Here is a 144,179-nt window from a genome sequence, read left to right as displayed (position 1 = left end):
TGTAGCGCATGTCAGGCAGGGAAGCAAGTTGGTGTTCATCATCCACACAAGAACATCATGACGACTGACAGGCCACTCGAGCTCCTACACATGGACCTATTCGACCCGATAGCTTACGGCGGGAGTAAGTACTGTCTAGTTATTGTGGATGATTATTCTCGCTTCACTTGGGTGTTCTTTTTGCAGGAAAAATCTCATACCCAAGAAACCTTAAAGGGATTCTTGAGACGGGCTCAAAATGAGTTTGGCTTGAGGATCAAGAAGATAAGAAGCGACAACGGGACGGAGTTCAAGAACTCACAAATCGAAGGCTTCCTTGAGGAGGAGGGCATCAAGCATGAGTTCTCTTCTCCCTACACGCCACAACAAAATGGTGTAGTGGAGAGGAAGAATCGAACTCTATTGGACATGGCAAGGACCATGCTTGATGAATACAAGACTTCGGATCGGTTTTGGGCCGAGGCGGTCAACACCGCCTGCTACGCCATCAACCGATTATATCTACACCAAATCCTCAAGAAGACATCATACGAACTCCTAACCGTTAAAAATCCCAATGTTTCATATTTTAGAGTCTTTGGTAGCAAATGCTTTATTCTTGTTAAAAGAGGTAGAAAATCCAAATTTGCTCCTAAGGCTGTAGAAGGCTTTTTACTACGATATGATTCAAACACAAGGGCATATAGAGTCTTTATTAACAAGTCCTCTGGACTAGTTGAAGTTTCTTGTGACATTGTGTTTGATGAGACTAACGGCTCTCAAGTAGAGCAAGTTGATCTTGATGAGCTAGATGATGAAGAGGCTTCGTGCGTCGCGCTAAGAAACATGTCCATTGGGGATGTGTGTCCTAAGGAATCCGAAGAGCCTCCACAAGCACAAGATCAACCATCTTCCTCCATGCAAGCATCTCCACCAACTCAAGATGAGGATGAGGCTCAAAATGATGAATGAGAAGATCAAGAAGATAAGCCACCTCAAGAGGAGAGCAATGATCAAGGGGGAGATGCCCATGATCAAGATGAGGAAGACGAACAAGTTCCAAGACCGCCACACCCAAGAGTCCACCAAGCAATCCAACGAGATCACCCCGTGAACACCATCCTCGGCGATATTCAAAAGGGGGTAACTACTAGATCTCGTGTTGCTCATTTTTGTGAACATTACTCTTTTGTTTCCTCTATTGAGCCACACAGGGTAGAGGAAGCACTTCAAGATTCGGATTGGGTGGTGGCGATGCAAGAGGAGCTCAACAACTTCACTAGGAATAAGGTATGGCATTTAGTTCCACGTCCTAACCAAAATGTTGTAGGAACCAAGTGGGTCTTCCGCAACAAGCAAGATGAGCATGGTGTGGTGACAAGGAACAAAGCCCGACTTGTGGCCAAGGGATATTCACAAGTCGAAGGTTTGGATTTCGATGAAACCTATGCACCCGTAGCTAGGCTTGAATCAATTCGTATATTACTTGCCTATGCTACTCACCATGGCTTTAAGCTTTATCAAATGGATGTGAAAAGTGCCTTCCTCAATGGACCAATCAAGGAGGAGGTCTATGTTGAGCAACCTCCCGGTTTTGAAGATAGTGAGTACCCTAATCACGTTTATAGACTCTCTAAGGCGCTTTATGGGCTCAAGCAAGCCCCAAGAGCATGGTATGAATGCCTAAGAGATTTTCTTATCACTAATGGCTTCAAAGTTGGAAAGGTTGATCCTACACTCTTTACTAAAACACTTGCTAATGATTTGTTTGTATGCCAAATTTATGTTGATGATATCATATTTGGGTCTACTAACGAATCTACATGTGAAGAGTTTAGTAGGATCATAACACAAAAATTCGAGATGTCTATGATGGGGGAGTTGAATTACTTCTTAGGATTTCAAGTGAAGCAACTCCAAGAAGGCACCTTCATTAGCCAAACGAAGTATATTCAAGAAATTATAACCAAGTTTGGGATGAAGAATGCCAAGCCCATCAAGACACCCATGGGAACTAATGGGCATCTCGACCTCGACACGGGAGGTAAATCCGTAGATCAAAAGGTATATCGGTCGATGATAGGTTCCTTACTCTACTTATGTGCATCTCGACCGGACATTATGCTTTCCGTATGCATGTGTGCAAGGTTCCAAGCCGATCCTAAGGAAGTTCACCGTAGGGCCGTAAAACGTATATTGAGATATTTAGTTTATACTCCTAAGTTTGGCCTTTGGTACCCTAGGGGATCCACATTTGATTTAATTGGTTATTCCGATGCTGATTGGGCAGGGTGTAAAATTAATAGAAAGAGCACATCGGGGACTTGCCAGTTCTTGGGAAGGTCTCTGGTGTCTTGGGCTTCAAAGAAGCAAAATTCCGTAGCTCTTTCTACCGTCGAAGCCAAGTATATTGCCGCAGGCCATTGTTGCGCGCAATTGCTTTGGATGAGGCAAACCCTTAGGGACTATGGTTACATATTAACCAAAGTTCCTCTTCTATGTGATAATGAGAGTGCAATCCGCATGGCGGATAATCCCGTTGAACATAGCCGCACTAAACACATAGCCATTCAGTATCATTTCCTAAGGGATCACCAACAAAAGGGGATATCGAGATTGCATATATTAACACCAAAGAACAATTAGCCGATATCTTTACCAAGCCACTAGATGAACAAACATTTACCAAACTTAGGCATGAGCTAAATATTCTTGATTCTAGGAAATTCTTTTGATGTTTTGCACACATAGCTCATAGATATACCTTTGATCATATCTCTTTCATGTGCTATGACTAATGTGTTTTCAAGTGTATTTCAAACTAAGTCATAGATTGAAAGGGAATTGGAGTCTTCAGCGAAGACAAAGGCTTCCACTCCACTCCATCGAATTACTCATCTTTCACCGTCGCTTCGCGCCGCTCTCCAACTTTGGTATAATCTTCACCCATATGTTATTTCCCATAGGGAGAGAAAGCAGTAAAAGGGCTTATATTTCACTCAAGTATCCGTTTTTGGCGATTCATGCCAAAGGGGGAGAAAGTATTAGCCCAAAGCAAAAGGACCGCACCACCACCAATTTCAAAATTTTGAGTTAAGAAAAGATTTTTCAAATTGGTACAACCCTTTCAAAACTAATATCTAAAACCCTCTTGAACACTAAGAGGAGGATTTATTGAGGGGGAGTTTTGTTTAGTCAAAGGAAAAGCATTTGAAACAAGGGGAGAAAATTTCAAATCTTGAAAATGCTTCTCAAAATCTTACTCATTTACCTTTGACTATTTGCAAAAAGACTTTGAAAAGAATTTACAAAAGAACTTGCAAAAACAAAACATGTGGTGCAAGCGTGGTTCAAAATGTTAAAAAATGAAGAAAACAATCCATGCACATCTTATGAGAATTTATTGGTTCAATTCTAAGTAACCTTTGCACTTACATTATGAAAACTAGTTCAATTATGCACTTCTATATTTGCTTTGGTTTGTGTTGGCATCAATCACCAAAAAGGGGGAGACTGAAAGGGAAATAGGCTTACACCTTTTTCCTAATTGATTTTGGTGGTTGAATTGCCCAACACAAATAATTGGACTAACTAATTTGCTCTAGATTATGAGTTCTACAGGTGCCAAAGGTTCACATCAAACCAATAAAAAGACCGAAAATGGATTCAAATATAGAGAGCAAAAGTCAGCCGAAGTGTCCCCTGGTCTGGCGCACCGGACTGTCCGGTGCGCCACCGGATAGTGTCCGGTGTACCAGGGACTCCAACTCCGAACTGCTCACCTTCGAGAATTCTGGGAGCCAGTCCGCTATAATTCACCGGACTGTCCGGTGTGCCAGCGGAGCAACGGCTACTTCAGCGCCAACGGTTGCCTGCAACAGCATTAAATGCGCTACAGTGCGCGCAGAAGTCAGGCACGTGCCAGAAGGCACACCGGACACTCTACATGACCTGTCCGGTACACCACCGGACTGTCCGGTGGCCCAGAAGACAGAAGCTCCAATGGTCAGAATCCAACGGCTGGGCGACGTGGCAGGCGCACTGGACAGTGTCCGATGGCGCACCGGACTGTCCGGTGCGCCATGCGACAGCAGCCTTCACCAAACGGCTAGTTTGGTGGTTGGGGCTATAAATACCCCCAACCACCCACCATTCATGGCATCCAAGTTTTCACGCTTCCTACACCTTACAAGAGCTATATCATTCAATACAAGACACACCAAAGAGATCAAATCCTCTCCCAAGTCCAAAGATCATTCCTAATCAAATAGTGACTAGTGAGAGAGTGAATTATGTTCATTTGAGCTCTTGCGCTTGGATTGCTTCTTTTCTTCATTCTTTCTTGTGATCAACTCAATTGTAACCAAGGCAAGAGACACCAATTGTGTGGTGGTCCTTGCGGGGACTTAGTGTCCCGTTTGATTGAGAAGAGAAGCTCACTTGGTCTAAGTGACCGTTTGAGAGAGGGAAAGGGTTGAAAGAGACCCGGTCTTTGTGACCACCTCAACGGGGAGTAGGTTTGCAAGAACCGAACCTCGGTAAAACAAATCCTTGTGTCTCACTCTTTGTTTGCTTACGATTTGTTTTTCGCCCTCTCTCTCGGACTCGTTCATATTTCTAACCTAACTCAGCTTGTAGTTGTGCTTAAGTTTATAAAATTCAGATTCGCCCTATTCACCCCCCTCTAGGCGACTTTTCAATTATACTTGGGAAACATTGTTAATCATGTTTTTGAGGACCTTCGGAAGATAAAGGCCCCCAACAGTATCCCCTCGCAGTATTAATTTGTTAAGATAACAAATTCAGACTGTGATATGGACGAAGGCCTTAAGCCGAAGGTCCGAAAAAACACCTTCCCTTTGCTAGAATAGCAATAAACAATGACAGATGGGGCCCTCCACTTACAGCGCGCTGGGCGTATAAATAAGAACTCACACCTGCTGCATTTGATACGCTGCTTGTGCCATTTGCTTTAGTTTCTCAATTTTATAGCTCTTGTTTACTAGCGCTTGCTAGTTTTTCAAGCTCTCTAAGCTTCGGTTTAAAAGACGCGTTTTCACCATTTCTAAAGAAAAAGATGTCTCAAGACAAGAAGGTTGTTGCTGAGACGAAGCTGACTGAAGAGGAGAAGCTGTTTGAGGAGAAGAAGGTTGTGGATCCTTATATTGCTGGATTTATCGAGTCGATGGATAAAACAAACACAGAAAAAATTACTAAATAGATACTGGAAGGTTTGTCCGAAGATACTGGCGATAGCGATAGCTATGATGTGGAAAGTGGGGATGAGGATTATGAGGATCGGCCTTGGAGGCCAAGTCATTCAATCTTCAGAAAATCAACCATCAAACAGAGTCATGTTGAGAACATGAGAAGAAGGTATTTTCGGGACATGTCTATTGTGAGGGCTGGAGGAGACAACAACGTCCCTGCTCCTGAGGAGAATGAGGTTGTGATTTACCGAAGCTTCTTCAAGGCTGGACTTCGGTTCCCTTTGAGCAAGTTTGTAGTTGAAGTGCTGAAGACCTACCAAATCTTCCTTCATCAGATCACCCCCGAAGCCATAATAAGGATGGGGATTTTTGTCTAGGCAGTAAGGAGCCAAGGGCTTGAGCCAAGCACGAAGTGCTTCTGCGGTATGCACGAACTTTTATATGAGATGAAGGCCATGGGTAAAGAACAGTACCACAACAACTTCGGTTGCTATGGATTTATCGCTCGCCCCAATGCAGGCCACCCGGTGCCGACATTTCGGAAAAGATGGCCCAGGGCTTGGATGGAAGAATGGTTTTATGTAAAGAATGATTTGATAGCTAGGGAAGACATTAAGGAAGTCATTATGCACCCCATCTGGTCCCGCTTCGGCCTCTGAAAGCCGAAGATCGAAATTGATGACGCCGTCAAAGCATGTCAGAAGGCCTTCAGTACTGTTTCCTCCTTCATTGGCACAAGAGATTTAATTCAAGAACATATAGCCTTCAGAGTATGGCCACTTGTAGAAAGCTGGGAAATGTCGAAGGAGACCATCACTAACTCTAGCGAAGGTGGTTTGGTCCGGCTGAAGTATACATTCAGGTTTGGGGATAAGTTCGATGAACCAAACGACGACTGGTTGAAGTGCATCGAAGCTACAAGTGATGAACTGCTTGGAGCATATTCCAAAGCAGAAGATAATGCACTGTCCGCAGCCTTCAGAGGTCGGGGAAAGAAGAGACTGAACAGAGTTTTTGACGCCATTGTCTTCGTTTACCCCGACCACCGCTATCCACTGCAGGGATAGGGGAAAAAGAGGAAAGCTGCTACTTCAGACACCCCAATTGAGCTTGTACCGAAGGGAAAAAAAGTTGAAGGTTCTGACTCGCCGGCCGCGTTACATCGAACCAGTCGTAATTCCTGAATTTGGCGAAGGGGCCTCTTCGACTACCAAAACAAAAGAAACTGTTCCGCCTGCGCAGAACACTGGAGAGCCGGGCATAATGCCAAAGTTACTTTCAGTTAAGCTAGTTGAGACGACAGCTGATAAGGCTGAGGGGTCAAAAATTGGAGAAATAACAAAAATGCCAGAGATTTTAAGCCCTTCAACGGAGGCAACAGTGTCGAAGGCACAAAAGAGTTCTGCCGCAACTCCTAAGAGGAGAAGGATGGCGAATGTGCTAGATGTTGTATTAGAAACAGCAAAAACCTTGAGTCCTGCTCCTACAAGAAAAATTGTTGAATCTTCCAAGGCACAACCCAAAGCTGAAACGAAGCAGACAGAAGTCGAAGCTGCAATAATTCAGGCTGAAACCGAAGTTGGGCCTTCAGTGCCCACCGATACAGAGCCTGTCGTGGTTGAAGAAAAGACGACAGAGTAAATTGCATCTGAAAAGGTTGAAACTCCTGCTCCCGAAGCTTCAAAAGAAAGTTCTGATTACATCATTCGTTATGCTTCGAGAAAGGGACTTTCTCAGGAAGAAAAGCTAGAAGCACGACACTATGCCCAGAAATTGAAGTGCCCGAAGGGGGCATTAGTGTTTAATGGCAGTGGGGAAGAAGATTTTTTGTACTGTCTCCCGGATAATAAAGAAATATCTGTTTGCCGGGAGATAGGTATAAGCATCAGATTCCCGAAGCTGGAGGATGGTCTTTCAATCTTATCGAAGGATGAGCTTGCTGACAGCTTAGCGTATAATAGCATAAAGGTATAAGAGTTACATTTGAATTTAATTTGAATTTAAAAATGGGGTATTTTACTTGTCATACTTATTCTTTTCCTCCACTTGCAGGGCCTGATTCTTAGCAATGCCCTCAGGGCACAGAAAAATATTGAAGATGAAGGATATACCATGGCTCTGAACAATCTTCGTTCAGAGGTAATCGAATTAAGGAACGAAGGTCTTGAAAAAGACAAAGTATTTATTTCATTGGTAAACAAAGTGAAAGAAGATGAAGCTAGTTTCAAGGCTTAAGCCAAAATCCAAAAGAATGAAATCGAAGACCTTCGGAAACAGTTGGCAGAAGCGAAAGAAAATGCGCTCTCGCAGAAGCTAACTGAGAGATCAGCGAATATTGGAAAACCATTTATAAAAAACAGTTGAAGAACTTCGCGCTTCCAAGGAGAAAATAAAGGCTAGCTTCGCCAACGTGGGCGCCTATTCTAATGAAGATAACTTCATACGAGGCAACCCTGAAGGTGTTCTCGAATGGATAATTGGAGAGGCCGAAGCTTTTGAAGAAATTTTAAGTGATTGCGGGGATGTCTGCGCGTTCTCTGGTGCAAGGGGAATTTCAGCCATCCTGGAGAAGGCGGGATGCGACCATGTCAAGACTCTGGCCTAGGCCGAAGCTGCCTTCTCCATGGGTGATACAAAGGATCCCTCAGCTGAAGCAAGTTTAATGGGCAGGAAATTTTATAATGACATCTGGGTAAATGGTGGCCGAGAGATGGTTCACGAAATTATGAAGAAAAGTGAAAAAGACATCCATGACGCCCGAGTACAAGCAAAACAAGCTGAAGAAGCTGCAGAACGCGAGAAACGCATAGGTATTGTTTCGCGGCTCTTAGCTTCGGCATTTGTTTTTTTTGTGGCTTCGGACTGATTAATTTTTCCACTGTAGCTGAATTATCTCCGCCACCAGAACCGTTCGATCCCCTGGCCGATCCAGAAATGAAGGAGGCACTGGAGATCATTAATATGGCTGAATCTATTGTTGACGAAGTCGTCAATAAATTGCTGAATGAAGTTGCGGAGAAGATCCTGAAAGAAGACTAGCACTTTTTGTATAAACATTTTTTTAAATGGTCAATGTGGCTTTGTTGTAACAAAACTGTAATATTCGATGTACATATCTTTGAATCTACTATGTAAATTATTTGTAATTCACTTCTTTGCGATGCATGAAACTTTATATACATACCGTTTTTTAGCCTTCGGCGAAAAAACACCTTCCCTTCTTTTCATGCTTCGTAAAGAAAAAGATCCATACTTCGTAAAAATATCCATACTCCGTAAAAACATCCATGCTTCGTAAACAGGGATCCCTTCTTTTGCAACAGAGCTGATGAAATTGTATTTCTCAGCTTACTTTGTGTCTTAGCACATTTTCATTTTTATAAAGCATCCTCCGAATGTTGACTTCGTATTCAATTCGTGTTATTGGTGCGCTATGATGTATGATGTGATGCTATTAGGGATGATGTGATGATATGATGCAAAAATGATGCTAATGCCGAAGACACACACCCACACGCCCATACTGAAACAAACAATCTCTGCGTCCCCTTAGGAACGATTGGAATCTCTTTGTCGTTTATTTTTCGGCTTCACCACTTATTTTTCGGTGTAAGTTCTGCATCCCCTTAGGAACGTCTTTTGAACTTCTTCGCCTTCTATTTCGGCGGTATAAGTTCTGCATCCCCGTAGGAATGTCTTTTGAACTTCTTCGCCTTATATTTCGATGGTATTTGGCTCTGCATTCCCTTTGGAACGACTTTTGAGCAGAAAACTTAAACTGCGCTCCCTTAGGAACAACTTTTTGTAGCTTCAGCAAAACTTACACTGCGCTCCCTTAAGAACGACTTTTGGTAGCTTCGGCAATTTTTAACTCTGCATTCCCTTAGGAACGACTTTAGAGCTTCGGTAATTTTTGAGCTTCGTAAGTATGTGAAGAAGATATATTTCATTCTAATAGAAGCAAAACCATTACAAGGAATTAAAACTAGATTTACATTGCTTGTTCCTTATTGAAAAACAAAATGACATAGAACATAAAAGTATTTCAGGGGTAGGATATCGCTCAATAGATGTGCTTTGATTCTGGCATAGTACTGTTGACTGTGCGAGCTTCGGATTCCTCCCTGATTTCACGTTGCTGTTGGGAGTGCTGGCGCCCTTCTGGCTGCTGGCTTCGGGAATAGGTCGGTTGTAGTGGTGGTGGGGGTGGGAGTTGTGGCCAGGAAGCTTGTGAATGGCTAGCCGAAGCAACAGAAGCTGCAGGATGATTGCCCACATATTCTGGTATGTAGGGAGAGTGACATGAAGCAGTGTGCAAGACCTGCTTCGACTGATTCTGCCGAGCTTCGGCTTCTGCTATCTCCTTTTCCTTCTGAATGGTGATTTGGCACATTCTTGTAGTATGGCCCTTGTCCTCACCATAGAATAAGCAGTAGATCTTTCTGGGCTGATCCCCAAATCTTCCTCTGAAGCCCTGGCGCCTCTACCCCTTGGAGCTGGTGGCCTGAAAGAGCTTTGCTGTTGCCCCAAAGATTGTCAGGTGTATTGTGACCTCTAAGGCTGGCTTCCTTTGTCGTCGTTCTGACTGGAGCTGTGGATCGACCTTACATGCCTCGGGTGGATTCGTCCTTCGAAGCCCCTGGTCATCTCAGAGAATTTGTAAGCTGCCTCCCTTCTTTGGCGGAAGTCGTTATCAGCCCGGATGTACTCATCCATCTTCTGAAGCAGCTTCTCTAGAGTCTGTGGGGGCTTTCTGGTGAAATATTGAGCAGTAGGTCCTGGACGAAGACCCTTGATCATGGCCTCAATGACAATTTCATTGGGCACTATAGGCGCTTGTGCCCTTAGTCGCAAGAACCTTCGGACATATGCCTGAAGGTATTCCTCATGGTCTTGCGTGCACTGGAATAGGGCCTGAGCTGTGACTGGCTTCATTTGAAAGCCTTGAAAACTGGTAACCAGCATGTCCTTGAGCTTCTGCCACGACGTGATAGTCCCAGGCCGAAGAGAAGAATACCATGTTTGGGCTACGTTCCGGACTGCCATGACGAAGGACTTCGCCATGACTGCGGTATTGCCCCGGTACGAAGATATAGTTGCTTCGTAGCTCATTAAAAACTGCTTTGCATCTGAGTGCCCATTATACATGGGGAGCTGAGGTGGCTTGTATGATGGAGGACATGGGGTAGCCTGCAGTTCTGCTGCCAAGGGAGAAGCATCATCAAAAGTAAAGGTATCATGATTAAAATCATCATACCATCCATCCTCGTTGAATAAGCCTTCCTGACGAAGCTCCCTGTGTTGGGGCCTTCGGTCTTGTTCATCTTGAGCAAGATGATGCACTTCTTCAGTAGCTTCATCGATCTTCCTTTGAAGATCGGCCAGTCGTGCCATCTTCTCCTTCTTCCTTTGCACTTGTTGATGGATGATTTCCATGTCCCTGATCTCTTGGTCCAACTCCTCCTGGAGTGTTGGACTGGTGGCCTTTCTCTTGTGGCTTCGAGCCTCTCAGAGAGAAAGGGTCTCCTGGTTTATGTCCAGTGGCTGCAGTGCAGCAGCCCCTGGAGCTAAAGCTTTCTTCGGTGGCATGATGAAGGTTAGGGCTTGCCGAAGGTGGTCGAATGAGTTCACCGGAGGTGGGTGCCAATGTTGGGGACTTATTCTCAAATGCTATGAATTAAGAACAAGGCAACACAAAATGTTAATGGTTAAAGCCCTTCGTCCTTCAAAGCATTATTTCCCTTAGGATATAATGATCTTCGGACGAAGGTCATGAAGGACATACCTTCATCATCGCAGTATATGTTAATGAAAGAAGAAGCATGTGAAATATAAGAGACAACATGAATAATCATATAACATTATTAGCTCATCTTTTATTATATTATCACGGATAAACGGAAATAATACAAAATTACATTTGTACCTTCGGCTTGACAGAAGGATAAAGTACAAGCGTGATGCACGAGCGAGTACCAATCAGCGTGAATAGTACGAGGGTACTGTTCATCTATTTATAGGCACAGGGCGCAGCCTGTGAGACATTACATTCATGCCCTCCATATTTACTATTGACATAAGGACAATCTATCGAGGACTAGATAGCCTTTTCCTCTTTAAGTCGGTTCCTTTTTCTGCTAGTGAGCCGAAGCTTTCTCGCGCTTAGCTTCGGAGCTGGTTCGACCTTCGTCGCGACCATGCTTTTCATATTGTGAACAGCTTCAACCTGAGTCTGAAGGTTCATGTACATGTATTATACTTGGGAAACATTGTTAATCATGTTTTTGAGGACCTTCGGAAGACAAAGGTCCCCAACAACTAACAAAACCAAACTGAAAAAACCTCGGCAACGAGCCTCGGCAGAGCAAGTACTGTGCCCGGACCCCATTGACGGCCCTACGACGAAGCCAACTACACCTCAAGTTCCTCTAATTAATCAGCTAAGGGCATCCCATTCCACCCTCATGGTTGTACTATTATCCCGATTGGTCACTCAACGAACAGGTCCTTACAGAGAGGTACGTAGGAAACAGCCTAAGTCCCCTAAAGTATCACAAGATCATCATCGGGATAACATCATCGTACGTTGATTAAGGTAAAGCAATAGCATAAAGCTAACCATAATAACCCAAAAAGGTAACAAGGATAAGGTTAATACAGACTAGTAAATCCTTAGGTTTGAATAAAATAATGTGGGACGGTGAATTATGAAATAAGTGGGACATAGTAAGTCAGATGACACTTGGCTTCACCAGGTTGTTGCTCAAGAAGATCTATGGCAACACACTCAGGAACCACTGGCTGCTTGTTGTCTAAACAAAGCGATCATGCATTCAACACATTTGGATAAAGACAAATAAATAATACACCAAACATATACAATCAGGTGAACACAAGTTTGACAGAACAGTTTGTGATCTTAGGTTCTAGGGTGAACTAGCACACTTAGAAGTTTGTGATTCTCTAAGTATTATCTATCTCCATAGCTTACATAACTTAATTCCACTTATTTTAATGATACACAAAAGTTATACCAGGGATAGATTCATACTTTACATATTATTAATCTCACAAAGTTAAACATCTACTTACCATTAGGGTTCTCTTTTTTATTTTTCTTATTAATAAATAAACCATTACCTAAACTAATCTATAGACTAGGCATAAAATTAATATGTGCATACAGTGAATGATTATAATTTACATAGACAGAGGATAATCTTATGAACATTTTGCAATTTGAATCACTCAATTTGGAGTTCATATGCAAAAGATATGAAATAAACAAGTTTTGGAGTTCAAAATACAAAATTAGGTCTAAATCTGTGATTAATTAAAAGGTCAGGGGTCTGTATGCAAGAAAACAGGGGTCCACGCGCGAAACTAGAGGACGGTCGGTTGATTCCTACAAAACTGAGGGCTTCCATAGCAAAACCGCCCCACGAAGGGGTACGAGGTTTCCTCAGCCGTCAGATCTACGATCAGCGGCCAAGATTAGATCAGCAGGCGAGCGTGCGGGCGCGGGCATGTGAATAGTCAGCAGGGCTAATGAGCGGGGGAGGGCGAGTGAGTGTGTGCGGGCTCTAGAAAAGGCTCGGGCGCGTGGGGGCGTGGCCGGGAAACGTGCGGTCGTGGGCACATCCACGGCGGGAGCGCGGGTTGTTCAGGGGGGGAAGACGGTTCCGACAGGCGGGGCCCACGGAATAGAGAGAGCGGGCGAGCGAATAGTCAGCAGGGCTGACGAGCGGGACCAGTGGGACAGCGAGAGAAGGCGTGCGTGCGCGGAGGAGACTGGTGCCGACAAGTCGGCCCCATCGGGCAGCGAGATGGAGAGAGGGAAGCACGCAGGCGCGGGCTGGCACCGACAGGTAGGGACCACCTGTTAGAGGGAGGCGGGCACACGCGCGGGGGGCTTAGATGGGCTGGACTAGGCCGGCTTGGGCTGAAATGGGTTTTCCCTTTTCTCCGAATTTCTAATTGTTTGTCTTTTTATTTTCTCTAGTGAACTCAATTCAAATTCAAACACGAATTCAAATTCAAATAATTCAAACATATGCATCAAACAAAAGAACAATTTAAGCTAAGCATGATGCAACAATTCATGACTCACATAGTTTTGACAAAATAAATAATTAATCCCTCACCTAATTAACCTAATTCTAATCATAAGGAAAAGAGAGAGAGGCAAGAGGTAACACCTAAATTTGGTAGGCATTTAGTGAAGAAATTTTATACCCCCAAATTCAGGGTGTTACACCGTAGAGGATAGACCATCCGAAAAGGAGGCTGTGATTTGCGGACCTCTCTACGGGTCTTCAGACCGTCCGGTCATAACGGTCGGACCATCTAGAAGGGCAGCTACAACTCGTAGAGCTCTCTACATGACTTCGGACCATTCAGACATAGGAGCCAGACCGTTTGCGCTACCTATAGCGATCTAGTTTTCTTCTATTATCGAATGCATTGCATTTCATTTGGGGTTTAGCCAATTTTCTATCGGCTCTAACAATACAAGGGTGAACCCTTATTTGCAAACACTTATGAATTGATAATCATGAAAATTTACCCCTATGGAACATTTTGCAGAATCATATGTCCATAACATAGGGGCATCAGGCATAGCCATGCAAGCCGATGAATCCACATGCACTATTTCGACATCATCAACGACCCATTGTATTAACATCGGGTGCAAAGTAGAAGGTACACATTGATTGACATGTATCCAATCTCTTCTTAAATTACACTATAATTTCCTTCTACGATGGCGACACAAAATGTTGTGGCCACGGTCTTGGTCCCGATGTTTAACTCAATGAATGTCACACCTTTGGTCTCGACCGGACTAACGCTCCCAACGCTGCTAAGAGTCATGTTGATCCTAATCAACTCATTATCTAGAGTGCCTAGCTTTTGGTACAAAGAATATGGCATAAGAATGACAGTCGTGCCACCATCTATCAACAACCTTGAAATCGGTGTCCCATCGATATGACCACGTACGAAAAATGACTTTAGATGATTGACTGATTCCTTTGGTTTGGTGAAGACCACTTCCTTAGGACCGAAATCAAATTGAGCCATAACACTTTCATCATTACCGATTATACCATAATCAGTTGAAAAAGTAATAAAATTAATTTACATACCTGGGCATGCAGGGGATGCCTCGTAGTCCACCATCTTTTCTTCACCATGTCTTCAAGTTCATCAAATAGGATTGATGGATATGTAGAATCCTATTGCATTACATCTTTCCCTGCATCCTTGCTATTATCCTCCTCCAATTTGGACTGATGTGTACTTAGGGGCTCCCTGGTTAGGTCCGAAAGGTCTGCCCACGGAAGCCGGACTGTCAGCGATGGGTTCAGACGGTCGAACCAGAGGAGTTGTACGGTCTGCGAGCTTCGCAGGGCCTTGTGTCGCTGGTGTCTTATCAATTATGGTCGATTGTGCCTTGGCTTTAGTGACCCTTGGTCTCCATCGCTTCTGTGGATACTCTGGATGTGTCTCATTGAATACTTGTTCTGCTTCCTTTTCTTGGTTTGCTTTTGCCCTTAGCGCTGAAGCTTGCACTTTCGAGAGTGTGTCAGTCTCGATGGACACCATCGAGGCATAACATACTTAGGATCATGTATTATGTGTGATACCCGGTTTGCAAAGAAGAGAAGTTGGGGGTTGTTCTTTTTGTTTTTTTCCTCATCCGGTTGTTGTTTTGGGGATTTGGGATTTTGTGGAAAACATTCACAACTAGGGCAGTAGAATTTATTTGGTTTGACGCTTGCGTTGCGGTCGGGAGCTGTCGCGTGGGTTAGTTGGGCCGCAATTGGAGTTTCGGCCCATTAACCCTCCCAAACCCTAGCCGCCTCCCTCCTAACCCCCTCCCCCCATGTGCAGCCCCCCCTGCCCATCTCCTCCTCTCTCAATTCTTGCAGCCACCAAACCCTAGCCGCCCCCCCCCCCCTCTCAATCCCCTCCTCCCAAGGTGCCAATCCTTGCCGCTCGGATCATCGTCGTCGTGGTGCGAGTCTTCAATCGTTTTGGTGGAGGGAAGAAGGGAGGAAGGAAAGGGGGAGAATCCAAGGTGATTTTTGTGTTCATCCCTTGTTCATTTGCGCTGCAATTTAATTGATTAGAGGTTGCGTTTGCGATTGGGTAGAGGGGGCTGTCCAGAATTTTAGGTGGTGGGTGAACAGCAGTAGTCTAGCAGTTTCTGTGTTTTTTCGTGAGGAATTAAGGGAAATCAGTTTGGGGATCATGTAGAACTTTACCTTACCTTTCCAACGAGTATTTATGCGCTCAATTTGGAGTTATAAATTGAAAGTTATCACCGTTTGAATCCGGGTATGTGGTTGTCCAAAAAAACAGATTTTCAGGGGGATGAACAGCAGCAGTATTAGCAGTTTCTGGGGATTTTTTCGGGAGTAATTAGTGTTAATCAGTATGAGAATCATGTAGGGATTTATGTTATCTTTCCAACAAGTACTTATGCGCTCGATTCGGAGTTATAATTCAGGAGATATCGTTGTTTGAATCCGGTTATGTTGCTGTCAAAAAAAACAGATTTTTTAGGTGGGTGAACAGCAGTGGTATTAGCAGTTTCTGGGATTTTTTCGTGGGTAATTAGTGTTAACCAGTATGTTAATCATGTAGGGATTTGTCTTATCTTTCCAATGAGTACTTATGCGCTTGATTTGGAATTATATTTTAAAAGATATGGCTGTTTGAATCTGGGTATGTCGCTGTCCAAAAGACAAAGAAAAACAGATTACAGGGTTCATCTTGTGGACTGTTTTGGGCTAATTAGATATTGGAATTTAATTATAAATTGTATACAAAACTTGTGGGGAATTTTATGTAGATGCCTCTGGAGTTTTTGTTTGTTACCACTGCTGTCATAATTTTAAAGTTATGAAATTATTAAGCAGCGCCGCTGCAGTTTGGTGGGTGTAGGGAGAGATGTAACCCGCGGCGGGGTTTGAGTTTGTGCGTAGGTGCGGCGTTGCTTATGAGCCTGATTATGTGAAATTGGTGTACTAAGTTGGGTGTCAAAAACAGGTGGTGGACTTCCGGATCGTACTTAGGGATTTGCCCGAACTTCCGGTAAAGGCAAGTAAATACAGTGGTGGTTGCTACCGTTTGGTTTGCATCCTATTCCCTGTCATTGAGTATGCATAAGTTTTTAATTATGTTAATCATTGAATTCTATGATGAAATTTATTTGTTTGGAAGTATTAATTCTCAATTGTCTAATATTGTGGATGATCATAATTTGGTAATGATATATGTGGTTGATTCCCATCTGGATGAAGTTGAAGTGTCTTTTTGAATCATGTTATATGAAGTGTTGTAGGCATGACATGCACATCGCATCATCCATCTTGCATTTTGAAGTTATGTCGTGATCTTATGGTCCGACCGTACATGTACATTTTTAGCATCGTACGTTGCCCGAGGAGGGGTACGATGCGGCTTCATATCCTTAGAGGTATGAAGGCAGAAGTCATCCTTGCATTTGCAGACATTTGCACTCATGAGGAATATATGAAGTGTGACATTACTATATTACTATTGTGGTTTCAACCTGTGAGGTGTGGTATCTAGGTGCGTTGTACGTTGTATACGTGCTGCACCTTCGTAATAAGAAGGTTGTGGAATTAAGTGGTGGTAAAACAATGTTCTTATGTGGTTAAACTGTTTGATATTATTTTACTTGCTGAGATGTGTCATCTCACTCTTGCATTACTCAATGCAGGTACTTGATACATGTTGGGAATGAGGGGAGTAGCAGCACGTCCACTTTCACTCTCACAATAATGCTGTCCAGGCACAGCCATGATTTAATTAGAAACTTATTGTCAAAGGAAGTTTGTTTATTTTTTTATATGGTTGTGCGCACTGGTTAATTCAGTTCAGGTCGTATGTTTATCTTTCCTTGCTAGCCGAGTAATAATACTTAGTATGTTTTAGTCATGATATATGTTTATACTCTGTTGCTCCCTCTTTTATGCAATCTTGCAAAAGGGGATGCTGCCGAAATTTTATATATGGACGTCGGAAGTGTAGTACAGTAGCATACCGGGTTGTTTGTGGAACCTGGAGTGTTACAGTTGGTATCAGAGGATAGGCTTTAGATTCTACGCAATTTGAAGATAAATTTGACACACTTGCACATATAGGAAGGGTATGGGTTCATATATCTTTCATATTAGTATTTTATTGTATAGATGACTAGAATTTCCTTACTCCAAACCCCTTTATGGTTTGATGAGGTATGTCGTTAACAACGTAATGCTTGATATGAAATGTTACTTCTATTTAATATTGGTTTCTTGATGTGGTTGTTATTGAAATTATTATGCGAGTGAAGCTACTAATGTACTTGTTTTATATACATATCGTCATGATGTTTTTTGGGATGCAATGTTTACTAATCTCTGAGCTATTACCATCATATATTTCTATATGCTTGACTGTGGATGTTTTTTCCCAAAAGGATTCTTGGGTTCTAGTACTTGTAGGACCGATTGTTTATTGAGCTTGTGTATAGAGGATCTAATCTGACTTGGTGTAGTGTGAAAACACTATACAATGAAGTTTTATGGTGTTGTTGAGCTGGATTGACTGTTGGGTTACAACCCAACTTATCAATGTAATATTTCCATGGGTGCAGTGCTTTACACCTCACCTTTTTTTGGCTAGTGTGGCTACTTGCCAACTTGATCTTAGAGTACAATAGGTTTGTCTCCATAGAGCAAAGGCAATGTTGTACTGTCTATGAAATCTTGAGACTAGAAGAACTCAAGTGAATTTGCAAGATGACGTGGGTAGATAAGTCCAACCATGTTTACATGATATGTTTTCTTATTGTGTGCAACCTTATCTTTAATAATAAATAGGGTGATTTCAAGTGGATTTTATGTCTATATTATAGTTGAAGAGGCATGCATGTTTTCCTTCTATGGCATCACTAGGTTGCACACAATAAGAAAGGTTATGCATAATTTTTATTTGTTGGAGGCTAGTCATGCGGACGATATGGACAACCCGTTTTATATTGTTTTTAATCGCCGATGATACATGGTAGTTTTTTTATATGATCAGTTCTCTATGCATGCTTGTGGAATTATTATTTGGATCGCTTTATCTTAAACAAAGTCAATGTTTAACTGGAAGTTGCTTATGTTTGTTAGTCAGCTATCTCTATAATGATGTGGTTGTTGCATTAGATGGAGATTTTTATTATATGAATGATGGTTTGATAGATCATGTATGTCTACTACTTTGAATTCATCCTATGACATCACTAGGTACAAATTGTTCAAGTGCAATAATAGGAGGTATTGTTGTATGTGAGGTTAATCAAAGTAGTTGGGTTAGGTGGATTATCTTATTGAAGTCCAATTACTCCTGTTGAGCATAGTATCGTGTTATTATTTTAGTGTTGAAAGTAATATTTATGAAGCTTTTGCATGAGTCTGTGTCAAGAAGTACATTAGTTTTTTCTTGTTGTTATCCCTCCATTGCTTTATGAGTATTGCAAATTTTATCTCTTTTGAGAGGGGGAAAAGATGTTATATGACATGAGCACCATTTGCTTCACGTCAACAGAATAGTTTTGGAGATTTCTAGTAGTTGGATTCTAGTGTAATAACAACCATGTTTTATAGAGCTGGAGACGGGTATGTCAGGTGTTTCATACATTGTCGGTACATGGATGTTTGACCTTAGTGGCATTAACAAACGAGGTTGTTGAATTCATTGATTGTTGTGCTTAGTGTTCTAGCCTATTTGGTAGAGTGTTATTTAAAGACTTTGTGGAGTTGCATCCCAGTTTGGTAGTGGACAATCCTAGTGTTGATGGCACCTGCCAATGACTTGGGTTTCATTTTATATTGTTTTTTTTATTGTTGATAATGTGTTGTTTGGTTTCGGGAGGCATTTTAAATTAGTTGGAGACTGAATCAGGCTTCACTTATCTAGAATGTTTTGTAGTATGTTTCTGCATCTTTCCATAGGATGCTTAATCACCATGTTTGGTCTAAACATTTGAGAGATATGGGTTTCTTAAAACATCTTTGTTGGTGTCTCTAGCAGAGTGAGTCTTTAATTTTGTACGGAAGAGTAGACATTGAAGACGGTATAATTTGGTCTTTGTGGATTATGAAAGTTTTAGTAATTTCATGATCTTTTCAAAGAGTATTGGTTTCTAATTCTCATTGCATATAATTGGAGTTAGGTTGCTCTGAAGTTGTTGCACTGTTGTGTCTGAACTTTAGGCGTCGTTATAATCACCAATAAATCGACCGCGTTTTGATAGTTGCAGAGCACAAATTTGCGAATTCTATTTAAGCAAAACTTGTAGGTATTTTCAGTACCTTTTTAATGGGTATTTACTTGTAACTGTCTGTTAAATAGATTTGGAGAGGTGGTTGCCCGGATATAAGTCGAATCTCTAATGTGCAGTATCTCAGGCTGAGTTTAGCTGTAGGTCATGCAGAGTTGTGGGCTATAAGGATAAATTTGGGTGCAACTTTATTGCAAAAGTCGTGGACAATTTTCAAAACTTTTCCAACGCGTGTTCGTTGTAGTTTAAGTTGAGTATAGCAGGAGTTATAGGTTTTTGAATTTTAGTTGTCCATTGTTTCAATCTTATCAGTTTTGAAACAAAAGAGTTGCATTGTTTTATCGGTTTGGAAACCAATTCCGAGACACTCATTATAATAAAAGTTCTAGGGAATGTTATAATCTTTTCAGTGAGTTTATATTTGCAAAATTTTGTTAGCTGCAGGGAGTTATGATATCATGTATAGAATGTGCTTGGATGAATATGTGGGCAGACATAACATGCTTAAATTGATTCTTGTTTGCATGATGTGAGATTAGGCTTAAATGATTTAAAAAGTTATCATATTGCTTCTATACTTATATTTGTTCTAGGTGTCTCGTAATGAAGAACCTAAAGTTATTAGTCTTTCAATGAACGCTTAATCTTAGAAGAGTAATGAACCTGATAAAATCTATTGCTTGCTATTGGGACTGCATGACCAGTTTTAGTTATGTAGCTAGTTCAGTGAAGTAAACCATCTTTTCTGTAGAGATGTTATATATAAAAGTTGTAGCCAACTTATTTATCTTACTTGTGTAAAAATTTCATGACCATAGGTCTAGTAGTTTGGGAGTTATGATTTTCTCAAGTCCAGTCTCGAAATCTGTGCAGATTCTATACAGATTTCGAAGCTGACCTTGTTTGCCCAATTTAAACTTCGAATAACTTATTATAAATTATAAATAAGTTGTAGTACTTTTCTTAATCGTTACAACAAATTTTGGATTAATTTTTTTTTGGAGATCTATAAGTTAAGTTACAGCTGTTTTAAGTGTGATCTCTGAATCTGTCCAAATTTGGACAGCAGAGCCTTTCTCGTGTCTTTTGACCTTAATATGCATTGAATTAACTTGATATGTTTATAAATGAATTATAGACAATTCTACTAGCTTTCTAAAAAGTCTGGGAGCACCTGAATTGGATGATTGAGACTCCAATTATGGATTTTTGAATTGAGTAGTTGAATTATGTCCAAGTCTGGACAGAATTTACGTTTAGCACTGTTTGACCTTTCTAAGTGTCAAATCTTGTTGTGATGATAATACCAAGGGTATAGTGGACTTTATAAGTTTTCCATAAAGTCTTAGTTTACTAATTTTCGATGCATATTTTTGTGAGTTAGGAGCAAAACAATTAACCGCTGTGCTGCTATCTAGAAATATGCAAGCATTAAGTTGCTCTCTTGAAGTTGCTCTTGTGTGGCTAAGTTTGGTTTAGCCTATAGGAACATTATATGCCTTGCATTCATTGATTCATATATACATTCCTTGAAGTACTTGCATATGTCAATGATTGATTTGGTGTTAGGAAAGCTTGGTCCGAGGTATATAGGACCGTCTGCTATCTTGGCCGAGTTGGCAGCTGGGCTTAGCACATGTAATTGTCGGAATCTGTGATCAGAGTACACCAAGTATTCCATGTCTTTTTGTTGAGGAAGTATTTGCGGAATCCAGACCATCAAATCGAGCTAGAGCCGATTCCTGTGTAGCAAGAGCAGACTCTAGAGTGTCGTCTGCTGCGTATCTTAGAATCCTAGGAGCTTGAGGAGCTGATGCGGCAGAAGTACTCGAACTTTTCTTTATGTGTGAGTTTTGTTGATTCATTAACCTTTCTTTTGTTGTTCCGATAGAAGCGTCAGAATTCGAGGTCGAATTCTTTTTAAGAGGGGTAGAGTGTGATACCCGGTTTGCAAAGAAGAGAAGTTGGGGGTTGTTCTTTTTGTTTTTTTCCTCATCCGGTTGTTGTTTTGGGGATTTGGGATTTTGTGGAAAACATTCACAACTAGGGCAGTAGAATTTATTTGGTTTGACGCTTGCGTTGCGGTCGGGAGCTGTCGCGTGGGTTAGTTGGGCCGCAATTGGAGTTTCGGCCCATTAACCCTCCCAAACCCTAGCCGCCTCCCTCCTAACCCCCTCCCCCCATGTGCAGCCCCCCCACTTCTCTTCCCCCTTGGCCGCCGCCCCCCTGCCCATCTCCTCCTCTCTCAATTCTTGCAGCCACCAAACCCTAGCCGCCCCCCCCTCTCAATCCCCTCCTCCCAAGGTGCCAATCCTTGCCGCTCGGATCATCGTCGTCGTGGTGCGAGTCTTCAATCGTTTTGGTGGAGGGAAGAAGGGAGGAAGGAAAGGGGGAGAATCCAAGGTGATTTTTGTGTTCATCCCTTGTTCATTTGCGCTGCAATTTAATTGATTAGAGGTTGCGTTTGCGATTGGGTAGAGGGGGCTGTCCAGAATTTTAGGTGGTGGGTGAACAGCAGTAGTCTAGCAGTTTATGTGTTTTTTTCGTGAGGAATTAAGGGAAATCAGTTTGGGGATCATGTAGAACTTTACCTTACCTTTCCAACGAGTATTTATGCGCTCAATTTGGAGTTACAAATTGAAAGTTATCACCGTTTGAATCCGGGTATGTGGTTGTCCAAAAAAACAGATTTTCAGGGGGATGAACAGCAGCAGTATTAGCAGTTTCTGGAGATTTTTTCGGGAGTAATTAGTGTTAATCAGTATGAGAATCATGTAGGGCTTTATGTTATCTTTCCAACAAGTACTTATGCGCTCGATTCGGAGTTATAATTCAGGAGATATCGTTGTTTGAATCCGGTTATGTTGCTGTCCAAAAAAACAGATTTTTCAGGTGGGTGAACAGCAGTGGTATTAGCAGTTTCTGGGAATTTTTCGTGGGTAATTAGTGTTAACCAGTATGTTAATCATGTAGGGATTTGTCTTATCTTTCCAATGAGTACTTATGCGCTTGATTTGGAATTATATTTTAAAAGATATCGCTGTTTGAATCTGGGTATGTCGCTGTCCAAAAGACAAAGAAAAACAGATTACAGGGTTCATCTTGTGGACTGTTTTGGGCTAATTAGATATTGGAATTTAATTATAAATTGTATACAAAACTTGTGGGGAATTTTATGTAGATGCCTCTGGAGTTTTTGTTTGTTACCACTGCTGTCATAATTTTAAAGTTATGAAATTATTAAGCAGCGCCGCTGCAGTTTGGTGGGTGTAGGGAGAGATGTAACCCGCGGCGGGGTTTGAGTTTGTGCGTAGGTGCGGCGTCGCTTATGAGCCTGATTATGTGAAATTGGTGTACTAAGTTGGGTGTCAAAAACAGGTGGTGGACTTCCGGATCGTACTTAGGGATTTGCCCGAACTTCCGGTAAAGGCAAGTAAATACAGTGGTGGTTGCTACCGTTTGGTTTGCATCCTATTCCCTGTCATTGAGTATGCATAAGTTTTAATTATGTTAATCATTGAATTCTATGATGAAATTTATTTGTTTGGAAGTATTAATTCTCAATTGTCTAATACTGTGGATGATCATAATTTGGTAATGATATATGTGGTTGATTCCCATCTGGATGAAGTTGAAGTGTCTTTTTGAATCATGTTATATGAAGTGTTGTAGGCATGACATGCACATCGCATCATCCGTCTTGCATTTTGAAGTTATGTCGTGATCTTATGGTCCGACCGTACCGGTACATTTTTAGCATCGTACGTTGCCCGAGGAGGGGTACGATGCGTCTTCATATCCTTAGAGGTATGAAGGCAGAAGTCATCCTTGCATTTGCAGACATTTGCACTCATGAGGAATATATGAAGTGTGACATTACTATATTACTATTGTGGTTTCTACCTGTGAGGTGTGGTAACTAGGTGCGTTGTACGTTGTATACGTGCTGCACCTTCGTAATAAGAAGGTTGTGGAATTAAGTGGTGGTAAAACAATGTTCTTATGTGGTTAAACTGTTTGATATTATTTTACTTGCTGAGATGTGTCATCTCACTCTTGCATTACTCAATGCAGGTACTTGATACATGTTGGGAATGAGGGGAGTAGCAGCACGTCCACTTTCACTCTCACAATAACGCTGTCCAGGCGCAGCCATGATTTAATTAGAAACTTATTGTCAAAGGAAGTTTGTTTATTTTTTTTATATGGTTGTGCGCACTGGTTAATTCAGTTCAGGTCGTATGTTTATCTTTCCTTGCTAGCCGAGTAATAATACTTAGTATGTTTTAGTCATGATATATGTTTATACTCTGTTGCTCCCTCTTTTATGCAATCTTGCAAAAGGGGATGCTGCCGAAATTTTATATATGGACGTCGGAAGTGTAGTACAGTAGCATACCGGGTTGTTTGTGGAACCTGGAGTGTTACATTATGCCACCAGCTTTATCATTAGTAGCCATAGAAATTTCCTTCCTCTTGGTCGATTCACCAAAGTTCATCGGCTCTTCGTTGTTAGCATTAATGATGACATCTGTGGTTCCTACCTTAATAACATTATTGGTTGTCGTTTTCTCCAGTTTTTAGAACTTGAAGCCGATGACTCGGATATATGCGTTGTTAATGTGGGAGTTTTCTCCCTATACCCCCTATTGGATTAGTCAGCCTTTGTGGCCGAGGATTTCGGCATTCTTGCTGGTCATATGCATGGAGACCAGATTGGGGAGCACTCAATTGGTCAAATAATGAAATTTGGGATGCCCCCATGCTTGTGGAATCCCATAAGGATATTATGTGTGCAACATATGTGCTCCCCACATTTGGTTAGGCATATATGGTGGAGGTGGGAATGTGAATACATAAGGAGGTGGGTAAGCTGGTGGATACATAGATGCATAATTAGGTACATGTGTCCATAATGTTGGTGGTGTAGATTGTGTGTTTAGGACTAGCTGGACAACATCACGGGCTGATTCATTCGACCTTATCTTCTGAGGTGACCCATTCTCTTCTGCGCATGCCTATCTCCCGTGGATAGGAAAATGTGGTCACTTTGCTGGCTGGTCACGGGGAACGACCTTTTCATTGACATACTAAGCTAATAACTGATTAAAAGTAGGACCGGTTTTAATCAGCTGACCAAGTTCTTTAGCCACATTTTGTTTCCATGTACCTATTTTGGGTCATCGTTGCTTGAATGTTTGGGGTCGCTGGTGTTTCTGATTGTCCATGACCATCCGTGGTGAGTAGTCGGACTATCCACCATGGGTCCGGATCATCCACCTTTAGAGGTCGGACCATCCACCGTACACTGGATAGAAGGGTCAGCTTGATTACCCGACCATGCTTTCCCCCTAGCACTCTCAGTCCTAATGGTGATTTTTAATGTTTCTTTCTCATCATGAGTATTATGTGCAATTATTTCCCTAGAAAGAATTTTCTTGTTCTCATCGGTTACATGAGGTTCACCGACGACAACATCTTTTCCCTTGTCTTTATCGGTCACCTCTGGCCGAACTAAGACTTTTCCCTTTTAAGTCTAATATGTTGATAGGAAATGGCTGCTTGTCAATGCGCATCTCCTAAAAACTCAATCGCCCTTCATTTATAGTCGATTATACTTGTTGACAAAAGACATTGCAACCATTAGTGGCAAGAGAAACGGAATTGTGCCTCTTACAATAAGCATGTATTTTTAGCTCATCTATAGGTGGAATGGTATGAGTTATTTTAATGTTGCCACTTTTTAATAATTCATCAATTTTTTATCACACTTAGCAACAATAAAAGTAAATTTAACTTCCTCTTGCCGATTTTTCTGAACCGTCTGCAAGGATTAGTATGCTATAGACTTGGCCATAGCTTCCAAACAAGCTCAACAGCATACATGTCCTTGGACTCGTCATTAGAGCTACTATCATTATAATTAATAAGATGCATATTATTATGACGGGTTAATTTTGACATCTCCATGCTTCGGCTTTCACAAGCCAAAGCCCATCGATGCAATTGTGTTAGCGAGAAAACTGGGTGTCATCTAACTTATCCTTTAAATATGAATGTAACCATTAAAAGCTAGACCTTCTAATTGTTTATCCACATCTTGGTTTTTAAAACACCGTTTATAGTCTCCCAAAATCTTCGGATGTAGTCATTAACCGATGCATCACATCCCTATCATAGTGTCGCTAGATCAACTAACACTAACTCGTATTCCCTAAAGAAAAATGGTCATGAAATTTGTGTTCTAAATCACCCCAGGAGCTAATAGAGTTAGGTGGTAAGGCAGCGTACCATACAAAAGTTGTACCAGTGATGGACAAAGAAAATAGTTGAATGTGGAACGCATCCCTATCGGCTAATTCTCCTAGATGTGCTAAGAACTATTCGATGTGCTCGTGCGTGCTCTTACCGTATTCACTTGGAAATCTAGAGAAATCTGGTGTTGGGGGCCTTCCTCTTTCGAAGGTCCTCAAAAACATAATTAACCATTTGTTTTTAGCATAAACTATTACAGGGAGCTTCGTCTTCAGGATGCAAGCCTCTTCCTCATGATGAAGGCATACGAGATGAAGACAGATCTAAAGATGATAAGAATAAACACCGAAGTTATCGCCAGATTGACAGCTTCGGCTCATAACAGAGATGAAGTATGATGATGATGCTGACCGAAGGGGAAAAGACTACTTAGTCCTTAATGACTTGTATTACGATCATAAGTGGATATTGGGGACATAAATGTACTTTTACCCGGGCTGTGTCCCGTGCCTATAAATAGATGAACAGTAGCACCGTACTGTTCACGTTGAATTGTAATCACCCTCTCGCGTCTTCACCTTCGAGCAAGCCGAAGGTATCAATGTAATGTGAATTCTGTTGATATACATACATGTTTTATGGAATGTAAATATGAATGAATTAATGAGATATACTTACTGTCTTCGTCCCTTTACATTCTTGTTTTCACAATGAATGATGAAGGTATGTCCTTCATGACCTTCGTCTGATGATCATTATATCCCTGGGGAGATAATGTTTTGGAAGACGAAGGTCCCTAATAATTAACAATTGTGTTGCCTTGTTCTTGATTCGCAGCATTTGAGAACAAGTGACCAACATCTGGTATCTTGGTTCCTTGTGGGTATGGAATTGTGTTAAATCAGTGGTCGTAGAGTTTTTGATATGACAATCTTGAACCAAACATGCTAATCCCTAGCCTATATCGAAGTAAATCGACTATTTCTTCTCAAATTTTATCCATAGTAGCCGATGGTAGAGGACCGAATCCCACAACGTGAAGCTCGGATGGTCGGGCATTGTTATGTTGGCTATCTTTATGAGGGTAGTCTATGGTGCGTGGTGGTTCGAACCCTTCCCTGTGCGTCGGGTGGGTACTCTGTCCTAGGTGGGGGAGGATAGTGCTGCTGTGGTGTAGAGTATGGCTGCATGTTGCCAATATGGTGACATTCTACATACTAGACATCGAACGATCCGCGGTAGGCTACCAGACTGTTCGATATAGGGTCAGATGTTCCGAGATTATACTCGGATGGTCCGACCATACCTAGAGGTGCTGCTACGTTCATTAGATGTGATGGAAGTGGTGTTTGACCTAGGTATGAGTTCACCAGCATAACATATAATGGTTGGGACTGTATAGGCCGATTTGTTGCTGATGCATCTAGCGAGGTTTCTACAACGACGACATGGACGGAAAACTAGGAACAATATATTTTTCTAAAGTATGTGTTAGTTTTTTAGTGTTTTCTTCTATTCCATCCATGTGTTGTTCTACCTAACTTTGTTGTAATTTCATAAGATTAGGGATGGCAACGGGCACATTTTACCCACGTGCCCGCAGGTAAAAACCCTATAGGGTGCGGGTTTGATTCTCAACCCGACATATTTTTTCTCGTGGGTATGAAAAAGTTGTACCCATGCTCACTAACCCTCTTATCTGCTTTTGATATATGTATGTGTGTATATATGTATATATATATGTGTGTGTGTGTGTGTATTATATACAATGCGGGTACACATATATTATACATAATCTTACTACTGTAGTAACAGCTGCTAGGGGTGCGATTTGCTATGCATACCATCATCACCATCATGGGCAGGCACTGGGCGAGTGAGCAAGCTAGGAATCAGGATGCAGACGCAACAAGCCCATGTGATGTGGGACTTGGAGCACCGGTCTCCTCCTCTGTTGCTGCACTGCAAGTTTGTGTAGTGCTCGTTCCTGTCTCGATGAATGAACAACGTTGGCCAAACTTTAAAACATCCAGCGTATATTCATATATGTGTATAAATATATGTATGTATATATTGATGAAATATGTGTGTGTAATTATGTGCCCCGTGGGTTTATAGCACTCGCAGGTAGCGGGTACGGGTAGTATATTGTACTCATCGCGGGTAATGGTTATGAGCGTGGGTTAAATATCAAACTCGCGTGTACGGGTTTGTAAACCCTCTACACGTGGGTTTCAAACCCATTGCCATCCCTACATAAGGTGCATAATAGACTAATTATCACTAGAATTACATACATTGAGTCGAGTTGGATTTCTCCTTGCTTGATGATCTTCTGGTGTCAATATACCGTGAAGTGAGATATGAAGTCCTTTGCCTCCTCCCGCATCTTGTTCATGAAATCTTCAAACTATTGTTGCTTGTCGACTAGCAAACTCTTAAGAGTCGTCCCTATGATGTTTCCTGTGGAGACTTCGGTGTGATCTTTAGAAATGGTCATTTGGAGGCCGATTTTTATATCTAGACACCATTGTCCCCAGAGGAGTCGCCAAAAAGGTGAGTTGGTGTTCTTTTGGACCAATCACCTAGCACACCCTGATCTCGCTCGCGGGGAACGAGGTCTCGGGGTGCTCTCTGCGTGAGCACGGACTGTCAGTGGTAGGTCACCAGACTCTGCAACTTGCGTAGATGGTGTCACTCCTCTATGCAGGGCAGCGGATTGTCTGCCCGAGGCGTCTAAATGTCCACCATGTTTAGAAGGCTACGATGATCTCCTACAAAACCTGGATCTCGTCCCCCCCTAGAGGGACCCCATTATGGAGGAGAGATCCTAAGGTTGTCTTAGGGGTCATCAGGCCACCTAAGACACCTCTAGATGACGTTGAGCCGAATAGAGGTGAAGATTGGGGATGAAGAGGGCTAATTACTGCTACTCCTAGGGCAAGAATGTAAAGGAACAAGTAAATAGATTGATTTGATTTATTGGGCCTGTCTCAATCGACCGTATCCCCTCATATATATGGGGTGGAGGTATGGATCAGTTCCAAGGCGCTTCCCAACATATTCTTGCATGATTAGTTAGATAAGCACACGTGGGATTAGGACTCTCGCCCGAGTTAATCTGATCACGGACTGTCCAAACTGTACTCGCGGATCGTCCAGGGCGTGGACCGTCCGACCATCCTAGATGCCACATATGGAGCTCAAAAAGTATGATATAATACTCGTGTTTGTTTAAGCTTAATGTCTAAGGCTATGACTAAGCGATCGTGTATATGGTCGTGCAAGATATTATTTTTCACTGTAGACCATATTATTTATAGAGTGGAGTTTGAAATGAGAGATGTGGAAGAGTAAGCTGATAGAGATAGCCTAAGATGGAGCACATTTCTAATAGCTCCCTCCCCATCGGCCATGAAAGCATCTAGGCCCCTGGTTGGTTTTAATGATTAATGACAACGTAATATTATATGTGACTAACGTGTGTTTTGCAGAGACAAATGGTAAGTTAGGTCGCATGACAGGTAGTAGTACTACAACGGTGAAAACAATCCCGGAGATAAGAACTCGAAGCGACGGCTAAAACGACGGAACAAAAGGTGAAGGTCTACGGAGTCCGAGTGTCAAGGAGATGTGGACACTCGCGATTTAGTTAGGTCTTTTATTCTCTTTTAGCCGTACTATAAAGAGGGGTTGTCGATGAGTAGTTTGACCAAGAGAGTTCTAGTGTAGTGTTGATGCACAATCACACTCATATACAGTGCTAGGTGTCACTCTAGAACTCACACACAAGTTAGAGCGAAAACCGATTTGAAAATCAGCTAAAAAACAAGACTTAGTGTTTCTGGCTTTGGGGCACCGGACTGTCCGGTGTGCACAGGCAACCCACGGATGTTCACCTCACTAGATGAGAATGTTGATGGTCAAGATAAAATCACATTTGGAGACAACTCAAAAGGAAAAGTGCAAGGACTTGGCAAGGTGGCAATCTCAAATGACTTATCAATATCAAATGTTCTCTTAGTTGCACCCTTGAGCTTCAATTTATTATCAGTGGGACAACTCTGTGATCTTGGACTTCAATGCTTATTCACTCCATCAGAGGTTATTGTAACAAAAATGGATGATGAATCAATGGTATTCAAGGGATTTAGATACAACAACCTCTACTTAGTGGATTTCACTTCAGAAGATGCAGACTTAAGAACTTGCCTCTTCACCAAAGCTTCTCTTGGATGGCTTTGGCATAGGAGGCTTGCACATGTTGGGATGAGCACACTCAAGAAGGTATTAAAGAAAGATATGGTTAGAGGATTAAAGGAAGTGGTGTTTGAAAAAGACAAGCCATGCAGTGCATGTCAAGCTGGAAAGCAAGTTGCTAATACACATCCTACTAAAGCTTTCATGTCAACATCAAGGCCACTGGAACTACTTCATATGGATTTATTTGGACCTACAAATTATGTCAGTGCTGGTGGCAACCTCTACTGTCTAGTGATTGTTGATGACTTCTCAAGATACACTTGGGTGTTCTTTCTCCATGACAAATCTGAAGTTGCATCTATATTCAAGAAATTTGCCAAGAAAGCACAAAATGAATTTGATTGCAAGATTAAGAAGATTAGAAGTGACAATGGCAAAGAATTTGACAACACCAACATTCATGAGTACTGTGATGAAATTGGGATCAAGCATGAAGTATCTGCCACATATACACCTCAACAAAATGGAGTTGTTGAAAGGAAAAATAGGACCTTGATCACCCTTGCAAGAACAATGATTGATGAGTATAACACACCGGAGAGGTTTTGGGCCGAAGCTGTCAACACTGCTTGTTATGCAACAAATAGGCTATTTCCTCACCGGCTACTTGCGAAGACTCCTTATGAACTGCTAAATGGGAAAAAGCCAGACGTCTCTTTCTTCCGGGTATTTGGGTGCAAATGCTACATCTACAAGAAACGCCATCACCTAGGAAAGTTTCAAAGACGTTGTGATATTGGTTTTCTTTTGGGTTATTCATTAAAGTCCAAAGCATATCGAGTATTCAACCATGCCACTGGCGTGGTAGAAGAAACATATGATGTGGAATTTGATGAGACTAATGGCTCCCAAGGAGCACTTGAAAATCTTGATGATGTAGGTGATGAGCCACTCAGGGAAGCAATGAAGAACATGCCTATTGGAGCTATCAAACCAAAAGAAGATGAAGAAGAGGTGCAAATCATTGACAGGCCTTCTTCATCAAATGTACCACAAGATGATGAAAAAGATGAGAGGCATGCAAATGAAGATACATTTGTCTCTCATGAACAAGCAAGGGTACAAGCCGAAGATGTTGATGCTCCAGGATCTTCTTCTCAAGTGGTTGACAGGAGAAACTCATCACTACTTCAAGCTCATCCTCAAAACCAAATCATCGGGAGTCCTTCACAAGGGGTTATTACTCGATCACATAGACATGCTACTTTTGTTGAACATCACTCTTTTGTTTCTTGTGTTGAGCCTACTTGTATAGATGAGGCGCTACAGGATCCGGACTGGGTGAATGCCATGCATGAAGAACTTAACAACTTCACCCGTAACGAAGTTTGGACCCTGGAGAAGCCCCCACAAGATGCAAGAATCATTGGAACAAAGTGGGTATTCAGAAACAAACAAGATGATCAAGGTGTGATTGTAAGAAACAAGGCAAGACTTGTCGCAAAGGGATTCTCTCAAGTTGAAGGCTTAGATTTTGGAGAGACCTTTGCACCGGTTGCTCGACTAGAAGCCATCCGTATCCTACTTGCATATGCATCATGCTATGATATAAAACTTTATCAAATGGATGTAAAAAGTGCATTTTTAAATGGCTTCATAAATGAACTTGTATATGTTGAGCAACCGCCTGGATTTGAAGACCCTAGATATCCTAACCATGCTTACAGGTTGTCCAAGGCGCTTTATGGGCTAAAGCAAGCTCCAAGGGCTTGGTATGAGCGTCTTCGCGACTTCCTCATCGAAAAGGGCTTCAAGATCGGGACCGTCGACACAACTCTCTTCACAAAGAAACATAACGGTGATATTTTCATTTGTCAAGTATATGTTGATGATATAATCTTTGGCTCGACAAATGACTATCATTGCAAGGAATTTCGTGAGTTGATGTCGAAGGAGTTCGAGATGTCAATGATTGGTGAGCTAACATACTTCCTCGGCTTTCAAGTCAAGCAAATGAAAGATGGTAACTTTCTCTCACAAGAGAAGTATACCAAAGACTTGTTGAAAAGATTCAACATGGAGAAGTGCAAACCAATCAAGACCCCCATGCCTACAAATGGACATCTCGACTTAGATGAGGGAGGTAACCCGGTTAATCAAACTCTCTACCGTTCTATGATTGGTAGTTTATTGTACCTTACCGCATCTAGGCCCGATATTATGTTCAGTGTCTGCATGTGTGCTAGATTTCAATCTAATCCTAAGAAAGCTCATCTTCGCGCTGTTAAGAGAATTCTTAGGTATCTCAGGCACACCACAAGCGTTGGTCTGTGGTATCCCAAAGGAGCTACTTTTGATTTAATTGGCTATTCCGATTCGGATTATGCCGGTTGCAAAATTGATAGGAAAAGTACTTCTGGGGGATGCCATCTGCTTGGTAGATCACTAGTTTCATGGACATCCAAAAAGCAAAATAGTGTTGCCTTGTCAACTGCCGAAGCGGAATACATTGCCGCAGGTGCTTGTTGTACACAGATTTTATATATGAAACAAACTCTTCTAGACTATGGCGTAGTTCTAGAAAAGGTACCTTTGTTGTGTGATAATGAGAGTGCTGTTAAAATTGCTAATAATCCTGTACAACACTCTCGCACCAAGCACATTGATATCCGTCATCACTTCCTTAGAGATCATGTTGCTAAAGGAGATATCATTTTAGAAGGAGTGAGGTCGGAAGATCAATTAGCGGATATTTTCACTAAGCCACTTGATAAGACCCGCTTTTGCATGTTGAGGAATGAACTAAATATTCTTGATCTCAGAAATTTTATGTGAAATGTCAAATGGTGTTGTCAAGCTTGCATTGCATATTTAAATTCCTTGTATTGCATCTAGGACTTGTCTAACCTAGTTGAGATAACCGCCAACAAAGCGAGTGAAAAAGCTTAACTCGGGTCAAACCTGACAAGTCTTAGTTTTAAGCTTTTAGCACTTAAATTCTTATTTTTTATGCAATTATTGGTTCTTGAAATATGCATGAGGTACTGCACTTAGGGGGACTATTCAAAACTCAAATCACTCATGAAAACCCCTAGTGCAAACCAAAATGCAAATTTCACCATTTGCCTATTTTCTCTAAAAATTATCTAGCCTATGGCAAAATATTTTGAAAAGTATATGAGGGTGCCAATACCTGTCCCAACAAGTGTTATTTTGAGTGATTATAAGTTGGGATTTGGTTTGGTTGGGAGTTAGATAGAAAAATTCAAATTTTTCCAAAATCTCCTCTGTCTGGGCTCACCGGACAGTCCGGTGTGCACCGGACACTGCACTGTGCAATGTCCGGTGCACCGGCACCCGCGCACTAAAATTCAATTTTCCTGTGCGCTGTCCGGTGGTTCACCGGACAGCTACTGTGCGCTGTCCGGTGTGCACCGGACAGGCACTGTAGACTGTCCGGTGCGCCCATATCCAGTTTTTAAAAAATCCTTCCCCTCTCGCGCCCGAGGCCTGGCACCTCACTTCTCTGTTTCTCTGCCTCTGCTCTCGCGTTCAGGCGATTTCTCCCCTCACCGGCGATCTCCCCTCACCGGCGGCGACTCTCCGGCGACCCTGTGCCTGCGCTCGTCCTCTCCCTCTCTCGGTGAGCTGCACTCCGCTCTCCTCTCCCTTTCTCTCTTGTTCTCTGACTGAAGGCAGTGAAGCCCTTCTTTCTCTCCTCTTGCGCAAATCTCGAATCTCTGTGAAATCTAGTGAAACCATGTGGCCATTTGTGTTCCTATGTGTGCCTTAAACATCCTTGCAGGTTCCTAGCTCCTTCGGGAGGGTTTTTCACTTCTCAAATAGTCGTTTCACCGAAACCCTAATTCACCGCACGCCACGTGCTCGGTGAAATGCCCAAACCAGCCAAAAATGCTCCAATTGAACCCAAATTTTTCAGGCACCTTCACAACACTTCCAGTAACCTACTTGCCAAATTTCACGCCAATCCGAGATCCGAGGCTTAAATTTTACCAAATTTCCCGATTTGAGCGATCGTTTCCGAGCCGTGTGCCCAAATTCCTTTTTCTTCGCCTAAATTCAAACCAAGCACACACTTCACTCATATTCACCTATATAAACCTATTCGTGAAGTATCGGCTCAATTCCATATCGTTTCGTGCCTCAATTCGATTTCCCACCATCCTATGACACTATTTATCCGTCAAACGTCGTTTTCACGTCATTTGACTTCTTGATCGTCCCGTCTCGTGCCATATCTCTCTGTGTATGTATTTATTCACATTTCATATGCTTATGACTATGTGACTAATACGTGCTCACCTCTTCTGTCATTTCAGTGACCTTGTTTGACCGTGTGCCGTCTCCCGTCCTGCCTGGATCGTCACCTCTCGTGTGAGCTTTCCAGGTAGTCATCTCATTCTTTGCTAAATCTATCGGTGATTTTTGCTCTGTGCTTAGTCTCTCTATCTCGTTTGCAGACATTAGTTCAGGATGCCGCACACGAAGAATGCGTCGGCGCCAGGGGGTGGCGATGATGAGGATCCTCGTCGCCCCTTCAGGCAGGTCAAGGGCAAGACTGTCTACTTGGAGCAGCAGGAAGGCCGCAAGAAGCGGCGTACGGACAGAGAAGCCCGTGCAGCGGCAGCAGCTGCAGCAGCCGCTGCGCAGGCCGCACTTGGAGATCAGCCACAGACTCCATCCGATCAGATTGCATTTCGTGCTCGTCGTCTCACCTCCCGGCCTCGCTCTTCCTCTCATACCTCCGCTTCCACTCCGCCACCCACTCTGCCTGCTCCCGTCACTCCTATTGCTCCATCCACCTCCACAGCCATACCCACTACCTCCTCTACGCCAGCTTCCACTGCTTCCCCTGCTCCCGCTCCCGCTTCAGCTCCTCCTGTCCCTCCACCTCGATTCCGGGAGCGTGATGAGACTGAGGTCCGTCCTCTGGTTTTGGATCCTCGTCTGTTTGATCTTCAGCGTGCTACTGCGGCACGGGTACGTCGGTTCAGATACGTACCCGTGGAGTCTTGGCTACCAGCTCAGAGAGACCCAGCAGCAGGTGATCTTTTCAGCACACAGATTCAGGAGTCATTCTTCAGAGCTCAGATGTCTGCTCAGATAGCTCTGCGAGTGCACCGCCTTTTGGATCTTCCAGCTTTTCTGCTTGCAGCCGGTGCTGACTCTGAGGCACATCTCACCTATCTGCCTGGCCTTCTGACCCTTCTGACTATCAGCGGCAGATATGTTGAGGAGTGGGTCCGAGTCTTCTACGCCTCTGTTTGGATTGACCCGGATCATCACTGGATGAGGTTCCGCTTTGAGCGAGAGGATGTCACGATCACTGCCAGTCAGATCCGTCAGCTATTTGGATTCCCAGAGTCGACGACTCGCCTTCACAGCCTCTGCTACGGCTCTTCTGACCCTCCTCGTCGCCCTCACGGCGGTGTGGCTCCAGGGACAGCTCATGTCGCGGCTCTGTTCCGCCCGCCTTTCACAGATGGGTCGCGACGTTCACCAGCAGACTTTACTACAACAGCAAAGTACTTATATGAGCTCATCAGACGGACTCTTCTGCCGAGGATGGGTTACAGGGAGGCTACCACTCATATTCAGCTTTGGCTCCTTGGTGCCCTGGTCTCCCACTCTGAGTTTGACGTTGTGGACTTCCTGATTTGTGAGATCGAGGACACCGTTCTGGATGGGATTCGTGCTCGTCGGCAGTTGCCTTATGCTCACTACCTGTGCCACATCTTTGCGCAGCTGATTCAGCCACCTCGATTTCAGAGCACCCTTGAGGCCTCACGCCTTGTATTTGGATCTTACCGTCCTGCTCCTGAGATTCCTGTGCCAGCTTCTGCTTCTGTGTTTGACTCTCAGGCCGAGGATGCAGCTCTTCGACAGTTTGACACTCAGGGTACAGCAGCTGATGATGATGATGATGATGATTTTGGGGTTCCTCCTCCGCCTCCGCCTCCTATGCCTCCACGCTCACATGATCATGAGGCTGGGAGTTCTCGTGCTGCCCCTGCTCCTCCGGCTATGGACCCTGCTCTTGCGACGATTCTGGCCAACCTGGCAGCCGAGCAGGCCCAGTTATCCGAGACGATGCTCTCGATGTTTCAGAGCATGCAGGACAGGCAGGATGCACTTCAGCAGCAGCTACTTCAGGATCGGGCTGAGAGTAGGGCATTCATGGCCCTTATGCTTCAGCATTCTGGTATCTCAGCACCTCCGGTTCAGTCTGCTCCACCTCCTCCGATTCACGCTCCAGTGGTGCCATCGATTTTGTCAGGACCCCCTGTTGGTACCTCTCCGCTCCGGCCGGTCACTTTGGCGTTCACCTCTCCGGTTCTCAGCTCTGTCTGTCCGCAGCCGCCAGTGCCACCAGCATCTGTTGTTACCACTACCGCTGTGGCAGTATCTGTGACCGCTTCTGTTCCGGTAGCTTTTGCAGCGCGGCCTCTGTCCGAGTCAGTACCAGCTCCAGCTTCTACCGCAGATCCTGGATCCGAGACTGACTCTGACCCTCCGTCGGCGTTCGCTCTGCTACCTCGACCACGACCGGATGCGCCCCTGCCGCCTCCTCCTGCTTCAGATGTTTAGGTTCAGGTCCCTTTTGGTGTTTGACGCCAAAGGGGGAGAGAGATGAGTTGTGAGAGCTAGGGGGGTTAGAGAGTTAGTAGAGAGTTAGAGTCATTTTGATGTAATATATGTGCTTGCTACTCTCTGTACTAGCTTGATGTTTTTGGCTCACAAACTCGTCATATACTCTCGTTGGCTCACAAACCAGTCTTCTAGCTCTTGTTTCATTAATTTAACTCCACTTTTATATGAACAAGAATCTTATGATGTGTATGCGCTCACTCTTATTATTATGGTACACATTCTTTCTGTCAAAGATTAGTGAGTATAACTAACCATTCTTTCTATTGACGGAATCTTCAAAACAAACTACTCTCACAAAACTTGTAGGGTTGTCATCAATCACCAAAAAGGGGGAGATTGAAAGCATCTAGGCCCCTGGTTGGTTTTAATGATTAATGACAACGTAATATTATATGTGACTAATGTGTGTTTTGCAGAGATAAATGGTAAGTTAGGTCGCATGACAGGTAGTAGTACTACAACGGTGAAAACAATCCCGGAGATAAGAACTCGAAGCGACGGCTAAAACGACGGAACAAAAGGTGAAGGTCTACGGAGTCCGAGTGTCAAGGAGATGTGGACACTCGCGATTTAGTTAGGTCTTTTATTCTCTTTTAGCCGTACTATAAAGAGGGGTTGTCGATGAGTAGTTTGACCAAGAGAGTTCTAGTGTAGTGTTGATGCACAATCACACTCATATACAGTGCTAGGTGTCACTCTAGAACTCACACACAAGTTAGAGCGAAAACCGATTTGAAAATCAGCTAAAAAACAAGACTTAGTGTTTCTGGCTTTGGGGCACCGGACTGTCCGGTGCACCCTCTGCCAGGTGGGGCCAGGCTGGTCCACGGTAGAGTCTTTCCCGTTCGCAGAAACCCGAGAGCGCAGCGTTCAGAGTTGAATTTTAGTGGCACACCGGACACCGCACCGAACTGTCCGGTGTGCACCGGACAGTGGACTGTTCACTGTCCGGTGCGCCATGAGTCCAATGGCTCTCTGTCAGAACTAGCCGTTGGAAACGACCGTTGGCGCACCGGTGGCGCACCGTTGGCGCACCGGTGGCGCACCGGACTGTCCGGTGCGCCATCGCGCAGTGAATTGCCTGTAACGGCTAGTTGGTGGGTGAGGGCTATTTATACCCCCTCCACCCACCATATTCAATGTCTTGCACTCCACATTTATTCTAGCACATTGCTAGAGCATTGCAAGCACCAAAAGCCTAGTGAGGAGATTAGAGAATCATAATCCGCGCTTGTTCCTCATTAGCGGTAGTGAGAGCCACCTAGAGCACACACCACTTGCATTAGGCTTCTCTTGGTCAAGCGAAAGTCTACGGCTTGTTACTCTTGGTGATCGGCATCACCTAGACGGCTTGGTGGCGTTGGGAGCTCGGTGATCACCGTGAAGATCTTGTTGGTGACCCGACTCAAGTTTGTAAGCGGTCTCGAGGGATCCACCGCGCCGGAGTGGCAAAGGATCATCTCGTAGTGAGCACTTGGTTCTTGCGAGGACCAAGGGGGAGCGATACCCTTGAGCGGGTGCTCCAACGAGGACTAGTGGAGAGTGCCGACTCTTCGATACCTCGGGAAAAATTGGAGGAGTCTTCTAAACTTTGCTTTACATTCCGCACTTAATTCAAGCACTTTACATTGTGTATTTGTTTAGCTAGTATTTGAAGTATTATCTTAGCTTTGTTGCATTTCTAGTATTATATTCTTAGTGCTAGTTGTTGGGGTGAAGTTGGGCTCTTGCTTAGCTCTTGCTTAGGTTTTAATTAGTGTTGATTTTTAGAAAAGCCCAATTCACCCCCCCCCCTCTTGGGCATCGTGATCCTTTCAGGCCACCACCCCGATGCTGGAGCCCACCTTCCTCTCCCCTCTCCTCCACTTCCTACGTCTTCTGCACCCTCCCCTCTCCATCCATACACCAAACGCCAGCGCCATGTCACACGTCACATGATAGCTACCGTTGCCACTCGTGTCATCTTCACATTGCTCTTTAACGACTAATTCCACACTATCACTTCACCATATGCGGCAAATATTGCCACCACGCTCAACCATAGCCACATGCTGAGGCGAGATCTAGTGCCCTCACCATCGGTGACACCATATACAACTGCCATCATGACCACCCAACAACTACACGTACAATACCCTGACAATTGCGCCACATGATTGTCACTATTGTCATGGTCTTTTATACCAACACCATCGCTAATGGCGTGGCTATGAATGCCTACGACAATGTCAACAATGGGTCTGTTGTGTTGCGATCGCCACCGACCAATGTGGCACCCACACCCCTACCATGTTTTGTGGGTGTGAACCCAACTCCAATCCTATCGCTCATCCTCTGTCCCTCGCCATCCCCTTCAACCCACGGGTAACTCGGTGGGGGCACTCCAAGGCTTATCACTAGGAGGGTGATGGCCTCCTCGATGACTATGATGTGAAAACATTGCCAATCGCCACCAAAACCTTACCTAAACATGGTTCTTCACAAGCCACAACCACTGAGAATATCACAACTATCTGAGGGTCGTTCGCACTCTATCATCATTAGAGGCATTTGGGATGTAACTGTTCTGGCAGGAGCCCATGTGGGGACAGGGTTGCTAATCTTCTGTTAGATTCATGATAACTATCATTTTGGTGGAACATGACACACCGATCCACCTTTAGATCTAAAGACCCAAGCTACAACCATAGCACCATGACTTTTCTGGTTTTCAACCAGGTCACCAATTTAATGGACCTCGCCAAGAAGGCTAGTCTCTGCCTGTGATTTGAAGAACATAAGCAAGAACTCGAAAGTATGTAGCTCAATGAAAGTGACAACTGCAGATTTATGATTAAGATCATGATAATGGAGTTTCAAAAACCAATAATAATGATTGTTCAAAGATTGATTGACTCAAGTTCTAACATTTCCAGTGGTTGTTGATTATATAGTCTAAGGGGCATGCAAGGACCCATATTTACAGGGACACCTGAGGAAGGAAGCAATCTCAAACTCGACCTTCGAAGAGACCTATGGGTAGGGAGGCTAGCAAAGCTACAAAGCGAACTACATCAAATGGATCGGGAAGCTAGTCAAGTGCAGAGTACACTAGTATGTTGTTGGCCATCGACCTCACATAATCGAGGACACCTGAGGAAGGAAGTCAATCTCAAACCCGACTTTTGAAGAGGCCTATGGGTAGGGAGGCTAGCAAAGCTGCAAAGTGAACTACATCAAATGGATCGGGAAGCTAGTCAAGTGCAGAGTACACTAGTATGTGTTAGAGACGCACATAAAAAAGTTTGATTTTTGGAAAGAAATTGAAGGTGTCATTTCATCGAAGATCGACAAGGTAGTAACCATGCAAGAAGAGGTAAAAGAACTAAGGAAGAAGCAAGTTAACAACTTGACATGGAGTCTTTGAACGAGTATGAGCGCATCATGGCGATTGATCTGTCTACATGTAACCCTAGACAACGAGCCCTATATGAAGCTTTGCAATGTGAGATCCTAGTACACAGAACCTCTAGGGGCAACTAAAGTGGAATGATCGTTTTGAACAGTTTGAATGGTTCTATGTATTTTGTTGTTGTCACTAGTCATGGAAAGATTGCTTGTAATAAGGGAAATTATGTCGAGGACCCATTTTAAAAATTGTTGTTTCATTTTAATGCTCATGTTGATGTATTTGGTTTATTGTCCCATGTCATGGCTAGGTTGCTTGTAATAAGGGAAACTATGTTGATGACCCATTTTTAAGAACTATTGTTTAGTTTTAATGCTTGTGTTGATATATTCAACATAAAAAATGAGGGGACTTTTTTGTGATGTTGCTTATGTGTTAATAGCTATGTGAACCAATGTCAATCTTCACTAAGCCATGCTATATATGGAAAGGCTACATTCAATTAATAATAGTAACATCAATGCACTTACATAGATTCATCTAACACAAACGTGATATAATAAAGGTCACACTTATTACAAAGATGACATACACAGTAGGACACACTCAACACATAAAAAAGAGCATAGAAACTAGAACTTTATTATAGTAGATAACTCTAGAATATGCTGATCCGAATATAGTACAAACAAGTGTGATGTCTTTAAACAAGGTGATTTTGTCGCAATAACTTGGAGTTGTTCTCGAGTTCCCGAGCTGTATGGCTGCACCAGTGGGCCATTATTGTCGTAGGTGGCCGAGAGGTTCTCTTCGCGCTTGTCCTCTATGATCAAGTTGTCTAGAATAATGGAGGTCTTCATGATGTTCTATAGATTATATTGATCCCATCTGTATGCTGCACCACAGATTATTGCTCATCAAGCTTGAAGTACTCCGAACACACACTTAATGTCCTTCGTAGCCCGCTCATGGACCTGGGCAAACCAATGATCCTTTTTTGTGAGAGGCTGACATACGATCTTCACAAACACTGACCAATCGGGGTATATCCCATCTCTAGATAGTACCCCATATTGTATGAGTTGCCATTGAGCATGAAGTGAATGGATGGTGCCTTCCCTAATGTGCCTATGTAACAGAGGTGACCAATGGAGTACATTGATGTTGTTGTTACTACTAGGCATCTTGAAATAAGCATGTCATATCCACAGGTCATGGGAAGCCATGACCTCAAGTGCCATAGAAGGGTGGCTACTTCGACATGTGAACATGCTCTGCCAAGTAGTGGGAAAATTCTTCCACTCCCAACACATGCAATCTATGCTCCCCAACATTCCAGGGAAGCCTCTAGTTGCGTTGAATGCAAGTATGGTGACTACGTCCTAAGATGTTGGGGTGTGGAGGTAGTATTCCTCAAACACTTTGACTAAAGCGGCGCAGGGCCTATTCAAGGCCTCTAATGCAATGGACATGGATATGTGGACATACTCATCCACAACATATGCTAGAACTTCGTAAGCCAATATGCGAAGTGTGGCACTACACTTCTGGATGGAGACAGACCCATTTTTTCAGTCGCATCTGGCCTATAGGACAACCATTGGTCTCTTTATGTCACACTAGCCATGATGCGAATGAACAATTGTTATCTAATGTCGTATCTAAGAAAATGGGAAAACTTTACCATTGTGTGGAGTTCATATTTGCAGCATAGTAAATCAAATAAAAAAGGGAGTACACAAAACCTATGTCGGAACTAGAAATCGGTGTGCACTAGATTGTCGCTGAATTAGTCTACCATTATCCTTGCGTGACTAGCGGCATGGTCCTAGTCAACGACGACATGACCAGGAATGGAACCATGCCTCCTCGACTTTGCCTTTCCTCTGCTTCAACAAGGAAATGAACGACCATGGAATTGTCATCGTCATCCATCAACTGTCGAGCCCTCCTATGACTAAGCATAAGCATCCACGGTAGAGTTTGTGTGAAGTGTTGGAATGAACTTTGAATGATATCACGGACAACATATATATAAGAACTAAGTTATATGAGAAGCTTCTTTCTCGACCTACAAGACAAGTGTAATCCTGTTGAAGCAATTGGCTGCTACGAGGTTCCTTCGGATGGAAGCTACGTTCGTGCATTGGCCCGACAAAGACTCTCGCAAGCTCTCTCTCGCGCATACCCTACTCTATCACTACACTACTACATCAATTATGTCTATACTGCGTTTTCATTCCTCATGTACTATAACAAACCGAGAGTAATTTGGTTATTTGAGACACTAAATGAATCCATTTGAAAATGTGACCAACTATAAAGTTGCATAACTTTTCAAGATCTACATGTTCTATTTTGATAGTTTCTACATCCGAGGTCGTTTACAAAATTTGATTTTCAATTTTGAAAACTTCACACGAATTTTTCAAAGATAAGATGATTTAAAATCAAAAAATTGTCAATTACAAAGTTTCATTACATTTCAAGACCTACAACTTTTATTTTAGTGGTTTTTCCATCCGTGGTAGTTTCAAAAATTCAAATTTTAAAATTCAAACATAGTTTTGCATGACAAGATGATTTCAAACCAAAACACTGTCAACTACAAAGTTTCATAACTCTTCAATACCTACAACTTTCATGTTGGTGGTTTTTTCTTTCGAGGTCGTTTTCAAAATTCAAATATTAATTTTTTTTTAAATTCAAACGTAGTTTTAGTTAACAAGATGACTTCAAATGAAAAAGTTGTCAACTATAAAATTCTATAACTTCTCAAAATCTAAAAAGTTTATTTTGGTTGTTTGATTATTTGTTCATCTCACATGATGGTTCTAACAATATACACAAATCTAATACATCTCTCTCGTAGTTTCATAAACTACGAGAGAGATATAGGTTTTATGAACAAATTTATTTTTATTTTGCTATATGAATAAATGTTCAAAATATAAATTGTACATCATGATGAGTTATACAAATTTGTAGTTAAAAACTTTTTCATTTGAATTAATTTACTGCTTTAAAATGTGATTTTTAAATTGTCTTTGCCTAGTGTTAAAAAAAGCACTCTGCAAAGAACGGTACAAACCTATACCTAATACAATATTTTCTACTATTCATACGACGTATACGACGCACAGCTGATGATTACATGTACGAGTACAACGTATCATGAATTAAAAATATATATTATAAAAGGATGGTAGTGGTGGCAGAATGGTTGGAGAAGGGTGAGTTAAATGGTGTGAACCGTTTGAGATGGTCATATTTGTACCTTGTAATATATTTTATTACCCTTAAAAGATTTTTTTCCTACATACGATTTGTCTCTAACTCTAACCATTCATTCTATGCAGCTCCCTTTGTATATTGAAACTCAATTAGTTAACACACATTTATTACTTTTTGATTTTTTTTAAAAAAAATTATATAATATTTGTAGTACCATAATAGACATTATTCATATCATAGGGCTTAGGTAGGATTAAAATATATTAATTAACTTATATGAGGAGCATAGTGCTTCCTCTATGTAGACAAAGATATTCATGCCTTCCAGGAGAGCTATAGAAAAAACGTTAGAGGAAATCGCTCTATAGCTCCCCAAAGTGGTGGATCCAATAATGGGACAAAGTAGGTCATAACCTCACCTCATTTTTTGTCTTTATATGTACACCGAATATACTACAAAATTGGAAAAAAAATAGCAAGTATGTGGGGCTAAAACTACAGTTGTACCTACAGTGTAACTCCACAGTCTACTAATACTATCTCCACCAACACCATTTATATACATTCTCTATATCCATCTTTTAAAGTCTCATAAAATATTCTCTCCTTTATATCCCATATCTCAAATGTCAAGTTGTTTTGTAATTTTGTTTAGCCCCATGTGAAATTCTGTCCTGCGTCATACACGGTAAGAGGAGCTTTAGGTATGCCCTTGGAAAAAAAACTTCAGTTTCTGTGATGGACGGTAGATGTGTTGGATGGCAAGATAAATAGGCAATTGGCGCGAGGCAGTGTGGGTGCAATTGACACATTGTCACCACCTGCGTTGCCCATACCGAGATCAAAACGCAGACGTGAGCAAATCACAGATAATCAGATGATCCCGATAATCTGACGGAGTTCGACTCTCTCTCTCTCCTGCTCCTCAATTCTTTATTATTGCCCTCTCGTCGCCAACTACTCTTCTCTCCTTAGCCGATCAATGGCCATATCTCCATGGTACAGATCGTAGTGGCTCTGAACTCTGAAGACTGAATGAGTTATGAGTATGTGTATAGCCAGAAAGAACAAAAGACCAAAACAAACACAAACACTGGGCATTCTGAAGGATGCAACACATAATTTGAGTCTGTGAAAATGCACTCACAGTCACTGATTCAGGGGGGCACAACACAATGCATGAAATTCCAACAAGTGGTCCTGTGCACGTGGGCTAGCGAGGTAGAGATTTTGGCCTGCCAATTTGGCCCATTAAGGCTAGGCCTATACATGCCACGGGACGGGATCACGGGAGGTATGCCGGACGCCAGGCAGGACTGCAGGAGTGCTCTTGTCTCTTCGAGTTCGCATTGTCACACAGCTGCCACTTTGTTGTCCGCTTTCCTTGCAGCCTCTGTCAGATGCCTTCCTCAGCCTGCCACCAGCTCATGTTGCTGCCTTTGTCAGACATCCTTCCTCATGCACCACGCATTCCTCAACCACTGCAGCAGCCAAGTGCTAAAAGATTCTGCTGCCAGGTCCCTTCCTCCTTCCTGAAGATGGAGTTCATGTCCTCCAATCTTTTTCCATCTTGCTACATCTGTTCTGCTTTAATCTCTGATCTGCAATTAATCTTTTCTAGCTTTAATTTGTTGCTGCTAATATCATATCAGACCTGGTAATATGCAGGACAACTAAGCTCGATTAATCGAGCTAGTCGATGAGTAATCACATCCAATCATCTGGTTGGTGCCTTAGCGACCAGGATTCATCAGATAATTTGATAACATTATTGAGTGTCAAACTCAAGTTAAAGTAGTGGGAAATGTGCAATTGCTCTTCTTTTTACATCTGCTATTAATGCTTAAGTTATGGTTGATTGGTTGGTATTACTTCATCTATAATGTGGCATTGTTTTCATGCAATTGATTGATTGGATGGTCAGTGCGAGGGGTATGAACATGTCACACACTAACCATGCAATACGTCTGGATCTCAAGTGTGGCCTTGAGGCAGCTGAGAATTATTTTGCTAACCTCCCTTATCAGCCAAGAATCATCGAACTTACGGCGCCTTTCATATTTGTTATTTCTCAGGAACAAGGAAGACAAAGCAACAGATCTCTACAGCCAGATGGATGAACATAGACCAACAATAATCTGATGCCTCTTTACATGAAGTCAGACCAGCATAGGAAGGTTGATAGTCTCTTCGAGGAGAAAGATGAAAACGGTATTTATTCGGTAATCGGTTTTTTTGTCATTTTTCTTTGATTACGAATAAATAGGATATAGAATCTACTATATAAATTTTGTATTCTTGTTTTTAACATTTAGCTTATAAAGATTTATAAAAGGCAAACCTCAAATTCATCATATATTTTCTCAAATGATATATATAAAATTCGGTATGGATTCGAAAATAAATTCGATAATTTTTTCAAATTTTTTTTGTTGTAGGGAACAAATAATACATAAAATATTTATTTAATATTTTATTCTTATTTGTAATAATGTGCTTGATAATATATGAAAAGATTAACATCAAATTTTATACATATATATTTTAAAATATTATATTTGTCCTAACAGTTCAGATTACCACTATCATCCTGAGGAGATGAAAGTAAAGAATGTTAAACCGGATAGCCTCACATGCTGTATTTTGGTGACAAAAAACTAGCACTACGGCAGGTACAGTCATTTTCGGTGGCTAGAGGCCGCCGAAAATAGGGTCTTCGCTGCCGAAAATAGCTTATTTTCGGCGGCTTTAAGCCTATTTTCGACGGTCTTTGGTCGCCAGAAAAATAGCCGAAAATAAGTGTAATACCCTGGGGTCCACAAACACCCCGGAATGCTACTGAACTACACATCTGACATTCATATATAAAATTTCGGTAGCATCTCCTTTGAAAAATTGTATAAACGAGGAGCAACAGTGTATAAACATATATCATAACAAAAAACATACTAAGCATTATTAATCTGCTAGCAAAGGGAAGTTAAACATAACGACATGAACTGAATTAACCATTGCCGACGATTAGAAAAAACAAAAATCATTTGACATCGAGTTTCTAATTAAATCATGGCTGCAACTGGGCAGCGTTATTATAATAGTGAAGGCGGACGTGCTGCTACTTCTTTCATTCCCAACATGAATCAAGTACCTGCATTAAGTAATGCAAGAGTGAGATGATACATCTCAGCAAGCAAATTGTTTGACGAGATATTTAAACCACAAATTGAATTAAACAACATTTTAAAAGAATCACAATTGAGATCAGAAATACTTATAGATATAGAACTCAATGGTCCCAATATAACTAATACCATCTCATTTTCTCGAACAACCACAATAGGTTGTATAACACTTCCCTGCGTCAACAATACCTGCAGATATCACTTCAATGTATGCATAGGAATGCAATGTGTAGATCCTCTTCCCTCATACCTTTGAGAGTATAAAAACCACATCATCTGCTAATATCACTTCAATGAATGCATATGAATGCAATGCATATGACCTCTGCCTTCATACCTCTAAGGGTATGAAGCCGCATCGTATCCCTCCTCGGGCAACGTACGATGCTAAGTTGTACCGGTACGGTTGGACCATAGGTCACGACCAAACTTCATATGCAAATGAATCATGCAATGCATATGGCATGCTGCATTTATCAATATACTTCACTTCCTTTAGATACAATACAAATCTCAAATAATACTTCATCTTTCTTCAGGGGTGTAAATTAATCTCATGGGTCATACTCGAACCATAATCATCATCCATATATGATAGGGCATCAATATAATACAATCAAGTAAAACATCATCATAGAGTGCAATTATGAAAGAATCCAATAATTCTGAATATTAAAGTGTAGGCGATAGAAATAACAGGTCAAAACGGTAGCAACCACCGCTACATTCACTTGCCTTCATCGAAGACGAAAAATGTACTAGGCATGACTGGAGTGTAGCCACCTGTTAGCGGGCATAAAACTTAGTACAAATATTTCACAAACATTTGCCAACAATCAACAAATCGCTCCTATACTTGAAACCAAGACCCGGTGGAAAGACTCCCACCCTGAACAACATGCAAAACAGCAGCAACGCTGTTTGTTAATTTTGTATCTTTAAAATTATAACAGTAATGATATCAAACAAATACTCTAGGAGTATCTACACAAAATACTCTACAACTTTGATATTCAATGGATACTTAAATTCTGCCATTTATAAGTTCTAAAACATCTGATAAGACAATTGACTGAATCTGTTTCAGACAACAGCATAGTTAACTTCAAAATTTGATATCTCCCAAACTACTCAACCAAAAATTATGCAATTCTGCTGGCAGTAAGAACTTTTATCCCTCTACAAAAGTCTCCATAGTTGTAACAGCCAATTCGGCTATTTACTATATGAAACCCACTAGTGAACAGACCCGCTCATTTTTATCAGACAAACAGGAACAGCCACAGTAAAACAAACATAACTGGAGTTTCATAATTCATATGAATGCAATCTTTAACAATCTGGAAAGCTTATGAAATTGTCTACAACTGCTTTTACAATCCTAAAGTTTAATTCTGTTGATAAAATTGACTAAATCTAAAAAGAACAGATTCTTCACAGAATTATGAGACTGAAAAACTGCTATAATCAAACTGCAATAACTTTCTGATCTGATGTCCGATTGAAGTGTTCTTCACGGACACGGAAATATCTACAAATTATCTACGACTCATATATAGACTTTTTATTTTTTTGAGGCCACTAAGACCACGAAAAACTGGCATAAACAGAAACTGTCAAATCTGCCATTCTGCAGAAACTAAATTCGAGATTAAAATCTAACCCCCACATCCAATCAAACGAAATTGCAGCACAATTACCAAAAGAAAAACAATATCACCTTGGACTCCTTTTCTTTCTTTCTTCTTTCTCCCACCAACCACCAATGGAGAATGCAGCACACCAAAGGAGGAACCAGGGGTCGGCTAGGGTTTAGAGGGAGGTGGGTGCAACACCTTGGGGAGGAGAGGAGCGACTGCAATGGGGAAGAAGGGGGGCTGCTGCAAAAATTGAGGGAAGGAGGGGGTGGCTGCTGCTATGAGGAAAGGGTAGGGGTGGCTAGGGTTTTTGAGAAGAGGAGGGAGCGATGCCCCCGATGCCCTTGATGCGAAACCGACGGCTCACAACCAAATCCCCCATTCATACCCCGATTCAGACAAATGAATACTCAAATGATATCGTTTAAATGAGATCTTCACATCTGCGAACTCCGAACTTCTAATGGCCCACAACCATTTTCCCACATCAACGCACCGAAGATCAACTTTTGGTCAACATTTTTTGGAATATTACACTCTACCCCCTTAAAAAGAATTCGTCCTCGAATTCGCCCACTCCCAGCAAAACATCCAAGGTACCCCAAATAGCACCACCATTCAAAACATGGGTCCATTATTGATATTAATCAACACAAGAACTTCTACCTCGGACTAATGGTCTAAGGAAGCTACACAACCTAACAACAAGCATGAAACAACATGCAATGAAGCTCAAAGCAAGTCATAGATGCAATCAACACTACGATTTCACAACATCGAATTTGGATGTAGCCATACATCAGCATCAATGTCTTAAAATGACACTCTTTTATGAACGGGTAATATGCACTAAGCACAACCCTTACCAACTTCAACAATTCATTTTAATTCAATGGTGAAACATCTACACCAGATGAACGTATAAGAAGATCAAACACCTCACCTCACAGCACCACAAAATAAGTAGTTCTATTGAAACAAAACTCCTAATCTTCCTAAACCCCGTTCTTGCAATCATGAAAAGATAATCATGTAATCTAACATTCTTTGCACCCCACAAAAGGGAGAAAGTCTATAGAACTAATGGAGCAATAAAGTCGATAAGAAGCCAATAACATTCTGCGCGGCACAGTTCATCGAAGAAATGCCAAAAACTCCACAAAGAGCATTGACAACACAACAACAACAACAACAACACAATACTTGCTTAACTAATGTCGCTATACTTCATCCAACAACTCAACTAAGAAAAATATCCAAACTAGTAAGGTTAACCTACACATAATATAAGTCTTCATCTACTGTAGTTCAGAAACTTACATTTCAGTCTATCATACGATGCACTCAAAGTACCAGACATACGAGGCCAAAAAACCCCGTAATCCTTCACACATTTGGCAAACATCTCAAGTTTATGTAAAAACCACATCATTTAGGAATAGGTGACTAACCACCCACAACCAACTCTAGACTAGGCAATGACTTCATTCAAAGCAATAGATAGGTGGTCCAACAATGGCTCCACAAGCATGCATCGGGGAGAGAACCATCTGATCCTCAACGTATTAATAAATAATCAATGGATCGAGAAAACAAAGATTTATTCTACAACTAGCATGACTAACATGCAACCACTTTAAACCACCTCTAGACTTTGTGGCTACTAAAACACACAATAGAAGAGAGACATGTAAGCCATTCTGGCTATGTAAAGACTTCCCCAAAATTCATATAAAAGTACCAATATGCATTTCTTTCAGAACTGGTTTCTCGAAATAAACAATTATTCTTTGCAAAGATAGTTGGAACTATCCACCAACCGCTCAACAACTTAAATTCAAATTGATGGTTACCTTGTAACCCAAAACACGCAATTCACACTCCTCTTAGGAACATCCTCAATCAAGCATATATAACAATATTATTGTAATAAAACTCAACCATGAAAACATGATGAAAACAACATAGACATACTTGTATATCACAAGCATAATAACAACTTAAATCTCACAAAAGACCAGCGATATCAATCGCATTAATAAAACAATATAAAGATTTAGAGATAAATCATATTAGGCATTAAGTCATAAACAAGTTACCACATCACCGTAAAGAAATAGGGAGGGCTAAAATTATTGTCATCTGCACTTCAAATACACTAATATATATCAAAGATATTTGAACCCATACCCTTCCTATATGTGCTAGTGTGTCAAATTTATCTTCAAATTGCCAAGAATCTAAAGCTTATGCTTTGATACCAACTGTAACACCTCGGGGTCCACAAATACCCTGGAATGCTACTGAACTACACATCTCACATTCATATATAAAATTTCAGCGGCATCTCCTTTGAAAAATTGCATAAACGAGGAGCAACAATGTATAAACATATATCATAACAAAAAACATACTAACCATTATTAATCTGCTAGCAAAGGGAAGTTAAACATAACGACGTGAATTGAATTAAACAAACATCATTTGACATCGAGTTTCTAATTAAATCATGGCTGCAACTGGGCAGCGTTATTATAATAGTGAAGGTGGATGTGCTGCTACTTCTCTCATTCCCAACATGAATCAAGTACCTGCATTGAGTAATGCAAGAGTGAGATGATACATCTCAGCAAGCAAATTGTTTTGACGAGATATTTAAACCACAAATTGAATTAAACAACATTTTATAGGATTCACAATTGAGATCTGAAATACTTGTAGATATAGAACTCAATAGTCTCAATATAACCAATACCATCTCATTCACTCGAACAACCACAATAGGTTGTATAACACTTCCCTGCGTCAACAATACATGCAGATATCACTTCAATGTATGCATAGGAATGCAATGTTTAGGTCCTCTGCCCTCATACATTTGAGAGTATAAAACCACATCATCTGCTAATATCACTTCAATGAATACATATGAATGCATTGCATATGTCCTCTGCCTTCATACCTCTAAGGGTATGAAGCCGCATCGTACCCCTCCTCGGGCAACGTACGATGCTAAGTTGTACCGATATGGTCGGACCATAGGTGTCGGCGTTTCGAACCCGGGGGGGGGGTCCCTGGACCGACGAGTAAATTGTCGTCGCGTGCCCCAGCCCAGATGGGCCGGCGCGAGACAGAGCGCGAAGGGGGGAAGAGGAGCCGGAGGGAGACAGGCGTGAGAGGTGAAACCCGCGGCCTTCGTGTTTGTCCCGCGCCCAGGTCGGGTGCGCTTGCAGTAGGGGGTTACAAGCGTCCACGCGGGAGGGAACGAGCGGCCCTGCGTGAGCGCCGTCCCGTCCTTCTCCGCGCGGCCAACCCTCTGTAAGAGGGCCCTGGACCTTCCTTTTATAGGCGTAAGGAAAGGATCCAGGTGTACAATGGGGGGTGTAGCAGTGTGCTAACGTGTCTAGCGGAGGAGAGCTAGTGCCCTAAGTACATGCCATCGTGGCAGCCAGAGAGGTTTTGGCACCCGGTTCGTGTGGTGTCGTGGCCGTCGGAGGAGCGCTGGAGCCTGGCGGAAGGACAGCTGTCGGGGCTGTCGAGTCCTTGCTGACGTCTTCTTGCTTCTGTAAGGGGGCTGAGAGCCGCCGTCGTCATAGAGCGTGCGGGGCGCCATCATTACTTGTTTAGCGGAGCGAGCCCGATGGGACGTCGGTCTTGTTCCCCGTAGCCTGAGTCAGCTTGGGGTAGGGTAATGATGGCGACTCCCATGACGTGGTCGGTCCGAGCCCTGGGTTGGGCGAGGTGGAGGCTCCTCCGAGGTCGAGGTCGAGTCTGTCTTCCAAGGCCGAGGTCGAGTCCGAGCCCCTGGGTCCGAGCGGAGACCGTCGGCTGAGGCTAGGGCTGAGTCCGAGCCCTAGGGTCGGGCGGAGCGGAGTTCGTCGTCTTCCGAGGTTGAGCCCGAGTCCGAGCCCTGGGGTCGGGCGAAGCGGAGTTCGTCGTCTTCCGGGGCTGAGCCCGAGTCCGAGCCCTGGGGTCGGGCGAAGCGGAGTTCGTCGTCTTCCGGGGCTGAGCCCGAGTCCGAGCCCTGGGGTCGGGCGAAGCGGAGTTCGTCGTCTTCCGGGGTTGAGCCCGAGTCCGAGCCCTGGGGTTGGGCGAAGCGGAGTTCGTCGTCTTCCGGGGCTGAGCCCGAGTCCGAGCCCTGGGTCGGGCGAAGCGGAGTTCGTCGTCTTCCGGGGCTGAGCCCGAGTCCGAGCCCTGGGGTCGGGCGAAGCGGAGTTCGTCGTCTTTCGGGGCTGAGCCCGAGTCCGAGCCCAGGGGTCGGGCGAAGCAGAGTTTCCTATGACGCCTGAAGCCGGACTTGGCTGCTGTCAGCCTCACTCTGTCGAGTGGCACAGCAGTTGGAGCGGCGCAGGCGGCGCTGTCCTCTTGTCAGACCGGTCAGTGGAGCGGCGAAGTGACTACGGTCACTTCGGCTCTGTCGACTGGAGGGCGCGCGTCAGGATAAAGGTGTCAGGCCACCTTTGCATTAAATGCCCCTGCGATTCGGTCGGTTGGCGTGGCGACTTGGCCAAGGTTGCTTCTTGGCGAAGACTGGGCCTCGGGCGAGCCGAAGGTGTGCCCGTTGCTGGAGGGGGTCCTCGGGCGAGACGTAGATCCTCTGGGGTCGGCTGCCCTTGCCCGAAGCTGGGCTCGGGCGAGGCGTGATCGCGTCCCTAGAATGGACCGACCTTTGACTTAATCGCACCGATGAGGCCTTTGCAGCTTTGTGCTGATGGGGGTTACCAGCTGAGATTTTGGAGTCTTGAGGGTACCCCTAATTATGATCCCCGACAATAGGTCACGACCAAACTTCAGATACAAATGAATCATGTAATGCATATGGCATGCTGCATTTATCAATATACTTCACTTCCTTCAGATACAATACAAACCTCAAATAATGCTTCATCTTCCTTCAGGGGTGTAAATTAATCTCATGGGTCATACTCGAACCATAATCATCATCCATATATGATAGAGCATCAATATAATACAATCAAGTAAAACATCATCATAGAGTGCAATTATGAAAGAATCCAATATTTTTGAATAGTAGAGTGTAGTCGATAGAAATAACAGGTCAAAACGGTAGCAACCACCGCTACATTCACTTGCCTTCATCGAATAAGAAAAATGTACTAGGTATGATCCGAAGTGTAGCCACCTACTAGTGGGCATAAAACTTAATACAAATATTTCACAAACATTTGCCAACAATCAACAAATCGCTCCTACACTTGAAACCAAGACCCGGTGGAAAGACTCCCACCCTGAACAACATGCCAAACAGCAGCAGCGCTGTTTGTTAATTTTGTATCTTTAAAATTATAACAGTGATCATATCAAACAAATACTCTAGGAGTATCTACACAAAATACTCTACAACTTCGGTATTCAATGGATACTTAAATTCTGCCATCTATAAGTTCTAAAACATCTGATAAGATAATTGACTGAATCTGTTTCAGACAGCAACATAGTTAACTTCAAAATTCGATATCTCCCAAACTACTCAACCAAAAATTATGCAATTCTGCTGGCAGTAAGAACTTTTATCCCTCTACAAAAGTCTCTATAGTTGGAACAGCCAAATCGGCTATTTACTATATGAAACCCACTAGTGAACAGACCCGCTCATTTTTATCAGACAAACATGAACAGCCACAGTAAAACAAACATAACTGGAGTTTCATAATTCATATGAATGCAATCTTTAACAATCTGGAAATCTTATGAAATTGTCTACAACTAATTTTGCAATCCTAAACTTTAATTCTGTTGATAAAATTGCCTAAATCTTAAGAGAACAGATTCTGCACAGAATTATGAGACTGAAAAACAGCTATAATCAAACTGCAATAACTTTCTGATCTGATGTCCGATTGAGGTGTTCTTCACGGCCACGAAAATATCTACAACTTATCTACGACTCATAGATAGACTTTTTATTTTTTTTGAGGCCACTAAGACCACGAAAACTGGCATGAACAGAAACTGTCGAATTTGCCATTCTGCAGAAACTAAATTCGAGATCAAAATCTTACCCCGACATCCAATCCAACGAAATTGCAGCACAATTACCAAAAGAAAAACAATATCACCTTGGACTTCTTTTCTTTCTTTCTTCTTTCTCCCATCAATCCACCAATGGAGAATGCAGCAGACCAAAGGAGGAACCAGGGGGTGGCTAGGGTTTAGAGGGAGGTGGGTGCAGCACCTTAGGGAGGAGAGGAGCAGCTGCAATGAGGAAGAAGGGGGGCTGCTGCAAACAATGAGGGAAGGAGGGGCGGCTGCTGCTATGAGGGAAGGGGAGGGGCGGCTAGGATTTTTGAGAAGAGGAGGGAGCGATGCCCTTGATGTGAAACCGACGGCTCACAACCAAATCCCCCATCCATGCCCCGATTCAGACAAATGAATACTCAAATGATATCGTTTAAATGAGATCTTCACATCTGCGGACTCCGAACTTCCAACGGCCCACAACCATTTTCCCACATCCACGCACCGAAGATCAACTTTTGGTCAACATTTTTTGGGATATTACAATAAGCCATTATTTTCGGCGGCTGACACGTGGCCGCTATTTTCGGCGGCCCGCAAGCAAGCCACCGAAAATAATCTCATATGCTTATTTTCGGCGGCCAGATGCCAACGCCGAAAATATGACATGATTATTTTCGGCGGACTCTGTTGGCCGCCGAAAATTAACAATTTCAGAGAACAAAAATTTAAAAAATGCAAAAAAAACAGCAATTTTAGCAACAATATAATCACAATAAAATGACAGAAACATTAATTCCAGAATTACACACATTTAACACAAAGTATCACACTTCTTCACAACCACATTGAAGTTCACCAAAATCAAGTTCACAGTTCACAAATGGTTCATCACAGTTCACAAATACATCACATATATAGTCCATTACAACATAAAACAAACTCACAATTCGGCACAAAACTCAAACCATCACATATCGGGGTCGTTAGAGTTGTGACCACTACCTCCAGAAGCGAACAACTCGTTGACGAAGTCGTGTAATGGGTTTGGACTTTAAAGAAAAAAGAAGACATTAATAACGGCAATGTTTACATGACCACTATTCAAACAATTTTTTCGTCAAACTAACCTCTCCTGTAGTAGCTCCCTCCCCTGCATAAGTTCCTCCTGGTGCTGGTATCACCGGTGGTGGCGTGTTGTGGCCCACGGCCCCAGATCCCTACAAAATCAAGTTTAGTCAAGATTTGAAAGGTTAATACAAACGACAAGTCTTAACTAAATTGAAACACCTGAGGTGGAGGTGGCGGAGCATGTAATCCCCACTGAGGCATCGACGGTTGAAATTAAGCAAAAATGAATGGTTGCTGTTGTGCCTGCTCTGGAAACCAAGACAGTTGCAAATACAATATATTAGTTAAAGGACCAATATCGAGCGTGTTGAGAATAAATAAGACACTCACGTTCATTGCTTGTTGCGCCTGTGCGTTGTAAGCAACCATGTACTCTGATTGCTGTTGGAGGAATGTCATTTGTTGCTGCCGCAGCTCTTCACAAAACCTTTCTTGTTGCTCCCTCGTATCGTCCTCCATGCTAGAGCGCTGACTACGGCTGCTACCACAACCCACCTGCGACGAAGAGTCGCCACGAGAATGCAACTCCGTCGAATCGATCACACCAGTAAACATAGAATATCTTGAAAAACAAGAAAATTAGCTATTCGGTCATAGTTCCAATATTATTGAAAAAATTCACAAGTTAATACCGTCCATGCGCCTTTCCTCTAATAGAATGCACAACTTCAGCGTCGATGGTAGGCGCTCCTCGCCAATCGTAGTCTTCTCCATACTTCCTAACCATCTCCTGCCTGTATGTCTCCTGCAATACAATATGAAGGTTCAGCACACATGTAATTTATAGATATATGGCAAGAAAACATTAATCCTAACAATAACTAACCATACGCTCAACGGTCGCTTGACTACATAGCTCATCGGAGATTTCACTTTTTTCGCTCTATGCCCTCTCCTATAAACATCGATTGGGCTCGGGACAACTCCAGTTTGAGCCTCTTGCAAATATATGAGTTTAAACCGGTTTTATTTCTGAGTAAAACAGAATACTACATACTCATCATTCACTTCGCCAACTGGATGTGTCCATCAGCCCCATAAGTATGGTTGACTACGACCTCATCATCGTCCTCGTCCTGCTGATGGCGCTGCCTATGTCAATTCCTATTTGACTTCTCAATCCACTTTGGCGAAGCCCATATCTCACACAAAGCCTTGTAAGCCTATGGCCGGTGTTCCATCCATAGAAGAGTTACCTGCATCTAAGCGTTAGCTCAAAATTACATTCACATCTGAATGAGCTGCTAAATTAGATTTTTACCTCTATGTACTGGTCTACAGTCAAGTAGACATCTGAATATTGTCAAAAGTTGTTGATAGAATGCCCTCGGCGCTTCATGTACGCATTCACAACCTATAGACGAGCATTGGAAAATGCATCGCTGCACACCTTTTTCGTATTTTTCTCTAATACTCGGTCTGCATGCTCTTGAGCCTCAGGTCCCACACGATAGCGTCTCTGTCGAACATCAAAAATAAATTTAGTTTGAAACATTACTCTTACCCAAAAATCATGCTTGACGGCGCCTTGAGCTGTTCCATATGTAGCATATGGAGCTAGTGCGAAGTGCGACCAGCTAGTGCAAGGAACCACCACACCTTTCGAGTCGTTGACAATTCCTAGATTATGTAGATGACAGAGGTTACCTAAGACTTGATTAACCTATCTATGGTGACCTCGGTCGTTGAAAGACGTGTCATCCCATTGGATGCATGACAAAAAAACAAGGAAGTCATGCCATATATATAGTGTACAATAAACAAATAAGTAAGAACAAAGTGGCCAAACATGAGTACCTATCACTAACCGGGATGATCAGTACCCGAGCTTCAGATTGTGCAGGCGCTGACGGAGGTAGGACAAAGTGGCCCTTCCGAGTGCCCCTTTGTCGAACGATAGGAGCCTCGATGGTATCGTCATCCGCCTCAGCATCTATGCCCGCGACCTCCTCCTCCTCATGGGCCTGCACCTCCGCCTCCTCATGGTGTTGCACCTCCTCCTCCTCGTCCTCCTCTTCCTATGGACATGAAATAGAGACATGTAAGACACATATATATATAAGTGACTGACAAATAAGATTAATTACATAAACATTTACATCGGTACTCCTTTGTAGAGTGATAGGTGCATCACGCAGTTCTGGTCGGGCGTGTCTCAGCAACGCCCCCTGTCTGCTCTGGCTAGAAGAATTCCCTTGGAAAAGGGAACGTGCACTAGGGACTATCCTGCTAGCCGCATTAAGAAACCCCCAAGCAGTGTGTTTTGTTTTCCTACCACTCATCTTGTTTAATAGAAAAACATTAAAGGTATTAGCTCCATAAAATTAAGTGAATTAATAAAAAACAAATAATACATCACATAAAATTAAATTATGCATTACACATCAAAATTCATCGGAATCACGATCAAGGAGTCTTCTTCGATCCAAAGCTCGCAATGTGGCTTTTTTGTTCCTTGGATTTCGTTTTCGTTTCGGTGCAACACACTCATCAGCAGTGACATCGTTACGGTCTCTGACTAGTGAGTTGAGTGCAACACCCTCATCAATAGTAAAAGTGGTCAACAATTCTTCTTGATAAACATCATCGGTCTGTTCATCTTCAAATTGATAACCAGCAGTGCAAGGAGTATGTAAACGTTCCCTAGGGTTCACCTTGTGAACTACCCACCATGCTTTAAACTTCGGATTTGGGTACGACATATAGTAGACCTGCTCGCACTGGTGTGCAAGGATAAAATTATCATGGCCTCGAAGTCGTTCCTTGTGCTTTACTTCAGTTATGCCATATTGACTTTGTCTAATCCCATTATTGTTGTCAAACCAATCACATAGAAAGAATACTAGTTTCAAAGTTTTGTTCCCTGCAAAATTAAACTCTAGGATGTTTTGAATGATGCCATAATAATTAGTTTCTCTTCGGAGTGCATCGAGTGCCCTAGTCAGAACTCCAGTGTTACGTGTGGCTGCACGAGGACGAGACTTCTCAAATTGGTCTGAACGAAAACAGAAGCCATTCACATCATATCGACCAAAGGTTTTGCAAGTCACCGTCCCATAAGATAGTTGTCTTAAGTCCTTATGTATGTTAGGAGTCTTTGTGCACTGCAAATAATATACAGTTAAAATGACTACCTCGCGTAATAGGCTAAATGACATCAAAGTAAGGAATATAAAGAGTTTACATGATCTCGAAACCAGCCAACAAAATTAGGTCTTCCTTGCCTCCCATGTCATCGCATCGTATCTAGTTGTTTGCTTGTAAGCTGATGGGAATAAGTCCAATTTTCTTCGTTGAACTTACTGTACGACAAATAAGTAATTAAATATGGCTCCCTGGCAAAGAAATTATGGGGCAAAATAAAGACTTACATGAAATATGGCTCCATCTCTTCCATATTCGAGTACATGTATAGCAATGCAGACATTTTTTCATCCATGCTAAGGTGGTAGAACGTGCCCTTACTAGTACTTGTGCCTCTCCATTGGAAAATGTTGAGATCACTGACAGGAGGTTCCTCATCGACATTGTATCGCATGGTAGCATCATAGACATTTTGTTCCTCTGCGAAATACACACTCGTGAAGTATGAAACCTCCTTTAGCAAAAAAAGCTTCAGCGATGCATCCTTCTACTCTATCCTTATTTCGAACCATGGCTCGCAGGTTTTTGAGTGCACGTTCATTGTGATACATCCAGCTATATTGTACAGGTCTAGCAACCTTTGCCTCATATGGAATGTGAATAAGTAGATGCTCCATCGGATTGAAGAATCCAGGTGGGAATATTTTTTCTAGCTTGCATAACAACACTGGTATTTCTTTCTCCAACTTCTCCATCATATTTTTACTTATTTCTTTGGCACAGATCTGCCTGTAGAAATAACTTAGCTCAACTATTGCTTGCCACATGGCGCCAGGCATGTAACCACGAAACATGACAGGGATAATCCTCTCCATTAATATATGGAAGTCATGGCTCTTTAACCCAGTTAGTTTTCCCATTTTCAAATTCACAGTTCTTTTCAAGCCCGCAGCATAACCATCAAGAAATTTAATTTTTTCATCCATCTCATTACCTCGATCTTGTCTTTAGAGGTAAGACAGAACAAGGCACGTGGCGGCTTGCCGTTGTCATTGAGCACTTGGGTTGGTCGGTCACAAAGCATTTGCTAGATCTCTTCGAGCTTTCAGATTGTCCTTTATTTTTTCAAAATGCATGCATGTGTGTATGAGGGCTTCAGCAACATTACTTTTGTCGGTACCCTGAATCAGGGGTACCCTCTTCTATAGTATGAAGGCGCTGCACCCGTACGACACCTCCAGGCCACACGGAGAGTGGCACCTGACCCCACCACATGGGCAGGTCTAGGGGCACCTCGTGGCAAGAAAAGATAATACTTCCCAGGGTGCATCGATGGGTCCGGACCTTCGCAGAGGGACACCGGACCCCTGTACGTATGAGTCCGGAGCTCCCAAGAGGGCTTGCCGGGTACCTCGGGTAAGCCCTAGGTCCTTCCGAGTAAGGTCCGGGCCTTGGCAAGGTCCGGGGACGAGGAGGATCCCGACATGAGTAGGGGTCCGGTGCCGGCACGTGTCCAGGCCTTGCCCTACGCTTCCCGCTCAGGCAGAGACCCGCTGCTGCCGCGTGGCTTATGGCCCGTGACATAAGCCAACAGGCCGAGCCTGACGTAAGGCCCATACAACCGTGTAGCCTCTGCATTTATTGCGGAGAGGACGAACCGCCTGCCACCATGCTGACGGGCGACGTGCCCTCTCAGCATTTAATGCGTCCTGTCCAATCCGCTGGCAGACGGTGTAAGGGTCATCCAGCAGATGGCGCGCCTGGCCAGTCTGTTGGCGAACAGTGTGCCCGTGCCGAGCAGCGCACAAGAAGCTTTCCCTGCACGCCGAGGATACGTAGAGCTCGGGCGTCTGGACACAAGAAGATTGCCCCGACAGTAAGTGAATGTCGCCTAGAGGGGGGTGAATAGGGCGAATCTGAAATTTATAAACTTAAGCACAACTACAAGCCAGGTTAGCATTAGAAATATGAACGAATCCGAGAGAGAGAGTGAAAACAAATCGCGGGCAAATAAATAGTGAGACACGATGATTTGTTTTACCGAGGTTCGGTTCTTGCAAACCAACTCCCCGTTGAGGTGGTCACAAAGACCGGGTCTCTCTCAAACGGTCACTTAGACCGAGTGAGCTTCTTTTCTCAATCAAACGGGACACAAAGTCCCCGCAAGGATCACCACACAATTGGTGTCTCTTGCCTCGGTTACAATTGAGTTTATCACAAGAAAGTATGAGAAAGAAAAGAAGCAATTCAAGCGCAAGAGCTCAAATGAACACAAGTCACTCTCTCTAGTCACTATTTGATTTGGAGTGATTTCGGACTTGGGAGAGGATTTGATCTCTTTGGTTGTGTCTAGAATTAAATGCTATAGCTCTTGTAATGTGTTGAAGGTGGAAAACTTGGATGCTATTGAATGTGGGGTGGTTGGGGTATTTATAGCCCCAACCACCAAAAGTGGCCGTTGGGAGGCTGTCTGTCGCATGGCGCACCGGACAGTCCGGTGCGCCACCGGACACTGTCCAGTGCGCCAGCCACGTCAGCCGGCCGTTGGGTTCTAACCGTTGGAGCTCTGACTGGTGGGGCCTCTGGGCTGTCCGGTGGTGCACCGGACAGGTCCTGTAGACTGTCCGGTGCGCCTTCTGTGCGTGCTCTGTCCTCTGCGCGCGCAGGCGCGCATTAAATGCGTTGCAGTCGACCGTTGCGTGCGAAGTAGCAGTTGCTCCGCTGGCACACCGGACAGTCTGGTGTGACACCGGACACTGTCCGGTGCTTCACCGGACAGTCCGGTGAATTATAGCGGAGCGGCCTCCCATTTTCTCGAAGGTGAGGAGTTCAACGTCGAGTTCCCTGGTGCACTGGACACTGTCCGGTGGTGCACCGGACACTGTCCAGTGGCACACCGGACAGTCCGGTGCGCCAGACCAGGGTGCCTTTGGGATGTCTTTAGCTCTCTTTATTTGAACCCATCTTTGGTCTTTTTTTTGGCTTGTTGTGAACCTTTGGCACCTGTAAAACTTATAGACTAGAGCAAACTAGTTAGTCCAATTTATTTGTGTTGGGCAATTCAACCATCAAAATCAATTTAGCAAAAGGTGTAAGCCTATTTCCCTTTTAATCTCCCCCTTTTTGGTGATTGATGCCAACACAAACCAAAGCAAATATAGAAGTGCATAATTGAACTAGTTTGCAGAATGTAAGTGCAAATGTTACTAAGAATTTGAAACAATAAATTCTCATAAGATATGCATGGATTGTTTCTTTATTTTTTAACATTTTGGACCACTCTTGCACCACATGTTTTGTTTTTGCAAATTCTTTTGTAAATTCTTTTGAAAGTCTTTTCGCAAATAGTCAAAGGTAAATGAGTAAGAATTTGAGAAGCATTTTCAATATTTGAAATTTTCTCCCCCTGTTTCAAATGCTTTTCCTTTGACTAAACAAAACTCCCCCTCAATAAAATCCTCCTCTTAGTGTTCAAGAGGGTTTTAGATATTAGTTTTTGAAGAGGGTGTTCCAATTTGAAATTCTATCAAAAATAAGATACCAATTGAAAAATTCATCATTTCAAACTCTTTTCTTAACTCAAATTTTGAAAATTGGTGGTGGTGTGGTGCGGTCCTTTTGCTTTGGGCTAATACTTTCTCCCCCTTTGGCATGAATCGCCAAAAACAGATACTTGAGTGAAATATAAGCCATTTTTAACTACTTTCTCCCCCTTTGGCGAACAAAATATGAATGAAGATTATACCAAAGTTGGAGAGAGGCTCGGAGCGACGGCGAAAGATGAGTAATTTGATGGAGTGGAGTGGAAGCCTTTGTCTTCGCCGAAGACTCCAATTCCCTTTCAATCTATGACTTGGTTTGAAATACACTTGAAAACTCATTAGTCATAGCATATAAAAGAGACATGATCAAAGGTATATTAATGAGCTATGTGTGCAAAACATCAAAAGAAATTCCGAGAATCAAGAATATTTAGCTCATGCCTAAGTTTGTTAAATGTTTGTTCATCTAATGGCTTGGTAAAGATATCGGCTAATTGTTCCTTGGTGCTAATATATGCAATCTCGATATCCCCCTTTTGTTGGTGATCCCTTAGAAAATGATACCGAATGGCTATGTGTTTAGTGCGGCTATGCTCAACGGGATTATCCGCCATGCGGATTGCACTCTCATTATCACATAGAAGAGGAACTTTGGTTAATTTGTAACCATAGTCCCTAAGGGTTTGCCTCATCTAAAGTAATTGCGCACAACAATGGCCTGCGGCAATATACTCGGCTTCGGTGGTAGAAAGAGCTACGAAATTTTGCTTCTTTGAAGCCCAAGACACCAGAGACCTTCCCAAGAACTGGCAAGTCCCCGATGTGCTCTTTCTATTAATTTTACACCCCGCCCAATCGGCATCCGAATAACCAATTAAATCAAATGTGGATCCCCGAGGGTACCAAAGCCTAAACTTAGGAGTATAAACTAAATATCTCAAGATTCATTTTACGGCCCTAAGGTGAGCTTCCTTAGGATCGGCTTGGAATCTTGCACACATGCATACGGAAAGCATAATATCCGGTCGAGATGCACATAAATAGAGTAAAGAACCTATCATCGACCGGTATACCTTTTGATCTACGGATTTATCTCCCGTGTCGAGGTCGAGATGCCCATTGGTTCCCATGGGTGTCTTGATGTGTTTGGCATCCTTCATCCCAAACTTGTTTAGAATGTCTTGAATATACTTCGTTTGGCTAATGAAGGTGACCTCTTGGAGTTGCTTCACTTGAAATCCCAAGAAGTGCTTCAACTCCCCCATCATCGACATCTCGAATTTCTATGTCATGGTTGATAGTAGACGCGGCCCGATCTTCCGTGAGATACGATAATTTGATTGAGTGGAGATCTCGACGTTGATGATCCAAGGCTCCAAGCGAACGGTTCCTTGCAATCACTACACCACGGCTCCGTTGGTTATCACCCGTGACACATGAATGACCTCACCACAAAGGCTTATCCTGCAAGCGCAATCAAGAACACAAGCAAGAACAGGAAAGAAACGCAACCAAAATTATATTGATTACGGGAGGGGGTCTCACACGCCGATGACTGCGACACTGTTCGATGACAGAATTGATCTAAGCAAAACCCAAACCTAAATGTGGTGGAGGCTACTGAATAAATAGAGTATTAGGGTGTGCGTAGCCCTGGACTCGCCCCTAATGGGCTCCGACGCGATACACGGCCCAACAGACGGTGTCGCAGCACCAAAACAGAATCTGAACGCTGACTTGTTTCGACGATTCCCGTTGACTCCGGATGAATTTTAGGGTGGAACCAGTTGGGTTGGTTAGACAATCTCGTTATCTTTCCAAGCATATCCAGTCCGTCGCAATCGGAGCTGGATGCATCTTGGGCGTCCATTTTAGTGCAGACTGGTCCTAGAACCCGAGATGGAGTCGCAGCCGACTCAGACTTGATCTCCTTCCTGTTGTGGACGCCCTTGCTGCTCCTCCTCAACACCTTGGCTTTTCCCAAGTCCTTGCTGGTCCTCTCCAAGGTACCTAATCATCAAAACATCCATGGCCCCAAGCATAAGCTCTGAAACACAATTGACTAGGGTAGAACGTACCTGGAGATTTAGTTGTCGTGCACGAGATCGTGTTATCGGTCCATTCATTGTATGTATAGAAGTGATGTCCTCATCATCCTCCTCCTCTTGAATTGGGGTCGTCCTCGACTCGGCCTCATCTTCGTCACCCATGTATGGCTTTAAATCTGAAATGTTAAAGGTGGGACTAACCCCAGCTCGTGGCATAAGTTTAGACTTTCTCAAATCAGGAAACCTATCCTTTCTCAAATGAACCCACACCAAGTCACCAGGTTCCAATTTCATTTCCTTCCTACCTTTATTAGCAGCAATACGATACTTTTCATTCATCTTTTCAATTTGCAACTTAGTTGTTTCATGTAACTTAAGAATGAATTCAGAACGTTGTGTAGCATCCAAGTTCACTATTTCAGAAGGTGGTAAAGGTAGCAAATCAATTGGGGCACGAGGATTAAAACCATATACTACCATAAATGGACTAAGCTTGGTTGTGGAATGAATCGATCTGTTATAAGCAAACTCAATATGTGGCAAACATTCCTCCCACAACCTCAAATTATCCTTCAAAATAGCCCGCAACATGGTAGATAAAGTGCGATTAACAACCTCTGTTTGCCCGTCAGTTTGGGGATGACAAGTAGTAGAAAACAACAACTTTGTTCCCAATTTAAACCACAAAGTTCTCCAAAAATGACTTAAAAACTTAGCATCCCTATCAGAAACAATAGTATTTGGCACACCATGCAAACGCACAATCTCAGTGAAGAACAAATCAGCAATATGTGAAGCATTATCAGTTTTGTGACAGGGTATAAAATGTGCCATCTTTGAAAAACTATCGACAATGACAAAAACACTATCACTCCCCCTCTTTGTTCTAGGCAATCCCAAAACAAAATCCATAGAAATATCCTCCCAAGGTGCACGAGGAATAGGAAGAGGCAAATAAAGACCATGGGGGGTTAAGTCGGGACTTAGCTTTGTTGCACGTGGTGCAACGAGAGACATAGCGCTCAACATCACGCCACATCCGAGGCCAATAGAAATGAGTAAACAACACATCCTCGGTCTTCTTAACACCAAAATATCCCATCAAGCCACCTCCATGTGCTTCCTGCAAGAGTAGAAGACGAACGGAGCTAGCTGGAACACACAACTTGTTAGCACGGTAGAGAAGGCCTTCACGCAGCATAATTTTCTGCCACGTTCTTCCCTCTCTACAATTTTCAAAAGCATCTTTGAAGTCCAAATCAGCAGCATATAATTCCTTTATAGTCTCCAAACCAAATATTTTATGATTAAGTTGGGACAACATAGTATAACGTCTAGATAAAGCATCAGCAATTACATTATCCTTTCCTTTTTTTATGCTTAATAATGTAAGGAAATGATTCTATGAATTCAATCCATTTAGCATGTCGTTTGTTTAGATTAGATTGTCCCTTAAGATACTTCAAAGATTCATGATCCGAATGTATGACAAATTCTTTAGACCATAGATAATGTTGCCAAGTTTGTAAAACTCGTACTAAAGCATATAATTATTTGTCATATGTAGAATAATTCAGAGTTGGACCATTCAATTTTTCACTAAAGAAAGCAACAGGTTTACCTCCTTGAATGAGCACTCCTCCAATCCCAATGCCGCTCGCATCACACTCGAGCTCGAATGTCTTGTCAAAATCAGGAAGTTGCAGCAGTGGTGCTTGTGTGAGCTTCGACTTGAGGGCATCAAAGGCTTGTTGTTGTGATGGTCCCCAACGAAACGACACTCCATTCTTTGTCAACTCGTGGAGAGGTGCTGCAATGGTGCTGAAATCCCGCACAAATCGCCTGTAGAATCCTGCAAGACCAAGAAAACTTCGAACCTGCGTGACCGTGGTTGGAAGTGGCCAGCTCGTGATGGCAACAATTTTTGCCTCATCCATCTCAATGCCCTGCGATGTCACAACATATCCAAGAAAAGACACACGATCGGTGCTGAAGGTGCACTTCTCAAGGTTACCAAATAAACGTGCATCACGCAAAACATCAAAAACAACACGTAAATGTTCAATATGATCATCATGAGACTTACTATATATAAGAATATCATCAAAATATACCACCACAAATTTATCGACGAAAGCACGTAAAACCTCGTTCATCAATCTCATGAAAGTGCTAGGCGCATTAGTTAACCCAAAAGACATGACTAACCACTCATAAAGACCGAACTTAGTTTTAAATGCAGTTTTCCATTCATCACCTAAAGACATACGAATCTGGTGGTATCCACTACGCAAGTCAATTTTAGAGAAAACAATAGAACCACTTAATTCATCAAGCATGTCATCCAATCTAGGAATAGGATATCTGTACCGAATTGTGATGTTATTAATGGCTCTACAATCAACACACATGCACCAAGTGCCATCTTTCTTAGGAACCAAAAGAACAGGAACAGAACAAGGACTAAGGCTCTCACGAATGTACCCGTGGTCCAGAAGGTCCTGGACCTGGCGCTGAATCTCCTTAGTCTCCTCGGGGTTGGTCCTGTAGGCAGCACGGTTGGGCAAGCTCGCCCCTGGAATTAAATCAATCTTGTGCTCAATGCCTCGTACAGGTGGCAATCCAGGGGGTATCTCAGAGGGAAACACATCCATATACTCTTGCAAAAGGTTAGCAATAACAGGTGGCAAGACAATAGATGCATCATCAATGGAATAGAAAGCATTTTTGCACACTAAGGCATAGCAAAGTCCAAGAGAGGCATGTAACTCATCAAGATCAGATTTGGTGGCTAGCAAAGTAGGAGTTTTTAACTTAATATGTTGCTGATTTTTAGAGTTAAAAACACCTTTTTGCTTAGCATTAGTCTTTTTCTCATGTTCAAAGTGGACAATCTCAGTGGGAGTCATAGGAAGCAACACAATTTTCTTTCCCTTATGCATGAAACTATATTTATTAGATCTACCATGGTGAATAGCATCAATATCAAACTCCCAAGGACGTCCCAGTAAAAGAGAGCAAGCATCCATAGTCACCACATCGAAATCAGCAAAGTCATGGTAAGAGCCAATAGAAAAATGCACCCTTGCTGTTTTTGTTACCTTGAACTTACTGCTGTTGTTAAACCATTGAATGTGATAAGGGTGGGGATGCTCTCGTGTGGTCAAGCCAAGCTTCTTGACCACCTCAACGTTCACTAAGTTGTTGCAGCTACCACCGTCAATGATGGTATGTACACGGCAGTCCTTGACGATGAGGAGCATGTTGAAAAGGTTGTGGCGCTGTTTGTTGTCGTCGTCACTAGCCGTGGTACTCAAAGCTCGTTGCACAATCAAGGCCTTATAGGTCTTGGTCGCTGTTGTACCAAGAACCTCTTCATCACCATCATAAGTCTCTGCAATGTTAGCTCCAACAATATCTTCATCTTCAACATCAAAAGCACTAACATACCCACCATCACCTGTAGCAATGTATGCCCGTTTGCTGGGGCAATCTCGCTGAATATGACCAAGTCCTTGGTAGCGGTGGCACTTGATGTCGGAGGAGCGGCCTGTGGAAGAGGTGGTCGTAGCAGGTTTTGCTGCAACACCCGAAGGTACAGTGGAAGATGTGGACGTCCGTACGCCCGAAGATGATGACGCCTTGGCTAGCGCCGGTGGCTGGCGTGGAGCGAAAGTGCTCCTCCTCCGTTGTTGACGACCCTGCAATTCTTTTTCTGCCAACATAGAAAGATGGAACAAGTGTTGTATAGAATGATATTCTTTATAATCAACAATATCATGAATCTCCCGCCTCAATCCCCCATAAAACCTAACCATTTGATCCTCCGGATCCTCAACTACCCCACATCGTAGCATACCTTTCTGAAGTTCTTGGTAGTATTCCTGTACCGACATTGAGAGCACCTAGAGGGGTGGGTGAATAGGTGATCCTGTAAAAACTTGAAACTTAATCCACAAAACTTGATTAGGAGTTAGCACAATTAAGCCAAGTGGCTAGAGAGGAGAGCTTGCACAACACGATAACCACAAAGAGATCAACACAGAGATGGCACAGTGGTTTATCTCGTGGTTCGGCCAAGTCCAACACTTGCCTACTCCACGTTGTGGCGTCCCAATGGACGAGGGTTGCAATCAACCGCTTTCAAGCGGTCCAGAGACCCACTTGAATACCACGGTGTTTTGCTTTCACTTTACTATATCCCACTTGCGAGGAATCTCCACAACTTGGAGCCTCTCGCCCTTACACTTTGATGTTCACAAAGAAGCACGGAGTAAGGGAGGATGAGCAACGCTCACAAGACACGAAATCAGAGTACCGACACACACACAAGTCACAACAAAAGCTCACAACACAACCCGACGAGTTCACAACTCAAATGAAGCTCTAGTTGCTATCACAAAGAATCAAATGCGCGGAATCGAAGTCTTGGTGCTTAGGAATGCTTAGAGAATGCTTGGTGTTCTCCTCCATGCGCCTAGGGGTCCCTTTTATAGCCCCAAGGCAGCTAGGAGCCGTTGAGAGCATTCCAGGAAGGCAATTCTTGCCTTCTGTCGCCTGGCGCACCGGACAGTCCGGTGCACCACCGGACACTGTCTGGTGCGGATCTCTTTCCTTATTTGGCGAAGCCGACCATTGCAGTCTTGGAGCCATTGGCGCACCGGACACTGTCCGGTGCACACCGGACAGTCCGGTGTCCCTTCTGACCGTTGGCTCTTGCCACGCGTCGCGCGTGGATTCTGCGGCCGACCGTTGGCCCGGCCGACTGTTGGCTCACCGGACAGTCCGGTGATTTATAGCCGTACGCCGTTAATTGCTTCCCGAGAGCAGCCAGTTGACAGACTTCGGCCTGGCGCACCGGACAGTCCGGTGCACCCAGACCGAGCTGTCTTTGGCTGAACAGAGCCATCTCTTTTTCAACTTGATTTCTCCTGTTTCCAGCACTTAGACATAGTACATTAGTCTCCAAAAAATGTACTAAGTCTTAGAAACATACCTTTTTACTTGATTTGCACTTTATCCATAGATTAACTTGAGTCCACTTGTGTTGGCACTCAATCACCAAAATACTTAGAAATGGCCCAAGGGCACATTTCCCTTTCAATCTCCCCCTTTTTGGTGATTTATGCCAACACAATAAAAAGCAACTAAAGGAAGTGCAACATCAATACAAATGAGAACTCAAAATTGTTTTGATTCAAATTTGGCATATATGGATCATTCTTTGCCACCACTTGGTTTTTGCAAATCAAACTCAATTTCCTATCTCTAAGTCAAACACACTTGTTGAAACATAAAGAGAGATATTTCAAGAGAAATTGATCAAAGATTCAAAAACTCCCCTTTTTTCCCATAATCAAATATTCTCCCCACAAGAGGCCAACTTTTGACAATAAGAGACAAACAAGAGTATTTTGACAAACAAAAACTCTAACTCTACTTTTTCAAAATTCTCAAGTGGTAGCTGATCCATTTCTTGCTTTGGCCTTATTTTCTCCCCCTTTGGCATCAAGCACCAAAACAGGATCAATTTTGGCCCTTTAACCCCATTGCCTCACCAAAATCTTCAACTAAGAGTAAAAAGGCAATAAGAGTACAAAGATGAACTTGGAATTAGTTACTCTTTCATCGGAGTGCAGTGGAAGTCTTGCATGGTCCAAGTCCACCTTTCCCTTTCAAACCTCTTTTGAGACTAAATTAAGCAAACTCAAGTACACAGTTAGTCTCAAAGGGTCAAGTTGTAGCACATCTCCCCCTAAATATGTGTAGCACATGCAAATGGACGTGTGAGGTCCGGGGAGTGCTTGTACAACTTGAGCACCATAAATAAACAACGAAATGCATTAAGGAACATGATCAAGGCATAAAACACATGTATGCTATAAATCAATCCAGGTTCCGCGAATCTAAGACATTTAGCTCACTACGTAGCTTGCAAAAGGTCGACTCATCTAGAGGCTTGGTAAAGATATCGACTAGCTAGTTCTCGGTGCTAACATGAAACACTTCGATATCTCCCTTTTGCTGGTGGTCTCTCAAAAAGTGATGCCGGATGTCAATGTGCTTTGTGCGGCTGTGTTCAACCGGATTATCCGCCATGCGGATAGCACTCTCATTATCACATAGGAGTGGGACTTTGCTCAGATTGTAGCCAAAGTCCCTAAGGGTTTGCCTCGTCCAAAGTAGTTGCGCGCAACACTGTCCTGCGGCAACATACTCGGCCTCAGCGGTGGATAGGGCAACGGAAGTTTGTTTCTTAGAGCTCCATGACATCAGGGACCTTCCAAAGAATTGGCACGTCCCCGATGTACTCTTCCTATCGACCTTACATCCAGCATAGTCGGAGTCTGAATATCCAATCAAGTCAAAGGTAGACCCCTTTGGATACCAGATCCCGAAGCAAGGCGTAGCAACTAAATATCTAAGAATTCGCTTCACGGCCACTAAGTGACACTCCCTTGGATCGGATTGAAATCTAGCACACATGCATACACTAAGCATGATATCCGGTCTACTAGCACATAAATAAAGTAAAGACCCTATCATAGACTGGTATGCCTTTTGATCAACAGACTTACCTCCTTTGTTGAGGTCGGTGTGTCCGTCGGTTCCCATTGGAGTCTTTGTGGGCTTGGCGTCCTTCATCCCAAACCGCTTGATCAAGTCTTGTGTGTACTTCGTTTGGGAAATGAAGGTCCCATCCTTGAGTTGTTTCACTTGGAACCCAAGGAAGTAGCTTAACTCGCCCATCATTGACATCTCAAACTTTTGAGTCATCACCCTAAACTCTTTTGCCACAAGTCGTGCTTTGTTCCTTGTCACCACTCCGTGCTCGTCTTGTTTGTTGCGGAACACCCACTTGGTTCCCACAACGTTTTGCTTGGGACGAGGCACCAGTGTCCAAACTTCATTTCTCTTGAAGTTGTTGAGCTCCTCTCGCATGGCCAACACCCAGTCCGGATCTAGCAAGGCCTCTTCTACCCTGAAAGGCTCAATAGAAGAGACAAAAGAGTAATGGTCACAAAAATTAACTAATCTAGAACGAGTAGTTACTCCCTTGCTTATGTCACCCAATATTTGGTCGACAGGATGATTCCTTTGAATCGTCGCTCGAACTTGGGTTGGAGGTGTCAGTTGTGCTTCTTCTTCTATCACATGAACATTTTGTGCTCCCCCTTGATCACACGCCTCTTCTTGATGAACCTGTTCATCGTCTTGAGTTGGGGGATGCACCATTGTTGAGGAAGAAGGTTGATCTTGCTCCTTTTGTTCCTGTGGCCGCACATCTCCAATCGCCATGGTGCGCATTGCGGCCGTTGGAACATCTTCTTCATCTACATCATCAAGATCAACAACTTGCTCTCTTGGAGAGCCATTAGTCTCATCAAATACAACGTCGCTAGAGACTTCAACCAAACCCGATGATTTGTTGAAGACCCTATACGCCTTTGTATTTGAGTCATAACCTAACAAAAACCCTTCTACAGCTTTGGGAGCAAACTTAGAATTTCTACCTTTCTTCACTAGAATATAACATTTGCTCCCAAATACACGAAAGTAAGACACATTGGGTTTGTTACCGGTTAGAAGCTCATATGAAGTCTTCTTGAGGAGGCGATGAAGGTAGACCCGGTTTATGGCGTGGCAAGCCGTGCTCACGGCTTCCGTCCAAAACCGTTCGGGCGTCTTGAATTCACCAAGCATCGTCCTTGCCATGTCTAGTAGTGTCATGTTCTTCCTCTCTACCACACCATTTTGCTGTGGTGTGTAGGGAGCGAAGAACTCGTGCTTGATTCCTTCCTCCTCAAGATACTCCTCCACTTGAAGGTTCTTGAACTCGGACCCATTGTCGCTCCTTATCTTCTTCACCTTGAGCTCAAACTCATTTTGAGCTCTCCTTAGGAAGCGCTTGAGGGTCCCTTGGGTTTCAGTTTTATCCTGCAAAAAGAATACCCAAGTGAAGCGGGAAAAATCATCAACTATAACAAGACCATACTTACTTCCTCCTATACTTAGATAGGCGACGGGTCCGAAGAGGTCCATATGAAGTAACTCCAGGGGTCTTGATGTTGTCATCACATTTTTGGCATGATGAGAGCTTCCCACCTGTTTACCTGCTTGACAAGCTGCACAAGGTCTATCTTTTTCGAAAGTTACATTAGTTAGACCTATCACGTGTTCTCCCTTTAGAAGCTTGTGAAGGTTCTTCATCCCCACATGTGCCCAACGGCGATGCCACAACCAGCCCATGCTAGTCTTAGCAATTAAGCATGCATCTAGACCGGCCTCCTCTTTTGCAAAATCAACTAAATAAAGTTTGTCGTCTAGTACACCCTTAAAAGCTAATGAACCATCACTTCTTCTAAAGACAGACACATCTACATTTGTGAATAAACGGTTGTATCCCATATTACACAGTTGACTCACAGACAACAAGTTATATCCAAGCGACTCAACTAAGAACACATTCGAAATAGAGTGCTCGGATGAAATAGCAATTTTCCTAACCCTTTCACCTTGCCTTGGTTCCCATCACCGAATATGATTGAATCTTGGGGATCCTTGTTCTTGACGTAGGAAGAGAACATCCTCTTTTCCCCCGTCATGTGGTTTGTGCATCCGCTGTCGATAATCCAGCTTGAGCCCCCGGATGCATAAACCTGCAAGGCAAATTTAGGCTTGGGTCTCAGGTACCCAACTCATGTTGGGTCCTACAAGGTTAGTTACAATAGTCTTAGGTACCCAAATGCAAGTCTTGTTTCCCTTACATTTGGCCCCTAATTTCCTAGCAATTACCTTTTTATCCTTTCTACAAATAGCAAAGGAAGCATTGCAAGCATAATAAATTGTAGAAGGTTCATTCATTACTTTCCTAGGAACATGAACAATATTTCTTCTAGGCATAACATTTTTCCTAGCCAAATTTCTATGATGCGTAGAAGAACTAGAAGCAAACATTGCATTTGAATCATAAGCATGTGAAACAACATCATTGCAACTCCTATCATGATGAACATTCCTAGAATATCTCCTATCATGGTATAAGAAGGCATGGTTCTTTTGAATACTATTTGCCATAGGGGCCTTCCCTTTCTCCTTGATGGAGATGGAAGCCTTATGGCTTGTTAAGTTCTTGACTTCCCTCTTGAAGCCAAGACCATCCTTAATTGAGGGGTGTCTACCAACCGTGTAGGCATCCCTTGCAAATTTTAGTTTATCAAGATCATTTTTGCTAGTCTTAGGTTGAGCATTAAGACTAGCCACTTCATCATTCAATTTAGAAATTGAAACTAGGTGTTCACTACAAGCATCAATATTAAAATCTTTACACCTATTGCAAATTTCAACATGTTCTATACAAGATGTTGATTTATTAGCTATTTCTAACTTAGCATTCAAATCATCATTTATGCTCTTTAAGCTAGAAATAGAGTCATGGCATGTAGACAGTTCACAAGAAAGCATTTCATTCCTTTTAATTTCTAATGCAAGAGAATTTTGTGCCTCTGCAAATTTATCATGCTCTTCATACAAACGATCCTCTTGCTTTTCTTACAACTTATTCTTATCATTCAAGGCATCAATTAATTCATTAATCTTATCAACCTTAGTTCTATCTAGGCCCTTGAATAAACATGAATAGTCTATTTCATCATCATCACTAGACTCATCCTCACTTGAAGCATAAGTAGTATTGTTTCGAGTACATACCTTCTTCTCCTTTGCCATGAGGCATGTATGATGCTCGTTTGGGAAGAGGAATGATTTGTTGAAGGCGGTGGCGGCGAGTCCTTCGTTGTTGGAGTCGGACGAGGAGCAGTCTGAATCCCACTCCTTTCCAAGATGTGCCTCGCCCTTTGCCTTCTTATAGTTCTTCTTCTTTTCCCACTTTCCACTCTTCTTTTCCTGGTAACTATCATTATCGGGGCAATTAGCGATAAAATGACCAATCTTACCACATTTGAAGCAGGAGCGCTTCCCCTTCGTCTTGTTCTTGTTGGGGTGCTCCTTGCGACCCTTTAGTGCCGTCTTGAACCGCTTGATAATGAGGGCCATTTCTTCCTCATTAAGCCCGGCTGCCTCAACTTGCGCCACCTTGCTAGGTAGCGCCTCCTTGCTCCTTGTTGCTTTGAGAGCAATGGTTTGAGGCTCGTGGATTGGGCCATTCAACGCATCATCCACGTATCTCGCCTCCTTGATCATCATCCGCCCGCTTACAAATTTCCCAAGAATTTCTTCGGGCGACATTTTGGTGTACCTAGGATTCTCACGAATATTGTTTACAAGATGTGGATCAAGGACAGTAAAGGACCTTAGCATTAGGCGGACAACGTCGTGGTCCGTCCATCGCGTGCTTCCATAGCTCCTTATCTTATTGACGAGGGTCTTGAGCCTATTGTACGTTTGGGTTGGCTCCTCCCCCCTGATCATCGCAAATCTCCCGAGTTCGCCCTCCACCAACTCCATCTTGGTGAGCATGGTAACGTCGTTCCCCTCATGTGAGATCTTGAGGGTGTCCCAAATCTGCTTGGCATTATCCAAGCCGCTCACCTTATGGTATTCATCCCTGCACAATGATGCTAGAAGAACAGTAGTAGCTTGTGCATTTTTGTGAATTTTCTCATTAATAAATATAGGACTATCAGTACTATCAAATTGCATTCCACTCTCGACTATCTCCCATATGCTTGGATGGAGAGAGAACAAGTGACTACGCATTTTGTGACTCCAAAATCCGTAGTCCTCTCCATCAAAATGAGGAGGTTTACCAAGTGGAATGGAGAGTAAATGAGCATTGGTACTTTGAGGAATACGAGAGTAATCAAAAGAGAAGTTAGAATTAATCTTCTTCTTTTTCTCGTAATCGTTGTTGTCATCCTTTTGGGAGGAGGAAGATTCATCATTGTCGTAGTAGACTATCTCCTTGATGCGCCTTGTTTTCTTCTTCCTCCCGTCTTTTCTTTTGTGGCCCGAGCCTAAGTCAGTAGGCTTGTCATCCTTTGGATCATTGACAAAGGACTCCTTCTCTTTATCATTGACCACCATCCCCTTGCCCTTAGGATCCATCTCTTCGGGCGATTAGTCCGTTTCTTGAAGAGAACGACTCCGATACCAATTGAGAGCACCTAGAGGGGGGGTGAATATGTGATCCTGCAAAAACTTGAAACTTAATCCACAAAACTTGATTAGGAGTTAGCACAATTAAGCCAAGTGGCTAGAGAGGAGAGCTTGCACAATACGATAACCACAAAGAGATCAACACAGAGATGGCATAGTGGTTTATCCTGTGGTTCGGCCAAGTCCAACACTTGCCTACTCCACGTTGTGGCATCCCAATGGACGACGGTTGCAATCAACCCCTTTCTAGCGGTCCAAAGACCCACTTGAATACCATGGTGTTTTGCTTTCACTTTACTATATCCCACTTGCGAGGAATCTCCACAACTTGGAGCCTCTCGCCCTTACACTTTGATGTTCACAAAGAAGCACGGAGTATGGGAGGGATGAGCAACGCACACAAGACACGAAATCAGAGTACCAACACGTACACAAGTCACAACAAAAGCTCACAACACAACCCGACGAGTTCACAACTCAAATGAAGCTCTAGTTGCTATCACAAAGAATCAAATGCGCGGAATCGAAGTCTTGGTGCTTAGGAATGCTTAGAGAATGCTTGGTGTTCTCCTCCATGCGCCTAGGGGTCCCTTTGAGAGCATTCCAGGAAGGCAATTCTTGCCTTCTGTCGCCTGGCGCACCGGACAGTCCGGTGCACCACCGGACACTGTCCGGTGCGGATCTCTTTCCTTATTTTGTGAAGCCGACTGTTGCAGTCTTGGAGCCGTTGGCGCACCGGACACTGTCCGGTGCACACCGGACAGTCCGGTGTCCCTTCTGACCGTTGGCTCTTGCCACGCGTCGCTCGCGGATTCTGCGGCCGACCGTTGGCCCGGCCGACTGTTGGCTCACCGGACAGTCCGGTGCACCACCGGACTGTCCGGTGATTTATAGCCGTACGCCGTTAATTGCTTCCCGAGAGCAGCCAGTTGATAGACTCTGGCCTGGCGCACCGGACACTGTCCGGTGCACCACCGGATAGTCCGGTGCACCCAGACCGAGCTGTCTTTGGCTGAACAGAGCCATCTATTTTTCAACTTGATTTCTCCTGTTTCTAGCACTTAGACATAGTACATTAGTTTCCAAAAAAATGTACTAAGTCTTAGAAATATACCTTTTTACTTGATTTGCACTTTATTCATAGATTAACTTGAGTCCACTTGTGTTGGCACTCAATCACCAAAATACTTAGAAATGGCCCAAGGGCACATTTCCCTTTCAGACATGTCTCCCTGATCTAAGCGTTGCAATTTTTTTTGAAGATCACGTCTATAAGAAGGGGGAACAAAGCGAGCTCGCATCTCCTCTTTTAACGCATTCCATGTTTGTGGTGCAGCACGTGTGTTAACAAGTTCATTCCACCAAATGATAGCAAAATATCTAAATTCACTAGTGGCTTGTCTAACCCTATGCTGCTCAGGAACAAGATGGGAATTAAATTTTTGTTCTACCGTCATCTCCCAGTCTAAGTAAGCTTCAGCATCATAAGAACCCATGAACGGTGGAATATAAAACTTAATCTTAGCAAATGGATCATGGTCTGGTTCAGGATTATGATGACGACGTCTACCATTACCTCCCATACCTTGTCGATTACGTGCGAGGCGTTGTCGCAGCGGTGCATAAACATCGTCGTCATCGTCGTCCACAGGAGAGTGAGCTGGGGCTGGAGTTGGTGGTGGGGGACGAGCCTCCAGTACGTCCATGCGTGTAACAAGTTCAGCAACTCGTCGATCAAGCTGCTCATAGGATGTCGAGGCAGAGTCCTGGTATTTTTTAAAAGCTTCAGTCATCGCGTGCATCATCTCCTTCAATTCCATTTGAGAGACACACTCATCGTCATTAAGTTTAGGCCCCTTGTCCTTGTCCATTTGATTCTTTGGTCCCGTCATTGTTAGCACAAAACAGAGACAAAAAGGCAACAAACAATGTGAACCCTACAACTATCTCTCAGGGTGATGGTGGAGGTGGTGGAATACAAATTATGGAGCGTCTTACCCCGCTCTTACAACGTTCTTACCAGCACTGCAGGTGGCAAACGGTGACCGGTGTGACTGTCCAACGAGCGTGGGTGTGATTGCAAAAGAGTACCTGTTCTGCTCGAGAGAAAATTGGAGCTATGGGAAGGCTGACTAAATATACATATGTGGCACACAAGTCAGTAACAGATAGCAATGTTGAATAAGTGTTCCAAGTACTCGTCCTAGTTGCTGGCCTAGAAAATGTAATAGAACAATTGGACCAAAGCACAAGAAAGGAGGTACAAGTAGCTAGTGGCAATGGCAGTTCTGTAAATAGGGCATATTTTTCAGCACTAGTAGAAATCAAAGGCGCGTTTCAAAAGGAGTACCATCAAAAGAGCTCGAAATATTCTGAATTTTTTACCACTCATCCAAAAACACAAAGGATGGAAGCACACAAAATTTCACTTGAAACAGAGTTGTATTGTGGCCTAGAGAAATTCACAAAGGATCTCTGAAATTCCTAAAAACACTTAAACAATTTTTAATTATCTTCTCGATTTTTTTTGAATTTTTTGACCGAACCAAACAGGCCATAGGCAAGTTTGGGTCACCCCAGAATGGAGTCAGGAATCTGCTGTAAAAATTTGAGCTCAAACGGAGCACCGAGCGAAAAGTTATGCCCGTTTTATGGAAGGTACCTCAAGTTATGGTTTTCAAAGGCACAAATCGGCATGAACCGAAGCGAAGGCTATGGAGCACAGGGTCAGTTTTAGAGATAGAATTTGTTTTCTAGATAAGGTCGGTTTAGATATAGGATCTTTTTTGTGGATATTGTCGGTTGTAGAGATAGGATCTATTTTGTGAATAGGATCGGTTGTAGAGATAGGATATGTTTTGTGGATAGTGTCGGTTGTAGAGATATGATCTGTTTTGTAGATAAGGTCGGTTTTGTAGGATGGAAGCGGATGGATACAATCAAACTGAACCAAAACATATCTAATCCAGCAACCAAACTCAACTAGAACACGAACTCAGAACTGCGGACTCTAAAACTGAATTGTGCAAAGGCTAAGACGATGGTTTTAGGTCGGAATAAACTGATCGTAATTTTTTTGGCTTTTTGTGGACTATAGGACGAAACAAAACTAATCTAAAGGTAGAATTATACCTCACGGGCAACCTGGAATTCTGATACCAATTGATAGTAGACGCGGCCCGATCTTCCGTGAGATACGATAATTTGATTGAGTGGAGATCTCGACGTTGATGATCCAAGACTCCGAGCGAACGGTTCCTCGCAATCATTACACCACGGCTCCGTTGGTTATCACCTGTGACACACGAATGACCTCGCCACGAAGGCTTATCCCTGCAAGCGCAATCAAGAACACAAGCAAGAACAGGAAAGAAACACAACCAAAATTGTATTGATTACGGGAGGGGGTCTCACAAGCCGATGGCGGCGACACTGTTCGATGACAGAATTGATCTAAGCAAAACCCAAACCTAAATGTGGTGGCGGCTGCTGAATAAATAGAGTATTAGGGCGTGCGTAGCCCTGGACTCGCCCCTAATGCGCTCCGACGCGATACACGGTTCAACGGCCCAACAGACGGTGTCGCAGCACCAAAATAGAATTTGAACGCTGACTTGTTTCGATGATTTCCGTTGACTCTGGATGAATTTTAGGGTGGAACCAGTTGGGTTGGTTAGAAAATCTCGTTATGTTTCCAACCATATCCAGTCCGTCGCAATCGGAGTCCGGATGCATCTTGGGCGTCCATTTTAGTGCAGACTGGTCCTGTAACCCGAGATGGAGTCGCAGCCGACTCGGACTTGATCTCCTTCCTGTTGTGGACGCCCTTGTTGCTCCTCCTCAACACCTTGGCCTTTCCCAAGTCCTTGCTGGTCCTCTCCAAGGTACCTAATCATCAAAACATCCATTGCCCCAAGCGTAAGCTCTGAAACACAATTGACTAGGGTAGAACGTACCTAGAGATTTAGTTGTCGTGCACGAGATCGTGTTATCGGTCCATTCATTGTATGTATAGAAGTGATGTCCTCATCAATGATCCTACTAAATTCCTCACATGTAGATTCGTTAGTAGACCCAAATATAATATCATCAACATAAATTTGGCATACAAACAAATCATTGTCAAGAGTTTTAGTAAATAAAGTAGGATCGGCCTTGTCGGCGTTTCGAGACCGGGGGGTCCCTAAGCCGACGAGTGAGTGTGCTGCGTGCCCTAGCCCAGATGGGTCGAGCGCGTGGGCGAGCGCGAAGGGGGGAGAGGCGAGGTGGCCGAAGACGGGTGTGAGAGAGGTGGAAGTCCCGCGGCCTTCGTGTTCGTCCCGCGCCCAGGTCGGGTGCGCTTGCAGTAGGGGGGTTACAAGCGTCCACGCGGGTGAGGGAAGCGAGCGGCCCCAAGAGAGCGCCTGTCCCGTCCTCGGTCCCGCGCGGCCAACCCTCTCTAAGAAGGCCCTGGTCCTTCCTTTTATAGTCGTAAGGAGAGGATCCAAGTGTACAATGGGGGGTGTAGCAGAGTGCTACGTGTCTAGCGGAGGGAGAGCTAGCGCCCTAAGTACATGCCAATGTGGCAGCCGGAGAGATCTTGGCACCCTGCTGGTGTGATGTCGTGGCTGTCGGAGGAGCAACGGAGCTTGGCGGAAGGACAGCTGTCGGAGCGGTCGAGTCCTTGCTGACGTCCACCTGCTTCCGTAAGAGAGCTGAGAGCCGCCGCCGTCATAGAGCTTGGGAGGCGCCATCATTGCCTATCTGGCGGAGCTGGTCAGATGGGACACCGGTCTTGTTCTCTGCGGCCCGAGTCGGCTCGGGGTAGAGTGGTGATGGCGCTCCCTGTTGACGTGGCGGGCCCGCGCCCGAGGCCGGGCGACGTGGGGGCTCCTCCGAAGCTAGGGTTGAATTTGTCTTCCGTTGCCGAGGCCGAGTCCGAGCCCCTGGGTCGGGCGAGGCGGAAGTCGTTCGGCAGAGGCCAGGGCGGAGTCCGAGCCCTGGGGTCGGGCGAGGCGGAGTTCGTTGTCTTCCGGGGCCGAGCCCGAGTCCGAGCCCTGGGGTTGGGCGGAGCGGAGTTCGCCGTCTTCCGGGTCTTAGCCCGAGTCCGAGCCCTGGGGTCGGGCGGAGCGGAGTTCGCCGTCTTCCGGGTCTTAGCCCGAGTCCGAGCCCTGGGGTCGGGCGGAGCGGAGTTCGCCATCTTCCGGGTCTTAGCCCGAGTCCGAGCCCTGGGGTCGGGCGGAGCAGAGTTCGCCGTCTTCCGGGTCTTAGCCCGAGTCCGAGCCCTGGGGTCGGGCGGAGCGGAGTTCGCCGTCTTCCAGGTCTTAGCCCGAGTCCGAGCCCTGGGGTCGGGCGGAGCGGAGTTCCCTATGGCGCCCCTGGCGAGGCCTGACTGCCTGTCAGACTCACTCTGTCGAGTGGCACTGCAGTCGGAGTGGCGCAGGCGGCGCTGTCCTTCTGTCAGACCGGTCAGTGGAGCAGCGGAGTGACGGCGGTCACTTCGGCTCTGCCGGGGGGCGCGCGTCAGGATAGAGGTGTCAGGCCACCTTTGCGTTAAATGCCCCTGCAACTCGGTCAGTCGGTGCGGCGATTTAGTCAGGGTTGCATCTTAGCGAAGCCAAGGCCTCAGGCGAGCCGGAGATGTGTCCGCCGTTAAAAGGGGGGCCTCGGGCGAGACGGAAGTCCCTCGAGGTCGGCTGCCCGAGTCCGAGGCTAGGCTCGGGTGAAGCGTGATCGAGTCACTCGTACGGACTGATCCCTAACTTAATCGCACCCATCAGGCCTCTGCAGCTTTATGCTGATGGGGGTTACCAGCTGAGAATTAGGCGTCTTGAGGGTACCCCTAATTATGGTCCCCGACAGGCCTTTCCGACTTTGAAGCCATTAGTGATAAGGAAATCTCTTAGGCATTCATACCATGCTCTTGGGGCTTGCTTGAGCCCATAAAGCGCCTTAGAGAGTTTATATACGTGATTAGGATACTCACTATCTTCAAAGCTGGGAGGTTGCTCAACATAGACCTCCTCCTTGATTGGTCCATTGAGGAAGGCACTTTTCACGTCCATTTGGTAAAGCTTAAAGCCATGGTAAGTAGCATAGGCAAGTAAAATACGAATTGACTCAAGCCTAGCTACGGGTGCATAGGTTTCACCGAAATCCAAACCTTCGACTTGTGAATACCCTTTGGCCACAAGTCGGGCTTTGTTCCTTGTCACCACACCATGCTCGTCTTGCTTGTTGCGGAAGACCCACTTGGTTCCTACAACATTTTGGTTGGGACGTGGAACTAAATGCCATACCTCATTCCTTGTGAAGTTGTTGAGCTCCTCTTGCATCGCCACCACCCAATCCGAATCTTGAAGTGCTTCCTCTACCCTGTGTGGCTCAATAGAGGAAACAAAAGAGTAATGTTCATAAAAATGAGCAACACGAGATAGAGTAGTTACCCCCTTTTGAATATCGCCGAGGATGGTGTTCACGGGGTGATCTCGTTGGATTGCTTGGTGGACTCTTGGGTGTGGTGGCCTTTGAACTTGTTTATCTTCCTCATCTTGATCATGGGCATCTCCCCCTTGATCATTGCTCTTCTCTTGAGGTGGCTCAACTTCTTGATCTTCTCCTTCATCATTTTGAGCCCCATCCTCATCTTGAGTTGGTGGAGATGCTTGCGTGGAGGAAGATGGTTGATCTTGTGCTTGTGGAGGCTCTTCGGATTCCTTAGGACACACATCCTCAATGGACATGTTCCTTAGCGCCACGCACGGAGCCTCTTCATCATATAATTCATCAAGATCAACTTGCTCTACTTGAGAGCCGTTAGTCTCATCAAACACAATGTCACAAGAGACTTCAACTAATCCAGAGGACTTGTTAAAGACTCTATATGCCCTTATGTTTGAATCATAACCTAGTAAAAAGCCTTCTACAGCCTTAGGAGCAAATTTAGATTTTCTACCTCTTTTAACAAGAATAAAACATTTGTTACCAAAGACTCTAAAATATGAAACATTGGGCTTTTTACCGGTTAGGAGTCCATACGATGTCTTCTTGAGGATTCGGTGTAGATACAACCGGTTGATGGCGTAGCAAGCGGTGTTGACCGCCTCGGCCCAAAACCGATCCGAAGTCTTGTACTCATCAAGCATGGTTCTTGCCATGTCTAGTAGAGTTCGATTCTTCCTCTCCACTACACCGTTTTGTTGTGGCGTGTAGGGAGAAGAGAACTCATGCTTGATGCCCTCCTCCTCAAGGAAGCCTTCAATTTGTGAGTTCTTGAACTCCGTCCCGTTGTCACTTCTTATTTTCTTGATCCTCAAGCCGAACTCATTTTGAGCCTGTCTCAAGAATCCCTTTAAGGTTTCTTGGATATGAGATTTTTCCTGCAAAAAGAACACCCAAGTGAAGCGAGAATAATCATCCACAATAACTAGACAGTACTTACTCCCGCCGATGCTTATGTAAGCTATCGGGCCGAATAGGTCCATGTGTAGGAGCTCGAGTGGCCTGTCACTCGTCATAATGTTCTTGTGTGGATGATGAACACCAACTTGCTTCCCTGCCTGACATGCGCTACAAACCCTGTCTTTCTCAAAATAAAACATTTGTTAGTCCCAAAATGTGTTCTCCTTATAGAAGCTTGTGAAGATTCTTCATTCCAACATGTGCTAGTCGACGATGCCAGAGCCAGCCCATGTTAGTCTTAGCAATTAAGCAAGTGTCGAGTTCAGCTCTATCAAAATCTACTAAGTATAGATGACCCTCTAACACTCCCTTAAATGCTATTGAATCATCACTTCTTCTAAAGACAGTAACACCTATATCTGTAAAAAGACAGTTGTAGCCCATTTTACACAATTGTGAAACTGAAAGCAAGTTGTAATATAAAGAATCTACAAGAAAAATATTGGAAATGGAGTGATCAGGAGATATAGCAATTTTACCCAAGCCTTTGACCAAACCTTGATTTCCATCCCCAAATGTGATAGCTCTTTGGGGATCTTGGTTTTTCTCATAGGAGGAGAACATCTTCTTCTCCCCTATCATGTGGTTTGTGTACCCGCTGTCGATGATCCAACTTGAGCCCCCGGATGCATAAACCTACAAAACAAATTTAGTTCTTGATTCTAGGTACCCAAACGGTTTTGGGTCCTTTGAATTAGATACAAGAACTTTGGGTACCCAAACACAAGTCCTTGACCCCTTGTGCTTGCCCCCAACATACTTGACAACTACCTTGCCGGATTTGTTAGTTAAAACATAGGATGCATCAAAAGTCTTAAATGAAATGTTAGAATCATTTGATGTAATAGGAGTTTTATTCTTAGGCAATTTTGCATGGGTTGATTGCCTAGAGCTAGATGTCTCACCCTTATACAAAAAAGCATGATTAGGGCCAGAGTGAGACTTCCTAGAGTGAATTCTCCTAATTTTGTGCTCGGGATAACCGACAGGGTACAAAATGTAACCCTCGTTATCCTGAGCCATGAGAGCCTTGCCCTTAAATAAATTAGACAATCTTTTAGGAGGGGCATTAAGTTTGACATTGTCTCCCTTTTGGAAGCCAATGCCATCCTTGATGCCAGGGCGTCTCCCACTATAGAGCATGCTTCTAGCAAATTTAAATTTTTCATTTTCTAAGTCATGCTCATTAATTTTGGCATTAAGTTGAGCTATGTGATCATTTTGTTTCTTAATTAAGGCTAGGTGATCATGAATAGCATCAACATTAATATCTCTACATCTAGTGCAAATAGAAACATGCTCAATGGTAGATGTAGAGGGTTTGCAAGATTTTAGTTCAACAATCTTAGCATGTAAAATATCATTTTCACTTCTAAGATTGGAAATGGAAGCATTGCAAACATCTAAATCCTTAGCCTTAGCAATTAAATTTTCATTTTTATTTCTAAGGCTAGCAAGAGAAGCATTCAATTCTTCAATCTTAGCAAGTAAACTAACATTATCATCTCTAAGATTGGAATTTGAATCATCACAAACATTTGAATCAACCTTAGGAATTAATCTAGCATTCTCATTTCTAAGGTTGGCAATAATGTCATGGCAAGTGCTTAGCTCACTAGATAGTTTTTCACATTTTTCTACTTCTAGAGCGTAAGCATTTTTGACCTTAACATGCTTCTTGTTTTCCTTAATTAGGAAGTCCTCTTGGGAGTCCAAGAGTTCATCCTTCTCATGAATAGCACTAATTAATTCATTTAACTTTTCTATTTGTTGCATGTTTAGGTTGGCAAAAAGGGTACGTAAATTATCCTCCTCATTACAAGAGTTATCCTCATCACTAGTGGTTTCATATTTAGTGGAGGATTTTGACTTTACCTTCTTCCTTTTGCCGTCTTTTGCCATGAGGCACTTGTGGCCGATGTTGGGGAAGAGGAGGCCCTTGGTGACGGCGATGTTGGCGGCGTCCTCGTCGGAGGAGGAGTCGGTGGAGCTCTTGTCGGAGTCCCATTCGCGGCACACGTGGGCATCGCCGCCCCTCATCTTGTGGTACCTCTTCTTTTGTCTCCTCTTGCCCTTCTTGTCGTTATCCCTGTCACTCTCACTTGATAATGGACATTTTGCAATAAAGTGACCGGGCTTACCACACTTGTAGCACACTTTCTTGGAGCGGGACTTGTGGTCCTTCCCTCTCCTTTGCTTGAGGATTTGGCGGAAGCTATTGATGATGATCGCCATTTCCTCGTTGTCGAGCTTGGAGGCGTCAATAGGGAGTCTACTTGATGTAGACTCTTCCTTCTCCTCCCCCGTCGCCTTGAATGTGACCGGTTGTGCTTCGGGCGTGGAGGGGCCATCGTGCTCGATGATTTTATTTGATCTTTTGATCATCAACTCAAAGCTCACAAATTTCTCTATTACTTCCTCGGGAGACATTAGTGTATATCTAGGATCACCACGTATTAATTGAACTTGCGTAGGGTTAAGAAAAACGAGTGATCTAAGAATAACTTTGACCATTTCATGGTCATCCCATTTTTTACTCCCGAGGTTGCGCACTTGGTTCACCAAGGTCTTGAGCCGGTTGTACATTTCTTGTGGCTCCTCCCCTTGGCGAAGCCGGAAGCGACCGAGCTCCCCCTCGATCGTCTCCCGCTTGGTGATCTTGGTCACCTCGTCTCCTTCGTGTGCGGTCTTGAGCACGTCCCAAATCTCCTTGGCGCTCTTTAATCCTTGCACCTTGTTATACTCCTCTCGACTTAGAGAGGCGAGGAGTATAGTGGTGGCTTAGGAGTTGAAGTGTCGGATTTGGGCGACCTCGTCCGAATCATAGTCTTCATCCCCCGGTGATGGTACTTGTACTCCAATCTCAACAACATCCCAAATGCTAGTGTGGAGTGAGGTTAGATGATGCCTCATTTTGTCACTCCACATATTATAATCTTCACCATCAAACATAGGTGGTTTGCCTAATGGGACAAAAAGTAATGGAGTACGTTTGGAAATGCGAGGGCAGCAGGTGGAAACACCGCTGTAATGGCGACATATTTCCATGTAGCCTTGACTGGACCTGCCCGGACCTAGCTCATGAACCTTACCCCGGGGTCAGTCTACTCCTGGGAGGAGCTCTACGAGCGGTTCGTTACAAACTTCGCCAGTGCTTACCAGCAGCACGGTGTGGAGGCCCACCTCCATGCGGTGAGGCACGAGCCCGGGGAGACCCTCCGGAAATTCATCTCCCGCTTCACCAAGGTGCGAGGTACTATACCTCGTATTTCTGATGCTTCCATCATCACGACCTTCCGACAGGGAGTACGTGATGAAAAAATGTTGGAAAAGTTGGCCACACATGACGTGGAAACTGTCCCCACGCTCTTCGCTCTGGCCGATAAATGCGCCAGAGCCGCCGAGGGCCGGGCATGGCACTCAGCCCCACAAACCAGAGCTGCCCAGTCGGGTGGCTCGGGTACCGTCCCCCGGAAGAAAAAGAAGAAGGACCGCGACTACCAGAAGCCACGGTCCACCGCTCTAGTGGTCGCAGTCGCGACCGGAGGCCAGGGCGACCGCAACAAACGCCCACGGCCGCAGAGGGGTAACAACGGCTCATGCCCTATGCACCCCAATGGTCGCCACAGCGCCGCGGAGTGCCGCGAGATCATTGACCTCGCGAAACGTGTCAGTGAGTGGCGTGAGCAGTCTTCCAAAGACGGCTCTCCACCTCGCCGCCGACCTAGCAAAGAAAAGGTCGACGACTGCAAGGTGGCCGCAGCTGAGCGGGACCTCGGGTATCAGTCGCCCGAGGGGGACCTTAAGGATGTCTTCGCCGGAGGCTCCTACTCTGGTGAAGACAACTAGACGGACCCCAGGGGGACCCCGTGCTCCCCGGTCTACGGAGCTGAAGCATGCCTTCCTCCGGAAACCCTTCTAGATTCCCCACGAGTCCGGGCCGCAGACAGGTACATGCAGGAGTGACCACAGTCAAAGGCAAGGGCTCCCGTGTCAAATGCAGATGGGGACCCAGGGTCGGGACCTAGCCCTACGGCAAGCACCAATCTAAGAAGGGCTCCACAACTCTCCCCCAGCAGGGAAGGACCCTTCAAGGTAACGGGAATACACCGACCCAGGGGTAACCATCTAGCTACGACTGAAGGAGCGCCTTACCCCGATGCCGAAACATCTCTGTAAGTTCTATCCATAGGACAAGTCTAGGGGGGTCGAATCTGTTTCCCTTTTGTAACTAGGTAGCTCATATGTGTACGACAATCTAGTGGGGTCTGTCCCCATAAACCAAGCCTATTAGTCTGCACACATGCATGATGAGTTATAAAGAGAAACTACCCCCTCATTTGTGCCCCTATGATAGATCCACCTCGCTGCTCCATAGTCTTGCCTTGCAGTTTTTCAGATAATACCTTTTATCTAACCCACCCGTGTGGTTCCTATCTGTCCTGACGTTACGACATCCGAATTGAACAGCTAGGCTTGCAGTCTAGGGCCCCCGATACGAAAGTTGGGAGGTCCGATAGCCTGGGAGCCGGCCCTAGAGAACGGGATCTCGTTCCATGGGGTGGTCCGGAGCCCGTGTAGCCGCTCAGCCTGGTCCCGTACCATGGGCCTGCACGCTCCACCACTCCATGACGGGTACTTAGTATTTGGGGCTATAAGTCCTGTGGGTCCGACAACCTCGGGACCGGAGCTAGGGAATGGACATTAGTCTCCTGGGGCAGTCCGGAGCCCGTGCAGCCGCTTAGCCTGGTCCCGTACCATGGGCCTGCATGCTCCACTGCCCTGCGACAAGTGTCCTAGTACCTAGAACCGCGACCCAAGGGGGTCCGAACACGCAACTTGGCCACCCGGACTGAAACCTGCGAGTCCCGAGCATGTATCAAAGGATGGCAAATGTCAGACAGGGAACCCTATTGGTGTACTACTAACGCTCCCTAGCTGAAGCTATGTACAGATCCAGTTCCCAGTGATTTGCCTCCCGAGAGTTGTTAACAACCTTTTCAGATACGCTGGTATCCAGCCTCAACACAACAAGCCTGCATCCCAAGCGGGGGGGGTGCAGGTACCAGAGAGGAGTCAACAAAATCGCACACAGCAGAAACAAGTTGAAAATAGATAAGTGCTAATACCGCTTAATAAATAGTACTCTTGAGTACCTTACAAAAAGCGAAAGTATTACATCTGTTTTCAAGTGGAGCCCTAGTTCCATCTCTACTCTGCAGGTATGAACTACCTCCACACCAGTAGGGCCACGAGATAGCTAGCTCCGAGCGGCTCGCCAGCGGAGGCGACCACATCAGCACCGACGACGACGACCACCTCTGCACCGAAGACTCGCCAGCAGCGGCGATCACCTGAGCATGTACGCCGCTGCGGAAAGGTCCTCGCCCCCGTCTTCCTACGAGAGGCGACAACGAGGCCATTAAAGCCAAAGAGCCGGAGGTCCGGCAGCAAGTGGCACTAACGGTCTCGCTAGCGGAGGCAACCACCTCTGTAGTGGGCAGCCTCACCAGTGGCGACGACCACCTCAGCCCCACCAGCGGCAGCGACCACCTCTGCACCGATGGGCAGCGGCTGCCCCAGCACGCGCGAAGAGGTCCTCGCTCCCGTCCTCACTGCGGGAGTGAGGACAAGACCATCCAAGAATGCCGTCGCCGCCCCGCGGCGTACGATGTCTTGTACGACCCCCCGGTGCAGCCGGCGGCGCGGGAGAAGCCGTGGATGTGGCTGACCTGCGCACGGCGCAACCGTTGCCCGTGCGGTGGACGGATAGCCACGCCCTGTCCAAGCGACAGGAGGCAGCGCCGGAGGCGGCACCAAAGCCACCCAGGCCGAGGAGCCAGGCACACGGTAGCTGACGACGCCTCACATGGTCGACCCTGTGTAGCTGAAGTTCACCTCCTTCGTAAGGCTAGCGAACGCCCTTCTCCCCCAAATGCTGGAGGAAGAAGCGGGCCGCCAGCCCACGTGGAAGGCGGAGCGCCAACTCGGCTCGCCCTCCTCCCCAACACGGATGATGAACATCCTTGAAGCTGAGGGCAGGGGGAGGCCGCAGCCTGGCTCGCTTCTCTCCACCACAAGGCTGGTAGTCATCCTTGTGGATGACCACCGGCCGGAGGTTGCGATTGGGCTGCATGATGAAAATCCTTGAAGCCGAATAATGGTGGAAGAGCGCCAACCCCCACGGGGGTGCGCTCCTCCAACAGCAGCAAGAAGAAGACAAGATCGACGGCACCACCACGAGCGCGAGCTCTCCGGCGGTGAGGTCACCGGAAGGGATGGCCTTGACGCGGATCCCTCCAGAGAACACCGGCGCACCCCATCTGGAGGCCCGGAAGGCGGAAGGGCGCGATGGTCGCAAGAGGAGCGAGGCATGTCTACTGCCCGGGAGATCGACCCCTTTTTAAAGGCAGATCTCCCCACTCGCGCCCCCGAAGCGTCACGGGCGAAGTCTCCCCCGACGTGCACCAAGGTTCCCACCTTATGACACGGGGGCTAGGCCCCACATGTCATACAGACTGACCCGAAGAAGGAGCGTGCAACTACCCCGCGGTTATGCGCCCCTCCATTTTCGGGGCAACCAGCGGTCAGGAAGGCGAACCGCCGCACAAGGGGCATGCAACCGCCCCACGGTTAAGCGCCCCTTCATCTTCACCGTAACCAGCGGTCAAAAAGGCGACCCGCCACGCAAGAAGCTTACAACCACCACGCGGTTGTGCACCCCCTCAGCTTCGCTGCAACCGGCGGTCCAACCCAGGGGCCCAGGCCCACATGTCATGCAACCGGCGCGCCGGTTACCGGGTGCGGAAACATCGCACCGCCGCTTGCGCTAATGCCACGTCTTCTCGGGGCCGTCGCGAAAGTCTGAAAAGATATGTTTTTCAGAACCAGTGCAACGACTCGAGGCACCCCACGCATGGCCCAACAGTGACATTAAGTACGAAGGTCACGGGCCAGTCAGCCGTGGGAATAGGTGTAGCAGTCGGCATGACCATAGGCGGGCCGACAGTAATTACATCAACATGCGCGCAGGAGCAGCAGGCCAACCGCCAATCAGACTCTGGCCCCACCTGCAGACTCGCATCCTCCTCTGAGGCGGGCTCGGGGGCCACTGTCGGTACCCTAAATCAGGGGTACCCTCTTCTACAATATGAAGGCGCTACACCCGTACGACACCTCCAGGCCACACGGAGAGCGGCACCCGACCCCACCACATGGGCAGGTCTAGGGGCACCACGTGGCAAGGAAAGATAATACTTCCCAGGGTGCATCGATGGGTCCGGACCTCCGCAGAGGGACACCGGACCCCTGTACGTACGAGTCCGGAGCTCCCAAGAGGGCATGCCGGGTACCTCGGGTAAGCCCTAGGTCCTTCCGAGTAAGGGCCGGGCCTTTGCAAGGTCCGGGGACGAGGAGGATCCTGGCATGAGTAGGGTCCGGTGCCGGCACGTGTCCAGGCCTTGCCCTACGCTTCCCGCTCAGGCAGAGACCCGCTGCTGCCGCGTGGCTTGTGGCCCGTGACATAAGCCAATGGGTCGAGCCTGACGTAAGGCCCATACAGCCGTGTAGCCTCTGCATTTATTGCAGAGAGGACACACCGCCTGCCACCACACTGACGGGCGACGTGCCCTCTCAGCATTTAATGCGTCCTGTCCAATCCGATGGCAGACGGCGTCAGGGTCATCCAGCAGACGGCACGCCTGACCAGTCTGTTGGCGAACAGTGCGCTCGTGCTGAGCAGCGCACTGTACTCATCATTCCTTCTACAAGAAGCTTTCCCTGCACGCCGAGGATACGCAGATCTCGGGCGTCAGGACACAAGAAGATCGCCACGGCAGTAAGCATTTGTGGCCCCAAGTGCTATATTCTTTATGTCCCTGAGCCCACATGTCGGGGTTCAGTACCTTTGTGCATGCCCCCCTTCAGCTATAAAAGGGGAGGCATGCGATGTTACAAGGAGGCTCAATCTTTAGATCCAATCTTAGACTCACAAGCTCATACAAGCTCACAAGCAATACATCACACAGTGGAGTAGGGTGTTACGCTCCGGCGGCCCGAACCACTCTAAACCCTCGTGTGTTCTTGCGTTATTCCCGTTTTCCCTGCTAACAAGCAAAACGCCTAGGCCCCTCCTCATCTTAGTATTTAGGGCGGGTGCACTCTGCCACCCAACCGAAGATTTGCTCTCCGACAACTTTCTTGGTGCATGACATCAATGTTGTGCACAAGAACCAATGACGACATATAAGGGAGCTCCCAGAGACCACATATATGTGTCCAGTTGTGGTCCACTCCGAATCCTTCGTACTTGTCCCCCTTTTCATTTAGGACAAGGTTGTTCAGCTGAGCATATATTTCTGCTGCTTTAAGACGTTTAGGCGGTCCTTTGGTGACCACGATGTTCTTTATAAAGTTTTTCTTATCGCTCCTAAAGGGGTGTTTCCTGGGCAACCAGCGTCGATGATAATCGAAGTAAGTGATCTTTCCACCATGAGCAAGACGGAAGCAATCTGTATCTGAACCGCAATATGGACATGTCAATCTACCATGTGTACTCCAACCGGTAAAAATAGCATACGCCATGAAGTCATGCACCGACCACAAATACACGACTCGAAGTTTGAATATCTGTTTTTTAAAAACATTGTATGTTTCAACTCCTTTCCAAAGCTCCTTCAACTCTTCAATCAAGGGTTTTAACATGACATTGAGTTTTATTCCAGGATAGTTTGGGCCAGGATTGATTAAGCAAAGAAATATAAATTTATATTTCAGACAAAGAGAAGGTGGAAGGTTGTATGGAATAACCAAGACGGGCCAACATGAGTATGATGATGCCAATTGACCAAAAGGTGTGAAGCCATCGGTCGTGAGGCCGATTCGAACATTCCTCAGATCAGCTGCAAAGTCTGGATCAAACGTGTCGAGAGCCTTCCAAGCATCCCCATCTGAAGGGTGCACGATTAGGTCATCGTTATCACGGACACCTTCTTTGTCTCATCGCATGTGCATAGCGGTTTTTAGATAGAAACAACCATTTCACTCGAGGAGTTAGTGACAAGTAACGGAGCTGCTTATGTGCAACATCTGTCATCACCTTGTCACCCTCATCATTAACAACTTCCACAAATCTAGATTGTCCACATTTCAGACATTTTTTCTCTCCCGCATGCTCCTTCATGAAAAGCATACAATTATTTTCGCACGCATCAATCTTTTCATAATCCACACCGAGACCCTTGATAATTGTCTTTGAATGGTACATGTCTTTAGGCAACTTATTGGGCTTTGGGAGCACATCTCCTAATAACTTTAAAATCTCATTGTAACAATTGTTCGAGAAAAAAATACTTGGACTTAATGGCCATGAGCCGAGTCACAAAAGCGAGTATACTCACATCTGTGTGTTCATGCAACGGCTCTTCAGAGTCTTTTAGTAGTTTAAAAAATCTGGAAACCTCTGGTGTGGCAGGATCCTTGGAGCTTAGGTTTAATTCTAGACGTAGCGAATCTAGCATCTCATGCATCGCATCATCGCCGGCCCAATCATTGTTCTCCTCCTCTTCTACATTCCGGTTGGGTACTACCTCACCATGATGTTCCCACACATCATATCCGGGCATAAATCCAAACTGACAAAGATCTAGACTAACTCTTTTTTTATTAAGAAATATATTGTTTTCGTGTCGCCTATAAGGGCATCTGACAGTGCCGGTTAATGACAAGGAGAATACGCGGTCCACAAAACCTTTGGTCTTGGCTACCCAATCATCAGAATGACGTTCATTCCTACTCCAGCCATTGTACATCCATGCACGATCTTCAGCCATGCCTGAGACTATTAAACCGAACTATATCGTGAAAACATTATTCAACTTCGTTAAGGGTATCGGTCCTACATGTATAGGCAAGGATAGGTTCTAAACCTACATCAAGCTAGCAGGACCAAAAAAAATTTGGCATCATAACCTTGCTGCCACTAAACAATATATTACTTATATATAAAACAAAGAATGATATACTATTAATCAAATCAAACTAAATACCACATACCCTAATAATGCAAATATTCTACGTACTAATATAATGTACTTGTAAAACTGATAATATAATAGTACCACATATTAATATGAAATTAATGCCACAAATACAATATGCCCCTAATCCCTAAATCACATATACCACTAATACATTAATGAAATCGAACTAAACAATAATACTAATCACACACAGTAATCAAACAAACACAATTACAAATATATACTAATTTCGGCGGCAACTAAATAACGACCGTCGAAAATATGGAATAAAATATGCAAAAAAACCTATTGATAGGAAGAGCTCGGCGACGACGGCGGAGTGGTGGCAGCGAGGGCTCAACCACGGCCGGTCGACGGGAGCCGAGGGCGACGACAGACGACGTACGGGACAGAGCCAGCGGGGGCGTGGCTACACGGGGCGGCGCGGCGGCTCGGCGGGGGCGTGGCTGCTGCTGCGGCGGGCGCGGCTGGGGCGGGCGGCGCGGCGACGGCGTGGCGGCGACCGAGCGAGTGGATGGCGGTGACCGAGCGAGAAGGAGAAGAAACAAAGAGAATAGAGAAGGAGCCCGATGGTTTTAAAAACCTTATTTTCGGCGGCTGTGTCAGCGGCCGCCGAAAATAAGGTGTTATTTTCGACGGCTGTATCAGTAGCCGCAAAAAATAAACGTATTTTCGGCGGCTGTGTCAGAAGCCGCCGAAAATGATGTACAATGTTGTTGTGTAGGGTAGGACAACCCCCAAGCATTATATTAAAAGAAGACCTTCTCACGCAGGTCGAGGAAATCACCGAACCTCTGCCCCACTCATATATAGCGGCACCATAGCACATGTGAGAAACAACCGCAACCGAGATCGGGACTTAGACTTGTGCTTTGACATTTAAAAGATGAGGAGATTTTTTTTACCACAGTCTAAAATTTGCTTTCACTGGAGTCAAACCTAGAACCTGAAGAATACTATTCAGACCATCTAACCAACTTAGGACCTTTCACGTATTTTGGTGATCAGCTATGCAACATCGAACAAGATAGATAACATTGAAGAACTTCTAAAAGAAATGGTAGAAAAAAATGTGACTGCTGTATGGTCTGTATGGAGCACACTTGGTTGTATCTATGTCCATGTAAATGCCGGACAGGTTGAAAAAGCAGAAGCTGTTCTGAAGAAACCTGAGGGCCTTATTAGTGCTGATGATGGCAGGCAACCGTAGATTTCCTTATGAGCCTATATGCTTCACTATGCAATTTGAACAAGATCAATAGGGTATGGGTCTATGGGATGTGATAAAGGCCAAATTCTCCAAGGTAACCAACATAAGCGACCTCAGCATGCTTCACGCTCTTGACAAACAGCTCAATGATATTCACCGCATGAAATTTCGGTTAATTCTGTTACCCATGGATTGGATGAGATTGGAAAAAATTAAGAAGAATATTGACTTGCTTAGAATTTAAACCCATCTAATCTCAATCAATCCACATGAATTAAGAGCTAACAAAGCCCTTATATAGAGTGGGAATCTAACCATGGAAACTTTGATATAAGGCTGACAAATACGATGATTCGCGGCCATCCGAAGCTTGGCGTGACCGAAGAAGCAGAAACTTTTTGGGAGAAGGTCAAGAAAAAATGTGCAGAGTTTGACATTAAAACATGTGAGTTGTTTCTTGATCACACTACATGGGCAAGCGGGCCATGAACTGAGCACTGTATGAACTTGGTAGTGAATATGACCAAACTCTCCAAAAAAGCAGGGAAGCTCGATCAGGTCAGGACCTACAAGTTCCATAAGTACTTCGAAGAACACAAGGATGCTGACGTTGCGGAGAGATTCTGCTATGACATTGGGACGCTACTGAAGAGGTTGGGCGACAAGGGGCCATGAGATACATAGTTATCTTCATTTTCAATTTGAGAGATCAATTCTCCTGATCTCGTCCATGCGTATTAGAAATCAAATGTGGATCCAACGGTTTGTGTGACCTGTTGAAAACGTTTTTCTTTCATTGTGCCATGAAAAAGATAGCTCATGGCTGGGCCGGCCGGTGGTGTTCTAGCTTTTGGTGTTCTTACATGTGGATTCTTGCAAGTGCAACGTGAGGTCTTGTCCTTTTATTTTTTTTTGATTGAAACGTGAGGTCTTGTCTAGTCTAGCTAGGCCTTTTTGAGATACTTCTTTTTTTTCCCTACTTTTCTTCTGAATGAAATCGCTGTCACAGCACGAATCCTACTACAGAGCCATTTCTCTTTCCATGTCTTGCGGTCGGTGTGCCATCAGGTTGATGTCCTGACCACTGACATGTGCACGCTCGCGAGAAGTGTAGTGTGGATAGGTCTCTGTATAGAGCAGCCATCCGTGCGGGAAATAATTCCCTGGCAGGACGGTAGTCCAAAGCTGTCTCTACACGTGTGCCTTGGCTTCTGTCGTTTCCAACAGTGAAAAATGGTGGACCTGAACTAGAGATAAATTCTAGACTTTACAGTTGCGTTTAATTTGGTTCTATCGGACACCGAAAATCGGTTGCATCAGAATCTACTAGAGAACCAAATATAGCTGATTTTATTTCTCGTTTTTTTGGAATATCCAGCCTCACCATATTTTATTAAATTTTGTGTAACAGCCGTATTAGGATTGTGGGTGGGAAAAATGAGACACAATGTTTAACGTGGAAAAAATTCCCTAACGTGAAGGAGAAAAAAAACTACATTAAAACAAATTTATTAAGTGGTATGATGTAGAGGGTTGGTACAAACGGATCTATTTATATAGATAAAGCAGAAAGAGATAATGTCATATCCTTTTATTCAACAAACCGGATTCCTGATATCTAGCAAACCAAACGCATAGCCGTAGCATACTCTTACTAGTCGTAATGTCGTATTGTATCATTGTTCACATGTACCCATATTGTGTCATTCTTTTGTCAAGTGATCATTTGTTGTCAAATATGTTAGGGTGTTTTTATTGGTGCGTTTGGATTTTAAAAATATCATTACTATATATTCACCTACTTAGAGATGGGCCATTATAATTTTTAGTACTCTGACAAATACCATTATGTAGGCTTCACAGATATAGTTGGAGCGATTTGCAGATCACTGTATTTTAGTATCACTCAGAATACCCCTCTGCCCTCTACTCTCTCCCTCACAATGATGCATGGGCTTCACATATTTTAGTATCATCTTCCGCCGTTTTCAACTTCCATGCCACCGCTGTCGTAGCCACACGAGTGCGTGGGCGAGCTGGTAATGAGGCAACGGGGGGCGACACCACCCGCTGCCGCCACCACGCTGGCGAGCTGCAGAGCTGCCATCGTGATCATGCGTCATTGTCCCATGCAGCTAGGTCGTGCTCGCGGTGCCACACCATCGCCCAGGTCGTGCTCGCGGTGCCACACCATGGCCCTGGAACTGGAAGCTTATCTGTTGTCTCCGCACGCTGGCGTGCCAGCTCACTTTCGCATGAGATGTCAATGGATACCCACAACCTGATATCCTATGACTATTTCTTCAAAGTATAAGGTTGATGAGTAGAAATGTAAGATGCGCAACCAATTATTCAGACTAAGCATATGTTTTTTCTCCCAAATTATAATTTATTTGACTTTTTTGTGCCACGTTTAATCGGCCGGCTTGTCCTACTCATTTTTGTTTGCGAAAAATAAAAAATTCAAATACACATTTAAAATATATATTATATGCTAAACAATATCACAACAAAAATTAACAATAATTATAAATTTTTTAATAATACGATCAAGTCAAACTTAGAGTAAAAAGGTCAAATAAATTATAAATTAGAACAAAGAGAGTACAAATTAAGACGTTTGGGTCCTGTATTGCTTCCATGGCCTGCCCCATACTGTGCAAAGAGGACTCTGGACACAGCTCCAGATAAACGAAATCTGCATCCTTTTTCCAGGCCAGGCTACAGGGAGCGCCCGCACACGCTCAACGCAACGAGCATTAGCTAAGCTCAGGCACCACTTCAAGTTTCTTATTTATATCTTCTAAATAAAAGATTTAATCACCAAACCGTTTTCATATATCTGTTCCAAACATGTTTACAAATAAAGCTAAACCACCCATTCTATATATATATCGAACAAAAAAATCATGAGAGCAGTGAGTCCAAGCACTCAAAAACAAAAGTGACAGGTGACGCGACAAATGGATGGATGAGAGTGTAAAATATCTTGTCAAGTGTGTCTCGTGCAGCTATAGGACGGAGGTATTTATAGAATATTTATGGACTAGCGTCGTAAATACCTTTGTGTCCCTAGTTACCTGATACATTCCCGAAATATGATGTAAAACAAGGTAATTATAGGACATGGACCTGTTATTCTAATTACACCCAACTTTGTACCCTCGGTAGAGGCCGACAGGTGGGACCACTCATGTCCGGTCGAGAGTGGGCCCTCTAAAAGGGAAATAGCCTCAAACATTTCCTATAATAAATTTTGGTGTTTGACGACCATCACAAACCTGATGTATTAACTAGTTTGCCTTGTTGATCTTTTCTCAGGTGCATAAAGTTCACATACAATAACAAAAATGGCCCTTGGGCCAATTCAAATATGGGGCAAATCAGGATTGCACCAGCCTGAGGTGCATCAGACTGTCCGGTGCCCAGGCTGAAGCGCCCAATGAACTGGACGCTCTCGAGAAAACTCAGAGTTCCGCGGCTAAAATTCACCGGACTGTCCGGTGTACATCGGACTGTCCGGTGTACACCGGACTATCCGGTGAGCCCACGGCCAACGGTCGTCTTTGCAACGATCGACTGCTACAGGACTGTCACATGGTCGAAAACCGTCAGAATGTTAGAATCTGTCAGGGCACCGGACTGTCCGGTGTGCACCGAACAGTCTACCTAGCGTCAGATCCAACGGTCTACTGCTACAAACCCCAACAGACAGCTGACGTGGCATGCATCGGTCAATGAACAGTGCAGTGTCCGGTGCACACCAGACTGTCCGGTGTGCCCGTCGACAGAGAGCACAGCCAACGACTAGAATTGTGGTCACCACCATTCAATACACCCAAGCTTTCCACTCTCCACATTCAATACAAGAGCAAAGAATACATTCCAAAGACACATTCAAAGCTTCCAATCCTCTTCAAGTGCCACAATTAAGACAAGTGATCAATAGTGATTAGTGACTTGAGAGAGTGGGATTTGTGTTTCATTTGCTGCTCTTGTTGCTTGGTGTGCTTTCTTCATCTCTACCTAAACTTCCTAAGTGACTTGTAAAGCTAGCAAGAGACACCTAATTATGTGGTGATCCTTGCGGGGTCTTTGTGACCTGTGAGATTAAGAAGAAGCACTCAACCGGTCTAGGTGATCGATTGAGAGAGGGAAAGGGTTGAAAAAGATCCGACCTTTGTGGCCTCCTCAACGGGGAGTAGGTTCATTGGAACCGAACATCGGGAAACAAATCGTCGTGTTCATTTGTGTTGATCATCACCATTCGATTTGTTTCTTCCCTCTCCCCTCTCTCTCAAAGTTCTCTTGCTCACAATCTTTTTGAGTTAGCTCCCAAAATTATCCGCATTGTTTGAGCAAATCATAGCAAGAAGAACTATCTTCCGCACTCCATATTCATTATTATTTGTTTCTAATCCTAACCCCGGGCGAAGTGCGTGTTCAAAGTTTATAATTTTCAGATTTCGCCTATTCACTCCTCTCTAGGCGATTTTCACCCTCCTTCCAAAGAAATCAAAGATTTTGTCTTCGGCAGACACACTCCCGTGGTAGAAGTAGAGAACAAGTGGTCCCTCATCAGAAATCAACACGAGATGTCTCGCCTGCAGGTATCTTCGCTGATTAGCATGATCCTGAGGGGCCGAGCGACGTTCTTCTAGGGTCTTCATCATGGAAGCATGGGGACGGACTTTGCTCCTCAGGCTGTCTCCAACAGCACCCTGTAAACGGTCCTGTCCTCTAAATATAGAGGACTGTCAGGTCCCCTACGACTCCAGCAAGGGACTCTATACCGTCCTTTAAATTTTAGAGGATGTGGCAGGCACTCTAAATGTGGAGCGCTCCGGGAGTGCGCTATCCGCGCTGTTCGTCCACCAGCCGCCGCCAGGAAACTTCCCCGCATTCCTACCCCGCGCTGGCGACTGTATCTCCCGGGGCCGAGCCCTCGATCCGGCGCGCTTCGCCGCCGGCATCGAGGCAGGAGGGCGAGAAGCGGCCGTGCGGAGGCGGGTCTGTCGGCGTAGAGCTCGCACCCCTTGGAACCGAGGCCGCGCGACCCCCCGCAACCGAAGATCCAAGGCAGCTTCCCCCTGTTCGTCGCCGGAGAGTCGCCATCGGCAAAAGGCTTCGTCGTCCGCCGACTTCGTCGAAGGCAGCCGGCAAAAGGAAGAGAAGGTCCTCGCCGCCGTCGTCTTCGTCTTCGATTCGGTCCACCGAGCCAGATCCGCGAACAGCGAGGTACGAACTACACAGATCCTTTTTTGTTTAGTACTTAATCATTACCGTATTGTATTGTTCGTATTCGGTGGTATGGATTAGGGTTTGTGGGATGTTTAGGGTTTACGATCTTGAGCATTGTAAATAATGCGCTTCAATTTCATGCATCAATGGCTTATTGTTGTGTCCGGATGCTTCAATTTAGACCGGATTTGCGGGATCCATTTCGGGTTTGGGGGGGTTGTTCGTCCCCTATGATTCGGTTCTGTCCAGATTCAAATTACTCAACATTAATTTTGTATGCGACCATGGTAACCTAATCTGCAAATTTATAACAGGTTCACATAGATGCAATTTATAACAGGTAACCTAATCTGCAAATTTTAACTCTATACTCATAGTTTGGAATCCCTTCGATTGAGTAGTTTGTATAAACTACGTAACTTGTAGTCGGTGTTAACTAATTGAACACTGTGTTTGATGTAGCCATGGATTCGGAGAACGAAAAGCTCCGTAAAGCACTGGCTACTCTGCTCAGAGTTGTTCAAAAGCGTAGTTGTGACATCGTTGATGTCGTCAAATCAGCCTTCCAGCCTTTCAACTCACCTTTGGTCGACGAATTGAACCGAGCACTAGTTGAGATTGACGACCTCGCCAAGGATCTTGAAGACGTAGCAGTGCAAACTCAGTGGGAGGTAGAAAATATGGCTAAGAGTGAAGTGAAAGAACATCCACAACAAGAGGAAGCAGTAGAGGAGCTTCTCATACAAGATGGTTCAGAAGACGAGCTACTGATAGACGAAGAGTCACCAATTAAGTATGAAGACCTTGTGGGCTACGACGATGGTCGTGACTACTCAACCGACGACACATATCCGTACTAGTGTTCTAGGTTAAACTTCAGTACAAGTATTGTAGCAAGTTTAGGTCTATGTTCAGGTGTACTTGTCGGTTGGTATGATCATGCTTTTGGGGGAGTTTAATGTTCTGGTCTATGTAAACTGAATCCGGTTCAGTTACTACAATAATTATTGTGTTTTGTTGGACTATGTTTGCCTTACTTTATACCATGTTACATGATGACTACATGCTCATTTATATCATGTTTGATCTGCCTGTATTGCATAAAATGGGCAGTGATTGGAACCAGGTGATGTCTCAATATGGAAGCTTCCTTATCCAGATTGACGAGCAGCCTATCGGAACACAATATTCTGAATTTCCAGTTGATGGGCAACCCGAGGGCTCAAGAACACCAGCTGTTACTAAAAAGCCAACTCAAAGAACTAAGCTAGCAAACTTCACTGCTGAAGAGGACACAAGGGTATGCCATGCATGGCTTGCTGTTAGTTGCGATCCCATTATTAACACAGGCCAGAAACGTCAAGGATTTTGGAGTAGAATTACTCAAGCATACAACTCAAGACGAGGAACATTGCCAGAAAGGTCCACAAAATCTTTGATGAGTAGATGGGATACTATCAAAACACAGTGTTCCACTTTTGCTGGATACATGATGGCAGTCCTCCGACAGAATCCTAGTGGACTCAGTGACGCAGACAAGGTACATCTTTCATGTAACATTTTCACATCACTATTTAGAGGTTTGTTAGTAGGTTCCTGTTGTAACCATTTGTTATATGTGGCAGACATCACTGGCAGCTTCTAGGTTTGCAGCAATTGAGAAGAAGCCTTTCCACTTTTTACACTGTTGGGCCATTCTTAAGGACCAACCAAAATGGATGGACAACCACATGGGTCAACAACAACAGCAAGCCAATGCTAATCCCACTCATTCTAACACTGTCGATTTGGATGCAGAAGAATCTGTACCTTCAAGCTTCACATCCAAGAGGCCCCTTGGTCGAGATTCTTCGAAGGAAAAGGCAAAGAGGACTAAATCTGTGGACACATCTTCATCAGATTCTGAGTTTATGACACACATGGGTGATCTTTCTTTGGAGCGCCTGTCAGTGTACAAAACAACTGTTACAACTGAGGAAAAGAAGTTGGATTCAATGAACAGAAATGAGAGGCAGAAATTGCTCCTTGAGAAGAAGAAGTTGAACCTAGAGAAATTAAGGCTTGAAAGGCAGAAACTAAAGGAGGACAAGGAAGATGAGATAATGATCTTAAGCATGGATTTAAGCAAATGTAACCCTCTACTCCGCCAGTACTATGAAGCCAAGCAACAAGAGATACTGGCAAGGGTTACTGGGTCTACTTCATCTGGCCAGTGAAGGTTCCTTACTTAATATGTTTGTTTGTCATTTATGAATGAGGCGTACTCGGACTTGTTACTGTGAGCTTGCTGTCGTGAGACCCTAATCTGGTTTGTACTAGATTAGGGTAGGTCGTCTTTGAACTATTTGTTTTCAAGTTATTGTTTTGAACAATTTGTCATGGTTTGTACCTAAATGTTTTACTATATGTGTTGAACTATTTGGTTTCATGAACTGTGAGCTTGGTGCAGTATTTGTTTACCATTTGTACACACATGTGGTTGCATGACAGTAGTACTCCTTGTTATTGAATTGAAACAGCAGCATGAGACACTACGACACTTGGACACTAAGACACACAGTACACACACTTGATAAGAAATGGACATGACACTAACACAGACAGTACAACAATGTAAAGTAAACAAAGAGAGTTCGACAGTAGATAAGAACAGCCATGACAGAACTTGTTGCATTGTGTCCTATGCAACTCCGGATCCATGTCGCGCCCAGTGATGGTGTATCAGATCTACCTGAAGTTGAGTATATTTGTTGCGGTCTTTCAGTTGGTTGTACCTTTCATTGACGAAGTCGTTGCGCTCTTCCATTGAACCTTGAGTTGTGTCTTCCAGCACTCCGATGTTTTCAAAGGTTGTGTTCAAAGACAATGGACCTTCGTCTTCTACTATCATGTTGTGCAATATTATGCATGTTTTCATGATGTCCCCAATGTGTTCAGGACTCCAACCGTATGCAGGTCCACGGACCACACCCCATCTCTTCTGGAGTACACCGAAAGCTCGTTCTATATCTTTTCGAGCAGACTCTTGAATTGTTGCAAAGTGTTGGGTTCTAACGTCGTAGGGGTTACGGATTGTCTTGACAAATGCGGGCCAGTCAGGGTAAATCCCGTCTGCTAGGTAATATCCCATATTGTACGTGTGACCATTCACAGTGAATGAAACCGGAGGTGTGTCACCGCTCAGATGCCTTTCGAAAAGGTTTGAACGGTGAAGAACATTTATGTCGTTGCAACTACCTGGCAGACCAAAATATGCATGCCATATCCACAGGTCATACGACGCAACAGCTTCCAAGATCATGGTAGGATGTTTACCACGCCCTGTAAACATCCCCTTCCATGAACTTGGGCAGTTACGCCACTCCCAATGCATGCAATCAACACTACCAAGCATACCAGGAAACCCACGTGACTCGCCAACTTGGAGAAGGCGTGCGATATCTTCTGCATTTGGTGCACGGAGATAATACGGAGCAAACGCGGTTTGGACGGCCGTGCAAAAGTGTTTCAATGCCTCATGAGCAGTAGATTCCCCAATACGTACGTATTCGTCAACGGCATCAGCTGGAATACCGTAAGCAAGGATTCGAACAGCAGCAACAACTTTCTGTAGAGCAGAAAGACCAATCTCACCCGCACAATTTGGACGCTGAATAAAATAAGGATCCACTTGTTGCACAACATCAACAAGGCGCTCAAAGACATGGCAACGCATGCGGAACCTACCATAGAATTCATGTGTCATAATAGGGGTCATGAAGTTTTGTACATGGTAAAAAGAATGTGTTAATTGTAAATACCTCCTACGAAATTGAGCATCCGTGTACACCGGGTTCGCTCCAAAGTAGTCCGCTCGGATTCTTGCATCGCCGCTCATGTGATCACGATGAATCCTAACACGCCCTGGAATCGAACCACCATGACGACGCTCATTGCGTGCACGTCGCCTCCTATTGACCATGTGCCTCGCCAACTGCAACTCTTCTTCTTCCTCTTCCATTTCTTCCATCAAGCGCACAAGAAAATTGTTTTCTAAGTAGGGATTCATGGTTGTCGAGTTTGTAAAGGCAAGGTTGAGTGAAGTATGGAAGGCTCACTTGGTATTTATAGAGGAAGTAAGCTTCGGATAGAAGACGTGCGCTTGTCGTGCAAGGGAAGCTAGGCTATGGCTTCTCGAAGAAGAGTACTGCCTTACGGTGCGAGCTTGTCCATTTCAAAACTTATTTTGGCAACGATATTATACTATGTGGCGCGTTACCGACAACAATTACACAACAACAAAACAAGCAATGTAATTATTATTGATATTACGAATTTATTGCTTTGAAAATTAATAAATACAATTTTTTCGGATCATTTATATAGTGTCAAATGAGAAGAAAACAAAGAAAAATGAAAAAGAAATGGAAAATGTGAATCTGTTAACACTGTAGCTTTAGGGGACGGAATTTAGAGGACGCTGCTGGAGACGGAGAATATATAGAGGACAGAATCTTTTAGAGTGTTCTGTAAAGGACAGAGAATATTCCTTTAGGGGACGAAATTTAGGGGACGCTGCTGGAGACAGTCTCAGAAGCTGAGCCCCCGCGCTGCCTTCGTTCTTTCTGGTTGTCTGCCCTGCATCGTAGATCCTATTAATTGGTAAATACGCTGGGTGATCGAGGGTTGGTTCCGTCTTCACCCCAACACATGTACTTAAGATTAAGACTATTAAAATATAATCAGTGTCTATTAACATGTAATTTGTGTCTACTAAATAATTTTGACATTTAATTGGAGTCTATTAATTGATTAAATTTATTTAATAATTTTTAAGCTCATGCAGCAAGTACTCATGCAAAGCAACCAAACAACATCTCTAATGAACCAGGCTGGCTAGAGAAATAAACCAAACAAGCACATGTGCACCTCTTCAGCTTGACTCCGTATAGATTGGTTCCCATATGCGAGCCAGGTTAGCTAGAGAAGTAAACCAAACAGCCCCTATATGGATTAATAGGGCATGTTTAGCATGTCTCTACTTCACCCTAGAGCAATCCTACTCGAAAACTCCAAGAAGGAGCAACTTTATCTCAAAGTTTTTGAGACGTTTGGCAAAAATATTGTAATCAGCTCCAAAGTAAGTGTTTTTATGTGATGATACATTTGCGTATTTATATGTTTACTATGCATAACAAGTCATATATAATTATTTTTGCCAAAACAAATTCTCAAATATAACATTGTCACAACAGGAAACGCATAAAAGTCCGACGACCAGATTATGTCTAACGACCTGCTTGAAAGCCATCAGACATAAGGGTATTTTCGACGGGCTCTAGCCACCGTCGGACATAAGCTTATGTCTGACAGCTTCCAAGCAAGCAGTCGGACATAAGCTTATGTCCAACGACTTCTAGGGCCCGACCGTTGGACGTCACTGGATATATGGAACGACGTGCCCACGCCATTCCACTATCACAGCTCTTACGCTCATGCGAGGCCGTCGGACATAACCATGTGGGGCCCACTGGTCATTGTTATGGTCGTAAGCAGATTTAATTGCCGAAGGCTCTTAGAGACTGTCGAACATAGCTTATGTCTGACTGCAATCATCAGAAATAACCTTATTTTTGACCTTTTAGAAGCGACGAACTATTGTCATGAGACATAAGCCCTAACCCGTTAGACATAGCTTATGTCTGACAGTATATGGGTTATGTCCGATGGCTTAGATCGTCATAATTTTATGGCTTTACTGTACTGTGTCTCAAGAATAAAAAACACTATAAAAAGTCTTTATCCAAAAATATTACATGATCATTATATTGTAGTTTCATGCAAGAGAGAGAGATGTTGCCACACGGTCAAGAAATACGTCCAATGTAATAAAACTTAACTCTAGAAGTTGATTGATGTCACACCCGGATTTGAGGGCAAACCCGGGTGCGAATCAAATGTGTGCTAGGATCAAGTCTCACACATATAATGACTCATGGTACAGAAACAAATGTCACATATTTACTATATAATATGAGTTATGTACAAAATAGCTAAATAATTACATTATATGAAGACAATGATCTAGCAACCATAATAGTGGTGGACACAGGAGGCCACGAGCTTTAAAAAAGTGTTATTAACATGCTACCAGCCAGGGGCGCTCCTAATTTATCAACAAAACCTACACCACTACGGTTTCCTTGGTTGGAGGGTACCTCGACCGACGCGATGCCAATAGGGTCCTTGTGTATATCCATGGAATAATAAAGCTAGCTCCTCGCTAATATCCACGAGGCTGAGTGTGGCACCCACTCTAGGGCCCGGACGTTAGTTTGGAGGCCTTCTGTCATGGCTTCTTGTAACACCCCAGGTGTTTGTCACATATTAAATGACAATTTTGAACCTAAGAAATTAATTTCGTGAGTATAATAAACTCTAAGTCACACCCATTTCCGTCTATTTCAGTGATATCGAGAACCTTGTGAAGTTCAGAGTTATTCGTCACAGCAAATAATGGGTCCGAGTCCTGCTCGACTTCATCGTAAAGCGAATTCGGAGAATCAACCGTTATCATGATTTTGCCCCCGTCGAATTTAATAGAACTCGATCACAACAATTTATCAAGAGCAAAATAACCCGAACTAACCGAAGCCGATTTAGTTGTTGACCAAATTGGTTCCGTGTTCTAAAAACCAAAATACAACATCGCATTTAGAATGCACTCGATTTTCATAATCCAGTCCGTGCGCGTTACTAGACCAAACTAGGCGCGAGGATAATAATCGAAGTTTCGGATAGCTAGCTTTTGAAAGTATCTAATTTCGATAATCCATGCATAATCGAATGCCATAAAATAAAATTAAATAAATTAAGTTGCAGATCTCGTTTGGGTTTTTGAGCCAAGTCCGTTCCCGCCCATTTGAGCACACTAGAAACCATAACCCTAATTTCCAAGTATAAATAAGTCTCAATTGGGAAAATCCCTCGTTTCCCCTTTGCATCCACCCTTCCCATCTGCACAACCTTCTCATCTTCCTCGTACCTCCGCCAGCTGCTTCTCCCATAGTCGCCACACCTTGTTCCTCTCCCATCTAGCCTTATCTCTCTCGGCTCCTCCTACGCTGGCTATCTCCCTCACATGGCCTCTCTTCCCATGGCGCCTTGCCACGAGCTCCCCTACGAGCAGCTTCCCCGGGAAGCACAACATCTCTCCCAGCCATGGCGTTCGACTTTCTGCTGGCCGAGCTCTAGCCGAGCCCCCTCCATGGCACCCAGTTCGCTCCCTTAGGCGCTCTGCATCTCCGGCCACAACGGTTCCTCCTCGACCACCATCTTCACCATCAACGACCGCGCTTCCCTAGTTCCAAGGATGCCTACAACTCGTCCCTGGCCGATACCCGAGCATCTCCCCTGTGTACCCTCGCCTAGTTCGCGGAGCTGCAGCGGCCACACCGTCTCTTCCTCCGCAACGAGCCCTCGACATGTTCGACAAAATGTCGCAGCAAGCCCCGTCGACATGTGCAGTGTCGCAGCGAGCAGCAGCCTCGAGACCCCCTCCTCGTCGCGTGCGCCGACCCGATCTGCGCAGCCTTGGTCGCGATGTCGTAAAACCCGGTGAGCTCTTTGCTGTCCTCATAGTCCCACGCTCCTCGATTGATTAAAATGACCAAATCAGTGAACTGTGTAATAAAATGTGTGTTGTAATCACAACCCCTCGTCCTCGCGCCTTGCTCACCACTCGTTCGACGAAATGCTTCATTCGTGGGCGACATGCACAACCCAAATCCGATCGGTAAGGTTGTTTCCGATGTTTGGTTTACTCTCCATGTATTTTGGTCGATGTTGTGTATATATGTATTTGATATGTTTATGTGTGAAAATGTTCATGTTGGATTAAAGTTCATGGAGAAGCAAGTGAAGTAGAAAGGAACTTAGGTGTTTCTTATGTTTTTAGATGTGCTATTAGGAGTTATTTTTGTGATGTGCATGAGATGTATGATGAAATGGTTCAGTTGTGTGTGGTTGTATGGACGTATTAGTGTTTGGGAAGCAACCGTTGTGTTGATGTGAGATGTGGGTTTAAGGTGTAGAATTATGAAGAGTGCACAGATAAATATGTGTGCAAGGTATGGTTGAATGGATTGTGCGAATGATGAGTTTGGTAGAATCCATTGGTGTCACTTGTTCTTAGTTGACTGTTTGATTTTGGTTCAAGTATCATGTGAAAGTTTTGGATATACTTTCAAGCAGTTAGTTGGTAATATGTGTCAAGTGGTTGGTGTTTATTTAGTTTATATGGCAAAGTGGTGTCTTACCTTAGTGGTCATCACATTCGATATTTAGAGAGCTAGTTAAATTACTTCCACCCATAGCCTAAGTTTGAGGTGTCCTAAATTGTGAGCCTAACCTTTGTCAGTATTTTGGTGTCGTTCCTTGATAAACTTATAAAGTGTTTAGTGTTTTCTTAGTGTGTGAGCTATGTCGCAATTATTACGAATTAGAGGATAAATGTGCTTGTTACTTGTATGTTTGTAACTCTAGTGCTCCAAATGAATTAAAAGTAATTTTTAAGTCGACTTCTTGATGCTTGTTAGGTTGTTTTAGCTCTAAAAAATGAATAAGTGTTAGAGTATTCTAAGTGCCAGGAACGGGATAACTATAGAGACTAAATAGGAGCTAAATTTGAATACTCACTGTTTTGGACAGCAGGCACTATTTTTGTCGTGCCATTAGTTTGATGAAATAAATTCTATTTTCTGTAGAAATGTCCTATAGAAAAGTTGTAGATAACTTTCTTATATTGCTTGTGTTGAAATTTGATGGCCATAGGTCTGATAGTTTAGGAGTTATTCTCCTGACAGGTTTGGTATCAGAATATGTCCAGGTTCTGTCTAGATTTAAAAGATTGTATTGTTTGACCAAATTAAACATAGAATCAGTTCTTAGTAATTATAAAGAAGTTGTAGTAATTTTCCTAATATTTCTATAAAGTTATGGATCACTCTTTTTGGTGGTCTACATCTTTAGTTATAGCTGTTTGAAGTATGAAGTCTTAATATGTCCAAATCTGGACAGAGGCACCTTCTTTGTGTTGTTTGACCTTGTTAGGTATTGAACATGCCTGAGTCGATTATAAATGTTTCGTAGAAAATTTTATTAGATTGCTAGAAAATCTTGGATTACATGTTTTGGTTGTTTAAATATCTGATTTTGGCTAAAATAAGTACAGGCTGTGTTGCTATCCAAAAACTACAATTTTTAAGTTAACTGCTTGGGATTGCTCTTGTTCGGCTAAGTAGATTTAGATAGTTCTTGATTAAGGAAGACTTATAGTTGTTATACTCAAGTTAGAATATGTCCCATGATTGATATGCGTGCCATTTTTCCATGTAAGGCTTGCTTGCGAATTAAGTTAAGTATAGGCCGCCTACCCCATATCTAAAGTGATGTTAGATTCATGTGCCGATGAAGTATGGATAGCTAGTGCTTGTGTATGAGTGTTTATAGAGCCTTGCTATTTCATACTTAGTCCACTACCGTGTGGTGACATATAGTCTTATGTTATCTTTTATTATATTCATACTTGTGCACCATGAATATCATCATGTATGCTAGACATACGCATGAAGGATGTGACGTTGGAGCGAAGCCACAAGAAGATGAGACTTATCCCGAAGAAGATGAATGATCAAGTGGACGTTCGTCTAGCGGATGTCGTCTAACCTAACACTAACCTAGTGTTGGATTCCAGGCAAGCCCCAGCATCTAATTCCCATGGTTTGCAATAACTGTTTTTATTCACCTACCTGCCTATGATTGTTGCATTAGGTTGTAGGAGTTGTTTGGAAACAATTGCTGCATTTATCCTTGATTACCCTTGTTTATCCCTACCCATGTCACCTATGTAAATTAAGTACACTTAAATGCTTAGGTCTGCTTAGGCAATAGAAGTCGAGTGATTTCCTGTCACCTGCAAGGTACTATGCTTACCTTATGCTTGCTTGGGTAAAGTCATCGGGAAATATCAATGATTAATATGAAGGTTAATCTGATACCGAACGGGATGTAGATAAGGAAACACAAGGCATGGAGGTCTTCGTGTCTACTTATACCCGTCTATGTCGATTAAGAACCGTACCGTTGTGGTCCCTTGAATCATCTTGAACGCATGCCTACTTAGCTGGTCGGATACTTCGTTCTGACCACGAAGCCAGAGTACTATTCTATCTAGATTCGACCTTGCGGTGCACTTACTAGTGTGGGTGAGGAGTAACAGGGACACGGTGAGATGACTCATGGTGCATGGTACGCCTTGACCCTCTGATAGTCAGGCGGTCACTAGGTATGGTGGCCCCTATGGAATCCACGATGTGGAGCTAGGTTGCTATTGGAATAATTATGGTGGTGATCGTATCCCACAAAGTACTGTGAGTATGGTTTGTGTCAATAATACCCCGCCAGCTGGTTAGTAATCGATTCGAATCGCCATCGCTCCTCGATAGTTAGCACTTGACTTGAGATATTTCATCATAGTAAGAACTACACAGTGAGAACCATGAGAATGATTATATTATTATTGATTAATAATGATGACCTGATAATCAAGGGTTACTCTTTCTTGTCTACTTAATGAGCTACTTTCCAAACTTGATTAATCCCTAAAGCCATACTAGACATAGTGAATTCGAAATGGTCATTTAGCTAATCTAGTGCCAACCTAGATTTGTAGTAGAATAGGTAATAATGTTGAAACACTAAAAGATGATTAATTATCATGATGCCCCTTAAGATGCTAAAAACTACATTAATTCTTGTACTCTTTCAAAAGAAAGAGCCAGCTCTAGATAAAGCTTTGCATGATCCTTGGTGTATTTTACTTTCTTACTTCCTGGTTTTGGATGGGTAAGTCTAGCTGAGTACTTTCTTATACCACCATGTTGCAGGTGAAGATCTAGGCCTGCTGATGATGGTGGCTAAGTGCTAGTGGGCTCGGCCTTCTATATAGTTCTCATCCCTACTGTTTCTTGAAGATTATCGCTAAGCTAGCGTGTATTTCAAAACTATGGTTACATCTATCTTGTCCAAAGTTATATTCTTTGAAATCAAGTTTTGTACTTATTCCCATCTCTTATTTGTAAAGTTATTCTTATTTGTAAAGTTATTGTAATATTTTTCCTCTGCCAAAAACTCCAATATGGCAGTATGATATTGTGTATTTACTTAATCTGCGATCATGGTTGTGAGTTGATTTATCGAGGTCCTTTGGGATGCTCGACGATCTATCGGGTCTATATGGGCTCAAATATGTTTAGACAACTATGGAAGCAGATGTTTTTGGTACTTGTGCTCTTATAGATTGGGCGGTATCGTCATAGTTGGTATCGGAGCATGATTAAGTATAATACCGTCATATACTTACTTTTAAAACAAAGTTTTAGTTTTGAAAATCCCATTTTCAACTAAGTATTTTGTAAGTTTTGCAAAACTTTAGATTTCAAAAAGCTATAATGCTAGCGACATCCTCCTCTAAACCCTAAATTAAGGACTATGAAAGTCGCCTAGAGGGGGGTGAATAGGCGAAACCTGAAATTTATAAACTTTAAACATGTATTAAGGCCAGGGTTAGCGTTAGAATTAAATCGGAGTACGTAAGGTAGTTCTCCTTGCTTAGAGTTGCTCAATCAATGCGGATAACGTTTGGGAGCAAACTCAAATCAATATGAGCAAGGGAACTTTAGAGAGAGGAAAATAAATCAAGTGAGAATCAACAAGTGAACACGGTCATTTGTTTTACCGAAGTTCGGTTCCAAAGAACCTAGTCCCCATTGAGGAGGCCACAATGGTCGGTCTATTCCAACCCTTTCCCTCTCTCAATCGGTCACACAGACGGGTCGAGGCTTCTCCTTAATCACTTGGGTCACTAAGACCCCACAAGGATCACCACACACTTAGGTGTCTCTTGCTAGATTTACAAAGCACTTAGAGAATTAAGAATAGAAAGGAGAAAGTAATCCAAGCAACAAGAGCAACAAAAGAACACAACAATACCATCTCTCAAGTCACTAATGAGTTGAGTTGATTTGGAGGCTTGGAGAGGATTTGATCTTTGGAATGTGTCTTGGAATGAATGCTATTGCTCTTATATTGAATGTGAACTTCAGAAAACTTGGATGCCATTGAAGGAGGTGGTTGGGGGTATTTATAGCCACCAACCACTTTCTATCCATTGGCTATTTTTGCTGTCGATGGGCACACCGGACAGTCGGGTGGTGCACCAGACAGGGCACTGTTCACTGCCCCGTGCGTGCCATGTCAGTGGCCCGTTGGGGTTTGGAGCAGTTGGCCGTTGGAACCCTTTGTCCTGTAGCTGCACCGGACAGTTCGGTGCGTTCTGACTTCGCAGCCTGACATCTGAGTTGCACTGTGCGCTCCACTGTTCACTTTTGCAGTCGACCGTTGCGCGCAGTGACCGTTTCTCCATTGGCTCACCGGACATGTCCGGTGCACACCGGACAGTCCAGTGAATTATAGCGGAGCGCGCCCTGGAAAACTCGAGAGTGAGCAGTTCGCTTTGTGCTCGGCCTGGGGCACTGGACACTGTCCGGTGCGCCACTGGCAGCACACTCTCAAGTCTTGCTCCAAATATTGTTGAGTCCCCAACTTTATTTCTTTCTTGGTTTGTGTTGAACCTTATGCACCTGAGATAAATGACAACTAGGCAAACTAGTTAGTCCACGTGGTTTGTGACAGACGTCAACCACCAAAATCGATTATAGGAAATGATTAAGCCCATTTCCCTTTCAAACTAACAAGTGGCTTGGTTAGAATACTGACTTGGGGGAATTCATGCATACATGTGTATTGTTATTTTTTGGCCATTCAGTCTAAATGGTAAGATTTGGATCGACACTCAAGTAAAGTGAGTTGTGAGCGCTTGACCAAACAATCGTCGGTCCAGGGAAGAGTGAAATATAATACTGGATTATATAGACGTTATACATGTGTATATATGAGAGTACTTTATTGTGGTGTAACTAAATTTTTAGGTAGATTCAGTACATCATATGTGTATATGGGTATACACATGTATGGAGTATAGTTGATAGGTTGTTCTTACTTTTCAATATAAATGTTGCATCATTGGGATGAGCTGTGATGAACTTTTCTGCATGTACGCTAACCTCGAACACATATGTGTAGTTGACGACTAAGCAAATGCCAAGAGTACGTAATTATGCCACTGATATAGAACGTGATTGCCGCCTTAGGTTGGCATGATTGTGAGGACGAATAGGACGGGCATACATCATGTTTGTTACATCTTGTTTGTCTCTTGTGTAATGAACATGCTTCCCTCACCCTTAATTCTAGTAAGAGGTAAGTGTGAACATTGTGGTAAATTGTTGTCCTCTGAACTACAAGAAACATTTTATCATGTGTTGTTAGGCAGACTTGTTAGAATTGTGTTATTTATTTCTCTTGCCTTGCTATATAGAGGAACAATCGATGTGCAACCTATTTCCCTTAAACTGTAAGAGTTGTTCCCTGTTCTATACGTAGAAGGGCCCTAATTCAAACAGTCCTAAGGTTCTAGAATGAAACCCTTGTTAGAAATATGATGTTGATATATGAAATTTCTAGCCTTTGTATGTTGATCCATAAAAACATGCACCTATGCCACTTCTAGGGCTAAATAGCTTGACCACTAGATCTACTTAAGTTTAACTGTGTGTTAAGTGTATTCCAATAAAATATTTGATGCTTGTTTCCACAAACCATCTTTAGCCAAAGTTCTTATCGAGAATCCTTGCCCCATCCTTGTGGATCTCTCATCTGCTCATTCTAAAGGCAAAAATCGTGTTTGATGACCTCTCTTCTCACTTGGATCTAGAAATCTTGTTCGTTATGAATCATGTTGCAACTTTAGCCGCTAAATATCTAGATTGTTTATTGTTTCTACCCAATCATCCTATTGATGTTACAACATCTTCCAAAATACCAGATCTGGATCACTTTAAATCCTTCGTTGTTTTGTTGTGATACCCATGCTCGTGTATCAGGATAGCCTGAAGCTCTCTTTGATGGACACAAGTTGCATATGGAATTGAAAACAAGAACTTCATGCTTGTATTGTCGATGGTTCATCTATATCACTCTAGTGTCATGCCTCTATCTTGAGCCACATCATCGTTTACTCACTCTAAAGGAGCTATATGATGCAAGTAATCCCTCATGTCTCCTCGTTCTTGTACTTGCTATTGGAAATCATTTGAATGTTTTATCAAGTTATCTATGAGAAACGTATCTGCTCGGTTCCAATAAAATCTTGTGAGGATCTTTGATTCTATTAGTCTCTTAAAGATTGTCAATCGTTATCTCATGATTACCTCCTCCGTATATCCAATCTCATACTAATCATTGACTTGGTAACCTATGATACTCTCTTCTCAAAATTTTTAAGTCTTGGACCCTATCATATTCTTGTCATCGAGCCATAATCTCCTGGGCTCATTTTCTAGTAATCTCCCTTACTTGTTGACCCCCCTCTATGTACTGTTATCTGTGCACAGTTTATCTCTGTCACGTGGGATTTCTCATCTGCTACGTTGGTAATGGTGTTATGACTAATGAATGATGGTGCCGCGACAAAACCGAGAGCCTCTTGTGGGCAGCCGACACAAGGTTGTGCTACTCGACACGCGCTGATATCGTGGTTTATAGTCATAATCCATTATGGAACTACACCAGTGTGTTATCTTTTGTGCACACCTCCCTTGAATCGTTCTATGTATTTGTCTTAATGTATATCGATGTGTTATCTTTTGTGAACACATCTTCCTTGAATCAATCCCGATATTCTATCTTGACATATCACGCAGTTTTGTCCAAATTGATCTCATATGTTTTGTCTGAAGGTATGAACATATCTTTGTGAGTAATTTAGTACTTCCTTTCGAAGTTACAAAGAAGATAACCTAAAAAGAGCAGAATAAATTTGGACATTAATGTTAATAGGTGGTAGATAAAGAACTCTACACAATCGATCTAAAAATCAAGCAACATAGCCATCACTATTGGATCAAAAGTGCACATAGCCCTTAAACTAGACAAATACGATGATTGAATGAACCTCTGTCATAATGTACAACCTCATGTTAACAAAATATATCATATAGATATAATAAAGTACTTACTACTTAGTCTAATTATGAAGTTCATGTCACATAAAACATTGCCCTACACGGAATATGTAGGTCGAACCTATGTTGTTGTGACCATTCCACTCCTAAAACCTTGCTGTAATGAAGTCAATTACACCTTGGATAATCATGTCGATGGATCGAATTGTTGTACTAAGAAAATGTGGAACTATAGAAGACACATCATAAAATAAGCTTAATAATATCATGACACATTTCATCGTAAACACTGATCCTATTCTATGTTCCAAGCAATGAAACATGAAAGGAGCGTGGATAATAAGTTCCTTTTCAATTAAGCCATAAGATATTTTACTCATTCCACACCAAGAAGTGTGAAGTGAAAGCAAGCTAAGAAAGCTCAAATGAATTATTTGAAAATAATTGTGAACCTCCTACTTTGGATCGTCAACAGAGCATAAAAATGTTTACTCAATGTCAAGAGTACTTCAACAAGTTGGTTTTGTTAACTTGCAACTGTATGGTGAAGAAAAGTTATACATGAACCGTGAAGAAAAGTTTGTTAACTTCAACTGCATGATTTCATAGGAGCCATCATTGACAAATTCACCCAGTTTGTTTCTTACATTCTGGTAAATCCGATTTATCTGATGAAAACATAGGTCTGGTTTCATATCGCGTAAAGCCCTACAACTGCACGATATCTCCCCAGAACTAATTGATTTAAAATTGTGAACTACAATTCTAACTTGTTTTGGGAGTACCCATGATAATCAAGTCAAGATCGAGATAATATACACAAATCTTGTACCTAAATAAAATGGGTAATAGGCATATGTATCTATACACCTAAGTTGTTGGCCGATGTATGTTGTCTTCCTTGAATTGTTCGGCATTACCCCAACCATCACTAAAATCATTCCTTGTTAGTCTCGCACGTGGATTTCAACATATTCGGCAAACCATAACTATGCTGGTATGTGATAAAACTAGCCTCAATCGTAAAGTTAAAAATGGTATTGCACCAAAGCCTACAGATTCATAGTCCCAACCTATATCTTAACGATGAATCTAGAAGTTCAACAAACTAATCGTAGACCGAAGGTTAGACATACTATATGTTCCTTTCGACTCTCTTGTCGGAAATGGTTATCACGAATAAAAATTGTTTACAACCACAAAATTGTTAAAACATTATAAGGAACAATTTTACGATAGCAAGGGAAAAGTCACTATTTGAAGATTGTATGGTCAACCAAGTTCGAACTTGTCTCATGCGCTATCTATTTCCAGAACCGACCTAATTTTGATTACCTTTTAATGTGTTTTACACAAGGGGTTATGATGAATTCATCCTAGATAACTACTACCGATCAGAACTGTAGATTACCTTAACGAATAGTCATTAACCAGAACGGTAGATTCCCTTAACAAATAGTCATTAACTGTGCAGTGTAGGCCTAGTCAGCTACCCTACCTATCGCTCGCTCAACAGACTCAGATAGTATAGTGTTGTCAAAAAAGAAAACTGCACACATGGAACATTATATAATTTTCTGTTAGATAATATCTACGTAAATTGGCATATAAAACCAACGTGTCCATTGTCTGTTAGCTAAATAAAATTTTGCTGAGCCTCGAGAAATGATTGCCCCGTCTTGATCACACCTTATATGACTAGAATGGTAAATGCTATATTCACTAGAGAGCAGATGTCTAGGAACCCCTCACTTATGATCTGAACTACCCTATGATTACTAAGGATCATCTTGCTTAAAACAACATGATACTGGATTCCCCTCTAACAAAACAACACTTCAAAGGAGTTAATGAAGGAAAATTTTCAAACATAAGTTAGACTACTAATGTGACGTGAAAGATCAAAAATTGGTCCTACTCTAGATAAATTGTATCGCTTAAGCTTGGATTGAAAGGAGTAACACCATCATGACGATCAATATGACAATCACACTTTAATGTCAATGTTTTATTGTTAACCACTAATGGATCACTTACCTTTGTTAGTGATGTGAAAACCAATTAGCCTTAAGCTGTTGTGACATCTGGAATTGGAGATTACATGTATCTGTACTCTTAAAAGTATTTCGCTCCGAATTTCAGGACGAGATTCTTTTAAGGGGGAGGCATGTACCACCCTAGGTGCTCATCACGTGTTAAATGACAATTTCGAACGTAAGCAATTAATTTTGTAAGTATAATAAACTCTAAGTCACACCCATTTCCATCTATTTCGGTGATATCGAGAATCTTGTGAAGTTCAGAATTATTCGTCACAGCAAATAATGAGTCAGAGTTCTGCTCGACTTCATCGTAAAGCGAATTCAGAGAATCAACCAGTCTCATGATTTTGGTTCAGACGAATTTAATGAAAACACGGTCGCAACAATTTATCAAGAGCGAAATAACTCAAATTAACCGAAGCCGATTTAGTCGTTGACCAAACTGGTTCCGTGTTCCGAAACAAAAATATAACATCACATTTAGAACACACTCAATTTTCATAATCCAGTCTGTGCTTAATCTCCGACCACGGTGGCTCTGCTTCGACCACCATCTTCACCACCAGTGACACTGCTCTTCCCTAGCTCCATGGATACCTGCAGCTCATCCCTAGCCGACGCCCGAGCATCTCCCCTGCGCACCCTCGCCTAGGCCGTGGAGCTGCAACGACCACGTTATCTCTTCCTCCGCAACGCACCCTAGACATGTTCAACAAAATGCGACAGCAAGCCCCATCAACCTGTGTAGTGTCGCAGCGAGTAGCAGGCCCAAAACCCCCTCGTGTGCGCCGATCCGATCTGTGCAGCCTCGTTCGCAATGTCATAAAACCGGGTGTGCTTCTCGCTGTCCTCACTGTATTGTGCTCCTCGATTCGATAAAATAACCAAATTAGTGAACTGTGTAATAAAATGTGTGTTGTAATCAATCCCCTCATTGTCGTCGCGCCTCGCGCACCACTCGTTCGACGGAACGCCTCACCCGTGGGTGACATGCCCAACCTAAATCCGATCAGCCAGGTTGTTCGATGTTTAGTTTACTACCCATGTATTTTGGTTGATGATGTGTATATATGTATTTGATATGTTTATGTGTGAAAATGTTCACGTTGGAATAAAGTTCGTGGAGAAGCAAGTGAAGTAGAAAAGAACTTAGGTGTTTCTTATATTTTTCAGATGTGCTATTAGGAGTTATTTTTGTGATGTGAATGAGATGTATGATGAAATGGTTCAGTTGTATGTGGTTGTATAGACGTATTAGTGTTCGATAAGCAGTCGTCGTGTTGATGTGAGATGTGGGGTTAAGGTGTAGAATTATGAAGAGTGCGTCAATAAATATGTGTGCAAGGTATGGTTGAATGGATTGTGCGAATGATGAGTTTGGTAGAATCCATCGGTGTCACTTGTTCTTAGTTGATTGTTTTATATTGGTTGAAGTATCATGTGAAAGATTTGGTTAGACTTTCAAGCAGTTAGTTGGTAATATATGTCAAGTGGTTGGTGTTGATTTAGCTTATATGGCGAAGTGGTGTCTTACCTTAATGGTCATCACATTCGATATTTAGAGTAGTTAAATCACTTCCTCCCATAGCCTAAGTTTGAGGTGTCCTAAATTGTGAGCCTAACCTTTGTTAGTCTTTTAGTGTCGTTCCTTGACTAAGAAAAATATAAACTTATAATGTGTTTAGTGTTTTCTTAGTGTGTGAGCCATGTCACAATTATTACGAATATAGAGGATAAATGTGCTTGTTACTTGTATGTTTGTAACTCTAGTGCTCCAAATGAATTAAAAGTAATTTGTAAGTCGACTTCTTGATGCTTGTTAGGTTGTTTTAGCTCTAATAAATGAATAAGTATTAGAGTATTCTAAGTGTCAAAAATAGGATAACTATAGAGACTAAATAGGAGCTAAATTTGAATACTCACTGTTTTGGACTGCAGGCACTGTTTTTGCCGTGACATTAGTTTTATGAACTAAATTATACTTTATGTAGAAATGTCCTATAGAAAAGTTGTATATAACTTCCTTATCTTGCTTTTGTTAAAAGTTGATGGCCATAGGTCTGATAGTTTAGGAGTTATGCTCCTCACAAGTTCGGTATCATAATATGTCCATGTTCTGTCCAGATTTAAACGATTGCATTGTTTGACCAAATTAAACATAGAATTAGCTCATAGTAATTATAATGAAGTTGTAGTATTTTCCTAAGCTTTCTAAAAATTTATGGATCACTCTTTTTGGTGGTCTAAATCTTCAGTTATAGCTGTTTAAAGTATGAAGTCTGAATCTGTCTAAATGTCACACCCGAATTTTAGGGGTCCAAAACCCGGGCACGAAATAATCGCCAAGTGTGCTAGGATCAAGTCTTACACATATGATGACTCATGGTACAGAAACGAATGTCACATCATTAATATATAACAGAATTCTGTACAAAATAATTAAATAATTACATCATACGAAGACAACGATCTAGCAACCCAAAGTTGACTGGGAGATGACGGCCTAGACCACTCATGAACTCATCACAGCATCCTTCGTGCGCCTCATCCTGTGGTACCTGTTCTTGACCTAGGGGATGTGAGTATAGCAAGGGTGATCTCACATATGGTCATCGCTCAACAAGTTGTGGGGAATAATATGCATGAACTCACCAAAGGTGGGAGCTCATGTGAAGTGTAAGGCTTACCAAAGGAGATGGTTAAAGCTGAGCATTGCTTTTAAAGTTGGTCAAAATTTTATTAGCAGTTAATAGGTATAAGTAAATACCAACCCAAATAAATAAGAGATCAAGATTAATAACACCCACAATGCAATGCGTATGACAAATTAAGTTTAGTTCCGTAAGTTAATCATGCGAGAGTCCTAAGTCACTCTTGACCGCGAGCACGACTGATATACCAGTTTTACACTCTGCAGAGGTTGCACCCTTTACCCACAAGTCATGTTACCCATTTGCCAAGGGATCGCGACTTCCCATTCATCTCTATCGAGGAGATGAGGCAGGGTACCACTACGAGGCCTTTACAAAGTGCCACTAGCTTTAGAAAACCTGCTACGGTTTTCTGAGAAGGGAAATATAGGAATCCCTCGTCTGAAAAACCGTCGCAGCATGATCGACCTGAGAACCTCCCTATATGTAGCTCCTCTAACGCCCTTGCCCCTTTCGGGTAAGGTAGTCCTCCACTAGCTTTCCTAATTAGTCAGCCAAGGGCGTCCCATTCCACCCTTGTAGTAGAACAGATATCTCAAGTTAAGCTCCATGTTCCAATTAACACAATGACCTTGTCATGAACAATAATTAAATAACAGTATAACTGGAACATGATCATAATGTACCATTAATCCCAAAACCAGGTAGAGCAATAGCAAAACTACCCAATAGTTCTTTTATCTGCAAGGTGTGGAATAAACAAAACTAGGGAATCCTATTAGGTCCCATCAAATTAACTTGAGCATGTCACAGTGATTATCAATAACATTATTAGGTAGAGAAAAGTGATCATGGGCACAACTTGCCTGGAACTCGAGATTCCAGGTACCAACTTACTCTTCAAGTGACTCGTAACCTTGCTGCTAGTCATAGCAATACAAACAAATATGGTATAGGCAAAATTAACATCACACCAAACATAAGCACCAATTTCCTAATAATATTCTACGCATCGTAACGAGATCGCAGGTTCGAGAACCACTAAATTCGGAGTTACGGTTAACAAGTTATAATTTTCTAAAGGATTAAATGTTAGATATAAAACATTGCAAGTGTATAATTATAATCTATATTTTATAACAAAGTAAAGTTACCAGATGATAAACAATATTCATATGAATCTAATGCAACTGGAATGGATTGATTTGGGTTCTAAATGAATGATTTATGCATTTTCTATGTTTTTAAAATTACTTTGGCCATAAAAATCAATTTTCAAATTAGTTTTATTATTATACAAAAATTCCTGGATCGAGTACAATATTTCTTTTAAAATCGGGGTCTAACATGTAAATTTAAGGACCTGATTTTAGTTTCTGTTGAAATCAAGTGGACCATGGGTTATTTTCAATCAAAGCCCGAGCCACTTACGTAAAGTGTCCGACGATGAAGGGGATCATCAAATCTGGGCCATCCGATCCCTAACGACCGGTCCAGATTAGATAATTCTGAGTGGTGAATCGGCACGTGACTATGACCCTACGATTCGAGATCAGCGGCCCAGATCAACATCCCCAAATCGGTACGCATGTGATCTAATCTCGGTCATTAAGATCGAGATCGACGACTAGGGATTCGACTTCCCATCCTGACAGCTGAAGGCAGCGGTGCGCACGCCTCCCACAGCGGAGGTCATCGCCGGCGCAAAGCCAACCGGCCATCCCAAGCCCAAACCTTAGTGTAGATTAATGTATATTTTGACGGCGATCAAGGAAAACTTAGGAGGGTAGTTATCACCTACAGTGGTGCTGCGACATTGCCGGCACATAGAAAGAAGCGGAGTCGCGGCGGAGCTTCGCCTCCGGCGAGCAATTCACCCCACCTAGACGTCCATGAGCTCTGAAATCCCTGAAACTTCGCCCGTCGAGCACCAAAGAGGCACTACGAGCAATCCCAACGACCAAAGCCTCCTAGAGGGCGCGGACCACCGGCGACGACTTTCCCTAATGCTCAGGTGGCCTATTTCCCCGGTGGCGGCGCTCGATTCCCCGAGTTTCCTGGGTTTGAGTGGCCAAGTGGGATCCATGGGGCTCAAATTATATAGCCCCGGCCACGGAGAAGGCGGCCATGCGAGCGCGATTACTGGAGATGCCCGGCGCGGAGAATTCGCCATGGTTGTTACAGGTGGGGAAGGAGCTGACCACACAGACCCACAGTCAGCGAGAGAGAAGGATGTAGGGCGGTGTTTGGGCTTACCGGCGGGACCCAGGCGTCAGTGAAAGCCTCGATATTACGCGCGTGCCGAGTGGCTGCTGAGTAGGCCCGGTTTGACTGGAACGGGAAGTGGCGCGCAGGAGGTGGAGATGGACCGAGCGAAAGGCGATCCAGATGGGCTAAGATGGTGGCTTGCGGCCCAGCGAAGTTTTTCCTTTTTTCTTTTTATGTTTTCTTTTCTATTTCCAATTTCAAATGTGTGTTTTGGGTTTTCATCTGAAATATAATGCACAATCAAAATCCAGCATAAATGCAAGTATACTTTTGATTATTTATTTACTTTCTATTTTATTCCTTATTTAAATGCTCCAAAACATATATTAAAGAATAATCCACATGTTATTTATTTTAGGAGAATATCATATTTTTTTATTTTTTTAACAAATAGATTATGCTTTCTTTTCTAAATTAAATTACTGATTTAAAAGTTTTAAGATGTATATCTCTAACATGTTTTAGTATTGCCATCTACTCATTTTAGGAGGAGATAACTCCGAATTATAGAAATTTTTAAAAAATATTCTAGTTCAAGATCTTTGGAAAATTATATTGTATCCCCCAAAATGAGATTTTGAGGTATTACACTAAATCAGGACAGATGCACTTTCTTTGTGTTGTCTGACCTTGTTAGGTATTGAACCTGCCTGAGTCGATTATAAATGTTGTGTAGACAATTTTATTAGCTTTCCAGAAAATCTTAGATCACATGTTTTGGATGTTTAAATCTCATGTTATGGCTAAAATAAGTACAAATTGTGTTGTTGTTCAAAAACTACAATTTTTAGTTAATTGCTTAGGATTGCTCTTGTTCGACTAAGTAGATTTAGATGGTTCTTGATTAAGGAAGACTTATAGTTGTTATACTCAAGTTAGCATATGTCCCGTAATTGATATGCTTGCCATTTTTCCATGTAAGGCTTATGTGCGAATTAAGTTTAGTATAGGTCGCGTACCCCATGTCTTAAGTGATATTAGATTCATGTGCCGATGATGTATGGATAGCTAGTGCTTGTGTATGAGTGTTTATAGAGTCTTGTTATTTCATACTTAGTCCACTACTGTGCGGTGTCGTATAGTATTATGTTATTTTTCATTATACTCATATTTGTGCACCATGCATATAATCAGGTACGCTAGACATACCGTGTGAAAGATATGACGTTAGAGCGAAGCCACAAGATGATGAATTGGTGGGCTTATCCCGAATAACATGAATGATCAAGTGGACGTTCGAACAACAGATGTCGTCTAACCTAACACTAACCTAGTGTTGGATTCCAGGCAAGCCCCGATATCTAATTCTCATGGATTGCAATAATTTTTTTATTCACCTACCGCTCTATGGTTGTTGCATTTGGTTGTACGAGTTGTTTGGAAACAATTGTTGGATTTATCTTTGATTACCCTTGTTTATCCCTACCCTTATCACCTGGGTATATTAAGTACGCTTAAATGTTTAGGTCTGCTTAGACAATAGAAGTCGGGTGATTTCCTGTCACATGCAAGGTCCTGTGCTTACATTATGCTTGATTGGGTAAAGTCATCAGGAAATATCAATGATTAATATGAAGGTTAATCTGAGACTGGATGGTATGAAGATAAGGAAACATAAGGCATAGAGGTCTGGTGTCTACTTATATCCGCTTGTGTCGATTAAGGACCGTACCGTTGTGGTCCCTCGAGTCATGTTGAACGCAAGTCTAATCTGTTAACTGGTTGGATAATTTGTTCTGGCTGTGAAGCTAGAGTACTATTCCAGCCGGATTCGACCTCACGGTGCACTTACTGGTGTGGGCCAGGAGTGACGGGGACACTGCGAGATGACCCATGGTGCATGGTTTGCTCTGACCCTCTAGTAGTCGGGCAATCCTTGGGTACGATGGCCCCTGTGGAATCAGCGATGTGCAACTGGGCTGCTACTGGAATAAGTATGGTGGTGATCGTATCCCACGAAATACTATGGGTATGGTTTGTGTTAGGAATGCCCCGTTAGTTGGTCAGTAATCGATTCGAATCGCCATCACTCCTGGATAGTGAGCACTTGACTTGAGCTATCTCATCGTAGTAAGAACTACACAGTGAGAACCATGAGAATGCTGATATTGTTATTTATTAATAATGATGACTAGATTAATTATAATCAAGGGTTGGGTTATTCTTGCTTGTCCATGTAATGAGATACTTTCCAAACTTGATTAATCCCTAAAGCCATACTAGACATAGTGAATTGGCAATGGTCATTTAGCTAATTTGGTGCCAACCTAGATTTGCAGCAGAATATGTATTAATACTGAAAGGCTAAAAGATGATTAATTATCATGATGCCCCTTAAGATGCTAATAAGTACATTAATTCTTGTACTCTTTCAAAAGAAAGAGCCGGCTCTAGATAAAGCCTTGCATGATCCTTGGTGTTTTTACTTTCTTACTTCCTGGTTTTGGATGGGTAAGTCTAGCTGAGTACATTCAAGTACCTAGGGTTTATCCCACCATTTTGCAGGTGAAGATCTAGGCCTGCTGATGATGTTGGCTGAGTGTCGGTGGGCTCAACCTTCTATATAGTTTTCATCCTGCTGTTTTTGGAAGATTGTCACTGGCTAGCATGCATTTCAAAACTATGGTTACATCTATCTTGTACAAAGTTATATTCTTTGAAATCAAGTTTTGTACTTACTCCCATCTCTTATTTGTAAACTTATTGTAATATTATTCTCGCTGCCAAAAACTCTAGTATGTAATTGTGTATTTACTTAATCTGCGATCTTGGTTGTGAGTTATTTTAATGAGGTCCTTTGGGATTCTCGGCGATCTACCATGTCTATGTGGGCTCAAGTATGTTTAGACAACTGAGGAAGCAAATATTTTTAGTACTCTTGCTCTTCTAGATTGGGCGGTATCATCACACTTCTACTAGCCTGCAGCCCTCGAGGATGCCACAAAGCTGGTGAAAATATGTAAGGCATGTTAGTTTTTGTCACACCCAGTTTTGGAAGGCAAACCAAATGCGAACCATGTACGTGCCAGGATCAGAAACTCAAGTACAAAGCGATTACATAATTGGACATCATCACACAATGCTCAAAGTAAATAGCGGAAAGGTACTTTATTACAATAAGATGTCCGACACATCCATAGAGTCTAGTACATTGCCATAATCATTAATATCATCAAAGTGCGGAAAAACGTAATGTAGTAGATAAGGCCTACACAGGCAGCTAACTGGGGGTTTGCCACTAAGAAAAACTAGAACTCGTTGTAGTCCTGGAACTCCTCAAAGTCCTCCATGTTGCCAGCATCTCGTCCCGAACACTGAATACAGTGGGGACAACCTGAGGTGGAGGTGGTTTGTAAAGCAAGGGTGAGTACACATCAACGTACTCAACAATTGTCCCATTTGGCTAAAGTGGACTAGCTTTATGTGGGGTTAAGGTTAAGTAGTTGCTTTTAGTTGGTCAAGTATTTATTACCATTAGTAGAGCCAAATTTTAGTAGTAACCCAATTATTACCCAAATGTACCTCCTCCAAGAGGAAATACCAAGGATCAAAATTGTAACCAACATTATTAACCATCATCATAAAAGTAACCAAAATTCTTATAATCAAAGAGGATCCCAAGGCCGCTCTTAACCGTGAGCTCGGCTGATATACCAGTTTCTAACACTCTGCAGAGGTCGTACACTTTACCCACGAGTCGTGATACCTTTCCCGCCTAGGTTGTACAGATCCGATCTTCACTACCGAGGTGAATGGCCAGGGATACACTATGTAGCCTTTACAAAGACTCCCCTGGTGCATAGCTGCTCGTTAGGTTTCGCCAGTCGTACAAACGCAGTACACCTCCCCAAGGTGGGTGACTAACAAAACCAAATCGAATAAACCTCTGCATCCCCCCTTGGCAGAGCGATCACCACGCCCCAGCCCCCATTGACAGCCCTCAGGCAAAGTCAACTACACCCCCAGGTTCATCTAATTAATTAGCTAAGGGCATCCCATTCCACCCTCATGGTTGCAATGTTATCCCAGGTGGTCACTCCATGAACAGGTCCTTAAAGAGAGGTACTCAGGAAAATGGCCTGAGTCCCCTAGATTATCACAATATCATCATCGAGATAACATCATCGTGTGGCGGAACCGCCCGAATTATTCCAGCTTAAGTGCCCAAGTCCCACCTTAGAGGCAACGACGCACTTAAATCGGAATAAACTGTCGATTCCTCGGATCTGGTCCGATAAAGCCACTTACCAAGGATCGAATACCATAGGTCACTCAAAGGTGAGGCACATAGAAAATACAATAATCATGAAACCACAAATTAAAGTACTAGAGTCATTACATAGATTGGTGTTTTGCCAAAAGATAACAGGTTCGTAATTAAAATGCAGCGGATAATCGATAACGTCAAATACTAAGGAATAGGGCAAGGCCTAGCCCACTACTCCTCCTGGTCCTCTCCTATCGAGGCAGCATCCCACTCGACCGTCCAACCCGGTGGCAGGGTGGAAGGCCAAGTCACACCATCAACCATATCCTGTAGCGTACGTGAAAAAAATATGCCACAAGCAAGGCTGAGTATACTAATACTCAGCTAGACTTACCCGATGTGAGGAGTCTACTCCTCTACCTCTAGACCATGCAGCTGTTTGGCTGAGGGGTTTGGTTTGCCATAAGCACTAGCTGAGTCTAAAAACAATTTTACCTTTTCCAGTTCTAGCATATTTAATTTAGCTAGGTTTGCTCCTTTCTAAGCATACATGGTAACAATCATTTAGTACAATCAACATGTTATCTCAAGTAGAACCTCATTTCACTTTTTACTCAATGCAGTACAAGGGGTCAAGCAATCTCATTAGCTGCGAGAAGCAGACAATTCGAATCGAGTTTTTAACCTTGCAAGGTAAACCTAAACACACGACATGTAGGGGCACTCCGTCCCCACACACGTCAACTGTCCCCATCGATTCCCTGGTGTCACACCCGGTTTTGGGGGCAAAACCGAATGCATAGCATATGTGTGCCAAGATCCATTTTCCACACATATGTTGACATCACAAGTGTAGTATATCAAAAGACAATGCAATAAAGGCGTAAAGAGAGTAGAGTAGTCTTTATTACAACATCTAGATAATAGTGTCTTAAACAGTATCATCAAAGTAAAGTGGAAATAACATGGGTAATCTCCCAAAGGAAGATGACCGGCGCATCGTTAGACTCAGTACTCATCAAAATCTCCATCAAGGTCTTCTTCATCACCCTCTGATCAAAATATTAGCAAGGGTGAGCTCACTTATGGTCGGGGCTCAGCAAGTGGGGGAAAAATTAATGCAAGTTTAACAAGGTGAGGCTAAGGTTAAGCAGTCTGCATTTTAGTTGGTCAATATTTTATTATTAGCAACACATGTCTTACTAATAAGTGTGTATCCCAAGTATCCCAATTAAACAAAGGTATAAGAGTATAACAAAAACACTTAATTGAAACCACTTAAGCAAACCATTGGCAGATCATTAGATCTCGATTTATTGTTCATCTTTAAGTTCAATTATGGTCTAGGTTGCTCTTAACCGTGAGGACGACTGACATATCAGTTTTACACTCTACAGCGGTGGTACACCTTTACCCACAAGACGTGTATCCCATCTAGCTTGGGTTGTACGGACCCTTAAACACTGCCAAGGTGAATGGCTAGGGATCCACTATGAGGTTTTCACAGAATACACTTAATACAAACCAACCTGCTAAGGTTTCCAAGTCGGTGTGGAGGCCCTCTGGGCGAGGTACCTTAGCCAAGAATACATCCCCATGTTAACATGAGCTGCCACCACTGCCGCTCCCCCTCTTGCCCATATTTCAGGTAAGGTTGCTAGGTACTAAGCGCATTAAGCTAATTACCAAAGCCAGAGCCATGACAACACTTGTGGTTGCACTGTTATCCTGGGTGGTCACTCCATGTTCCAATTAATATGAAATAATCTTGTTTAACCATCGGGTTAACACCATATACCAATTTCAATAACGAGTGACATCAAAATTATCAAGTTGAGCGATAGCACAAATTTGCAAAGCATATTATTTTGCCACGGTAATCAAGGATTAAAGTTGGTAAATATAGAAAATCCTTAATTAGGCAAATCCCATCAAATTATGCAATATATCTAAAAAGTAAACATTATTATATGCATTAATTGGGTACAAATAGAATATGCAGAGGGAGAATCCACTTGCCTTGCTCGAAAGTGTCCTTTGGGTCGTCCTCGAACGAGTTTGGTTCGTCTACCCAACAGTCAACTTCTAGCATCGAATTGCGTTCATACATACAAAAAGAATACATACGCTAAAAGAAATAAACATACACCATCACAGGAGTAATCATTCACCATTACATACACAGTCATGCATCACACAATTATCCTCATAAATACGTCTTAAAGCATAAATATTTATTAATCCCTTATGCTCATTAATGTGAGTCGATATTGGTGAAAATATGAGTAAGTGGCCATAACACTAGTTTTATCTAGTATAATATGTATTAACATCCTTTATGAAAAATAAACGCTAATTATTTTCTTTATTACTAATAATAGAGTTATAAGTTTTATTCCTTTTATTTCTAAATAGAATTTATGCGTATAGCTAAAAATGGTTTATTTATGATTCTTCTAACATTAATATTCTAAAAATTAATGTATATCACTAATTGGACTTTTAATAACATATTCATGGTTATTATGACGTAAACATATGTATTCTGACTAGTAAAAATCCATTTTCATCTGACCGAAAACATGTGGTCTAGTATTTTCTTCTACTTATTCATGTCAATAAATTTACACTTAAAATACTACTAACAATTATTGTTCCATACACTAAAGCAAAGTTAAATTTGTAAACGTGTTCTAGTATGAAAATCACCGAGGTAGTGAATAGTGACAATATTCATTTTTAAAATTATAAAATCATACACATATCCGAAATATTGTTGTGGGGTTCGATTTTGGCTACACATATACATCGGAATCTCTTTTCGACAATCTCTAAACTGAAAAACCCAAAATTAATTAAATTTACAAAATAGGGACTAAATCGCAAATTTGCCTTCTTCTACCTTGGTGCTCTTGCTCAAGCGCAGGGTAGGGAGCTCGGTAGGGGGTCGGCCGAGCAAAGGAATGGGGCAGGGGACCTCGATGTTGGGCGGGGCTCCAGCGGGGTGTTGCGCGCACGGCGAGCTCGGACGGCGGAGCTTCGGCGACGGCGTTCGACGGTGCGGGTGCGGCCTATGGCGAGAGCAAGGAGAGCGAGAGAGATGGCGTGTTCGGGGAGGGAGAGGGAGAGGAAGGTGGCAGCTTTTATAGAGGGAGGAGAGGGGAGGGGCGAGGGCACCGGGGAGGGAGAAGAAACAGCCGACCATTAGCGCCATTGATGGCCATCAATGGAGGTTTTGAATGGAGGGAGAGAGAGAAGGGGAAACGAGGGGGGAGAAGAAGGGGCGTCGGTTTCCAGTTCCGGGCACGGACGGGCGCGGCCGGTCAGCTCGGACAGGCGCGGCCGATCGACAGAGGGGGGGGGGGGTGCTCGGCCGGATGGCCAGCTGGGCGTGGCGCTGTCCCGGGCGGCGGCGGCTGGGAGGTAGGAGAGAGGGCCGCGGCGCCCTGACGGGTGGGGCCCGCGCACCATAGATAGGGGCGGGAGTGGCTTAGGGGGCACGACGGCGGCGGCTGATGTGTCACACCCGGTTTTAGAAGGCAAACCGAATGCGAACCATGTATGTGTCAGGATCAGTTATTCACGTACACAGCAGTTACATAACATGGACATCATCACACAGTGCTCAAAATAGTATTAAGAAGGGAAATAGTCGATTACATCATACGTCTGAGACATCCATATAGTCTTTACAATAAATCAAAGTGCGGAAAAGAAACGTAGATAAACGCGGCCTTCACAGGCAGCCGACTGGGGGTTGCCGCTAACCCACGCCTAGAACTCGTCGTAGTCTTGGAACTCCTGGAAGTCTCCTTCCACAGCTTCATCTTCGCCTGAGCAGTGGTTGCAATGCTGACAACCTGGGGATGGGGGGGTTTGGTGTGTAGAGCAAGGGTGAGTACACATCAACATACTCAACAAGTATCCTGTTTGGCTGTAGTGGGCTAGCTTTATGTGGGGATAAGTCAAGCAGTTGCTTTTAGTTGGTCAGATTATTATTTACTAATAGAAAAGCCAGGTTTTAGTATTAACCCAAGTTATTAGCCCGATGTACCCTTTCCAAACGGAAAGAATACCACTTACCAGCACCATAGTCATAACAAAAACCATCGATCTCATAACCACCTGTACCAAAGTATCTCTGATCAAGTACCACTAATCACTGGAGCTCCCTTGGCCGCTCATAACCGCGAGCACGGCTGATATATCAGTTTTCAAACACTCTACAGAGGTTGTGCACTTTACCCACAAGCCGTGATTCCCTTTCTGCCCAGAGATCATGACTCTCCATTGATCACTACCAAGGTGACCCAGCAGGGCATCACTACGTAGCCTTTACAAAGATTCCCCGAGGCTGTAGCCACCCGTTAGGTTTCCTAAATGCACCGCACTCCTCCCCAAGGGGCGAACCCAAACTTGGCAGAGCGAGCCGCATACACCGAGCCCCATTGACGGCACGACGGCTAAGTGATCTACACCCCGGATCCTCTAATTATTCAGCTAAGGGCATCCCATTCCACCCTCATGGTTGCACTGTTTTCCCGGGCGGTCATCCATAGAACAGGTCCTTACGGAGAGGCACTCGAGAAACCGCTCGAGCCCCCTTAAGGCCACAAGTACAACATCATAATAAGAGAAGGGAAAACAGCGTATCATAGATAATCTCATCATGTTCATTGATTAGAGTTTGAGCAATAGCATAAAGCTAAACAATAATAATCCAACCCAAATAGGTAATCAAGGACATGGATAACAAAAGCTAGTCAATCCTTAGGTATAAATGTGTAATGCGGGAGGTGAATTAAATAATGAATAGGACAGAGATAGGTCAAAGGACACTTGCCTCCACCAACCGACTGCTGCTCAGGGGCTTCTCCTGCGAGTTCCTCGGGCTCTTCGACCGGATCGTTCTCTATGCGATTGCAAGCATACATACATTCATCCATTCAAATTAGGAAACAAACAGTACACCACACAAGGGGACAAATAAAGTAAATATGCATCAAGTATGACATTCGATGTCGCATTCGTTAAGGTTAGAAAGAAACGGGGAAAGGTCTCGCAGGGGGGGGGTTAAAGCTTATGCACTAATGATTAGTTACAATTGGTTCTAACAAAAGAATTTAGTTATATGCACTAATGGAAACCTAGTCATTTTTAGTTGATCAACATTGAACTGGATAAACAATTGATTATATGAATTAACTAGCGTAACGGAATTCTAAATTAAGTTTCCTATTTCAATAACATGAACAATGATTAGCCTGCCTAAAATAAAATAAATAACAATAATAAAAGAACATAAAATAAAATAAAACAAACAATAAATAAATAAAAAAAGGGGGGGGGGCGGTTGAACAGGGCGCGGGCGCGGGGCGGCTGGGCAGGGCGCGGGCGCGGGGCGGCCGAGCTGGGGCGGCTGGGCGCGCAGGGGGGCGGCCAAGCTGGGGCGGCTGGGCGCGCAGGGGCGGCCGGGCTGGGCGCGCAGGGGGGCGGCCGAGCGGGGCGGCTGGGCACTCAGGGGGCGGCCGAGCTGGGGCGGCCAAGCCGGGCGGCCACAGGGGCGGCCGAGCGGCGGCTGGGCGCGCGAGCAGGGGCGGTTGAGCCGGGCGGCGGCCTGACCAGGGAGAGGGAGGGGAGGGGAGAGGGAAGGGAGAGGGGAGGGCTCACCGGGGACAGGGACGGGGCGGCCGAGCGGCGGTGCGGCCGAGCTGCAGGGGGCGGCGGCTAGGGCAGGGGGCGGCGGCTAGAGAGAAAATGGGAGAAAGGGAGGGAGAGAGAGGGATTTGGGGGGAAGAGGGAGGGCGGCTGGGCCAGCTGGGCCCAAAGGGGGCGCGGGGGGGGGGGGGGGGCGACTGGGTCGGCCGGGGCGGCCCGCGGCGCGGGAGAGAGAAAAAGGGAGGAGAGAGAGAGAAGGAAAAAGAAAAGAAAAAAAAGAAAAAGAAAAAGAAAGGTTTTCTCCTTTTCGAAATCCGTTTTTTCCTAGATGAATGCACTTACATTTTTAAGCAATCGAAAGAATGCATGGTTCGGCATGATGCATCAAACAACATAAAGTATTTTAAGGTTTTGCTTAACACGGGAATTCCAAGTCAAACCCCGCTAAAACTTTGGAAAAGGTCAAGGTTTAGCGAGAGAACGAGAAAAGAAATGAGTAACGCCTGAATTTGGTGAGAGAAAAGAAGAAAAAATTCTACCCCCAAATTCAGGGCGTTACAAACCTATCCCCCTTAAAAGAATCTCGCCCTCGAGATTCAGGGTTGGCTAGCAAAGAGCTCTGGGTACTTGGCCATCAGATCATCCTCACGCTCCTAGGTTGCTTCTTCCTCAGAGTGATGATTCCATCTGACCTTGCACATTCTGATGGTCTTCCTTCGGGTGACTCTGTCTGCAACCTCAAGGATCTGCACTGGCTTCTCAACGTAGGTCAAGTCCTTCTGGACTTCAAGACCTTCCACTGGCAACTGCTCTTTTGGCACACGCAAGCACTTCTTCAACTGAGACACATGAAAGACATCATGCATAGCGGACAAATTCTCTGGCAGACTGAGCTGATAGGCCACTTCTCCACATCTTGCAAGAATTTGGTACGGACCAATGTAGCGGGGTGCTAGCTTGCCTTTGACTCCGAACCTCTTGACTCCTCTGATCGGGGACACTTTCAGATAGACAAAGTCTCCGACTTCGAAACTCAGCTCTCTTCTTCTTGTGTCTGCATAGCTTCGCTGCCTCGATTGCGCTATCTTCAGATTCTCTCGGACCATCTTGATGTTCTTTTCAGCTTCCAGCAGAATGTCTGGCCCAAACACTTGCTTCTCTCTAGGCTGATCCCATAGTAACGGAGTTCTACAACTCCTCCCATAGAGCGCCTGAAATGGTGACATCTTCAAACTGGCCTGGTAGCTGTTGTTATAGGAGAACTCTGCATAAGGCAATCGCTTGTCCCATCCGGACTGATCTTGCAACGCACAAGCTCTCAACATGTCTTCAAGAATTTGATTGGTTCTTTCGGTCTGACCATCTGTCTGCGGGTGGTAAGCTGAACTGAAATTCAGATGTGTGCCCAAGGCTTCATGCAACTGCTGCCAGAAATGGGAGGTGAACTGCGTTCCTCTGTCTGACACTATCTTCTTTGGCACACCATGAAGACAAACGATCCGAGACATATACAATTCTGCCAATACTGCACTGCTGTAGTTGGTCTTGACAGGTATGAAGTGGGCTGACTTGGTCAAGCGGTCCACTACTACCCAAATGGAATCGTAGCCGGCTCGAGTGCGAGGCAATCCGACTATGAAATCCATACCAATTTCATCCCATTTCCACTGAGGGATCTGCAACGGTTGCAACAATCCAACTGGTCTCTGGTGCTCTGCCTTAATTCTTCGACAACTATCACACATAGCCACATGCTCTGCGATTTCCCTCTTCATTCCGTACCACCAGAATTTCTTCTTCAGATCCTGATACATCTTCTCACTACCAGGGTGAATCGAATAGGCTGTCTCATGAGCTTCCTTGAGGATCAACTCCCGAATGGACTGGACATTGGGAACACACAGGCGGTCTTTGAACCATATCACGCCTTCTGCATCTTTACGGAAATCTTTGCCTCTGCCATCTAGAATCAGTCGCCGGATCCCACTGATCTTCTCATCATTCTTCTGTGCTTCTTTGATTTCCCGCTCCAAGGTAGGTTCCAACTCAACTATAACTCCTCGCGAATTGTTCAGAAATCCGAGACTCAACCTGTCGAACTCCTTGGCCAACTCATAAGGCATCGGACGAGAGACCATCAGATTGACTTGACTCTTTCTGCTCAAAGCATCTGCCACTACGTTTGCTTTGCCTGGATGGTAATGGATCTCCAACTCATAGTCTTTGATCAACTCTAACCATCTTCGCTGCCTCATATTCAACTCTGACTGAGTGAATATGTACTTCAGACTCTTGTGGTCTGTGTAAACATCACATTTCTGTCCATACAAATAGTGCCTCCATGTCTTCAGTGCGTGAACCACTGCTGCCAACTCTAGATCATGGATTGGGTAATTCTTCTCATGAACCTTCAGCTGTCGGGACGAGTAAGCCACAACTCTTCCCTCTTGCATCAACGCACATCCCAAACCTGTGTAACAAGCATCGCAATACACCGAGAAGGGTTTGTGCACATCAGGCAAGACTAGGACAGGTGCTGTAGTCAACTTCTCTTTCAGCGCTTCAAAGGCCTCTTGACATTTCTGGGTCCACTTGAACTCAACTTTGTTGCCTAGCAACGCTGTCATTGGTTTCGCAATCTTCGAAAACCCTTCAATGAATCGCCGATAGTATCCGGCCATTCCAATGAAACTCTTGATTCCTTGAGCATCTGTTGGCGCTTTCCAGTTCAGAATGTCTGCCACTTTTTCGGATCCACAGCCAATCCTTCTTTGTTGATTATGTGACCCAAGAACAGGACTTCATTGATCCAAAATTCACACTTGCTCAACTTTGCATACAACTGGTGCTCTCGCAATCTCTTCAACACCATCTTCAAATGATCTGCGTGCTCTTCTTCGCTTTGAGAATAAACCAGAATGTCATCAATGAATACCACCACAAACTTATCAAGGTAATCCATGAATACACTGTTCATCAAGTTCATGAAGAACGCTGGCGCATTGGTCAAACCAAAAGACATCACTGTGAACTCATACAACCCATACTTGGTAATAAATGCCGTCTTCGGAATATCCGAAGGTCAGATCCTGAGCTGATGATAACCTGACCTCAGATCAAACTTGGAGAACACACTGGCTCCTCTCAACTGGTCGAACAGATCTTCTATTCTGGGCAAGGGATACTTGTTCTTGATCGTGACCTCATTCAAAGCTCGATAATCAATACACATCCTTTTGGTGCCATCTTTCTTCTCGACAAATAGGACAGGGGCGGCCCAAGGCGAGGTGCTTGGCCGGATGTAACCTTTCTCTGACAGCTCATCAATCTGCTTCTTAAGTTCAACCAACTCTGGTCCGGATATTCTGTAAGCTCTCTTGAAGATAGGGGCGGTTCCAGGAAGAAGCTCTATAGCAAACTCAACTTTCCGCTCTGGTGGCATACCCGGTAAGTCCTTTGGAAACACATCTGGGAACTCAGACACAACCTTGATACTCTCGATCGGGTCTGCTTCACTGCTATCAACAGCTATCTGATAACAACTTCCTTTCTTTGGCTCAGGCGGGACTAACTCGGTCACCACTTCCTCTCCTAGTGGGGACACCAACTTGATGGTCCTTTTATCACAACGGATAACTGCCAAATACTTATCTAGCCAATTCATCCTTAGGATGACATCTATTCCCTGAGTACCCATTACTATAAGGTTGGCGGGAAACGCTATCCCCCTTATTTCCACACTTATATTCAAACAAATGCTATCGGCTCGAATTCTACCACCGGCTGAGTCAATTTGAATGGGGGTTGACATGGTAGTAATTGGAAGATTATGTGCTTCTACCCATGATGCAGTAATGAAAGAATGTGTTGCTCCAGTATCAAATAACACTTCTGCAATATGGGAGTCGACTGGGAACATACCTACTATCATGCCAGGGGTCTCCTGAACTGCTTCAGTCTCCAAGTGGTTCAGCCTTCCATGATTATAGCGCGGCTGAGAGCGATTGCCTGCTCCAGACTGAGGCACATTCTGCTTTGCGGGGGCATTGGGGCCTGACTGCTGCTGGGCTGCCTTCTTCGGACATTGCATCACCCAGTGGCCTTGCTCTCCACAGTGGAAACATGCTCTGTTTCCAACCTGAGCTGGTGCTGCCTGATTGCTTTGCTGGTTTGCTGGGGCAGGAAGACGAGGTGCTTGCTGATTCTGCCTCTGAAACTGACCTCCTGACTGATTGCTCTGACGGTTCTGGTACTGGTGCTGAGGATACTGCCTCTGGAATTGCTAATGCTGCTGAGGTGGACGCTGGTTCTGCCTGAACTGCTGAGGTTGATTGCCTGAGAAACGAGGACGATTGCTGCTTCCAGGCTGGGGTCCACTGATCTTGCGCTTACGATCCTCCATCTCCTTACGCTTCCTCTCTGTCATGATTGCTCTGTCAATCAGGTGCTGGAACGTCGGGAAGGTGTGATTCATCAGCTGATACTGAAGAGGGTCAACCAAGCCTCTCAGGAAACGGTACTGTCGCTTGGCGTCGGCGTTGACATCTTCAGGAGCATAGCGAGACAATTGCAGAAACCTGTCCCGGTACTCACTGACAGACAATGGCCCTTGCTTGAGGGCCAAGAACTCCTCCTTCTTCACCGTCATCAGACCTGCAGGAACATGGTACTGACGAAAGCTACCTCTGAACTCTTCCCAGGTGATGGCGTCGGGGTGGGCATGGGTGGCGAGGTAAGACTCCCACCATGACTGGGCTGCTCCTCTCAACAGACGGGGACCATACAGGACTTTCTCCCTGTCATCGCACTGAGCAGTATGCAACTCCCGCTCCATAGTGCGCAGCCAGTCTTCAGCATCCATGGGGTCAGAAGAATGAGCGAACGTTGGTGGATGACCTCTCATGAATTCAGCACGCTTGTCTCTGGGCATCTGAGGCATCTGAGGCTGAGGTGGGGCCTGCTGCTGTTGCTGCTGCTGCTGCTGAATGGCGGCCAAAGTCTGACCGATGGCTTGAACTGCCTGAGTCTGCATCAGAAACATCTGCTCGATCGACATCGGGGGCGGGGGCGGCAGATGCTGCTGCTGGGGCACCTCCTCCTGTTGAGCGGCTCGCTCCTGCTGAGCACGCCTTCCTCCTCTGCGCCTATTCTCTGACATCTGCAGAATGCAACCACACATCAGAACTGATCTGGCAAATCTTGCAGCATAAGAAAAGGGTATAGAATCCTTCAACAGCACTGAACAGATGAGCATCTTCACTGATCTCCAACACAGACCACACAGCTTCTCAGATAAAGAGGAAAGTGGAATAAAAGGTTTCCCAACTATATAGCTAACTCCTTTAACATGATAGGTAAACCAAAATGCAGGGGATACCCACACTCTGGTGACAATCATTACAAAGATCCAAACCAAACATAGTTCATCATGACAAACATAAATGCACAGGATATAGCAAACTACCCTGTCTAACTAAGGCTAACTAAGACCGAGACTAACGCTAAGACTGTAGCTTCTACGTATATATTTCGTATTAATTACAAGATCCAACTCTAACGAGCTATGGTTCTAGAGTTATCTTGGTCTTGCAGTCGGGATTGCCATAAGACTGTTGTCCACGCCGAGGTGAGCGATACGGGTGCTGAGTCCCGACGGGAGCGGGGGAACCATCTTCCAGGTGACGACGTTCCGCGCGCTCAGCCCGCAGCAGGGCGATCTCAGCACGAGCCCTACTCAGCTCGTCTAATGCATGGTCCAGCTCCGTGTTTAGCACGGCGGCTAGGTTGACTGTGCTGCTCAACCTAGGATTGTCCTCACCAGCAGGTGAAACAATCACGCCTCCTGTGCTGCCAGATGGACGGCGGGGGTAATACTTCAGGTCGAGACCGTCAGCTACCCCACCGAGAACCGAGCAGTAGTGCGAAAGCGCACGCCGTGCAGCATCTTGCATGGCTGCCTCAGCTGAGTCCCTCTCAGAGATAGAATAGTGCTCTGAGCAGGCCTCCGCACCCTGGAGACTGTTCTCCGGACGGCGCACCAAGCAGGTCGCCTCCCAGCGGTCCGGGTAGACCCCGCGACTATGCTGGTAGACCACACAGCGATACTCGATGGACCAAGTATGCCGGTTAAGTGCCCGACGTAGCAGGGTGTCGAGCGCATCGTGGAAGTGACACCCGCGAGCAGCGTCGCGAGTGATGGGTCGAGCAACCCATCCTTCCGGCTCAGGGTTAGCAGAAAGGTCGGTGTCGTGGCTCGAGCTGTCGTCGCCACCTCCGTCGTCTGGGTCTCCTCTAGCAGCTACTCCAGAAGCTGGGGCGCCCAGTGGTGGTGCAGGGGGCGCCTCCAGAGGAAGCACAGGGGAGCAGCTCCTCACAGACTCTATCTTCTGTTGGAGCGAGAAAGAAGAGCCCTGCTGCTCCTGTCGTCGACATTCCTGCTCCTCATGCAGGCGGTGGTGCAGTCTCTCCAAGTGGCTGGACTGTCCGGCCACGGGACGGCGAAGCGGACGCTCAGCAAGGCGGGAGGGTAAGAAGGGGATGACGGACTTTCGTGCAGTGTGTCTAAGTCGAGCCATCTACAAAAGACATCGCAAGCAAAAGGGTGAGAACAGAATTAATATGACCAACAAATAATGAATCATAAGTAAATGAAGGATTAGAATAAAACACAATTTTCAGCAAGGTATATTATATAGTAGAACATAGGTTTGGTCGGTATGACCAACTTTTGAAGGGATATCAAAGTCAAGGCAGGGACAGAGGTCTATAGTCCTTAGAACGACCATTCTATTCTAGGTTAGCGGTCCTACAGTCAGCACGGCTTTGATACCACTTATGTCACACCCGGTTTTAGAAGGCAAACCGAATGCGAACCATGTACGTGCCAGGATCAGTTATTCACGTACACAACAGTTACATAACATGGACATCATCACACAGTGCTCAAAATAGTATTAAGAAGGGAAATAGTCGATTACATCATACGTCTGAGACGTCCATATAGTCTTTACAATAAATCAAAGTGCGGAAAAGAAACGTAGATAAACGCGGCCTTCACAGGCAGCCGACTGGGGGTTGCCGCTAACCCACGCCTAGAACTCGTCGTAGTCTTGGAACTCCTGGAAGTCTCCTTCCACAGCTTCATCTTCGCCTGAGCAGTGGTTGCAATGCTGACAACCTGGGGATGGGGGGGTTTGGTGTGTAGAGCAAGGGTGAGTACACATCAACATACTCAGCAAGTATCCTGTTTGGCTGTAGTGGGCTAGATTTATGTGGGGATAAGTCAAGCAGTTGCTTTTAGTTGGTAAGATTATTATTTACTAATAGAAAAGCCAGGTTTTAGTATTAACCCAAGTTATTAGCCCGATGTACCCTTTCCAAACGGAAAGAATACCACTTACCAGCACCATAGTCATAACAAAAACCATCGATCTCATAACCACTTGTACCAAAGTATCTCTGATCAAGTACCACTAATCACTGGAGCTCCCTTGGCCGCTCATAACCGCGAGCACGGCTGATATATCAGTTTTCAAACACTCTATAGAGGTTGTGCACTTTACCCACAAGCCGTGATTCCCTTTCTGCCCGGAGATCATGACTCTCCATTGATCACTACCAAGGTGACCCAGCAGGGCATCACTACGTAGCCTTTACAAAGATTCCCCGAGGCTGTAGCCACCCGTTAGGTTTCCTAAATGCACCGCACTCCTCCCCAAGGGGCGAACCCAAACTTGGCAGAGCGAGCCGCATACACCGAGCCCCATTGACGGCACGACGGCTAAGTGATCTACACCCCGGATCCTCTAATTATTCAGCTAAGGGCATCCCATTCCACCCTCATGGTTGCACTGTTTTCCCGGGCGGTCATCCATAGAACAGGTCCTTACGGAGAGGCACTCGAGAAACCGCTCGAGCCCCCTTAAGGCCACAAGTACAACATCATAATAAGAGAAGGGAAAACAGCGTATCATAGATAATCTCATCATGTTCATTGATTAGAGTTTGAGCAATAGCATAAAGCTAAACAATAATAATCCAACCCAAATAGGTAATCAAGGACATGGATAACAAAAGCTAGTCAATCCTTAGGCATAAATGTGTAATGCGGGAGGTGAATTAAATAATGAATAGGACAGAGATAGGTCAAAGGACACTTGCCTCCACCAACCGACTGCTGCTCAGGGGCTTCTCCTGCGAGTTCCTTGGGCTCTTCGACCGGATCGTTCTCTATGCGATTGCAAGCATACATACATTCATCCATTCAAATTAGGAAACAAACAGTACACCACACAAGGGGACAAATAAAGTAAATATGCATCAAGTATGACATTCGATGTCGCATTCGTTAAGGTTAGAAAGAAACGGGGAAAGGTCTCGCAGGGGGGGGGTTAAAGCTTATGCACTAATGATTAGTTACAATTGGTTCTAACAAAAGAATTTAGTTATATGCACTAATGGAAACCTAGTCATTTTTAGTTGATCAACATTGAACTGGATAAACAATTGATTATATGAATTAACTAGCGTAACGGAATTCTAAATTAAGTTTCCTATTTCAATAACATGAACAATGATTAGCCTGCCTAAAATAAAATAAATAACAATAATAAAAGAACATAAAATAAAATAAAACAAACAATAAATAAATAAAAAAAGGGGGGGCGGTTGAACCGGCCTGGGGCAGGGGCGGCTGGGCGCGCAGGGGGGCGGCCGAGCTGGGGCGGCCGAGCCGGGCGGCCACAGGGGCGGCCGAGCGGCAACTGGGCGCGCGGGCAGGGGCGGTTGAGCCGGGCGGCGGCCTGACCGGGGAGAGGGAGGGGAGGGGAGGGGAGAGGGAAGGGAGAGGGGAGGGCTCACCGGGGACGGGGACGGGGCGGCCGAGCGGCGGTGCGGCCGAGCTGCAGGGGGCGGCGGCTAGGGCAGGGGGCGGCGGCTAGAGAGAAAATGGGAGAAAGGGAGGGAGAGAGAGGGATTTGGGGGGAAGAGGGAGGGCGGCTGGGCCAGCTGGGCCTAAAGGGGGCGCACAGGGGGGGGGCTGGGCCGCCAGGGGCGGCTGGGTCGGCCGGGGCGGCCCACGGCGCGGGAGAGAGAAAAAGGGAGGAGAGAGAGAAGGAAAAAGAAAAGAAAAAAAGAAAAAGAAAGGTTTTCTCCTTTTCGAAATCCGTTTTTTCCTGGATGAATGCACTTACATTTTTAAGCAATCGAAAGAATGCATGGTTCGGCATGATGCATCAAACAACATAAAGTATTTTAAGGTTTTGCTTAACACGGGAATTCCAAGCCAAACCCCGCTAAAACTTTGGAAAAGGTCAAGGTTTATCGAGAGAACGAGAAAAGAAATGAGTAACGCGTGAATTTGGTGAGAGAAAAGAAGAAAAAATTCTACCCCCAAATTCAGGGCGTTACTTGATGTCACACCCGTTTCCTGGGGGCAGAGCCAGGTGCATCGCATATGTGTGCCAGGATCTATTTCCACACATATGTTGACGTCACAAGTGTAATATATCAAAAGAACAATGCATAAAAGCGTAAATAAAGATTATATTAACATATTACACTTCGAACATACATAATGTCTTAACCTTTATTCATCAAAGTACAGCGAAACATGGACATCCATCCACAGGAAGATGACCGGGGGTTTCACTAGACTAGCATCCATGGAGCTCAGCATCATAACTTCATCTGCAAACTTCTGATCAAAATTTAAGCAAGGGTGAGCTCACTTATCGTCGGGGATCAGCAAGTGAGGGAAAAATTAATGCAAGTTTGACAAGGTGAGGCCAAGGTTGAGCAGTAAGCATTTTAGTTGGTCAACATTTTATTAACAACACCTATCTTACTAATAAGTGTGAATCCCAAGTATTCCCATTAAACAAAGGTATAAGAGTATATCAAAAACACTTAAGTGAAACCACTTAAGAAAACAATTGGCAGATCATCGAATCTTGATTTATTTCCATCTTCAAGTTCAATTATCATGTGAGGAGTCCAGGCTGCTCATAACCGTGAGCACGACTGATATATCAGTTTTACACTTTGCAGAGGTGGCGCATCTTTACCCATGAGTCGCGATTCCCTTCTAGCCCGGGTTAGCTATACCCGTATTCACTTCCGAGGTGAATGGCTAGGGTCTCACTACGAGGCTTCTCTCTAGAGTCCTCATTACGCAAATGCAGGAAATGGTCAAATTGCATAAAGCACACCTAATGTAACCAACTTATAGTCCAGACTGCAGGGTAAAGCTTTGAGAACTATGCCCGTATCCATTCTGCCTGAGCCGAAACTATAAGGGCTTGCCAGATGGCCCCGTTCCGGTCGACCACGACCAACACCCAACATAAGACTTCCCTAGTTATTTAGCCAAGACCAAAGCCATGATAGTTCTCATGGCAGCACTGTTTTCCCGGGTGGTCACTCCATGTTCCAATTAATATGCAATAATCTTGTTTAACGACCGGGTTAACAACAATAATGAAAACTTACCATTTGGAACATTAGTATCATACATGAGTGACTGCATAAATTTAAAGTTGTAGCAATAGCATAGCTACTTGATTAGATCATAATCCCGGTTTAAACAAGGAGTAAGGTTGGAGAGGTTAGGTGTATCTAAATAGGTAACCCATCAAATTATGCATATATATCCAAGAATAAACTTTATTAAATGTATGGTTTGGGATCAAACAGAGTATGCAGAGGGAGAAGTCCACTTGCCTTGCTTATTGAAAACTTGAGGTTCTTCCACGGATAGGAATAGATCTTGATTCTTAACTACTAGATCAACCACTGAATATCACACAAACAAACAAGAAGAACAAACACCATTCAATAACATACAACATTCACCATACGTAAAGCTAAAAGAAAGCCTAACGAATAGAACGTTCGCTTTTCAAAAACATCGCAAGTTATGGCTATAATAAGAGGGTGTTCTTTTCAAAAATGTGTGATCTATACTTTATAAAACAAGTCATGAGCATAAAATATTTTAATTAAAATATACAAATATTAGGTTCACCAAATTAATCTTTTATAAAACGTCATATGTGATATGCTAAGATTAAGGATTTATAAGACGAGAAAACACGTAATAACAATATTAAACCTTTTTAACCTTTTAGAAAAGATATAAGTTATATCTAAGGTTAATGGACTACAAAACACATTATTAATTTTAGAAGCATTATGGAACATCTTAGAAATCATTGTTAAACATTCACTTATGATAAACTAAGATATAAGTCTAAATAGGTTTTATGTGAAAAGATCATTATTATTAAACACCTATTTTATGAAAACTAGGTTATAGGCCTTTAAGTGGAATTTCATGCAAAAGATAATAAAAAAATAACTATCTTTTAATTTCATTAGAAAACACATAACCTATATTATTATATTCGAAGTCAATATATAAAGTAACATTTAAGTTATAAAAGAATTTAATCTCTTATTACTTTATCTAATCCTTTAGAAAAATCTAAGTGGTTCGTATATAATGTGGACTAAATTCTATGAAATCATTAATCATGCCATAAATCTAGTTAAGAACAAATTGACTATAGGTTTGATTAATAAATTATGATAAAGAATAATTAATCTATTAATTATGTTTAATTCTATTTTAAGTGTAATGCCCTAAAAATTAAACCATATTTATAACCCAAATATGGTGTGTCCTATGGATGATCGGAGGCCGTAGATGTATAGATCAAGATGATTCCGATCAATCACTAGTTTGTCTTGTTTGGAGTCCGGATGAGTCTTTTTGAGTGTCGGTTGATCTAAGCCATTGGATATTAGGATTGTGGAAGTTTTCTTCTATTTATACCTCCCTAACCCTAGAAGCCACATCCTCCCACCCCTAGCAGCCATCACCCTTTTGTGCCTTGCCCCAAGAGAAGAGAGGAATAAAAAGGGAGAGAAGAGAGGGGAGATGAGGGCATACCGTCGCCCATCGTCGTCGTTCCTCTCCAAGAATTGGTTGGATTTCCTTTCCTCTCCCTCTTTTCTCCACTTGATGAATGCTTTCCCTTGTTTTGGATGAGTTTTTGGCCCTGCAATTAGCCTTTCTTGGTTGGATTAGATGGGGGATTAGATTTTGATCTCGAAATTAGTCCCTGCAGGGTGGCAGATTCGACAGTTTCTGTTCATGCCTGTTTTTCGTGGTCTTAGTGCCCTCAAAAAAATAAAAAGTCTGTCTATAAGTCGTAGATAATTTGTAGATCTTTCCGTGGCCACAAAGAACACCTCAATCGGACATCAGATCAGAGAGTTATTGCAGTTTGATTATAGCAGTTTTTTAGTCTCATAATTCTGTGCAGAATCTGTTCTCTTAAGATTTAGGCAAATTTATCAACAGAATTAAATTTTGGGTTTGTAAGAGTTGTAGATAATTTAATAAGCTTTCCAGATTGATAACGAGTGTATTTATATAACTTTTGAAACTCCAGTTATGTTTATTTTACTGTGGTTGTTCCTGCTTGCCTGACAAAAATGAGCGGGTCAGTTTACTAGTGGGTTTCATCTAGTAAATGGCTGAATTGGCTCTTCCAACTATGGAGACTTTTGTAGAGGGATAAACGTTCTTACTGCCAGCAGAATTCCGTATTTTTTGGTTGAGTAGTTTGAGAGATATCAAATTTTGAAATTAACTATACTGCTGTCTGAAACATATTCAATCAGTTATCTTGTCAGATATTTTAGAACTTATAGATGGCAAAACTTAATTATCCATTGAATATCGAAGTTGTAGAGTATTTTGTGTAGATACTCCTAGAGTATTTGTTTGATATCATCACTGTTATAATTTTAAAGATACAAAATTAACAAAAAGCGCTGCTGCTGTTTGGCATGTGGTTCAGGGTGGAAGTCTTTCCACCGGGTCTTGGTTTCAAGTGTAGGAGCGATTTGTTGATTATTGGCAAATGTTTGTGAAATATTTGTACTAAGTTTTATGCCCGCTAGCAGGTGGCTACACTCCGAATCATGCCTAGTACATTCTTCTTCTTCGATGAAGGCAAGTGAATGTAGCGGTGGTTGCTACCATTTTGACTTGTTATTTTTATCGCCTACAATCTTAATTCAGAATTATTGAATTCTTTCATAATTGAACTCTATGATGATGTTGTACTTGATTGTATTATATTGATGCTCAATCATATATTGAGGATGATTGTGGTTCGAGTATGACCCATGAGATTAATTCACGTATCTGAAAGAAGAGGAAGTATTATTTGAGGTTTATATTGTATCTGAAGGAAGGTAAAGTATTATTTGAGGTTTGTAT

The 144,179-nt window shown here is 43.8% G+C and overlaps 3 protein-coding genes and 1 pseudogene across 3 annotated transcripts; 3 read left to right on the top strand and 1 right to left on the bottom strand.

The window, feature by feature from the left end:
* The first annotated feature begins 44,557 nt into the window (after window positions 1-44,557).
* LOC103650098 (pentatricopeptide repeat-containing protein At4g01990, mitochondrial-like) lies at window positions 44,558-94,570 on the top strand (annotated as a pseudogene).
* A 4,354-nt stretch (window positions 94,571-98,924) lies between these two features.
* On the top strand, window positions 98,925-99,943 carry LOC103650097 (uncharacterized). The gene is made up of 2 exons (XM_008675756.2): window positions 98,925-98,937; window positions 99,403-99,943. Exon 2 carries the CDS (start codon window positions 99,405-99,407, stop codon window positions 99,798-99,800), a length of 396 nt encoding a protein of 131 aa, XP_008673978.1. The 5' UTR covers window positions 98,925-98,937; window positions 99,403-99,404; the 3' UTR covers window positions 99,801-99,943.
* Window positions 99,944-100,125: 182 nt separating this feature from the next.
* Window positions 100,126-101,206, top strand: LOC118476662 (uncharacterized). The gene is made up of 2 exons (XM_035966216.1): window positions 100,126-100,480; window positions 100,566-101,206. The coding sequence occupies exons 1-2, from the start codon at window positions 100,379-100,381 to the stop codon at window positions 101,154-101,156; spliced, it is 693 nt and encodes a 230-aa protein (XP_035822109.1). The 5' UTR covers window positions 100,126-100,378; the 3' UTR covers window positions 101,157-101,206.
* Window positions 101,207-101,419: 213 nt separating this feature from the next.
* Window positions 101,420-103,018, bottom strand: LOC103651941 (protein ALP1-like). Its single transcript, XM_008677606.4, has 2 exons — window positions 102,741-103,018; window positions 101,420-102,662 (listed from the first exon to the last, which is right to left on the bottom strand). Exons 1-2 carry the CDS (start codon window positions 102,986-102,988, stop codon window positions 101,621-101,623), a joined length of 1,290 nt encoding a protein of 429 aa, XP_008675828.3. The 5' UTR covers window positions 102,989-103,018; the 3' UTR covers window positions 101,420-101,620.
* Window positions 103,019-144,179: the final 41,161 nt, after the last annotated feature.

This window comes from Zea mays, chromosome 3 (genome assembly GCF_902167145.1).
Source record: "Zea mays cultivar B73 chromosome 3, Zm-B73-REFERENCE-NAM-5.0, whole genome shotgun sequence".
Lineage (NCBI taxonomy): Eukaryota > Viridiplantae > Streptophyta > Magnoliopsida > Poales > Poaceae > Zea > Zea mays.
The sequence above is the reverse complement of the archived record's forward strand: the minus strand, read 5'-3'. Positions and strand labels throughout refer to the sequence as shown.

Coding starts and splice junctions, on each gene's coding strand:
- LOC103651941 (XM_008677606.4), bottom strand. CDS start 102,988: ATGAATCCCTACTTAGAAAACAATTTTCTTGTGCGCTTGATGGAAGAA. Junction 102,663..102,740: donor GATGCTCAATTTCGTAGGAG/GTATTTACAATT, acceptor ATTCTATGGTAG/GTTCCGCATGCGTTGCCATG.
- LOC103650097 (XM_008675756.2), top strand. CDS start 99,405: ATGGATTCGGAGAACGAAAAGCTCCGTAAAGCACTGGCTACTCTGCTC.
- LOC118476662 (XM_035966216.1), top strand. CDS start 100,379: ATGAGTAGATGGGATACTATCAAAACACAGTGTTCCACTTTTGCTGGA. Junction 100,481..100,565: donor GACTCAGTGACGCAGACAAG/GTACATCTTTCA, acceptor TATATGTGGCAG/ACATCACTGGCAGCTTCTAG.